The 121,896-nt window shown below is 38.2% G+C and overlaps 2 protein-coding genes across 8 annotated transcripts; one reads left to right on the forward strand and one right to left on the reverse strand.

Annotated features, from left to right (window-relative positions):
- Positions 1 to 13,732: 13,732 nt before the first annotated feature.
- On the reverse strand, positions 13,733 to 104,437 carry RCHY1 (ring finger and CHY zinc finger domain containing 1). 6 transcript variants are annotated; one of them, XM_064485438.1, is made up of 9 exons: positions 103,950 to 104,164; positions 99,265 to 99,384; positions 98,914 to 99,029; positions 94,610 to 94,688; positions 93,005 to 93,049; positions 92,837 to 92,895; positions 92,721 to 92,747; positions 15,077 to 15,183; positions 13,733 to 14,361 (listed from the first exon to the last, which is right to left on the reverse strand). In XM_064485438.1, the coding sequence occupies exons 1-8, from the start codon at positions 104,037 to 104,039 to the stop codon at positions 15,102 to 15,104; spliced, it is 618 nt and encodes a 205-aa protein (XP_064341508.1). In that variant the 5' UTR covers positions 104,040 to 104,164; the 3' UTR covers positions 13,733 to 14,361; positions 15,077 to 15,101. The 6 variants fall into 6 exon arrangements, with proteins under 6 accessions (XP_064341508.1, XP_064341504.1, XP_010981266.1 ...); XM_064485434.1 differs by having other exon boundaries at positions 13,733 to 14,390; XM_010982964.3 differs by lacking the exons at positions 13,733 to 14,361; positions 15,077 to 15,183 and adding exons at positions 88,081 to 89,465; positions 91,518 to 91,638 and having other exon boundaries at positions 103,950 to 104,437.
- Positions 104,141 to 119,753, forward strand: THAP6 (THAP domain containing 6). Of its 2 annotated transcripts, XM_010982950.3 has the most exons (5): positions 104,141 to 104,272; positions 105,195 to 105,297; positions 106,488 to 106,695; positions 110,068 to 110,193; positions 116,932 to 119,753. In XM_010982950.3, exons 2-5 carry the CDS (start codon positions 105,218 to 105,220, stop codon positions 117,184 to 117,186), a joined length of 669 nt encoding a protein of 222 aa, XP_010981252.1. In that variant the 5' UTR covers positions 104,141 to 104,272; positions 105,195 to 105,217; the 3' UTR covers positions 117,187 to 119,753. The 2 variants fall into 2 exon arrangements, with proteins under 2 accessions (XP_010981252.1, XP_010981259.1); XM_010982957.3 differs by lacking the exon at positions 110,068 to 110,193.
- Positions 119,754 to 121,896: the final 2,143 nt, after the last annotated feature.

The raw sequence follows: 121,896 nt of genomic DNA on the forward strand, positions 1-121,896 counted from the left end.
TCCCAACCCTTTTAAGCCAGATTTCAAAACTAATGAGTTAGAAACAAAATGTTCCTTCCAACATAGAATGCTAGCAGTTTTGTCTTCATTTTCAGAAGGCTTAAAAAATGAACATCCCTTTCAAAGTCAGGGAACAAACTTCTCCACTCATCCCTGTAGTCAGCCCACTCCCACACAACCTACAAGGTTGAGCCCAGGCCCTGCTGCCCCCAGAAGTCTGCCATTGCTCCAGCCCGCAGTGGTCATCCTGAACACCCTTAGTTGAGCCCATGTGGCTTTGTTTTTTTACGTCCTCTAACTGTATAAGGTAAAAGAGGAACGAAGTGGGAGGCAGTGGGAGAGTCAGGAGAGAAGAGACACTGTAAATCATGCCAAGGGCTATATTTTGCATATTTCCTGGGACATCTCATTTAATCCTCACCACAACCTTTAAGTAAAAATTTTTCTTCACCTTGTTTTCAGATGAGAAAACTGGGGTTCATGGGAGGCTAAGAAACTTGCCCACAGCTCAGAGCCAGGAAAACAGAAAGTCAAGACTTGAACAGGTCTCTGACTACACAACACACGTTCTCTCCTCCATGTTACAGAATCGGTTTTATCTCCTCCAAACACAGGTCATACACGGAACAAGACAAGGAAGATGAAGGATGTGAAAACCATGGCATGTTTCAAGAATAAACATATCAGGGATCTATTAGGTGTGAAGCAGAGTGTTTAGAGCTTTGGAGAAGGAAAGGGGGAGCGTACATTATGGTAGGAAAAAGAGCTATGTATAACCGCTTTGGGCATGAGGTGGAGATGCTCCTGACAAGGTAAATGCAACGTGGAGCTATGATATCCAGAACAAAGGTGATAATTAAGCCTCTGCAGACTTGCTATTGATCAAACCACATCTGTAGTGTTTGCTGCAGTTTTAGTCACAGGGGACGTGTGCTATGTAATCCACACAAAGAGCATGAGGATATTCAGTCAGAAAAAGAGAACCCTTTAAAGAATCGGGGTTAAATCTTCAAATACCTAAAGGGCTATCTTTTGTGAATAAGATAACTTGGAAATTTTCTGTGCATCGCTAGAAAAAAAAGCCAAAACTAAAGAAGCAATGCTACAGGAAAGCTCATTTATGCTTTCGTTATGGAAGAACTTTGACAGCTCACACCACCCAGAAATGGGACAAACTACATCTGGGCATTGGTAATTCCCATTGTTGATAGGTTCATACAGCCTGGAAGACCACTGGTCAAATTTATGGTAGACGAGATTCGTGTAAGGGGAATCAAGAGTGGGCTAAAGCCTTCCGAGATCCCGTTCACTTCTGGTTCTACGGTTCAAGCAGAATTTATAGTTTTCTCTCACTGTAAGGAAATCCATATTGGTTTCCCATTTGCCATCACAAATTACCACAAACTTAGTGGCTTAAAACAATACAAATTTATTATCTTAGCATTCTGTAGATTAGAAGTCTTACATGGGTCTCACTGGGCTAAAATCAAGGTCTCAGCAGGACTGTCTTCCTTTCTGTGGGCTCTAGGGGAGAATCCATTTCCTTGCCTTTTCCAGCTTCTTGACTTAGGCCCCCCTTCCTCCATCTTCAAAGTCACAATGGCAGGCCCAGCCTCTCTCATATCACATCACTCCAACCTCCTCATCTGCCTCCCTTCCATCTTTAAGGACCCTTGTGATCAGGTTGTGCCCACCCAGATAATCCAGGTTAGTCTCTCTATGACAGAGTCAACTGATTAGCAATCTTAATTCCATTTGTAACTTTAATTCCCCTTTGCCACATAACATAACATATTCCGAAGTCCCAGGGAGTAGGGAGACGGGGCATTATTCTGACCCTCCTGGGGGGGTTCTGAGAAATGCCACCAGTACACCCCACCAGTTCAAGCTGGCATGTGACTCTTTGCCTTTTCTAAAGATCACAGAGGAGAGGGTATGGATTTGGCAAGAGTATACCAGGCTTCCCAGGGTTACTTGAGACTCAGTCTCTACCTAACCCAAACCAACCAAGCAAAATGGCAGAAAATATTCTTCTGCTGGGTAGATTTTACCTCTTGATATGGGTTACCAACTGACCCAAGTAAATAATAACCTCCAAACGCTACTTGGGACCTAAGGCTTAGGTAACCAAGCAAAGAAATCATCTAACTTTTTTTTTAATGAAAAGGTAGCTCTACTCTCTTTCCTTTTGTCACCACCACGTATTAGAAACTAGATGTTACTTCCATGCACCTTCCCTCCTCCCCATAGCAGACACTACTCCTCTGTCACCCTTCCCCACAGCCTGTACCAAGCTTCAGAATCCTTCTCCAGCCTGTGCCCCAGGCAGGCACTAGCAACGATCAGAGTTGGCACATGAGGAAAAACCTATCTGCCATCTCCTCAGAAAGGACCCTCTGTTCTGCAGGCTGGGGTTTAGGGCTGTTGTTATTATTGCTTTAATAATGACTGTGTACAAGGCAATGAACTAGAGATCTTGTGTTCAGAAACAAAATGTACAATTCATAATCTCACTGGCTACAGAATACAATATAATAGCACTTACTGCTATTTTGTTTCTTATGAATAGAATTCCTGATCTCACATCACACTTGTCTGTACTTACCTGGAGTTTTTATCATCACAGCTGCCCTAGGATCTCCCTCATTTGAATCACAATGGAATTCCTGAATTCTTTCTTTTTCATAGGCATTTTTACTGTGGAGTGTTTTTCTAAGAGCTCTTTTGGGCACCATAAATGATCTCTCAATCAGGATTTGTTCCATTGTAGTTGATAGAAAACTCAGCACTGGCTGAAGCAAAATAAATAAATAAATAAAAGGAGGAGGAGTGTGGAATTTATTGGTTAACATCCTGAAAAAATCCAGGGGTAAATCTGGCTTTGGCCCTTTCCAGAGCATCAGATGATGCTCTTGGACCATCTCATCCTCATCACCATTTCCCCTCTGTCTCACTGGTTGATTTTATTCTCCTGCACGCTCTTGCCTTGCAAGGACAAGGTGGCTCCCAGCAGCTCCGTGCTTACCTCTCATCTTCCCAGAAACCCCAACAGGAAAGAACATGCTTCTTCTCTATATCTCCCTCCAAAGGTACTGGGCTGAATTTAATTCTAGTGGCTTTTTATTGACCTAGCTCAGGTCATATGCTCACCTGTGAACCAATGACTGTGGTAAGAGAAAGGCAAACCTCTGATTAGCCAGCCCTCAGGACCTGCCAACTCCTAGAGCAGAAATTGCATTCACTGCCATTTGAACCACGTGAAATAAAAGGAAGGGAGAAATGGATTCCTCAGGGAAAACTGGGATTCTGCTACCAGGTGGGAAAATAGATGCTGGGTAGGCAGGAAATGTCAGGCAATTGCTATTCTTGTGTGACACTCAAGTCAGATTATTAACTGCTTTCTGGTTCAGTATTAACTGAGAGCAGGACAAGAAAAAGAATCTCATCATTGGAATAGGGGTAGGTATTGAGGAGAGTGTTCAAATCTTTGACTACAGTCCAAGAAAGTGTGACTTAGATGAGACACCACAGTACAGGGGCCACGGGCAATTTGCATGACATTTTAGGATGAAAGTCCAGAAGATGTTCAACAGCCACTGAAAGGGGAACACTCACTAAATTAACAAACCTTGTTCACTTGGCCTAACCCTGAAATAACTTCTAACTTAAGAAAATAAAATAAGAAGACAAAAGGATCTTGGGATGAGGCAACCTGGCTTTGTGCCTCACCACTTACCAGTGGTGTGGTCTTAAGTCTGTCACTTCACCTCTGAAAGCCTCAGTTCCACCTTCTGTAAAATGGGATCAGTAAGTCCTACCTCACAGAGAACTAAACGCAATCATATGTGTAGGAGTCATTTCTTAAGAGACCACAACAAACCCTCCCAACCTCAAGGCTGCTGCAATGAGACTACTGCTCCTCTCTTTTATTTACCATCCCTTTGAATCGGGGCTGGCCCTGGGAATTGCTTTGTCCAACAGAATGAGACAGAGTGATGTGCTTTGTCCAAGCTTAGCCTACAAGTGGCCTTGTAGCATCCATATTTGCACTTCTGTAAAACTCTCTCTTGGAAGCCAGCCTCCAGGCTGTAAAAAAGTTCATGCTAGACTACAGAATAAGAAGAAGCCACTTAGAGAAAGACTTTGGAGAGTGGGATGCCATCCTGAATGTTCTAAGCCCAGCTGAGCTCCCAGTTGAATGCAGCTGCTCAAATGCCCTCAGTTGTACCACATAGAATGGAACAGCCCAGTTGAGAGCAATCAACCCACAGAACCGTGAAAAATAATAAAGCACCATTGTTTTAATCCACTAAGTTTCAAGGTAATTTGTAACACAGAATTGGTAACCGAGACAAGGTGTAGACCGTGTTTCTGTCGTTCTTGCTGTCTTCTCGAGAAGGAATGTAATGTGTACTTCAGACAGAACAATTCCTCATTTGTGGGACTGCCTCGTGTTTTGCAGGACATTCATCATCACTGGCCCTTACCTGCTAAGTCTCAGTAGTGCTCTCCAGTCACCGAGAAAAATCAAAGGCATCATCCCCCAGGCCCAAGCATCCCCTGCTCTGAATCAGATCCAAGAGGAGCACTGACTGCTGGCAGAATGAGGACTTAGGGGTTAGCCCTACTAGTCATAAGGCAGGAGCTGTATTCTTCCTGTGTGTCCTGATTCTCATTATGAGTTGAAACACCTTCCCTGGAATGTCATGCTGCCTTCAAAGAAACAGGCTGCATTAGGCCATAGCAAAAGTGAGTTTACAATGCCTGTAAAATTATATGATACTGTTTGATGTAAATACTGCAACCCAATGTGATAAACTTGCACACTTTGGCCTTGAAGGGGCTCCAAAGAAAACTATCATCTACCACCACATGCAGTTAATGTACAAATCATCAACATTCTTTCTCTCATTTGTCCCATTTATGTAGTGCTTTGGGGACCCGGAGAAAATAAGTAAATGAACATTATTCTTGGACGCATTATCATCCTTCTCTTTTTCTCTTGATAGATCTTTGTAATGGAAACTCCAAATCTGACAGACTGACAACACAAGGCAGGGCATTGTGGAGACGAAACTTCTCTAAGATAGATATCACTTTCCAGGAGGCAGGAGACTTCAGAAGTGACCTCCTAAGAGAGAGTTGCCATTAACTATGAATATCTGTTCTTTGTAAACACCAGGCTGGACCAAAACTTTATCTGTTGATTTCACCACAATTGGATTTCAGAGCTTAAATTTTTATTTCCCGGAGAGTTCCAAATTTTCAGAGCCAGCTTCAAGGGCAAGGTTTCATTCAGTCTGAAGCATCATTACTCCTGTCTTAATGAGATATAAAATATTCCTTCTATCCCATTTTTTTACTCATACCAATTCCCCCTTTCATGTTCCCAACAGTTTATAGACTTGTGTTCCTGCTAAGCTATTAGTTGAAATGAGAATGGTCATTCATTTGAGCGTATCTCTGTCAATTTAGCTCTGAGCAAAAGGTGCTAGTGTACTGGACTGGCTCACACCATCCAAAGAAGACACTGGATGCCAAGATAGAATTTGGAATTAAGCTTCCTAAAATAGCAAAACTATACTTTAAGTTTACTTACTCAAGACTATACAAGTCCCCAGTGAGCTTAGGGAAATTACTTGAGAAAGAAATAATTAAATTATTAGAAAAATATAAGATATTATATAAGACTATAATAACATCTTTGTTCTTTGTATAGCTATCTGTACGTGGTACTATATGTACAGACTGGACAAATAGAAGAAGCAAAATGTAGGAGTTCTCAGCTTTGAAAATCAATTGCTAAATTAAGGAAAAAGAGAAAGAGGGGGAGAGAGGGTGAGACAGAGAAGAAAACCTAAATACCTGATCTGCTAAAATTTAAATTTAAAATCTATTCCTCAGAAAAATGTATAATGTCAGCATTTAAGAAGGTAACAATATGCTACTTTTTATCCCGGTTTATTTTAGAAAAATCTGCTCCTTGGTAAATGAATAATGTGTTTATACTTCAAGTATATTTTTGACAGTTAACATTTCAAATCCATATAACATTTGTTTTAATAGAATTTGATATTTTACAAATAAGAAAAGAAGAACATTTTTCACTTTTCAAAAAGATTCACAACCAGGTTTCATTATGTACTAAGACCTTTCAGGAAATTCTAATGTGATTACACCTATTAAAAGTTGATGCATATACAAATTTTCAGAATTTAACCTTTTGTGTAAATTGAGATACACCTGTCAGGCAAGGGCTATAATCATTTTCAATCCCTGAAATCTACTCTCTCAAAAGTCCTCTCCTCCTCCCTGCCCTAAATCCTCTGTTGTTAATCTTCAATGAGCTCTCCCAGAAGTCTCCTATATCAAAACCATAACTCTTTTTCCTAGTGCCAACTAAAGAAATACCAAAGGACAGACACTACTTAATTAGGTAATATGATGCGTTCAGCCAATCCAGAGAACTAAACATTTCAAATTTCAAAATAACTGAAAGGACCAGAAATATCTGACAGCCCATATTTACTTGTTGAGACTTCAGATAAAGTACATGCAGTGATCTTTCTTTAAAAAAAAATTGAACTCTTCTGTCCACTGTGGAAAAGAGTATCAGAGCAGTTATTTAGCATGGATGGACAAAATATAGATTTATTAGCCAATCAAAAGGAGAGAAAGAGGTCAACTTACATTAATTGATCAAAGTCCTTAGCTCTGCCCATGTTTCTGCAGCTATAAGCGGTGGAGACAGATAGAGGTCCAAGTCTATCCTAATCTGAAGTCAAGCTCTCTCAGCACTGCCACACTGCCTTCTGATTTTCTTCTATGAGTTTCCTTCTGAATCAAGAATATGATAAGTAAATGTGCTTTACAGCTGAATCCTGGTGGGATTGTTGTTCTGATGTTTTGTTTGGAGGGTTGTGCTAATGATCTTAGCTTCCACCAAGCTCATTTCTGCTTTTCTTGACCATAAAATGTGCTGTATTTTAATTAAAATACAAAGAAAGGGGGAAAGGAAAGCTCATCAGAGAAGCTGAAAGAAATGTAAGCAAATAGGAAGAAAGAAGCAAAGGACAGAGTGAAACTTGATGCAGAAGAGCTAAACCATGAATGACGGAAAGGAGAGATAAAATGGAAAGATCTAAGAAGATGCAAGTATAAGATTTAAGGACTTCCTCCCAAGGGTGGCAGACTGGGTAATTTGGGCCAACTGTCTTGCTGAAGGAGACTAAAATACCTGGGCAAAATATAAAAATCATGATCTTTAAAGTATCAAAAAGCTAAAAAGAGAATGTGGAATTACCAAGCCAAGACCTACAAGAAAATAGAAATCCAAAGATGAGTCTGGCATCTTGCCAAAACATGTTGGCCAATTTGGGAGAGGCAGCTGAGAGGCTTAGCAGTGTTTTTGGCATCTTCATAGGGCTAGAGGGACAAAATGTTCAGTACTTCTGATAGGGAAACTTAGAAAGCTTTATTGAGAGACAGTAGGGGAGGCCTAAATAAATGGAGAGATATACCATGTTCACAGATCGGAAGACTCAGTAGTATATCGATGCCCCAAGACACAAATAAGCCTATGAAACAGAATAAAGTGACTAGACAAGGGCTCATTCATAAATGACACCTGGTATATTATAGATGTGGCACTCATAGGAGTGGGGAAAGGATAACTGATACAACTGGATATCCATATGAGGAAAATGAAACTTGACTTCCAACCTCACACTCCATCATTACCTGCACACTACACATACACATTAGGAAAAGTCTTGCATTTATACATGGGCACACATGACATAAGAATGTTCATAGAAATACTGTGTTAAGGGTAAAACTTCTAAAAATCTAAACAACACAAGTTCATAAAGAGTAAAATGAATAAATAAAGCATGGAATGTGCATACAATGAAATACTCTAGTGCCATGAAAGTGAACATCACAAAATGGATTAATCTCAATCATAATGATAAAGAATTGGGTTACAGAAAAAAGTATGATTCTACTCATACAAAATGAAAATGCTTTAAAAATGTATTGTTCAGAGATGTAAACATATGTCATAAAACTATAGAGAAAAGTGAGAAACTGATAAATGCAAAATTGAAAGGAATGGTACCTCTGGGGAAGAAGGATGGAATGAGAGAAGGAACTTAATAATAGTGTGGTGTTCTTTTTCTTAAATCAGTTGGTAGTTACTTGATATTCCTTGTATTCTGAGTATTCTTTTGCATCTATTTGTGAGTTAGTAGAAATATAACAAGTATATACATTGGCCCAATAACAAATGGCCAAGTTTGAACTCAATATTCAGATGAGGTCATAAATAGAAACAAAAGCAAAAATAAACAAATGGGATCTAATTAAACTTAAAAGGTTTTGTACAGCTAAGAATACCATCAACAAAACAGAAAGACAACCTACAGAATGGGAGAAAATATTTGCAAATTATGCAACTGACAAGGGACTAATTTCCAAAATATACAAACAGCTCATACAGCTTAATATCAAAAAAACAAGCAACTGATTCCAAAAATGGGCAGAAGACCTAAGCAAGCAATTCTCCAATGAAGACATACAAGTGGCCAATAGGCACATGTAAAAATTCTAAGCATCACTAATTGTCAGAGAAATGCAGATCAAAACTAAAATGGGATATCTCACACCAGGCAGAATGGCCATCATTGAAAAGTCTACAAATGATAGATGCTGGAGAGGGTGTGGAGAAAAGGGAATCCTCCCACACTCTTGGTGGGAGTGTAGATTGATGCAGCCACTAGAGAGGACAGTATGGAGGTTCCTTAAAAAACTGAAAATAGACTTACCATATGATCCAGCAATCCCACTCCTGGGCATACACCCAAAGAATAATAAAATTCAAAAAGACACATGCACCTCAATGTTCATAGAGCCAAGCTGTTTACAATAGCCAAGACATGGAAACAACCTAAATAGCCATCGACAGATGACTGGATAAAGAAGTTGTGGTATATTTATACAATGGACAACTACTCAGCCATAAAAAAAGAATAAATAATGCCATTTGCAGCAACATGGATGGACCTAAAGATTGTCATTCTAAGTGAAGTGGGCCAGAAAGAGAAAGAAAATGCCATATGATATCACTTGTAGGTGGAATCTTAAATAAATAAATAAATAAATAAATAAATAAATAAATAAATAAATAAATAACACAAATAACTACTTATTATTTATAACTTAGATGACTGATTTCTTGAATATGTGTAAGCATATTTGATTGTCATTTATGATTAGATTACACCATTCTGTTGATTCTTATTTTGTGGTTGGCTTTATTCCTTTGATAACTACGTAAGTTTAAAAAGCTAAAGCTCTAATCTGTTCTTAGAAACAATGATCAGTACATGTAAGTAAACTAAAAAAAAATGTGCAATATACTATAGATATGTATCTACATGCAATATAATGCACAGTGCAATCAAACTGTAGTAATTCTATCTAATTAAACTGAAAAAGGAAATAAACAAATAAACATAATTATCTCCCTCAATTAAAAAAAATAAAAATAAATAAAGTATGCTTAGGGAAGTCCCCATGGATAAGGTGATATTTGAATAGAGAAATTAATAAAAACATACTTTTAAGCTTTCAAAAGCAGTATTTTTTTAAATGAATGAGCAAAGGTATATCAGGCTCATGAAAATAAAGAATCAAGTTTCATAATATTATTATCAGAAACAGAATTCAAGATCTAAAGTTGTTTATAATAGCAAAAAAAAGCCTGCTAACTTAAAAACTTATTAAAAGGAGAATTGTTAAGTAAATCATGCTAAATTCTTAAAATTAAGTAATGGGTAGTCATTAAGAGACAACACAACTATCCATATCACATTATAGAATTTCAAAAGTAGATTACATAATGTAATGTGAAAAAATTTCAAAAGTAGATTACATAATGTAATGTGAAAAAATTGTTAAGTAAATCATGCTAAATTCTTAAAATTAAGTAATGGGTAGTCATTAAGAGACAACACAACTATCCATATCATATTATAGAATTTCAAAAGTAGATTACATAATGTAATGTGAAAAAATCAATATATAGATTGTTTTAAGTCCAGGAGATTATACAATAAACTTTTAATAATAGAATATCAGGGGAATAAAATTCTTGGGAGTGACAACAAAGATCTTGGCTTCTACTTATGCAGCTTTATATTATTTTAAAATTTTGCAACAAATACCTATTATAATAAAATTGCTGCTGCATATGTGTTTTTAAATAACTCATGGGAAGTAAAATGATTTTACATTGGTGGAAACTACAACTCAAATTAGGGATATTAATTCCATGAACCTTCCTTATATAAAGCAAAAACAATAAGGCAAGAATAAAGTGACACAAATTTAACAGTAGTAGAAGGATTTCACTTACCATTGTAATTGTCAACAGACCAACTGGGCAAAAATAATGATAAAGACAATTCAAATTCTATCATGAGTAAGTCTGATTTATGTGCTGGTTACTAACACTCAACTCTATAGACAATAGAACTTACTTTCAAATACTCGTGAAAAAAATATAAAAATTTGTCATATATTATACCACAGAGAAAGGCTTCATAAATTTCAAAGGGCAGAAATTTTCCAAGTCAATTTCCTTGTTCACAATGCAAAAAATCAGTAAAGTTTTAAAATTGAAAGAAACAAAATTTAATCACTTAGAAAGTAAAGGCCATTCTCCTAAGTAATTCTTAGGTCAAAGAGGAAAATCAACTCTTACATAATGTTTAGTACTAAATAATAATTAATAACATTACATCATAAAATGCTTGAAAGCAACCATAGCTGTTATCTGAAGAAAATTTATACCACTAAATGTTTGTATAAAGGAAAGTAGGTCATAATAAATTACGTATTGAACGGAAGAAGCAAAGAAAAAGCAGTCAATATTTAAAAATTTATAAAATTAAAAATTAATGAATTATTAAAGCAGTGGAATTGATCAAGAGCTAATTCTTTAAAAATTCAAATAATGCAGAAAATAAACCTATATTTTCCAGTACTACATGCAAAGATGTTTCCAGGACTCCAGCTTTTAATTCCTAAAAAATGACTGAAAACTCATGGAAGAGTTCTGAAAATGCTATGTTATTTCTAAACATCAGATTCCAAGTGAAAAATAATCCTAGCCCCTGCGTCAATACTACTATTCATTCCACCCAGTCATAAGGCAGATGAAATTTATTAACTGCTACATTATAAACTGCATTATGCTTTCCGAAGAGCTTTGAGTGTGAGTCTTGGCCCTGACTTAAACACACTATTGACTTGGAAATGGACAGAGATACCAAGCTGTTTAGTTTAACCTGTGCAAGGAGAGGTCTAGTCACTGCTTGTCTATACAGTGTCTAAGGACATCTTGGTCAGATTTCATTTATTTCCAAACATTTTCCTTTCTGAAAACTTAGTCCAGTCCAGTTGAAAGCATCAATTTCATCTCTAAATCAGGTTTTCCTTTTTGCAAAGCATGCTGCTCTTATGCCTCCAGGGACTTGGAGCAGGGAAGGGCCTGGTCTCTTCTTTACACAACTCCTGTTTGCCCTTTTTAAGCTTCTAGTTTTTCTGGTGCTGAGGAAAGAAAGAGGACCTCTGGGAACCAGAGACTGCCTCATCCCCTGACTGGGAGAGATCACTCCCCTCCCTTGTTAGTTGTCACAATCCCTCTGACCCACCACACCCTCAGAAAGCAAACATCCAAAAGCAAACCAAGGCCTCCCTGCACAGCCTGGTTCCCTACTGTGGGAAGGCAAGTTCTACCTCAAAATCTTTCACTCACCCCTCTCCTCGGTTCCATCACCAGGGTCCACCCTACAGCCTCAGTTTCCAGAGTTCTAGAAGGTCCAGCCAGCAACATCTTGGGAGAATGAAGCCCATGTGAATGAAAAATGTCACATGCCATATCAGTAAACAAAGGATGCTGCAGCCATCAAGACACTACAGCTGCCCCTAAGGGTGCCCCTACCCTCTTAAGGTGCACCCTAAGAGGATTCATGGTGGGAAAGATCAGGATACTGGCCTTAGATAGCTGAGATGCATATTAAAGGAGTGAGTTCAGTGAGCCCAGACTGTTGCATCTTCCCATAAGTAGAAAAGTCCAAATTCATTAACTTGAGATATCTGGCTTTGTTTAACAGTAATCTTTTGATGTTCTGACTACCTCGTCTTTGTTGTAAAAACTCCTTTATCTTCTGGTTCCTGCCTCACATCTTCTGAGCAGTTCCTCAGAGCGACCTGAGAGCGACCTGAGAGGCTGTCTCCTGGGCTTAAAGTACTCAGAAAATCCACCAAACAAAACATAATTCTCAACTTTTAGGTTGTGCTTTTTTTTCAGTCAATGTATAAATGGGTCAGATCAGCACACTGTATACTTTAAACTTACACAATGTTATATGTCAATTATATCTCAATAAAGCCAAGGAAAAAAATAATTAATTTCAAAAAATGACCCAAACCTGTACATCAGAGAACTTCTGCAAAAGGCAGCAGCTACTCCAAGGACACTCAGTTCTGAAGTAGTGGATAAGGAGCACCTGCAGGGGCCTGAAGATGAACTCCTGGGGTGATTTGTCAAGGTTCCACCAAAGGTCCATTCAGGAGGTCAGCCATTCTCCCTATGGGCAGGTAGTGAGCTAGTGAAGTCATTAGTCCTCAGGTAGGGCAGTGAATGTGGGCTCTCGGCAAGGAACCAGCCTGGAGGGCGAAGTCTCCACACTCAGAAGACCAGGCTACTCTGCCTTGCAGGGACTCCTCCTACCCTCCTGAAATCCCTGGAGGCAGTCTGTGGTAAATAGATGCAACATTCAGAGGAATGCTGATAGGAACTCTCATGTTCATAAATTAGCACACCAACTATAAGACGAGGGGTCATATAACCAAGAAACACTTATAATTTAAGTAAACCAAATACCATGAAAGAAGTATTATGGCATAAATTGAAAAACTTATACACAAGTGTGACTGACTTGCTAGTTGGCCTGCCCAATATCCATTCTCCATTTCTTCCTTACTACCAGAATCTTAATTGATGATGATTGAATGAATGCATGATTTTACAGAACTCTACCTCTCAACCATGTCAGAGAACATAGATCTGTCCCATGAAATAGAAGCCTGCTGGATATTTCTGGGTAAGTTTTGCTTTACTAATTGTAACAGAGCTGATCAGTTGTCTCCTAATATTCACTCTTCTCTTCTTTATTCATTTTAGAACCCCTAATTTTAGCCAAGCCCATGACAGCCTTAGGGGAGAAGAGACTCTAAGCTCTGGCCAGTAGAATATAAGTTCATGTCCTCCTCACTTGCCCAATTTCTTGGTAGATGGAATAAAAAGATGATGGCTGGATCTTGAGCAGCCATGTTGGATCACATTTTAAAACCACATATTTTGGATGGGAGAACAAAAAAGATTAAAGAAACCTAGGTCCCTGACACCATGGGGTGGAATGTCAGCTCTGGACCACCTACCATTATATCATTAATATAAGAGGTAAGCTTTGTCTTTAAGTCACTATAACTTTGGACTTTTGTCATGCTTTTTTATACTAATACAGACACCAATCCTTCCTTTTTATTCTGTCTTTCTTTCTTCTGGTCAAGAATGCATACCCAATGCTGTGAGGTACAAGAGCCATCTTACATTCATAAGAATGAAGTCCACATACTCAGAACAGTAGGATAAAAGATGGAAGGAGCCTGGTCCCTGGATGACAGCTCTTGATGCTCATTTATGGACATTTTAATTTATGAGAAAAATAAACCTATTACTTGTTTAAGTTACAGTTTATTGTGGTTTCTGTTACTTGAAACTGAATACCATCCTATCTAATACATCTCAAAGGAAAAAAGGTTTTGAAAAAAATTGTTTCCTGTATCCATGAGATAAGAATAGGCCGTTATGAAAATGAACTGATTATAGATCTTGAAAATGAAAATATAAGTGGCCAAATAACAAACTGAATGGACATTGCTGTAGAACAAATTAATGAGCTCTGAGAGCAAAATGAGGAATTCTTCTGGGTCACAGCAAAACAGCAAAAGAAATGCAGGTTATCAACACAGTTGATTTACTTTCCTCGGGTATAGTCATAAAGTACCATAGATTGGGTGGCTCAAACAACAAACATTTATTGTCTCACTTCTGGAGGCTAGCAGTCCAAGATCAAAGTGTTGACAAGGTTAGTTCCTTTTGGGGGCTCTGAGGAAGAGCCACTTCTATGCCTCTCCCCATCTCTGCTGGTTTACTTGCAGCCTTTGGTCTTCCTTGGCTTATAGCTGCATCATCTCCATCTCTGCTTTCACGTTCACATGGCGTTCTCCCTGTGGGTGTATTTGTATCCAGATTTCCCCTTTTTACAAGAACAGTAGTCATATTGGATTAGGGTCCAGTATGACCTCATCTTAGTTAATTACACCTGCAACAACCCTATTTGCAAATAAGGTCACATTCTGAGTTATGGAGGTTGGGACTTTAACATATGAATTTGGGGAACACAATTAAACCCAGCATGGCAATTAAAGACAAGGAGGAAAGAGAAGAGAAGGCCTAATACCCATGTCGTAGAAGTTCTAAAAGGTGAGGAGAGACAGAATTAGGGAATACAAAAATTTTTTAAAAATAAAAAATGGCAGAATATTTCCCTGAGTCAAAGAATGACATAAATCTATATGTAGAAAGAATCCATTGAGTACTAGGCAAGATAAATGAAAAAACACCAACTCCTAGTCAAACTGTGACAAAATTTGACAACAAAAACAAAGGCTTCTTTAAAGATTACACTTTAAAGCAACAAAAATTAGATTAACATAACACTTCATATCCACACTACTGGAGGCAAGAAAACAATGGAGCAATATGCTCAAGTTTAAGGAAAAGTTATTTTTGAGCTACAAAAAAACTGTAAATCAAGTGAGAAGGCAAATTAGAAATGGTACCAGTTAGCAATTAAGTAACTTGATCCAACTGCAGCTCCATGGGCCAGACCCAAATAGTTCCAGCCAATCAGAGCGATCCCTTCCCCTTACTAGGGCTCACCTCCAAAATGAGTAGATGACACATTTCAGCTGAGACGCCAGGAGAAACCTGCTGGGCCTCTGCAAAAATCCCTCCTCACTTTCCTCAGACTGGATCTCTTCCTCCCACTGGAAGCAAAAATGGAAAATAATAGCCATTGCTATAGCAGTCACCCCACAGCCACAAAAAGAACCAGATGTGAGATGAAACCAGCAACCATGCTGCCTTTCTCCTGGGGTTCTGCTGGAGAATTAAGGCTTACTGAAAACGACCTGTGTGATTATTTTCTCAGTTCTCCCAAGGATGATACAAAGCTAGGAACACACTAGACGTGTGGGAGATAAGCTCATGCAGTACATTCAGTGGATGCCTCGTGTCATTACAGCTTAATTTCTGGGAGGAGGCATCAACACACTATGACCCACAGGCCAAATCCAGCCCCCCAGCTATTTTATTGGAACCCCCGGCTCATTTGTGTACATACTGTATGGCTGTGCTCACACTGCAAAGGCAGAGTTGGGTAGATGTGGCAGAGACAGCTCATAAAACCTAAGTATTTACTACCTGGCCCTTTACAGGAAAAGTTTGTCAACCGCACTTTAGAGAAACTTCAGTGAGGTATGTAAATAGACATGGCTTCAGCCGGCTTGCCCTTTGCCCCATTATCAGCGGGGAGGGGGAAGGAGGGCAGGCTAATAAGTCTTGCCAAGATGTTACTTCTGACTGTGACCAACAGATAGCCTCAGGCTACTTCCTTCATCTGTAACCCATCACAGGGTTGTTATGAGGATGAAGGAAGCCAATAACCAACCTTAAAGCAAGTAGAATGGTTCCTAGCACATAGTAAGTGCTCAGTAAATGTTAGCTCTTGCTCCAACCCTGATTCTAACTACCATTTACTTATCACACTATTCTGTAGGTAGAAAATTTGGTGTGGGCTCAGCAGGGTGGTTCTTCTGATATTTACCAGACTTGCTCTTGAAGCTGCAAACCGCTGCAGATCAAATTTAGGTAATTCTGCTTCTGCAGGTTGCCTGATCTGGGATGGTCCCTTTGACATGCCTGGTGACTGGTTACCTGTCACCATGGCCACTGGTCTATGTGGCATTTAGTAAGCCTCTTATTCCCCGCCAGGCTAGCATAGATTTTCACATGGTGGTTAGAGGGGTCCAAAGAGACTAAAATGAGGAAGGCTTCTTAAGGTCTAGGCTTGGAGCTAGAACAGCATCACGACCACTGTATTTTATTGAAACAAATCAGAAGACAAGTTCATATTCAAAGAGTGGGGAAACAGACTCCACTTTCTGATGGGAGAACCCAGAGTCACTTTGCAAAACGGCGTACATACAGGGAAGAAGAATTGCAGTCATTTACATAAACAATCTACAACATTAAGCTCATATGTCTTCATTTCAATTTAAACATCTAATACGTAAGTACTTATTAAGTGCCAGTGCTACAAGAAATGGCTTTGCTTTCTCTTTCCTTTTGAAATTCAAAACTTTATTTGAAAAGAAGCCTTTTAGAAAGAAATTAATTCTTTCGCTCTCAGTAATTGTGTGTTTGTGGGAGAACATCTGAATGCATGTAGTAACAAGCCATCAAATTCAGCTAACTGATCCTCAGATTTTACCATCTACGGCAACATGTGGAGCTTATTCTTGAATTTTAATTTCTCTTTAAATAAAACTACAAAATAAAACTCTAGCTGTGTTTTAAATGCATAAAGTGAAAGGAAATTTTATCTCCTGATTTTTTAACTCATCATAAACATCTTCACAGTGTACTAAGCCAAACATTGCCACATACCAATCACATCATCTTCAAAAATAAAAGAGTAACTTGACTTTTTTCTTCCATTTGACAATAGAAACAATATATAGTGATAAAAGTTGGAGAAGACTCTAACAGTGTTCCAGGACCTCCCAGCTTTCCTTTCTCCAAATGTATAAATCAGTAAGTATTCAAATGATTAATACACACATGATCAAGCTTACCAGAATAAATCATTTATAATTCCACCCTTGACTGTCTAGATTCATTAGTGCTTTTAAGTAAATTAATGTCTTCACATTCCAGGGCCTAACAAAGTGTTATAATCTCTCCTATTATTTTATATATTGACTTGCCAATGCTTTTTCTATTAGTAGGATTTGTTTTCTAACCTCTCCTCCCAGATTGAGCATAGTATATATCCACCCTCTTTCTAAGGCCTGGCTTCACCCTATATGGGATAGCAGAAGATGATCTTTTGAAATGCAATTGGAAAAAGAGAAGATTCATATTCACTTGAAGAAGGAGAAGGAGAAGTAGCGGGGGGGAGATGATAGCAAACACTTATAAGTCACTTAGGATGTGCCACGCACTCTTCTAAGTAGTCTGTGCACGTTAATTTATTAATCCTCACAAAATCCTACATCATAGGTGTATTTATTTTCTTCATTTTGTAGAAGAGAAAACCGGGGAATGGAGGTCAAAGACTTGCCCCAGGTCACACAGCTAAATGGCAGAGCTGGGATTTGGACCCAGGCAATCTGATTCCAGGGCTCATCAATGTAACCATTACACTATATTGTCTCTCTATAAAAATACCCAGGAACCATGTTGAGATTATTAAAGGTCCAAAGATAGTATAGATACTTGAGGATGGACCAATGAGTGGCATTTCCAGTCATCCTCTTCATACTGGGTAAAATTAAATGCAGCTGAATGACTGATCTTTAAGGCCAAAAATAGAGTAGAGGGTTGGAGATTAAAGCTGGGGTCAGGGGAGGAAGGCTTTGGAGAAACCAGGTGGACCAAGTTGAAGACAAGGAACCCACAAGGAAGATGTTCTTTCCTGGACTGGATGAGGAGAGGTGGCAGATTAAGGACCATGTCATACTAGTGAAGGAGCACCATACACATTCAGGATGAAGTGGGATGAGTTGAACAAAGTAAATGAACCATTCACAGTTTCCCATCCCAAGGAGGATCTTAACTTGGATGGCCACTGACTTCAGCCTGCAGTAAAGATTTGCCTGCACATCACCTGGATCTGCTAAAATGAGACTTTTCCCCAGCAATGCACTCTACCACCCCGCTCTTCCAAGACTAAGAGCATAAGGGATGTTATCATATCTTAATAAACTGCAAAATGTCTCTTTCACCTTCTCTCTATCCCAGTCCTCTCTCCCCTTTTTTATTTGTATTGGCATGCAAACATGTTTCTTCCAAATGAAATGTATATGCTAATTTTTTATGACAACATAGGTCTAAAATAAAGCACCAATACTTTAAAAATGGTCACCAGTAAAGGGTCCTAGACTTTTCCAATAATTTATAGTAATGTCATACACAATGATGACAGTAGGTTCAGAAGAGCAAGCCAGTTATAAACACAATAATCCAAAGAAGAATGAAATGAAAAGATGCTCAGTATCACTAATTATCAGGGAAATGCAAATTAAAACTACAATGAGGTATCACCTCACACAAGTCAGAATGGCCATCATTAGAAAGTCCACAGATGATGAATGCTGGAGAGGGCGTGGAGAAAAGGGAATGTAATGTTGTTGGAAATGTAATTTGGTGCAGCCATTATGGAAAACAGTATGGAGATTCCTTTAAAAACTAAAAAAATACTGACTGTATGATCTAGCAATCCCACTCCTGGGCATGTATCTGGAGAAAGCCAATTCTAAAAGACACATGCACCCCAGTGTTCATAGGAGCACTATTTGCAACAGCCAAGACATGGAAGCAACCTAAATGTCCATCGACAGATGACTAGATAAAGATGTGGGAAATATATCCAATGAAATACTACACAGCCATAAAAAAGAATAAAATAACGTCATTTGTAGCAACATAGATGGACCTGGAAATTATCATACTAAATGAAGTAAGTAAGACAAAGAAAAACTTCACATGATATCACTTATATGTAGAATCTTAAAAAATGACACAAATGAACTTAGTTACAAAACTTAGAAACAGACTCACAGACATAGAAAACAAACTTATGGTTACCAGCGGGGAAAGGAGGGGTGGAGGGATAAATCAGGAGCCTGAGATTTGCAGGTACACACTGCAAATATATAGTAATGTATAAAATAGATATAAAACAAGGTCCTCCTTGTTGGAGAGGGAACTATATTCAGTATCTTGTAATAACCTACAATGATAAAGAATATAAAAAAGAATGTATATGTATGACTGCATTACTACACTGTACACCAGAACTAACACAACTCCATAAATCAACTATACTTCAGTAAAAATATAAAAATTAAAAATTTTTAAAAAGAAAGAAAAATTCTTCTCCCTTCCTTGCTCTGAGGTGCTATGTCCTTTATGGTTTGGCTGGAAGTCTACCTCATAAATGAGTACTTGGCTGTGTTTTCTCATGAAGCTGTGGTCAAACAGGTCATCACTACCCTATATCTGCCTCCCTTCCCTCCATGCTTCATGTCCCTTTTTTCCGCTTAGTATTTTTCAATTACACTTCCCAAAAAAATTTTAGCATATAAGCTTTGCCTCGTTTTCTATTTTCTAGGGAATATGGGTTGAAAAAGATATCAGACTTAGGGGGCTGTTTCAAATAATGAGTATGCCACTATTGACACCACTTTGCTAAGTCATATCCTTCAAGTTTGTAAGGATGAGAAATAAGAACATGCTGCATTAAACTTAGAAATATTTGACCTAAATTTGATCCTAATTCTGCAAATTACTATATGATCTTGAGCAATTCACTGAACCTCTCTGAGCCTCATTTCCCCATTTGGATCAACAAAGAATCAGCATGACAGGCTGTCAGGGAAGACTGTTTGAGGTGCCTGTGAAAATTCCAGCAACTGACATAACATCTCTGAGCTTCAGTTTCCCCATGTGTAAAACGAAGCTAGTGAAGCAACCTGCTTCACAGGTGTGTTTGGAGGATTAAATGACATCAACACTTGTGCAAACTACTTGTAAAGTCTCTTATCTATTATTACCATCTCTGAAAAGTAGTAAAAACTCCCCTCCTTAATGGGTGTTTGTGAAGATTTGCTGCCTTCTCCAGGCAACTTGTTGAAGCTGATGGGGTGAGGTCTGGGCACCTGAGCCGTGGGAATACGTAGCATCACTGAAAAAAAATTTTTTTTTCCTGGGAAAAAAGGGGATCATGTTATAATGTATGTGTATGTTATAATGTATGTGTAGTCACTCTTCTTCCCTCCCCTACTGACAGATGCCTGGACCCCTTTACGTCATCTTCTCAGCCCAGTGAGTTGACTCCATGTCAATACAGACTTCAGCCCATATCTTCCCTCACCTCCAAAAAAAAAGATCATTTCCAGCTTTTTCAGTCTCTCTCCCTGACTTTCACTAGCCCTGGCTGCCCCCAAGGAAGAAAGATGTAGCAAGTAACAAAACAATATTGGTAATGTTTCATGTCTTCATTCAAGTCTTAGTTTAAAAGAAATATTCCAAAGGCCCAAATCTGGGGGGGCAGATTCTCGCCCAAGACTTGGGAGGACAGATTCATATCAAGTGACCTTGTTTTGCTTGGTATATGATTTAAATTAGCCCCCTGTGTGAAATAATTTAGAATATAAAGAAAATGGGCTTAGCTAATATGCCATATCAGAACACATTACATAAGATTTTATACATTTGTGGATAAAATCTGAGTCTGTTAGGCTGGCCAAGGATTCTACCTCCCTAGTAATCTGAGAAGCAAGCATTCATCCATCCCTCCAACAAATAATTTATGTGAGATGGGAACAGACAAGCCCCAGTTTTTGCAACAGATCCAGGTTCTTCGGTAACACTATTACAGCAGATATTCCTCCTTTGTACTTGACTCATAGTCCTGTTATCAATTACCCATGATCTAACAACAGCAAAAGCCGTGGGACCACTGGGATCCAACGCCATGGTGATTCATCAAAGATGCAGCTCAGTGGCTGCTGAATCAAACTCTAGAGTCCACGCTGACCCTGCCCAGTTCTCACTACCACATTGACCTCACCCTGAAACCCTCCAAAGAGATCTGGAGATTGGTCATTACCATAAAACACTGTAATTCATGCAATTTATGGTTTATTCCAGACATCCAGCTACTACCGATTTCTACTGTTTGTCTGGATTAAGAGCTGCCTCTTACCAAGAGACTTTGCAGCAGTCTCTCCAGTTAATTAATGTTTTCAGGCACTTGCCTAGAGGACAACAACAACAGAAGTTGCTATGTAATTGCCATTGTTTACCACAAACTGCAAGGCTCCATGATCACTTTATCCTTGTCCCTGAGATCACTGTCATCATCATCATCACCATCGTTATCAATAGTCATTAAAGAGGGGGAGGGGATAGCTCAGTGGTAGAGTGCATGCTTAGCATGCACGAGGTCCTGTGTTCAATTCCCAGTACTTCCATTAAATATATATATATATTTATTTTATATTATATTATAAAATATAATATAATATAATTTATAATATAATATTTATATTATATTATAAAATATATTAAAATATATTATATATATATTTTATTATATATATATAAACCTAATTACCTCCCCTCCAAAAAATAAATAAAAAAGTCATTGAATGTGCACTAAAATGCACACTACTTCACTGTATGTTCTAACGTGACCTGCAGCACAGCTGGTCAAAGAAGGCTCATCAAGAAAATAGCGCATCAGAGTCTTAATACTGTTCCAGGGCTCTTTTCTAAAAAATCATTTTTACTCACTTTTGGAACCTAAATGTATAGAAGTATAAACATCAGCAAATTATCTCTTTCTTTGGTAATCTACCCTTTTTGGTGTCCAACACATACAGGCACTCTAAATATTTGCTGATAGATGAAAGTATGAATTAAATTAATAAACAAGTATGCAGAAGTTTGTAGCAAAAATACCTAATGATATCTGAGGCTCCAAATCTAAAGAAGGGAGATGAAAAATTAGCTGATGCTTCTTGAGTGGTGGGTATTGAGGGGCATAGTGTCCTCGTCCATCCAACAATGTGTCTAGTGAAAATCAAGTCACATTTTTTCCTTTAAAGGAAAGAGAAATCACAGAAAGGCAGCTGCTCAGAGGCTCTCATGTGTATCATATGATCTGACATTGTGGTATTTAAACTTTTTTTGTTGGGACACAACTGATGCTCATATGTGCAAAAGACTCATGGATGTATCCAAGGTGGAGATCCCTGCCACTTTCTCTCTTCTTCAAGAAATGATGGATTATAAGTAAGGAATATAAGCATGACTAGGGATAACCTTGAATTTTCTCTCATTTTTTTAAACAAAAAAGTAAATCCTTCAAAAATCTTGGTGTTTGAATGCTTACCTGTAATGAATTACTTGGAAACACATTACAAATGATGGTAACATGGTTGGATCTCTCAGCATAGCAGCGTAGAGACCTGGGTTCCAGGTCCTGATCATACAGTGATTAGCCCAATGATCTAAAGCAAATCATTTCCCTTCATTGAATCTCAGTTTCTTCATTGTTACATGAGAAAGTTAGGCAAGGGTCCCACTTCAGTTCTAATTACTCTACCTGAGGTCTGGCTTGGAGCCCTCCTTGGAGTCTGAGGTTCGGAGCTAAGTGTGGCCATCCTGGGAAAAGTTAAACAGGACTTGGATCTCTATCAAGGGTTTTTATATCCCTGGAAACAATTTGTCCTCCCATCCCTTCTTCCAGTAACTTCTCCTACATCATATAGAAAATAGTAAACTGGCAACTTTTCTCAAGCATGAGAAATCTCACAATATGCCTGGGTTCTATAAGCCAGCTCTTTGGGAAGTTTATTTCTTGTTTGCCCAACCTTTCTCCCATTGGGGAACCCATTGTCTCCCCTTCTATAATAACCAAACTTGCTCAGTCTTTGTGGTTCAAGTACAAGTCATCACACCCTAGAATACACACATGGCATTAGCCTTACACGTGCAGCACTCTTGATTCTCACAACAGTCTTGTGAGGTGAATGGAATAGTTGTAACTCGGCTTCCCATTGAAATGTAAGAAAACAAAACTGATGGATTTGTTGACATTAAAATCATACATATAGGAACTGCTGCTACACAAACCCCAAGGGTTTTTTTTTTTTTCCACTTCAAATCTGGTATTCTCTCCAATTCCCCACCAGATTGTGAACCCCTTCACTTGTCATTCTATCCTCACCCTGTATATAGAAAGACAGAATAGTTACCCAAGATTCTGAAAATAGGATTAATACAATCCACCAGTGTAAGAGAAGAGAGCAGACATCAGCAGAAGCCCTCATACAGACGCAGAATGTCTGTCAGGATAAAGGTAGGAAAAGCAACACTAACTGTAACAATCAATAGTATTGATTGATGGAGCAAAAATGTCATGGGAGAGGAATTTCAACATGGACAAATTTAAAACAAGGGTCCAAGAAGGAAAATACGACAGTGCTCATCCAACATTGTCGTAGGTGAAAAACATAATCAAAGGGGCAAAAGAAGTTTAGTCATTAGAAAAATATCCTATGATAAGGGGCAAGGCTGGTTTAACAAAACTCACCATAGCCTATTAAATAAAGTATCTCCCAAGCTTTTCCTCTTCACTTTACTCGGTATCTGTGTACAAATCCATGACATTAAATTCTAGTCAACCTTATTTAATTTATTTCAACACACATAACTTTGAGTGACTTCTGTGTACCAGGAATCGTACTAGGGATGAGAGAGAAAAAGGATGAGCAAGAAATAATCCCTATATTCAAGGAAGTAGGTGAATAAGAGAAAGGAGTTGAGGAAGATCCCCAAGATTCTGACTTGGGCGACTGGTGCATGCCATTAACTAAGGGAATAGAAGAGGAGCAGAACAGGAGAGCAGGTGGGAAGTAAGGAACTCAGTCTGAGATACCAGATCAGCTAAGAATGCCTTTGGCTGAAAGGAACAACCTCAACCAGCAAAGTGTAAGCAATAGACATTTAATGACCACAATATGAAATCTGGAAAAATATAGTCCAGGTCAGTGCAGTGGTTCAACAATACCAAGGATGCAGGCTTAACATATCCTTTATTCCACCATTCTTGGCATGTTGGCATTTTGTACTTGTGCTGGTTACCTCACGTCACAGGGTATTTGTCAGCTATACGGCTAAACTGCCATTTGTCATCCCTCTTTAATCACTATAATGAGTCTCCTAAACTCCAGTATATCAAAAATAAACAATTATATGAAATGCATTAATTCAACAAGGAGGATAAATACCAAAAATGTATAAGCCTCTTCTCCATTCTCCATCCAGTTATTACACAAGGGGTAAGAAAAATAAAAATACAGTCTTGATCGCTGGCTGGCCGTAAATCATTGCCTAGGTCCAGGAAATGAAGCAAACAGCCATTAAGCAGGTAAAAAAAAAATTTCAATGATTTATAAATGGCATTTTTCTTTAGAAATCTTGGGTGGTCCAGGAGGCAATGGCAGAACGGCATTCTACAGATTATCTCCACTGTACCTTTCACGTCCATTAGTTAGAGCCACGTTGCACCTGTTGCATATAAATTGCTTTATGAACAGCTGTTTCTTCCCCAGCGTAAGCAAGCTGGATATTGAGATAGCCATCTTGTCTGGTGTTTGCTGACAGCATAGCATCTTGATTTCCCAAGATGGAAGACAGTACACAAATGTTTATTTATGCATATCAAATATACCAGAATCAGGATTTTTTTCCTAGACAACTAGGTTAGCCCTTGACTCTTCCCACCAACACCTGTAAACTCAGGAATGAGATTTGAATATTTATTATTAATGATTCATTAACACTCAACCACTTGAGGAAATTACTGTATTAATGTACATAAATGTTCATAGGAATGTGTAAACAAGGTGAGAAACCCTAATTCTATTCATTCCAGGAAGTTGTTCTTCTCTTTATCAAAGTTAAGGACTGCCAAAGAGGACTTTCTGTCTAGTGTAGAAGGACAAGAGGCAATAAAATAAAACATATCCTCCAAGGACCAGAATGTTCAGTCCTCTAGAGAGGACACCATCCTCTAGAGACAGACATGGGCAAAATGGTGAAAGGAATGCCGTGATTTCTGCCCACCACCCTTTCTGGCACCCGCTCCCTCAAAGAGCATGCAAACACATACACATACACATACACATACACATACACATACACACACACACGTGCTCACGTGCACACACACTCCAACAGGCCCTGGTCAGGCTTCTTTGGACAAACCCCTCTTCCTGGAAAATCAACCCTACTTCCCTTTACCACTCCCTCTAAACTCTTAGTGTCCTCAGAATTTGATCTACCCAGAAGCCAAAAAGAAAGTTAATTGTACTATTTACAACAGCACAGCAAGGAATGATAGGATTTCTCCAAAGGGCAGTTGCATTTTACATGCATGACTTATTCCAGACATTCGCAAATCTAACAGTAGACCCTTGGGCAAAATATGCTTTATCAGAAGAGCCTTTCTGGTCTCCTCTTATCACAGCTTTCTCAACTTATTTTTTAAAAAAAGCTTTGTCAAAGGTTTTTACTGTTCTCCAACCAAAGGCATTTTAACCAAAACAAAGACATTTCACAACACATCCAGAAAATATTATAAGCTAAAAACAAAATAGAATTTTTTTTTCTTCTCAACTGCTGAGCAAGGTCAGTTAATGCATGAAATCTGACAGTTCCTTCTGATGTGTAAACTTCAAAGGTCTGTGCTACCAAAGAGCCATAAAACTAAACAGAATTCTCAAATACACCTAGTAGATTCTCCAAAAAATAAGTGCTTGTGGGTTTGCTTTTTGGAAACAGGATGTGCAAAGAAGCTAATTTGGGGAAGTCTTGATTATCCAATCCAGTGGAGATGTTCAGAGTTAGACCTGGAAAGCTAGACACTCAGTTGATTTAAGAATGAGAACTTTGGTGTAGATCTGAGTAGAACTTTCTAAGGCAGAGAAGACAATGATGCAAATGCCCTGAGCAGGGAATGAGTTTGGTCATAGAACAAAAAGACAATTAATGGGCAGACAAGGGGAGAGCAAGAAGGAAAGTTATAGGCGATGAAGTCAGAGGGCTAGAGAAGAACCAGAAAATACAGAGTTTCAAAGGCTGATGGTTTAACTTCTAGGTTTTCAGGAACCATCAGACAAAATATATACCATCAGTTTCCTCTTAAGGAACCACTCTGGATCTTAAAAATAGAGGAAATTAAATCCAGGGGATTGATTAAATAGGTGACAGAAGAACCCAGAAAGCAAAGAAGAAATGGAATCCACTACCACCCTGGGGCAGGAGAAATCGTACAAGGAAGTGGCATCATCAGAGCCCAGAAGCATAGGCCACTGGAAGACTTAGGGCCAGGGTGGGGGCTGCCGTACGGAAGCTGGACATCACGAAGGAAACTGTTTCATGGGAGATAAGCCTCACTCAGGACAGAACAAGAGAAGAAATCACTGACTTCTCCTCTCTTCTTGCCCTACGATCTTCTATCAGTTCTTCCCATGGGCCAAACCTATCTGGAAATATAATTCCCTGTGATGCAGAGCAGAGCAAGAGAAGGACGGGAATTGGATCTGAGGAAAACAGGTAAATGGCAGGCACATAGGTCAACTCTAAGGGGAAGAGAAAATTCCCCCTGCCCTTACCTGATCTAACCATGCAACTCCCCAGCAAGTCTTTTCTTCTTTATCTGATTTTGTCTGTCTGGCCACATGACTTGAGGACACAACTAGAGGGCAGGGTCCCCATCTGTGATCAGTATGATGAATTTTGTGTGGGAGCCAGTAGGTCTCCTCACAGAACCAGAGAGCTGCTATTTCTTTTTTCATTGAAGTATAGTCAGTTACAGTGTGTCAACTTCTGGTGCTTCAATCATACATAAACACACATGTATTTGTTTTCATATTCTTTTGCTGTTTCTTATTGATGGAGATGAGGGTGCCTGCAGCTGCGGAAGGAGGTCAAATTGGAAAATGAGTCTACCCAACCCCTAAACAAACGTTGGAGATTTTCTAAAACCACTGAAGACACCAATTAGTCCTTTTATTTCTATAATATCAAACTGATTTAATTGTTCCTCCCTAAGGGACAGCACAACCATCTACCCAGTTACTTCAGCCGAAAACTTGGGGGGTCATACTTCTCCCTTCTTCTTTTTCTTGAATAATGATTACACACCTAAGGAGATGCCTTTTCTAAGAAAATGCCTTTTTTCAGTGCTCTCCTCTGATGGGCATTTTTTCATCACCACATCCACCAGTACACATTTCTGTTTACTAAGGAGGACACTGTAGAATATTTTTTTCCCTTAACAAAGCTCTCAAATTGCGGGCATGTCACCATGCTATGCATTTGCTCTTCTGTCGCCCTGTGTAAGTGGACTGAAATTACTCCTCTGATAAAATGCCTCTGAAGAGATTTCTCTTTGCCTTGTGCAGTCAGGGCGGGGGTGGAGGCAGGGTGGAGGGGAGAAGGCAAAAGCAACTTTTCAAGACTGATGCGTTTCCTGGGACCCCATCTACATCTTCTCCTTAGTAAGTCAGTAGCCATGACAACAGGGAAAGCTTGGAGGCAGACTGCATGAGTTGTCTGTTTTTCTCCGCAGGACTCCACCCAGAAGATTCAGGCCCTGTGTCTGACTGAGCCACAGGTGAGAATACAAACCTTTCATGAGGCCGGTTTTTCTTCAACACAGCAGCTCTGGCTCAGGGACTACTGCGGCTGCTGCAGACTTGACCCTGACCCAAGTCTGTCCTGCCCATCAGCTCCAGCTGCATCCTTCGCTCCGGACTGTGGCCCTCACTTGCTCTTCACTGCTCTCTGAATCTGCACTAAGCCCTCAGCAGAATGTTCTGCCGTGGGTCCCCAGTGTCTGCCATGACACTCTCCATCTTGGTTCCAGCCTTGTCTCCTCTGACCTGTGGCTGCCCAGGCCTTTGCCCACATCCCTCTCACCCTTATCTCCCCCCTTCCAATGACCAACCATCCCTTGCCACTACCAGTCATTTACCCACCAGGGCCATGATGATCATTGGGTGAGGGAGATGTTCACACAGTTACGATTTTAAGACAGCAAAACTGAGTGTTACTCATTTTCATCTTTCCAAAAATGACAGATCCAGGCATGCAGGGAGCACCAAATGTTTGAAGGTAGAAGGAAAGAAAAAAGGAAGATGGGGAAAGAGGAAGAGCGAGAGGGAGGGAGGGAAGGAAGGGAGATTGGCTCCCACGAAGCAAATTTGGGGCACATATTAGTCAGCTGGAGATAGGGGTAGCACTGTAGAAATTAAAAACCACTGAGCTGGGAGTCAGTCAAGAGCCAGGAGCTCTAAACCTGCCTCTGCCACCAATTTGCCACATGAATTTGATTCATTCTGTTCCAAATCTCTTCGTAGCCCCACGGTCTGAACTGGATTCCAGATTTCCTGAGGGTTATCTTCTGAGTTTCCTGAATTTAACTGATTTTAGATTATGCTACGTTCTCTCTAGCCAGATCTATGTCAATCAACTCCAGAGGGACCCTGACATTTGGGGCCTCTATTCAAGCTTTCCTACAGCACTTGGGTCTTAGAAATGTGACTCCAAATTGTCAGAGGCCAGCCAAACCTCCAAGCCAGTTCCATGTCCAAGGAATCTGTTCCTTACTCAAATATTCCTCTGCCCTCCTAGTAGCCCTGGAAAAATAGTCCCAGAAGCCTCAGGTAGCCACTATAGGTGACCCCAGACCTGAAAAACAAGAAATACCAGGCTCTGGGCTTTGAGCCTCCATCCTCTAATCTGCCAACTGATGTATAGTTTCTCTTTAAATTTAAAATTCTATTTAGTGTTTTCTAGTCTTAAGTTAAAATGACATCTGCTTTTAGGGTTCTCTCTACAGCTTCATGTAAACCACAGGCAGCAGGAAGGCAAAAGAACTCATTACGACATTGAGGTTGCTTCCATGTCTTGGCTATTATAAATAGTGCTGCTATGAACAGACTCACGTACACAGAAAACAAACTTACGGTTACCGGGGGAAGAGAGGGGTGGGAAGAGATAAATTGGGAGTTCAAGGTTTGCAGGTACTAACTACTATATATAAAATAGATAAACAGCAAGTTTCTTCTGTATAGCACAGGGAACTATAGTCAGAATCTTGTAGTAACCTACAACAAAAAAGAATACGAAAAGGAATATATGTATGTACACGTATGACTGAAACATTATGCTGTACACTAGAAATTGACACATTATAAACTGACTATACCTCAATAAAAAAAGAGAAAAAAGAAATTCTAAATCAATAATAATACATTAAAAAACCATTAAGAGAAGTTTAAGCTCATCACAGTGGCACCAGGTTGCATTTCAGAGACTAATGCTTCCACCTGCCATGAAGTCTGTCTTGTTGAACCTCAGTGGAGAAGCCTGCTTTTTAAGGACATTTACAAAAGGAAACAATTCATAAATCCAAAGTAGAAAGAAAATGAGCATTCGTAAGCTTTTGTTTCTCCCCCTTCAACCATCTCTCCCCTCTCTGGCTGTCCTGGGTGATGACCCTCCCAATCACAGCCCAGGGTGGACAGTGCCCACATTCACGCTGCAGAGCAGGCACCCCCGGCCCCTCAGCTTTGGGAGAGTCCTTGCGTGCGCACGACTTTAGGCTATGAGTTGGGTGCCACCCACAGCCCCATCAGGACAATACAAGAAAACTGCCAAAAGACTAAAATCCCAGTGACACAGGCATCTATGATATACAAATGGACAGCATATGCCTTTGTTTGATCTATTCAGTAGAGCTAAACTATACTAAGTTTTAGTGGGGAATTACTTTGACGCCTTGTCAAAGGTCAGTTCTGAAGCCCATCTGTGATCGGATCCCCATCCTCGGTGAGATAGAGGAAGATGGGGGGCACAGACCCATGATACAGGCATCCAGGGGTGCTGGCTCACAATGTGTTCAAGATCCCAAGTGACTGTAGGACAAGGCGGCTCAACCCCCGTCCCTCCACAGTCAGGGCCTCCTCCAAATCCCCCGGGGCCCTTGAAGCTACCTCCCTGCCCACAGGCAAGACCACAGGACCCCATAAAGTCTTTCTCCCTAGATCCCAAATCCACCTTCTGCCTCCTGTTCCCACTCTCAGACCCTAGTCCAATCTTACCTGACTTCAGGGGCAGACCCTTCACTTCAGACTCTGTCCTTGAATCATTGCCACCCCCCTGTGGACTTCGGACATTGGACAGTTCCTGTGGACCTTGGACGGTCCTTCAAGCAGGATGTTGTCTTCATTCCCCTTCACTCCATGACTGCCGCTGTGGCTAGGTCCCACTCCACATCCACACCCAGCTCCGAGATCCCAGTCTGTGCCTAAACCCGGGGCTCCCCATGTGCTGGACAGGAGGGCTCACTCATGCTGGCTGTGCCCAAACACCAAATGGCTCATGTCACTCCTCAGGACCTGGAGGCTATCACCAAATGCCAGGGGCTTGGGATGCAAAGAAAACCTGCTCTCCAAACCACTATGTTCACGCTGGAATCCTCAGAGCTGCAGGGACCCCACAAAAGTGCCTCAGTGGTCACCCCAGAGTCAAGGAAGGGTGACAAACAAGATGGGTTCTAAGCCCCCAGCCCCCCTTCACCCAAAGCATCTCCCCTTGATCTGCCTTGCAAGTTTGCCATTTCCATACAATTTTATTGGGAGGAACCTCTCTCTCTGTTTTTAAGTGTCCAATCTACTGCATAAAACTTCTTCCTGTAAATCATTATAACCAATTTGAATTATGACATTTTTTTTCAATTTCTTAACTCTATAGTTACTCTTTATTTTTTAATAGCTCAAAACTATGACTAAGCAGACTTAGAATCCCCTACCCACCTCAAATGCAAAGCCTGCTGTTGGAAATCATTGCTAAGTGGGATCAGTCACCCCTGTTTTCTCTTCATTGTCAAGAAGAAGAAAATGCCCATTTTTTCCTCAGCAGGATCTCTTTAAAGTGTCCATATTTATAACAACATAATTATAACTCATGAGAGAGAAATAGAAATGTGAATGACTATTTTTCCTGAGAAACAGAAAGTCACTCAACACTTGTGAAAAAAGTCTATGGAAATTATCTTTAAAGAAAAAAGATGCATTTACATTTGTCATTGACCTTTGCAGCAGCCAGCCCTAGCTTTCTCTCAGCTGGGAACAGCGTGCATAGATGTCTGCACCTTCCAACAGTGAATCTGCAAATCCCCTTCATTCCGTGCTGCCCCTGAGCTGCCAGAATAATCCTCATAAAAAGATGCTGCTGCCTCCTCCTCCCTCCAGTTAACACATCTCCACAGACCTGAGAGAGAGAAACGAACGTTCTCTTTCCCCCACCCCCACAAACACGAAATACACGTTTCTCTGAAGGAGACTCGGGGAAAGAACAAGCCCTGCTTTCCCAAAGTTGGCAGCTGGCAGGAAGAAAGATATGTTCTTCAGCCCTCCGGGCTGCCTCGCCACAGTTCTGTCTCCCAGACCACACGCCTTGTCACAGGCCACTGTGTGGTGAGGGAGTACGAGTCCACACAGTTCCTAAGTCCAGGGTTCATGATCCAGAGCTACCCACTTACAAGAAAACAGGACACTTCCTCACTGCCAACGAGTCCCGAAAAAAAGGCTGAAGCCAGCAGCTCTGGTCCCCTTCGCGGAAACCAGCCGTGAAGGCTCAGCAGCCTGGGGAGAGCGGTTTCTCTCCTCTCCAGCCAGTTTCCTGACTGATCTCCCACTTCTTCTCCAAATCCACCACCTCTACAGACAGCGGCTTCTCCGAGCCAGCTAAGTCTATTGGGCCCCTTCAGTGGCTGGAGTTCCTTTAGATGAGGCCAAGACAACAAAATCTTCCCACTGTAGATTACTTATCTTTATCAAAGCATAAATTATATAGAAGAGCATCCTTGCCTTGGAGCACATGTCCTCCACCTTCTGGAAGTCTTCAAGGGAGGGCGTTATCACTGCACCTCATTTTCCAGCCACCACAACAACAGCAACAACAGCAACAACAGCAAAAAGAACCCTAGCATTTGCTTTCTAGAAGTCACTTTTGATGGTTCTGTGATCTTGGACCAAAGGATTATGGCTTTATCCTTTAGATGGTCAGTCTACATTTTTCAGAGTCCCAGAATTCTGCAGAGCGTTTGGGTGGGGGGATGGCAGTGTCCTCCATCCCCCACCAAAGCAGCCCTACTTTTTTCTTTAATTTTTTTTTGAATTGTAGTTGATTTGGCAATGTTAGTTGCCCAAAGCAGCCTTACTTTTATTTTATTTTATTTTATTTTTTATCGAAGTGTAGTTGATTTGCAATGTTAGTCTCAGGTGTACAGCAAAGTGATTCAGTTATACATATACATACACATTTTTTTACAGATTCTTTTCCATTATATGTTATTACAAGAAATTGAATATAGTTCCATGTGCTATACAGTAGGACCTTATTGTTTATCTATTTTATATATAGCAATGTGCATCTGTTAAACTCAAATTTCTAATTTATGCTTCTCCCATCCTTTCCCCTTTGGTAACCATAGTTTGTTTTCTATGTCTGTGAGTCTATTTTTGGTTATTTGTAAATGTAATTCATATATTTTTTTTTAGATTCCACATACAAGTGATATCATATGATCTTTGTCTTTACCTGACTTACTTCATTTAATATGATAATGTCTAGGTCCATCCATGTTGCTGCAAATGGCATTATTTCATTCTTTTTATGGTTGAGTAATATTCCATTATGTGTGTGTGTGTGTGTATATATATATATATATATATATATATATACACACCACACCTTCTTATCCAGTCATCTGTTGATGGACATTTAGGTTGTTTCCATATCTTGGCTATTGTAAATAGTGTAAGCAGCCCTATTTTTACCTGTGTAATACACTAGGGTTTTGTACCTATGCCCTTAAGTGCTGGAAAAGTAGTAAGATACAACCATTTCCAAACAGAATCCATACTATTAGATAACCAAACACACACACACACGCACGAACACACGCACACACACACGAAGGCTGGGCGGAAGAGCTCTTTAGTTATTCCCCTGGGTCCCAAGTCCCTCAGAGGAGAGCACTGGAGAATCCAGCCTCTCTGCTCTCCCTCCCTCATCTTCTTCTCCCCTCACTGTCCCCTCCATCTCTTCAACCCACTTCCCTTCCCCTAGAATTCTTCTTTTTCCCCTCAAAAGGAAAAGGGGAGGGGAATTGAGGAAGAGACACTGGAGGTAGAGACGATGAAGAGGAAAGAAATTCCTGCTTCCAAACTCAAAGCGAAATATCCACGAGAAAAACCCTGTCCTACTAACATCACTCACTTTCAGAGCAAAACTAAAAACATCATCACGCCAACAGAGGTACTAAATCTTTTCACCTTTGGGAAATACCCTTTTCCATTATCCTGGGCTGGCACAGAGCAGTGTTCCAGGATGGAGATCTCATAAGGAAAGAGGGCAGGAGGAAAAGAAAAACGTGCCCTGGCACATCATGCACAGGAAGTTCTGTTCCAAGAAGGGCTTTTCCTCCCGCCTGAAAGCCAGAATGAAGAAGATACTTGCAGAGTCACAGGCCAAGAGCCGGCTTTGCCCCGAGTTGGCATCCTGGTCTGGAGTGCAGCCAGAATGAGAGCTTGGTTGTTGCAGTCCACTAAGATGTGGGGGTGGTTTCCACTGCAGTATAACTTAGAAAAGGCTGACACATAAAGAAATGGGCTGCTGCTGTAAGAACAAACACACTGTGTGGCATTGTCTGTGGGACCAGGTTACAGGTGGTTTAAAAAAAAAATCTTTTTTGAAGTGATTGTGCCATCTTTGAGCAGAAACTTGAAAGCCATTGCCTAGATCCATCCATCATTTTTCTTACCTTTGCCATGAGAAAAAGATTGGGGTGGCTCCTCAGTTTGTATTCCACAGCGAAGAAGACCACAGAGCCATGGCTGCAACGTGGACTGAGGAATGCACCTTTGTTTTAAGCAACCCCCCAAAAATGTTTGAAAAGATACATTTACACATCTTCATATCTGTGAGAGAAAAGGAGGGAGGAAGGGAGACAGAGAGAGGACAAGAGAAAGAAAATGTTTAGAATATCAATGACAAGAGACATTTCAATGGAAGAAGGGTGTTTGGCATATTGTCTGTCACTCAGTGGACTCAAACAAGACCTAGATGGTAGATGGCAGGAGAAAATGGGGGCACTCCAATGGGAACTGGGAGGATAGCTCATTCAGATGAGCAGCTGCTGCCCCGGGCCTAATTGATTGTGGTTCTGAAGGAGACATTTAGTGAACAAAAGAAAAACCGTCACACTCACAAAGCCTTTTGTTAGCAATACCCCCAAGCAAGCTCTGCCCTTCTTAAATGCTCAACCTAAGAATCTGTGTACCAGCATTAAGACTGATGAAAGCTTGATCCTTTCCCCTCAGAGCAAATGCATTGTGAAAACCTTCCTGGATTTGCAAAAGCCTCAGGAACTGTGACAGTAAAACCAGCCCTGGCCTGTTGTAAAATCAGAATACCTCTTTGTATATGGCGATGATGAGAAGGATTTTCACACCAACATCAGAACAGCTGGTGAGTGGGGATGGATGAGGGGAGGAGGGCAAAGCCCACACAAGGGGATGCTTGGAAGATTAGTTGTTTATCCAAGAGTGGCCAGTATCCTTAAAGAACAAGTGGAGTCAGACAAGTTCAAGTGAGAAATGGCAGAAAAGTCCTTCTTGATTCCTCTTTCCTGCTTAGGTCCTATAGTTAATCAGTTACCAGTTTCTACTAATTCTAACTCCACAGCATGCATCCCATTCATCTCTAACTCCCCTTTATGCCTCTGACAGTACTGAGCTCATAGCAATAGCTCTTCCTGGACCACTGCAATACTTTCAAACCACCTCCCTGCTCCTTTGCCCTCACCCATCCATTCTACCCAATGTCAATGGATTAATCTTCCTAAAACACAGTTCTGATATCAGTACCAGCTCCCTATTGCTATGGACTAAAGTCCCCAATCCCCACTCTAGTTTCCAAACTGCTCCCTAATCTGCCCCCCTGTTCCCTCCACACTCTTAGAAATCTGACCAAAGTAAAGATTCATTCCTTTATCAACCACCATTTTATTCCTTTCTGTACCTTTTTTGAGCTGTTGCCTTCCTCCTTTTTTTTTTTAACATTTTTTATTGATTTATAATCATTTTACAATGTTGTGTGTTGCCTTCCTCCTTTATTTCAAACGTTTAAATCAAAAATTCTTCACAACCCAGTTCATTGCCACCTCCTCCTTGAAGCCTTCTGAAATCCTTCCAATTAGTAGTTATCACTCCCCGTTCTGAACTTACAGATCACATCATCTGGGTCTCTTCTCGGATATGCATCCCTCCCCATTGGGGTCATTTGTGTGCATGCCTTTCTCCCTCTTGGAGTTTGCTGCAAGGCAAAGTCTGTCTTATTCCTTTGCTCATGGAAGGTAGAAGGGAGGGGAGCAAGAGAAGGAAATAAGAACTCTGGCTAGCACCATGGTACTTAAGCAGCCCAAATAGTCCCCAACAAACTTAGTTCTTGTTCTTCTGCCTCCCTAGACTTTCCATGTCTCTCCAAAATGTGATGTGGTCTTGTTTTCTACTTTCTTCTTCTCTAATTAGCAACCAAGAGCAGATTGGGTCCCAGATTAGACTGCCAGATCCCTGAGCCTTCAGCAAGGAGCCAGCAGTTTCTTGATGGCAGGAAAGGAGATGCCAGGAAATGGGCAGAAGAGCTTGTAAGAGTCAGGCCAGATAGTGGAAGAGAAGGGGAGGCTGTACAAGTGATGAAGTGACTTGCATGAAAGCATTGTCCCAGAGCCATGAAGTAGGGGCGTCAGATCAGCTCCCATGGCTGCTTCTGTGCTACAACCTCAGATGCAAAACAGCCAGGTGTCCCGACACCTTCCAGAGATGGAAGGACACGGCTCTGAAATGAAGAGTCCTCCCAAGCTCCACAGGCAGGCGGTCCTGGGCGCAGCCCTAGGGAACAGTAATAGTTGGCGATGTTCCAGGCCCTCTGCCAAGTGCTGCACCTGAGTTCTTTCATTGAAGCCTCAAAATACTGGCCATTTTACAGGTGAAGAAGCTGAGGCTCTGCTCTGTGGCTCTCTCGCAAAGATCCAGTCTGCTGGAGCTGCCGACTTTCACTCCCGCAGCTGTGATGTGACATGTAAGCAGCTCAGATGGCCAAGGGCCCCTCGCCTCCCCTCAGCACCACCTTCCGCCCCACCCCCACCCCAGGTGGTGACTATTTCAGCCCAGCCAGCTGCATGCAGTCTTTTGTTCCATCACCACTGGTGCTCAACCAACTGGCACTTCCAAAGCCCTGGCACTGATTGTACAGCTCCCACGTGACCTCATACGTCCAATTAGTTTTGACCCTGATAAGTGGGATCAAGTGGGGTGGCAGCTTCAGCCAGGGAGTCCAACTAGTCATTGCCACTGGGTTTTGGCAGCCTGTCATTCCACAAGCGCTGTCCTTTAAACCAAAGTCTGATTTCACCCTGCTGTCACATTCTGTGCCTAAAGAAGTCTTCACGTCTTCTCTGCATCCGGGTTCTCTCCACTCATCCTGCCTCCAGCTGCAAAATGCATCTTGTTCAACAATTCAGTGGCTCCTCATGGTCTCAGTAATTATGGGCAGGGGTTTACAGCCCTTTTTGTTCTGCTACAAGCATCTCCCCAGCCTCACCTCCAGCACCCCGTACAGGCACCTGGAATCCAGCCCAACTAACCACAGTCCTTTCCTCCAAATTCTACAAATGCTGGCAGTGCTCTCCCTCTCCACTTCCGTCAGTAGAAATCCCACCACCACCACAAGACTCAGCTACACGCTGAAGATTTTCAAGAATTGCCTGCGCTTTCTCCTGATTCTCTATCCTGAGTAGGACTCCCATCACGATGACTCCGCGTGCTGTGCCTCCTTTATCATCCTCACAGCATTCTACCCTCCTCTACAGCTGCCTACATCTCTTCTAAATTCCTTTATCATAAACTGTCGACTCACGGGCAGACTTTCCTGCGTGTTCATCCCACTTCCATCCCCACCCACTACCTACACAAAAGCAGCCAACTGAGCCTCTCATATCACAGTGCTCAAACTCTGTTTATTGAATTACATTATAAATTGCTGAGTGGGGTAAATATTCTTAACAGAGCTGTTGGAGTTACTCCTTTATCCTGGGGTTTTATCCTGAAGGTCTGTTATTTCCTTTTCGTCATTGCTCATTCTATCAAGTGCTGATTGTCCATTCTAATCTGGTAACAATCCAGAAGTTTGACAAATATCACTTAATATACCAGTGATTCAATATTTTCTCTGAATTTCCAAACAAATTTGTATTCAAGTCGTGAAGATAAAATGTGAAGGATACTGAGAAATGGCTTTTTTTCCCTACTGTGTCCTTTCCCAGCCTGGAAGGCCTGTGCAAAGCACCAGCCTAGGATGAGCCACTTTTTATTCCAAAGTTTATTTTGTGGGTTTTCTGGGTTAGAAAAATGATTAAGTACTTTTTGATGGAAAGGCCTCTGCTTGACTCTAGACTACAAAGGTAGAGAAATACATAAAAAGAGATGAAACAAAGAACATTAGGCCCTCTTTATTTAAGTGTGATAATTAGAACTAGAAAACAAAAAAACACCATTCAGTGAAAAGTCAACCCACAGAATAGGAGAAAGTATTCGTAAATCATATATCTGATAAATGACTTGTATCTAGAATATACAAAGAACTCTTACAACTCAATAATAAAAAAGACAAATATCCTAATTTTAAAATGGACAAAGGATCTGAATAGACATTTCTCCAAGGAAGATACACAAATAGCCAGTAAGCACATGAAAAGATGCTTAACACCACTAGTCATTAGGAAAATGCAAATCAAAACCACAATGAAATACCACTTCACAACCACTAGGATGGAATCAAAAAAGACAGATACTAACGAGTATCGGTGAAGATATGGAGACATTGGGAGACTCACACGCTGCAGATAGGAATATAAAGTGATGTAGTCATTTGGAAAACAACCTGGTTGGCAGTGCTTCAAACGATTAAACATAGAGTTACCATGTGAACCAGCAATTCCACTCCTGGATGTATGCCCATGAGAAAAAAAGACATATGTCCAAACAAAAACTTGTGCATGAATATTTATGGCAGCATTATTCATAGTAGCCAAAAGCTGCAAACAACCCAAATGTCCATCAGCAGATGAAGGGATAAACAAAATGTGGTACATCCATACCATGGAATATTATTTGGTCATAAAAATGAATGAAGTATTGAAAGGAGGGTATAGCTCAGTGGTAGAGCACATGCTCAGCACTTCCATTAAATAAAAAAGTAAATAAATAAACCTATTTACCTCCCCCCAAAACAAAAACAAAGAAAAAGGAATAAAATATTGATACATGCTGCAATATGGATGAAACGTGAAAATATCATGCTGAGTAAAACAAGGGAGTCACAAAAGACCACCTACTGTATGATTACATTCTTATGAAAGTCCAGAATAAGGAAATCCAGAGACAGAAAGTAGAGTAGTGGTTGCTTAGGTCTGGGAAGAAAGATCAGGGATAAGGGATGATATCTAAAAGGTACAGGATTTCTTTTTGAGATAATTAAAATGTTCTAAGATTGACTATAGTGATTTTTGCACATATCTGTGAATATACTAAAAACCATTTACATTTTAAATGGGTAATTGGATGGTATATAAATTATCTCTCAATAAAGCTGTTTTAGCAGAGCATGGGGGGAAGACTTCCTCTTCTTAATTATGCTAATAGAACTGGAAAACAAAAAACATGTCCCTGTAAATATCTACAAATTTTGAAATCCCAGTCTGTCCCTTTCCAAACCCCACCCCAATTGCAACCACAAGTATGTATTCTATGTCTATGAGTTTGTTTCTGTTTTGTATTTTTTTTTTTTTTAGATCCCACATATGAACGATCTCATATGGTATTTTTCTTTCTCTTTCTGGTTTACTTCACTTAAAATGACATTCTCCAGGGACAACCATGTTGCTGCAAATGGTGTTATGTTGTTATTTTTATGGCTGAATAGTATTCCATTGTATAAATATACCACCACTTCTTTATCCAGTCATCTGTTGATGGACATTTAGGCTGTTTCCATGTCTTGGCTATTGTAAATAGTGCTGCTATGAACACTGGGGTGCAGGTGTCTTTTTGAAGTAGGGTTCCTTCTGGATATAAGCCCAAGAGCGGGATTCCTGGGTCATATGGTAAGTCTATTCCTAGTCTTTTGAAGAATCTCCATACTGTTTTCAGCAGTGGCTGCACCAAACTGCATTCCCACCAGCAGTGTAGGAGGGTTCCCTTTTCTCCACAGCCTCTCCAGCATTGTCATTTGTGGACTTTTGAATGATGGCCATTGTGGCTGGTGTGAGGTGATATCTCATCATAGTTTTGATTTGCATTTCTCTGATAGTTAGTGATATTGAGCATTTTTTCATGTGCCTATTGATCATTTGTATTTCTTCCTTGGAAAATTGCTTGTTTAGGTCTTCTGTGCATTTTTGGATTGGGTTGTTTGGTTTTTTCTTATTAGGTCATATGAGCTATTTATATATTCTGGCTATGTAGAATAGATAAACAAGATTATACTGTATAGCACAGGGAAATATATACAAGATCTTGTAGCTCACAGCAAAAAAAAAATGTGACAATGAATATATGTATGTTCATGTATAACTGAAAAATTGTGCTCTACACTGGAATTTGACACAAGATTGTAAAATGACTATAACTCAATAAAAAAAAGTTTTTTAAAAATGCCCCTAAATAAATAAAGATTGTTAATCAGATGCATAAACTAGATAGAAAGGAAACATTAGTTCATTACTAGGACCCCTACCTGCTGCTTCCCAGCCTAGGAGGATCTAGTCCAGCCAAGGACTTACACAAATCCAGCTACAGTGAGCAGAGTCTTTTCCACTGTGAATTAAATAAACTGATCTCAAATGGCTTAAGACAAAAGGGAAGACACTGGGTCACATAATCAGGAAGTATAGGATTGGATCTGGGCTTCAGACTCAGCCGGGCCTAAGAATTCAAATGAGATTGTCAAAACACTCTTCCTTTCCTTTCTCTCCCCTCCTCTTCACTTTCTCCCCCCTCCCTCTTCTATCTCTCTACTCCTCTCTCTTTCTCCAACAAGAATCTACTCCACACTCTTTATCAGTCTGGCAGAGACATTGCTGCCAATACACTAGACCTTGAGCAGCTCCTGGTGCAAGAAGAGAGAGAGAACATGAGTTCATCTCTCCCAATTTCTTCGGTGAAATTCTCCATTCTTGAGAAAGATTTTGGTTGGCCTGGCTAGACGTGTGTTCATCCTTGACAAACCTCAATGGTCAGAGAATGGAGTGCTATGTGTAACTGGTCAGGCCGGGGTTACATGCCAAGGGGGTGTGGATGCTAAAAGGACCAAAACAGCAAATGTCCATACACTGGCCTTAAGGAATGTTAGGGAAATTTTTTACCCACCAGAAAATGTCATCTAGGGTCAGCTCCCTAAGTCAGTCAGTGCTCTTATTCGAACAGTACAGACATTGATTCAAGGAGAAAGATGTTTACTGAAATAATATTAGAAAGCTAACAGAATTACCAGGAAGGCTAGAGGATAAGGCTCAGAAAACAGGAGGGACACCAACACCACAGCTAAAATCCCGCTATCAGGTCATCGCCCCACACTGGGTGCTGCAGCTGGCACCCCTGCACCAGGACCTGGATGACACCCCTGTTCCACTGCCACTCCACACCTGGAAACTAGAAGGCTCACTTGCCACCCCGCTAGGAAGAATTCTTTCTGGGTAGCCACATACTCAGCTAGAAAGTGGAGATGCTACTACTAAAGCATGAGGAGAGAATGGATTTCAGATGGTCTGACCATGTACCCTGATTGGCCTGGGACTGTCCCAGAGATTATCCCAGCTCATTATCCCTATGTCCCTGACAGTTTACCATTTGTCCTGGGATTTTCCTTTTTTATGAAATGAATTATTACCGAATATTGTATTCAAATAAGCTGGGAAGGGCTTGGTAGAGTTCCACTTTTCATCTGTGCCAGGAACTGTCTGGTAGTGTGTGAGCTGCTTGTGAAGACTCACAGAAACACCTGGTGAAGTCCCAAAGACAACAAGCAATAACCCGCTTCTCTCTTCTTCATCCTTTGCAACAGATGCAACAGAGCTAATGCCTCCCTGTAAGACCCCAAATGCAGGGAACTCACTGATAAAATGTGTTCAGACAAAAGCAGGTTCAACAGCCAGCTCCTCCTGATCTTCGGTAATGGTGGCAAAATATTTGTTGCTGCTGTCTCCGCCAGCCACTGATGGATCCGCCAGCTACGTTGTGAGCTTCGCCCCAGGCTATGAGGTATACAAAGCCTCTAAGCCACTAGTCAATGGAGCCAGTGGGAAATGATAGGGTGGGTGCACATGAAATAAATGTGCAGAAATGGAGCTGAGCAGTCTTGACATGGGATGTACAGGATAGTGGTCTGAATTCTCTTGTTACAGTCATTTAATGCTTGGGGTAAATCTACAACTGTTGATTTGATTGTTTGGTAATAATTTTAATTCATTATAATTGCACAGTGTTAATTGTTCTGAAAGTCCCTTTTCACTCTCAAATGTGTCTCACTTTAGACCATGAATTCTACAGACACAGAACCAATAGGAGCAACCTAGAAATATCTGTCAGACTACCTCTGACCATGCAAATATCCATGAGCATCTAAGTATCCAAGGGTGATAACCACAAAATCTGATCAAAGTAGCATCCAATTCCAACTCCAGGATCTCTGAGCGATGTGCAGTCTTCTCCATCAGGTCTAAATGCAGCTTCTCACAGTTTGGAAACCTACAAACTGAAAAGCAAGCTGCCCCCAACAGACACAGTGCACATTGTTGGAGAATAAGACAGCAATTGTTAGCCCTGCCCTGGCAGTGGAGGAACTTTTTTGCTTAGTGTGATGGTTAATTATGTCAACTTGACTGGGCGAAGGGATGCCCAGATAGTTGGGTAAACATTATTCTGGGATGTGTCTGTGAGAATGTTTCTGGGAGAGATTAGCACTGGAATCAGTAGACTGAGCAAAGATCACCCTCACCCATGCAAGTGGGCATCACCAAATCTGCTGAGGATCTGAATAGAACAAAAGTTGGAGGAAGGGTGACTTTGTCCCTGAGCTGGGACATCCACCTTCTCCTGCCCTCAGACATGAGTGCTCTTAATTCTCAGATCTTTGGACTTGGATGAATTCTTTAAAGGTTCTTGGGCTTTTGGACTCAGACTGGGACTTAACACTGTTGGCTCCCCTAGTTTTCAGGGTTTAGACTTGAACTACTCCCCAGCATGCAGATGGCAGATTGTGGGTCTTCTCAGTCTCCATAATCCCGTGGGCCAATCCTTCATAATGAATCTTTTATATATTCTATTGATTCTGTCTCTTCAGAGGGCCTTGACTCTTGACAGTTAGCTAGTCTAGCAGCCCCCTTGTTCTGCTCACTGGGAAGGATTTTCATGCCTGCAGTCCTCTGTGCCTTTCATGCCCGCTGTCCTCCGTGCCTTTCATGCCCTTGGTTTTATCTTCTTGGAGATTCTATTTTTGCTTGTCCCTTATCCTCCATAGAGATGTCTCAGGTGAGTATTGAAGAGTATAAGACAGGCAGTAAGGTGTGATACACAAAGGGAGAGGGCCTGTCTCCTGCGACCCCCAGGTGGCATGGAGGGTGAACAGAAGTTCCCACATACTCCAGAGAGGGTAGTCCTGGCGATTTCAACTGCCCAGCCTCCCAAGTTTACTCTGACAAAGGCACAATGACCCTGGGCTGAAGGCTACAGGGCAAAAGGTCTAGGTCAGGTACTGGGTAGGACTCACAGCTGGAAGGACGCAACAAAGCCAAGAAAAAAATGCAGGACATCAGAAGTAGAAAAATAACAGGATGCCCAGAGATGGGATCAGAACAACCTCTTCTCAGCAGCTGCCAGCCAGAGCCCACCAAGGACTGTCCTGAGCCACTAACACGATGAAGTCACCTTAGCTGCTTCATCTTGGAGAGGAACAGGTGAAGGAAGAAAATACATAATCCTGACTCATCCACACAAAACTGCGCTAATCTAAAGAGACTGTTTAAAGTATACGATCAGCCAGAGTATATCATATTGACCTAAAATTTCATTCTCACCCACTACCCAGTAGGGCGGAGGACTGATGAAAACCATTAGATCGGTTATATGTTTACTTCACACACATGCCCGGTAGTGTGAGAAAATTGGCAACCATATTACAAGTAAAGAGCTTCTGTGTTATAAGCATTTTATCATTATGGTTTCATTTGTAGTGGATTTTTAAGAATGTAAACTATTTTTAAGCATGTAAATGCTACAGTTGTAGCAGTGTTTGCAGGAGTAAATTTCATCACTATAGCATATCAAAGACACTTTCTAGCACTAGGGGGAATGGGAAATTATGACAAACTAAAATCTTGAGTGTCGTATAAACTGCTTCTACAAAATGTGTGTGTGTATGTGTGTGTGTGCATGTATGTGCACAATTCACTGAGCACTACAATTGCAAGAGGCTAGTTCTTGTGAGATAGAGACAGACATCAGATGGCTAAGACAGACCAGAAGCAGGGCAGTGAGCAACCTTAGTGAGAAGCCTGTGAAGTTGTGCTGACCCATTAGGGATTTTTTAAAATTTTTTTTATTTGAAGTATAGTCAGTTTATAACATATCAATTTCTGATGTGCAAGCATAATGTTTCAGTCATACACACACACACATATATTCATTTTCATACTCTTTTCATTATAGATTACTACAAGATATTGAATGTAGCTCCTCCTTGTGCTCTACATTAGAAACTTGTCTATTTTATATGTAGTAGCTAGTATCTGCAAATCTTAGATCGTCATTCTAAGTGAAGTAAGCTAGAAAGAGAAAGAAAAATACCATATGTTGTCACTTATATGTGGAACGATTAGGGCTTCTTGAAGCTGATGCTGTTGGGGCCCCACCCATATTCCCTGGGCACCCCCACCCCGGAGGGCACCTATAGCTTCAGCGGAGAGTTCACTCTCCTGATGGCTTCCTCATCCAGCACCTCCATCTCTCTGCTGAAGGCCTTCTTCAGGAGTGTGCCCACCACACATGCACGGCAGGCTGGAAATGCCGCAGAGTTAGCATCCCCAGGACCAACTCTCCACTGCGAAGGATGGGAGCTGGTGGATCAACACCCCATCTTCCATTCCTTTCAGGAGGACAATCTGAGGTGTGCTCTACACTTTCTCAGAGGGCCCCCGAGTGGCAACCACTCATTAACTCTCTTGGCTTCCCTCTCTTGCCTGCCTCACTTCTTCACTCCCTCACTGTGCTTCCTGGGATAACCGCCCAAAACAAGCCAAATACAGAGCCACGGTTCAGGGGCTGACTTTGGCAAAACTCAGATAAAGACAGCAAGACAGAGAGTGCAAGGTGATAGGACTAGTGAACCCTAGCAAACTACAGAAAAGACCTACTCTTGTAAAATACAGATCTTATCTTAAGACCTCTACTTATAAGATAACTTACAAAGGTTTATGCATCGCTTTGATCTTTCAAAGTTTTTAATAATTCAGACTCATTGGCTGTGCTGGGGGGAAACTTGGCTGTGCTTTTGCTTAAGTATGAATTGGAGCCTAAAAGTTGAACCAGGAAAGCTTCAGACACTCAAGGGCTTCACAGTCTGACTATGATCACAAGAATCAAACTGGGAGCTTCTCAGAGGCAGAAGAGGCTTTTTTGAGCCAGTCACCCCCTGACCAGCAAGTACTCTATCTGAGGCTAAATCTTAGGGTTTACTAATAAAGGAGATATTTCCCACAATTTGTTTCTCCTAATCCACCACTTTCCTCGTCCTCAGCAAATTTCTTTCCTGTGCTGGAGTGGTGATGAAATTTATACACCACAAAAGTGAACACAATTTAGTCTGTAAGTTGACAGAAATGCTTAAAATGATGAAATAGAGTACAGCGGTGGGATGAAAAATATTCCTTCTGCTGTGAACATATGTTTAATCCAGCTGCTTCTTTATTCTTTAATACCTTGCTCCAGCAGTGCAGGCCCCCACCGAGACTGTTGTACTAATCCAATATTCTTCTGAGATGGTTTCCCATGGCATTAATATTTTAGCTCACTTGTTGCAGCCTTCCCATTGAGCCAAAAAGGAGTGTGCAGCAGATAGTTCGTGTTGTTATTGCTGTTCACCTTTCTCCAGTTAACTGCTCACCTTGAGAGTGGTCAGCTCTGCTCTCCTGCTGGGTTGAGTCATGCCTAATCCTTTGATCTGGGTTTTTTTTTCATTGATGTTTCCCTTTTTGATGACACTTGTTAATTGAATTTAAATCAGTGCCTACATATCTCTGAAGAAAGACACTCAGGGGAATACTGAAGGATATAATCATGTATTTCTCCCCATGTGGTATTGTCATGGCATTATCAATGACTTGCTCAACTTCACAGAGGCATCAGTTCATAAGGTCTGGATCTGGGTTTAGGGTCCCAAGAGTGCAGCAAGAAGTGGTGAATTGTTTACCTAAAATGGCTGAAAACAATGTTATTAAGAATACAAAGATAAAATTTTGATCCAGAAGAAAAGCAGAAAAAAGACTGGGAGAAGTGTGACCGAGCAGGACCCGATGGGGCCTTCCTGGGACAGGCAACACACTCTACCATGTCCTTCACCTGCCTCTTGTTTGTAGAAAAACTTTAGCCTCCCGGCCTTCTCCTAGTTTCAAAGAATTAATTTGATCAGAGAAGTGAGAAAATGCAGAAACAAGAAAAACAGTCAAGCAAGACAAAATAGTAATAGTTTGGCTATTAAACAAAGTCAAGGACCTTTAGTTCCTCCTCAAGGGCTATAGATAATATTTTGATCCATGTCCTTTGAGTTGATTTGCAGATCCTGAGCCATCCAACAGGTGGAAGAAGTTAACTGTATGCTGCCCACAAGCACAGAGACCCAAGACTGGTTGGAACCAGAAGGTTGAGATTTTGACTCCAGGTTACACTACCAACCAATCAGAAGAATGTCCATGAGATGATCTCATATCCCATAACCCCACTCCCTCACCCTCTAAAAACTTTTCCCTGAAAGCCTTTGGGAAGTTCAGGTCTGTTGAGAATTAATTGCCTGGACTCCTTGCTTGGTGCCCTGTGATAAACCCCTCACTTTCCTTCACCACATCCCGGTGTCAGTAGATTGGCTTTACTGGTCACAGGAGAGAGGACCCAAGGTTGATTTGGTAACAGAAGTGGTTGAAAACCTTAGGTTTAGAAGAGATACAGCTCTGAAGATATAAATAAGTCAAGAGTGAAGCAAATGAGTCAAAAGCTGAAGCTATCAGGAACAGGGCTAGAAGCAGCGTGTTAGACAGGTCAGGGCCTGAACAATGCAAAGGTGACAGGAGCTCACTGTGTGGTGGGCTAGCTTCCTGGCTAAGGCAGTCATTATTTCTCTAGTCATATGCCAATTATTCCTGGGTCTCCCCACTCCTGGGAATAGCATTGAATTGGACTTTCTGGCTCTGGTACGGTTGGGTAGAGTCACTTGAGTAGTTCTGAGCTGAGTTTTAAGCTAATGCCATATATTTCCCTTCCAGGTCAGAGCATTTAATTGCCATTGCAAGACTCACCAGAGTTCTCTTTTCCCTGTGGAGTAGGGATTGGCAACATTCAAGAGTGTGACTACAACAACAGACTGCATCAAGTAAGAAACCGTGGAGCAAATAACCCAGCTGACCTGCAATGGATGTATAACATGAGCAAGAAATTAACCTTTGTTGTGTTAAATAATTGAGATTTTGAAGTTATCTTTTACCACAGGAAACTCTAATCTAACCTGTCTAATACAGTGACAATGAGGCAGTTCTGCTGGGTTCAAAGAGATGAGTTTGCTGAATATTGCTCACATTGATACAAGATGCGTATAGTGAAAAGAACACTAGACTATGATGGCTGGACACATGAATGGATGGTCAGGTAGATACAAAGCTATGGAAGACAGATACTGATGGCTAGAGCATAGAACTAGGACTTAGGGATCCTGGGTCTAGTCTTACCACCTATTAACTGTGTCATCTTCCTTACCAGCCCATTTAACCTCTATAATTGAATATCTGTCTTCACCTGTATAACAGAAGTGAGAACACCTACCAAGCCTTTTCAGAGGACTCTGCTGATAATTGTGGCCGACACACTCCAGGTGGCCCACTGTGATCTCTTCTTCCTGGTGTCCGTGCCTTTGTTTAACTCCCTCCCCTTGAGTGTGGGAAGGACAACTGAATATGGTGTAAGTTACAGGAGGTCACTCTCTGATTATATTATGTTATTTTCCAGCTTGATAAAGTCAATAGGCTAGTCGGGAAAGCCTGTGTGCCAGTAGCCAAGGGCCCAGCAAGAAACCAGGGCTCTCAGTCCTACAACCACAAGAAATTAATTCTGCCAATAACCTGGGTGAACTTGAAGTCAAGTTTGTTTTTCCCTAGTTGATCCTCCAGATGGGAATATAGCCCAGCTGATACCTAAATTACAGCCTCGTGAGGCCCAAAGCAGAGAACCCAGCTAAATTGTGCCCAGATTTCTGACCCATAGAAACTGTGAGAGGATAATCGTGTGCTGTTTTAAACAGTCAAGTGTGTAGTAACCTTCTATGCAGCAATAGAAAATGAATATAATAACTAAATTCGTGAAGGTGCATCAAAGCATTTAATAAACTAGAAAATGCTGAATACATCTTAGGTATTAGCCTCAAAGGATACCAAAAACTTCATGGAGATTTTACATGGTACAAATCCAAAAAAGTTACTCATATGCTTTGGGGAGTCCACAAGCCATTTTTTAAACCAAGTCTTCACATAAATTTCTCCAATCTTCCTTAAAATTGCAGCAGTTACTCATTTATTCTGACCTTCAAGTTCCAACAGCTGTGTCACCAATTGCTTGTGGTCTGTGATATGCATAACTTCTATATTGCTGTCAATAAAGACGAAATCTGGGGTTTAACTGCTCCTCCTTAGAGAACTATGAAAAGCCCAGGCTGTCCTAACTACGGATTCAACCTAATAGCTATGCTTCAGCCCGGATTTCAATAGAATTGCCACCTTCATCATTTTTACTATTACCCTACACGTTGCTACAACTGTCATGAGCATCAGTGACTGCCTGTACTTTGTGTCTAAGTTTTTCATCCGGAGACTTTAAAAATGGATGTTGGAGGAATGTTGTTGATGTCAATATGCCAAATTTCATCTCAATTATAGGGGCATAAATGATATGCTCTCAATTTCTCTTACTAGTAATAACATTCCTTGCCTTCTATAGCAAATCTCTTTCCAAGAACCCCTGACCCATGTGTAATCAGCTTGTGGCTCTGGGATAGGGCAACATAGAGCTTTTCCCTTAATCATTCCAAATCTGCAGTATGATGATTACAATAATGCCCAGGAATGGGTATCCTTTAAGTGCCAGGCTCTTTACAGACATTTTACCTAATTCTCAAAACAACCCTGCAAAATAAGTATTTTCATTTCCATTTTACAGGTCTTGAAATTCTGGCTTAAGGAGAATAATTTCCTTACCTGGGGTCACACATCTGTAAGTCACTGAACCAAGATTTTAAGTCAGATATGTCAGATTACAAAGACTTCCTCCTTCCTCGACACCCTACGAACCCCTCTAGCACTGAAAACCAAGAACAGAGTACCAGTTTAGGACTATCTCCCAACCTTCCTCCATTCCTTAATTTCTTTTAATGTTCCAGCCCTCTCAACATAGCATCTGTATAATCATCAGTTCAGAAATAGAGTGGTGTCCAACTCTGCAAAGAGAAGGGAAGGATCCTGTATTAGTCAGGAATGTGCTTAACTGTGAATGATTAAAAATGCAAAATTACATTGGTTTAAACAAGATATGAGTTTCCTTCTCTTTCATGTTGGCACTGTATGGATTTGGTGGTGACTAAATCCAGGACCCAGCCCTCAGGAAATTTACAATCTAAAGGAAGAAATAAACAACTCCTAATAATGGGAAACAGAATGAACACTTTGCTATAATGAAAGTAGGGGGCAAAAGGTCTAAGGAACACAGAAGAAGTTATTTCTAATTGGTAGAGTCTAACAAGACTCCTTTGAGGAAGTGATATTGAATTAAGCTTTAAAGGTGAGAAAAAATTCAGTAGACAACAAAGGAGTTAGAAAGGTATGTGAGATAAAGAGGGGGAAAAAGACATTCCATGCTAAATAAATGACAAAAGTAAACATATATAAAAGTGCTAGTCTACTTCCCATTCACAGAGAGAGCTGTGGGTCTGGAAGAGGCTCCTTTTTCTTGTTCCCCCAATATCCGTTCTTCCTTTCTTCCATAGTAATAGAAATTTTAGCTAATTATGTGGTTGCTCAGAATAAAGACTGAATTTCCAGACTCTCAAATAGCAAGGTGGACCACATGACTAAATTCTGATTAATGGGATACGTGTGAATGTATAATGAGGCAGCTACTAAGAATCATCCTTATGAAACCAATTAGCACTGCCCTTAGCCTCCTCTACTTCTTCCCTTGTCTTCCTTCCTGCATGCTGGAATATTGATGAGGTGGCTGATGCTTGAGCTGCCATCTTGGAACTTGGGATGATCTTGAGCATGGAGGTACCAACAGGTCTAGATTGGCTTTTCAGTTGGGAAAGGAGTCTGTGGAGAAAAGATTATGCTTACTCCTTAATATCAGTTATGAGAATGTGCCCGCCTGAAGCCACAACCCTCAGAGCAATGTTGAAAAGAGACACAGGCTACCAGGCATCAATGCTCGATTAGCCCACATTCTTAGCTGTGTTTTTGAATAATAAAGGGAGTGAATACCTGCTCATAGTAACACATGTTCAAATCCTCTTTCCCCTCATGTCTACTTCCCTCCCTACAGCTCTGCTCTCCCTCGATCTCCAAATACCCCTAAAAATTCCTCCAAGAGCTTCTCCTGTAACTTTAGCCCTCATGCCATTCCATTTCTCCTTCTACCCTGCTGAAGACTCCAAGCATGTAGCAGTATGATGGGGACACATATGGGGGCTGAGCTCTGGACAGGAAGTTTTCCATTTAATAAGGAGCCCAAACTAGCAAGTAACACAACTTGTCCCACAAAATATTTTTATATTTCTGTAGAATACAGTAAGAGGTAATGTTTTCAATCTTAGACTTTGATTCTCACCCCTGAATGTGTCTCCATTTCAATTAATAGGAAACCAAAGAACCTCTAAAGAAATAATCGAAAATATGAGCATCAGACAATGTGGCTTTCCTCCCCAAAAGCCATTTCCCTTTTTTTAATGGAAATACTGAGGATTGAACCTAGGACCTTGTGCACACTAAGCATGCACTCTACCACTGAGCTATACCTTCCCCCTCATCATTTCCCATTTTTCCTTACTAATAATATTTATTTTGTTCAGATTTGAGGGAGCAATGTGCTCAAGAAGTTTGGACCCCACCTCAGCCCTAGGAGATTAAACATAATTAAGTCATGCTAATCCCATTTCCTTTATCAGCAATTGTTGTGCAAGTGGACATATGACCCACTTCTGGTCAAAAGGACCTGAGGGGAACTTATTGAGGACTTCTCAGAATGATTTTTTTCCATGATTTAAAAAAATTAAAAAAGCATAAAGAAAGCATTCTCCTTCCTGTTTGAATTCAGTTGTGTGAGGACATGATGCTTAGAGCTGTGGCAGCCATTCTGTGACCATAAAATGAAATCAAAAGAATCACAGAAAAGAGAAGCTATCCCAGAGCCTGCACATCAGCTGTGCTACTGGATTAACAAACCTCGGAACTGTCATTTCCTGACTTGGGCTATGTAAACCATGAACTCTTATTTTTAGGTTTGATTAAATATTCCATTTAGTATAGCAAAAAGCATCCTACCTGATAAAATATTCATGAATGATATCCATTTACTTCCCTTTTACTCAATATGCCAAGGTTATTGAAGTTATTATAAATGAAATCATTGAATATTATTATAAATAGAATATTCACTTTTACTTAGGTGTAATTATAAATTAGATATAATTCATAATCTCTATCAATAACATCTGGTAGATATAATTAGAGTTCATGGGTGTATGAAGATTAATCTTTACAAAGGCCCTCACAGCCAGGTCATTTTACAATGCCTAAAGAAAGTCTTCACCATTTCATTTTCATTTTCTTATCTGGCTGTCTGAACCCATTGGCTATCCAATTAAGGAGGTTGACAGCCAGGTGGTGTGTCCATGTGTATGAGCCACACTTTTGGTGCGTGAATTGAGAGTGGGCATACAGATGGCCCAAAGCATCTCAACAGGATGAAAAGCCAAGTGGTCAAACTAGAAGATCTGCACAAAGAGCAAAAGTGTTCATAAGACCCATGTGGAAAGTTTAAAAGTGAGAAACCAACAACAATGAGTCTGAACTGCTTTTCAGCTAATGCAGAGTTTACCTGAGTGCCCTGGGATGCAGTGTATGTTTATGTGCAGCCTTCTTCATGGTCATTTTTCATTATCTTGAATCTGGAATATCATGTACGCAGCTGTGTAATGTACCTGCCCTAATGTGCAACACGCTTATTTTTAAATGTCATTTATAGATGATTTCTCTCAAGTCTGCAAAGGACATAGTGAGATAATGTGGTGGAAAACACTTTGTAAGCTGTGAAGTACTGCAAAAATGTTGCTATTTTTATTACAATTCTACCTTTTTTTATTTTAAAATATTAACATGAGCAAAGGCTTTATGAAAACCTTCCCATGGTTCCAGAGAGGCTGCTACTAAGGCTGCTACTAGGACGTTGCTAGAGGTAAATCTGTGCTAATGGTTTTGCCATTTTTATAGGCTAAAATTCTGTCCAAGAGACAGAAACAGTTCAGGAATCCCACTTCCTCCATTTCTTACAACAACTATGTAGTGAGCACTTCCAACCCTGGACGACGGAAGCAGGATTGACCCTTAGATCATCTGTAAAACAGAGGCAGCACCTGCTCCCTCTGTTCTGATCTCACTAGTCCCTACAGCAAGCACAAGATGACCCGAGGGTCCAGCTCATCAGGTGTTCGGTAAACACATGTTCATTCGTGAAAGAGTATGCAACTCTTTCTGTTCAGAGTCTGATTCATGGACTGGCAAACCGGCATCACGAGGAGCTTATTAGAAATGCAGAATCTCAGGCCTCATCCAGACCTACCAAATCAGAATCTGTATTTTCACAAAACCCCCAGATGTTCAGCATTCACCTTAAAGTGTGGGAGTCCCACCGCAATAGATGTCATCTGCGCTGTGTTCTTGTCCCTTCGGTCCACCCTGGAGGTGACCTGAGACAGTTCCCATGCACGTCTTGCCGCACATCTCCCTGATGGCTCTCTCTGACCCAGGAAACCTGCTGCTAGGCTGGGAGGTGCCAGGCAGGCCAGAAGTGCTGGGAACTTAGTGCCTTCACGGAGATAGCGAGTGGTTGGTGTACGAGCAGGACAGCTTTCCTGGCCTTAAATAGGGAAATTCTGAGGCACATTCCACATCGTTTTTCAGAGGTTCTCCAGGGACACTAGACTCCAGTTGCCCACGGTGATGAGCCATATTGATTAGGTCTCACTTCCTCACACCCTCAGCATTGCTTCCTGGACTCTCCTCCCCAACAAACTGCTTTCACTCTAATCCTTATCTCAGGATCTGCTTTTGGAAGGACTCAAACAAAGACAAGTTGTCTTCCACTTCTGATAGTCTATGCTCTCTAGCCTGACCCCTTATGTTAGTCTGTTGGGGATGCCATAACAGAATACTGAGACAGGAAGGAAGGGGGCAGGGCACAACCACTGAAGGAATGACACAGCAGTTGAGGTTAGGTCAAACTGGCTAGAATCAAGACAGTGGAAGATTCGACTTCCTGTAGACCTTGGGCCTCATTATACGCTCTCTGTAATACATTAGCATGCAAAATGACATGCTCACCAGGGCCATGACAGTTCCCAGGCTAATTGCAAAGGGTCACAAAGTGGGTGGGGCCCAATTCCTAGAAACCCTCGCCCCTTCCCCAGCATGGTTGGAATCATCCTCCCACTTGTTAGCATATGAAATTACACAGCCCATAAAAACTAACCACCCCCACACTCTCCCTTCTGAGTGAGATGGACTGCATCCTGTCTATGAATTGTGTATCTCTTAGTGCCGTCTCTCTTGCCTTCTGAGATGGCCCACATTCTGTCTATGGAGTGTGTATTTCCCTGAATAAATTTACTTTCACTTTACTATTCCTTGCTCTTGAATTATTTCCTGAGGGAGACAAGGACCTATTCTCTAGCAATAATACCATAGACGGAGTGGCATAAACACCAGAAATTCATTTTCTCCCAGTTTTAGAGGCTGGAAGTCCGAGATTAAGGTGCCAGCACGGCCAGTTTCTGGTGAGGACTCTCTTCCAGTTTGCAGACAGCTGCCTTCTAACTTACATCCTGACACATTAAATAAATGCCCAACCAGTCCATGAGATCATGAGGATCAGAGCAAAGGGGGAATTCTGCCACCTGGCTTCTCATTCTGGTTCTACCACTAAGCTCCCTGGGCCTCTGTTTGCTCAACTGCAGTATCAGGACACTATACAGGTGATCACCAAGGTACTGTAAGTCTGAGTCCAGAGCAGGAGAGCAGGTCCAGGAACCAGGGTCTCCAGACTCCAAGTCCAGGGTCCCTTCCAAATGGCTTCTCCTAACAATGTGGGTAGGAGCTTTAAGAGCAATGGCAAAGCCCAACAAGTCATATCAAGTCATATCATTAAACAGAGAATGCACTTCACACTTTTGTTCCTCCAAGCTAAATCATTCTGATTACCACCAGTTCATGACAGCTCACACTAATGAAACGGAGCATTGACATAAATAATTCAGAAACTCACTAATAATTGGCCCAGCTGGAAGACATGTCTGCCAAAGGAAGCATCCCGGGAGGCCACCCAGGCTGGGTAGCTGGCAGGCAGGACTCCCAGTGCACACAGATGGTCTGTGGTACAGAAACGGCCCGCTGCCAGTCTCAATATCAGGTTTAGGAAAGCATCAGATTCAGGTCCATTAGTGGTGAAGACTGAGGAGACCTTTAGTACATGTGGCCAAGAGGCCAAGAAGGCACTTGAGGGTTTTCAAAAGCTGACTAATGCATAAGTCTGTGCAAGTATTCTGCTGGCTTCCTTAATCAGATCACATCAATTCTTTGTTTCAGAACCTTTGTCTACAGCTGCCCTCATTCCACACGGCCTCTCCTGGCCTTGGATATTGCTGCAGTAATCTGATGGAGCATAATGAGAAGGATGCCAACCATCCTGTGAAACACCAGCTAGCCATTGGGCAAATTGACTCACTTCAGTGTTCTCCACAGAAAATAGGTGGAGTGTTGCAGAATCACCTGTGGAGTGACTTCAGGCAACACATACTCTCCCCCTTTGCTCTCCCCTCATTTCCCCCTGCCAAGAGCACGAAATTGTACAAAAAGCTTCCCAAGTGGATCTCACTGAATTCACTCCCATCATTGGAGCCACGCATCTTTGTTCTGGGCTCTCTCACAACTTGGAGTTCAATTAAGTCTATTTTTGTCTTCTCCGACCCAGAGAGGAGCACATTTTATACCAACACAGTCCTCAGAAAACATTAGCAACCACGTGACTATCATGCCAAAGACATACCCATGTGTGTGACACTAGCCACAGGAATGTGAATATGCCTCAGTTTAGATAAAGCACCGGACATCTGTGTGTTCAATGTGACTTTGAGCCTGTACCACAACGTTTGTGAATGCTTGAAGGGAGGAACTGAGGAGGAACTAAAGCACCCCAACAAGACGGTGTCATGAATGCCTGTACGTGGTGTGGTTTGATACCAACTAATCTAGACTTTAGGAAATGTCCTGTTGTCTGGCTATCGTATAATGATGTGTTGGGGCCATATAACAAGTTCATATCTGTATCTGACACCTCTTGTGCCCCATGTCACATGCTCTCAGCCCACCTTTTTACTCCAGTCATTACGGACACAATCAACCATGCTCAGGTGTAAACTGACCACATAGTAAGTCAGCTATCCCAAATGTGCTGCCTACTTTCTGCCCCCAGGCTTCTGACACTGTCAAGCCATGTAAGATGCTACAAACCAGCCCCTCTGATCTCACAGATGTGTGGAAATGGGAGGGAGTTAACACCAGAGAGCAGCCCTTTGCCAACTGGGGATGAGATGCAGTAAATAAATTCTCCTCTCATCTGTCCCTTCAGAAGATAATCCTGGGGTACATTTCACACAGCTCCTCAAAGCTCCCAGAAGGGATCAAGTCCTGGGGTCCCATACTGGAGGCCACAATGCACCCTTGGATTGGCTCTTTCCCTGTGCAACATAAACATCCTGAATGCAAGACCTTGTCTCCAGCACTGCTTTCAAGAAGAACCTAGACCAAGCTAGCAGTTACCAAAAGTGACCCTACAACGCAGACCCTCGAGATGGGACTCTGGATTGGAATCTCTTGTGGTCAGATGGAGAGAAGGACCATATAGCTGTTGCTGAGTGAGGAGGCAACGACCGTGGCATGCAGTAGCATCGCAACCACCAAGATGCTCCTGGGGTTGAGGTGCGGGGCGGGGGGAGGTGCTGAGGAAAGGAGTGAAAGGAAGTGGAGCATTGGAGTAGGCGCCAGCGGTGACACTTAAAAGTATGGGGCTCAGAATAATTATCATGATTGTGAAGCTGTCTGGTTTGATTTAATAGATTTAGAAACCTTGACAAAAGAAACTGACGGGCTTTGGTTAGCTAACTAGCAATTCAAAGCGCATTGTAAAACTCATAAAATCTCCCTTGTAGAGTTTAGAGACCCTTAAATCCTGCAGTCTGTGCGGGAATTCAGGGATAGGATTTAACTGTAAGGGTAGAAGAGCTGCAAAGAAAACTGAACAAACAGCCTCAACAGGTCTCCTATGACAAAGTCAGGGCCCAGATGTGAAGGGAGAGGGGCCTTTAGACATAGAAGAGATAGTGTGGAGACACGGAGGGGGACGCGGAAGGGCCCACGGGCTTTTCTCAGTTCCTGCGGACACACAAGGCAGCCCCAGGACGCACATAACTAGTTTGGAAACACTATGACTTTGGCTGTAACCCCAGTGGAGGCTCCTATCACTGTACTTTGAATTATGTTTTGTAAATATATCATTATCTTCGCCATATCCAAAAAATTACCCCTAGATTTCGTTATATACACATTCAATCTCTATATTTTAATTTTTAAGGAACATAAAGGGGAAAAAGGGAGGAGAAAAACTGGCAAAGGAAGTCACTAGGAGATAAGAAAGAGCAAAGGCTTTAAAACCACGCAGATGAGGGTTCAGACAGTAGGTATGCTGCTTACTGACTATTAGCCTTGAGCAGATAGTTTCTTCATCTGTAAAACGGGGAAAATTTTATTGTGAGTTGTTGGGATATTAAACAGTATAAAGTATACAAAGTTTAGAGAAAGCATTCAATACATGTTACCTGTATTATTAATTTTTTTCACTATTTGAACAATGGAGCCATTTTGCACAGCTAAGGATACCATCAACAAAACAAAAAGACAACCTACAGAATGGGAGAAAATATTTGCAAATGATGCAACTGACAAGGAACTATTTCCAAAGTATACAAACAGCTCATACAACTTAACATCAAAAAAAAAAAAACAACCCAATCAAAAAATGGGCAGAAGATCTAAATAGACATCTCTCCAAAGCAGACAGACAGATGGCCAGAAGCACATAAAAATTGCTCACCATTACTAATTGTTAGAGAAATACAAATCAAAACTACAATGAGATGTCACTTCACGCCAGCCAGAATGGCCATCATTAAAAAGTCTACAAGTGAAAAATGCTAGAGAGGGTGTGGAGAAAAAGGAACCCTCCTAAACTGTTGGTGGGAATGTAAACTTGTGCAACCACTATGGAGGACAATCTGGAGGTTCCTTAAAAAACTAAAAATAGATTTACCATATGATCCAGCAATCTCACTCCTGGGCATATACCTTAAGTAAAATATAAGTCAAAAAGACACATGCACCCCAATGTTCACAGCAGTGATATTTACAATAGCTAAGACATGGAAACAACCCAAAGGTGAATCAACAAATGACTAGATAAAGATGTGGTATGTATCTACACAGCCATAAAAAATAATAAAATAATGCCATTTGCAGCAACATGGATGGACCTGGAGATCGTCATTCTAACTGAAGTAAGCCAGAAAGAGAAAGAAAAATGCCATATGATATTGCTTATACACGGAATCTAAAAAAAGGGACACAAATAAACTACTTATTATTTATAACTTAGATGATTGATTTCTTGAATATGTGTAAGCCCATTTGACTGTCCTTTATGATTGGATTACTGTATTCTGTTGATTCTTATCTTGTGATTGGCTTTATTCTTCTGATAACTATGTAAGTTTAAAAAGCTAAAGCTCTAAATAGTTCTTAGAAACAATGAACAGTACATATATGTAAATTTTTTTAAGTATGTGCAGTATATTGTATATATGTATTTACATACAATATATTGTATATGTGCAGTCAAATTGTACCTAATAAAACTGAAAAATGATTTAAAAAAAACTAATCCTAAAAAAAAAGAGCTCATCACAATCCATTTGAAGTACAATTGAGTACAATATAATCAGAATTTGTTTTACATATAAGGAAAAATTAATTAATTAATTAATTAAAAAAACAATAGAGCCATGTCTTTCAACATAAAATGATCACTGACAATTAATATCATATGTTTGATATAAACCAGGAAAATAACTTAATTTACTGGTCTAGATGGAAATTTCCTTACTTTGAGGATGAAATAAGTCAATTTCTTCATAGTACTAATACAGCAATCCCAACCTGGTCGATTTACATATAATATATGAATCAGTTAAACTCATTCCTTAACAACAAAGCTAGCACAAGAGACTATATTAGAATCCCTTAGTTGAAAGTTCAGCTTAATTTTTATGGCATTAAACTGCAGAAGAATTTGGACTATTAGTTTTCAATCTTTGCTGTCGAGGTTTCAAACCTCCAAAATTGTCAGGAATGTTATTTCACTCCTGAGTTTTAGTGTCATAGCATAATGTGGAGCAGAGATTTGACTTCTGTTCAGTGAATCTGATCCTGCAGTCAGGGAAATAGGCCAAAACATCCACTTCTGTAGCTAAACTTATGTATGGCAGCAGACTTTGAATTGGCCACTCCATCCTGAATTTTTTCTAGGCATAATCATGCCCAGAAACACAGCTGAGAAGAAAGCTTAGAGTAGCCAGACCAGACAGTAAGAGATGGTTGCATAATTCAGTTTAGAAACCCTTGACAAGACAGAGATCAACAGGGGATTGAATCAGTGTTCTCTAGTTTACAGGCTCCCTTCAGAGGAACCAACTGTAGAGCATTTCTATGGGATGATCCCTGCTGAGAAGTCCTTCCAGAGGGAATGTGCAATTCTACAGCCAAGTCTCATCACTTACATGAATGAATTTTGAGTATTTAAAAATTATCTTAAGTGAATATTTTTCCACCTAAGAAAGACAGTCCAAAGCCCAAATTATTTAAAAAAAAATACTGGTAGGTTAGAAAAGGATCACAGAACAGGTGATAGAGACAAAGGACTACAAAAATATAAAACCTTTCTTTTTTTGGAAAGAAAATGTAGTGCCATTCATTCTTTCATTCAGCACATGTTTATGGACAGTGTATTATGCACCAGCATTAAAACGGTAAAGACAAGTAAAACATAGCCCTTGCCTTCTAGAACCATATAGTTCACTCTATCTAAAGACAAACTGATAAAGTATCATTAAAAAATTGTATGTGAACAGAATGCAAGAGTACTGGGAAAATAGAACAAAGCCACTGAGTCTAATTGAGTTTTATATATAAAAGACAGGAACAATAAAAGGTACTTACACTGGCCAAACCCAAGAGGTCGTCTCAGGACACCCGGATTGGGAACATCCTTAAACAAAGTAGTTAACTTTATTGCTTTACCAGGTTAAGAGCTGTAACATGATTATGGAGCAGTAAAAGCATTTTTTAAATTATTTTGAGAGGCAGAAGAGTTGAGGAAGTTACCCATATATGATAGAAGAGCAGGTAAAAAATACAAAGGAAGTTACTCCTATTTCAGTCATATTATTTAAATTGCTTCTTTTGACTCATTAGTTAGACTAAGGGAGAATAGTTAAGCAAAGCCCAGCCAATCAGGTCCCCCTTCAGCAAATTTTGAATGGGGACCCAGCAACTCCGCTCAATCAAGGGTTTTTTCACGATGAGCTGGGAGGCAGAATAAGCAGGTCAACATAGCAAGAAGACAACAAAGCAGAGAGAAAAATTGAGTTGCTAGTATTAAATGATGTATTACCTGCAAATCCTATAGCATGTTGTCTGGCATATAGAAAGTGCTCAATAAATTCTAGCCACTAATTTTATCACAAAATACAAAGGTAAAAGAAAGGAGGGTCAGAGAAAACTCATACTTTAATGGAACCCAATAAAATAATTTAGAATAAACTGACAAATGACTAAAAATCCTGTATAACTGTTAGAATTTTTGTGTGTTTTGTACTGTTTAAGAGTAGTTTGAGATTCAAGTCCTGGTTCTGCTGTTTGAAATGGGAAATATATTTAACCACTTGGTATCTCAGTGCCTTCATCCGTCATACAGGAACAGCACTACCTATGACTGTGGTGAGGGACGGTCATTATCGTCATCACGATCACTGCTGCCATTGTTATTCTACCATCCCAGACAGTTAATGGCATTGTCATCACTGAGTCTCGGGTCCCCAGCTTTAACTAAATACATGCAGACTTTTAGTCGACGTAAAATCAAACAATCCATTGTGCATATGATCATGAATTTTCTCTATTTGATATACAGAGCCACTCAAAGGCAAAAGCCTAATTACAGCTGATTAGTTAGAAACATCCAGCTCACAAACATCACGATTCACAGTTACAAGTGCTGAGAAATAAAATTAGGATGCTGGGGACTAAGCATATAAAATGAGCAATAACCATAAATTGTCTATTGGCCCTGCACATTCTTCTGTCCCCTTCTCTGTTATCCCTTATTATCTCCCAGGGGCAGAAAGCCTGGGAACTAAATGTCACATATTCAGTTGCCAGCTGGGTACTGGGTATGGTTTAGTCTACAACAAGGAGTTACACTCATGCAAGACTTAGAAGGCAGAAAAGGGATGGAATTACTCTTCCTCCTCTGCTAGCTTTAGCAGACATGTGGGCTTCACAAACGAAGGTTTTAAAAATAGGTTCCATGTTCCCTTGAAATTCACCCCCTTTAAGGGCTGCAGAGAGGCTATGAGGTCAGCAGTGATTTCCTGTCAGTCCCTAGCCTCTGGGAGGCATCAGAATCTCTCTGGGTTCTCCAGTGGACCATAGCTATGGTTGTCCTCTTGACTTTGGTTTCTTCATTCCTCTTAATGATTTTGGTAGACAGCTTATTCCCCATATTAAATACTGTTCTGTTTGAAACACCTAGAATAATTTGTTTTCCTGCCTGAATCCTAACTGATATTACTGTTTTTCTCTGAAGATTAGTCTTGACTCTCAAATCTAGCTGATATCTTTGAGAAATACAGGCAATAAAATGCCAGGAATTAACTTTAGAAATTCTAATTCATCGATAAAGTTTAATTCCAACAATAGTAACAACAGTGAAAAACTGCAGCCATTAGCATTTCTAAATGGCAAAGTAAATCACTTTATACAATAAAAGAGACCTCTTTTTCATGACTCTCTCCTTAACTCAAAAGTCAGTCTAAAACAATCTGCTACAGACTGAATGTTTGTATCCCCTCTCTCCCAAATTCATATATTGAAGCCCTAATCCCCAATATGATGGTATTTGGAGTTGGGGCCTTTGGGGGGTAATTAAGTTTAGATGAGGTCATGGTGGGTAGAGTCCTCATGGCAGGATTAGTGCCCTTATGAGAAGAGGAAGAGACCAGAGTCCTCTCTCTCCCCAATGTGAGGACACAGCAAGAAGCCAGCCATCTACAAACCAAGAAGAGGTCTCTTACCAAACACTAAATCTGCCAGCACCTTGATCTTGGATTTCCCAGCCTCCAGACTATGAGAAATAAATGTTTTTAACGTAAGCCATCCAGGCTATGTGACTTCGTTATAGCTGCTCGCACTAAGACACCATCTAACAAAAAAGTCCATGCTTTTAACCGTGAGGTTGTATCTACTGCATTGCACTGTAATTGAGAACCACCATCACCTACTGGGGAGATAGCCTTGGGCCACACTGATACCTGTGCTCAGAATCCATCATCAGTGCTATCCCCATGGAGAGATAACACATTTTATAACTACTCTGTTTAAATTCTTGCTTTCTTGAACATAGAAAAGATTAACCATGAGTTAGCATAATTATTCCCATTTCTGGAAACAGGGAGGCTAATGCTGAAAGAATCCACAGGCTCAAAATAAGGCTGAGTCTAAGAGGGACCCACTTGAACTCAGATCGAAATAAATAGGCAGTAAATGCAGTTGCCAGCAGTCAATTCAAAACCCATGCAGCACAGGATGATTTTGTTTCCATCTAATTTAGCAAATATTACCTAAAAATACCCCAAGATTCTCACTCACCCAGCAAAAAGTCCAGGGTTGGGGCCCTTCTCTAGATTACTGGGTTGAACAGAGATGTGGTCAACGCCTCCTGTCTTGCTAGGCTCCTTCTGCTAATGAGACACAAAGCAGATGGATAAAGCAGCTGGGATTAGAACAGAGTGTTCTTTGAGGCTTTGGGTGCTGTGTTTCCACAGCAACGTCATACCTGGAGGAAAGCAGCCTTGTGATAAAGCCCAGCACGTCTGTCTCCATAACGACAAGATGAAGGCAACTTGGCCATGATTCCTCCCTATTCCTCCTCAGCAGTGACCACAGTAACTATGCTACACACTCTCATGCTACAGATAGACTAGTATTCACCTTGGAACTTCTTTGACGGATGTTTCAGTCAGGTTCCCCAGATGCAGACCCTGAGATGAGGATTTGTGTGATTTATTAAAGAAGTGCTCCCAAGGGAAACCAGGAAGGAAGCAGGGGTGGGGCGGGAAAAGGGAGAAAGCCGAGCAGCAAATGTCATTCCAAGTGCAGTCCTGCAGAGGGTGGCTTCAGCCTATTCCCATGGAGGAACTCAGAATGTAAGTTACACTACAGAGTTGCCTGCTCCCATCTGTCACTAGTTAAAGGCCACCCCAGGGGACATAATTCCCATGTACTTTCAGCTTTCTCCCTTTTAGGAAAACCAGGCTCTGGGAGACAGAGAATCCAGAGAAAGGCTGTAAATACAGTGTTTGGAAAGCACAGAAAAACCAGGTGGTGCACAAAAATAGTAAAATGGTATCCAAGGGGATCTGAGCAGAGCACCACCATTATCCACTGCATTGGAGAAGACTGGGGAACTGTGGGGAGATGGATATAAAAGAAAAAGTGAAGTTAGTCATACCTTCTTTCTCACACATCTCAGATAGTGTTTGCCTAGAGCTTTTCAGGCTGGGCTTTAATCCCAAGGTCAACTGGCAGCTACTGATCATCAACATTGTGCCTTGCACAGAAGCAAGAATTATGGAAACATCAAATAACAAGACATATTGTCCTATACAATAAGCTGAGATTTATGCTATCCAGTGAGAGACCATGTTTTGGTACAAGCAGCAGGAAATTAGCAGTCATGCAACTTTCTTGCATGACCTCAGTGATGACCACTTGATAGGGAGGATGGAGGGAGAATTCAAGTATTGGAAAAGGTACTGGAAAAGGATGGCTCCTCAACTCTGACATTCAGGACTTCAAGCATGAGTTTGATCCTTCCCTATCGCTCACTTTCTGTGTAACCTCAGACAAATTCATTAACATCTTTTAATATCAGCTTTTGCTTCTATAAAATGGAAATGTTAAAACCCACTCTGGTCCTCCATTTCTGGGAGGTTGCAATAAACATCATTTTCCCTATTATTCCCACTAAGTATGATTAAAAATTAAATACAAAATTATATAAGAAGACTCTGAAAGGTGGAGAGAAGGCAGACCAGCTAGGGACCTCATGACCTAAGGAATAACACAGCAGTGAACTCCATGAGCTTTCTTTTTGCCTCATAAGTCCCAGACTTGGAGCCAAAGAAGATGGCAAACTGACATGAGCACAGACTAAAAATAAGACAAAAGTTTGCTCACTCTAGCCAAAGGACCAGAAAAGGGGTCACCTAGCAAGACAGAAAACTTTCCATCAATGACTACTCTAGTCTAGTCCAACATCACAGAAAATACTGTGCCCCCACCAACCATGCATGCTAGCAAAGGTTAAGTGGGGAGTCTAGATTTCCACCCTTGCAAGGTTGTAATGAGGTACCCCATCACCAGCATCAGGACAGAAAGCCTCTGGTGAGCCAGAACTTTCATTACCACCAGGCAGTAACAAGCCTTCTCCCTCACTAGGTCAGTGGGGACCATATGTCAGTCAGAACTTCCACCTCCAGCCAGCAGTAATAAGATAACCTTGCCCCTCACTGGGGCAGTACCAGAGATATGTCCTTGTGGAGATTCAGAAATTTCCTCATCACTCACAGCCATAGAAAACAAACTTACAGTTACTGAGGGGGGAAGAGGGGAAGGAGGAATAAATTGGGAGTTTAGGGTTGGTAGATACTAACTACTACATATAAAATAGATAAACAGCAAGTTTATACTGTATAGCACAGAGAACTATATTCAATATCTTGTAGCAACCTATAATAAAAAAGGATATGAAAAGGAACTGAAATCACTATACTGTACATCATAATCTAATACAACATTGTAAAGCAACTACGCTTCAATTTAAAAAATGGGAATAAAACTTGGACAATGAAAAAAATCAATTAAAAAATTCTATTTAAAAATAAAGTCTATTTTTTTTAATGGGCTTTCTGGAGAATTCTACCAAATTTTTAAAGAAAATTTAACACTAACTCTATACTATGTCTTCTGGAATCTAGAAGAGGAAACTGATTCCTTTTAGGAAGCAAGTATTATCTTAATATCAAAAACCAGACAAAATCAGTACAAAAAAAAAAGGTACTAGACACCAATTTTGCTTACTAATATAGACATGAAAGTCTTTAACAAAATATTAGCATTTAGAATTAAATAATGTGCAAAAAGAATTACACACTATGTTTAAGTAAATTTTATTCAATATTCCAAAATCAATCAGTGTAGCACGGTAAAGGAAACCATAAACAAAACAAAAAGACAACCTACAGAATGGGAAAAAATATTTGCAAATGATGTGACTAACAAGGGCTTAACTTCTAGAATAAATAAACAGCTCATACAACTTAATAACAACAACAACAAAAAAACCAATTCAAGAATGGGCATAAGACCTAAACAGACATTTCTCCAATGAAGACATACAAATGGCCAATAGGCACATGAAAAAATGCTCAATATCACTAATTATCAGAGAAATACAAATCAAAACTACAATGAGATATCACCTCACACCGGTCAGAATGGTCATCATTAAAAAGTCCACAAACAATAAATTCTGGACAGAGTGTGGAGAATAGGGAACTCTCCTACACTGTTGGTGGGAATGTAGTTTGGTGCAGCCATTATGGAAAACAGTATAGAGATTCCTCAAAAAATTTTAAAATAGACTTACCATATGATCCAGCAATCCCACTCCAGGGCATATATCTGGAGGGAACTTTAATTCAAAAAGATACATACACCCCAATGTTTATAGAAGCACTAATTACAATAGCCAAGAAATGGAAATAACCTAAATGTTCATTAACAGATGACTAGATAAAGAAGTTGTGGTATATTTATACAATGGAATACTACTCAGCCATAAAAAAGAATAAAATAATGTCATTTGCAGCAACATGGATGGACCTGGAGACTGTCATCCTAAGCGAAGTAAGCAAGAAAGAGAAAGAAAAATACCATATGATATCACTTATACGTGGAATCTTAAAAAAAGATACAAACCAATGTATTTACAAAACAGAAACAGATTCATAGACATAAAACAAACTTATAGTTACCAGGGGAGAAAGAGGTCGGGAAGGGATAAATTGGGAGTTTGAGATTTGCAGATATTAACTACTATATATAAAATAAATAAACAAATTTGTACTGTATAGCACAGAGAACTATATTTGATAGTTTGTAGCAACCTATAATGAAAAAGAATATGAAAAGAAATATATGTATGTATATGTATGACTGAACTATTATGCTGTACACCAGAAACTGGCACAACATTGTAAACTGACTATACTTCAATTTTTAAAAATGGAAAAAAAATCAACAAGTGTAGACCAACAGATTAACAGGCTAAGAAGAAAAATCATTTGATCATATCAATCAATGCATAAAAGATATCTGACAAAATTCAACACTCATTTGTGATAAAAACTTTCAGAAAAATAGAGAGATGTCCTCAACTTAATCAAGAACATCTAACAAAACCTCACAGATACTCTCATACTTAAGTATGTTAGGAGATTGAATACTTTCACCTAAGATCAAGAACAAGACAAAAATAACCACTTTCACCATTTTTATTCAACATAGTGCTGGAAGTTCTAACCAGTGCAATAAGGCAAGAAAAGGAACTCTGTAGGAATCTACAAAACTAAAAAGAAAAAAAAAACCCTCTTTATCTAATATGTTATACAGCAAGATCACGGAGCACAGGATAAACAATGAAAATCAGTTTTATTTCTATATACCAACACAAACATATAGACATAAAAATTTTAAAACATAATACAATTTACAACTATTAAAAATATTAAACATGCAGGCATAAATCTAGCAAACCATGTCTGGGACTCGTATGCTGAAAACCACATAACACTAATGTAAGAAGTCAAAGAAGATCTAAAGAAATACAGAGACACACCATGTTCATGGACTGGAAAACCCAGCATAGTAAAGATGTTCATTTTCCCCAAATAGATATAGAAGTTTAATGCAATTCCTATAAAAATCCTAGACAGACCTATTGTATATAGAGATAAGATTATTATAAAAAATTTATGTAAAGGTAGAGAAAGTGGAATGGCTAAAACAATTCTGAAAAATAATAAGAAAGTAGAAGGATCGGTCTACCCAATTTCAAGACTTATTGTATAGCTACAGTAATCAAAATGGTATAGTATCAGCAGAGGGAAACATTCATAGACTGGTGGAACAAAACATCGAATCTAGCAATAGACTCAGAAAAAATATGCCTAATGGATTTTTGACAAAGATGCAAAAGCAATTCAATGGAGGAAAGATAGCCTTTTCACCAAAGGTGCTGGAACAATTAGATATTCGTAAGCAAATCATGAACCATGACTTAAGTTTCACACCTTATACAAAAATTAAGCAAAATAAATCGTGGACTTAAATGTAAGATATAAAAACTATAAAACTTTAGAAAAAACTAGAAATCCTTGGAATCTAGTGCTGGCAACAAGTTCTTAGATTTGAAACCAAAAGCACAATCCATAAAAGATAAAATTGATAAACTGTACTTTATCAAAGCTTAAAACTTCTATTCTGTGAAACGCCCAGTTTAGAGGATGAAAAGGTAAGCTACAAATTGGGAGAAAATATTTGAAAACCACATATCCAACAAAGGATGGGTGTCTAGGATATATAAGGAACATACAAACCTCAAAAATAAAAAAATACTATTCAGTTAGAACATGGACAAAAGACATCAAGAGACATTTTACCAAAGGAGACATACAGATAGCAAATAAACAGATAAAAAGATGTCCAATATCATTAGCCATTATGAAAATATAAACTAAAACCCACCATGAGGCATCACTTCATCCTCATAAGAAAGCCTAAAATAAAAAATACTGAAAGCATAAAATAAAATAGCAAGGTTAAGTTTTAAATAATAGTAGTTACTACAAATGTAAGTTCAACTCTTGGTTTAGATGGTAGAAAAAATCCAACAACTATTGCTTACAAGAGCCACACTGAAAACAAAATGATGTGGAAAGATTGAAAATAAAGTGATGATTACAGACAAACTTTTGTGTTCAGCACAGATAGATGATAGGTAGGTAGGCAGATAGATTTATAGATAGATGATACATACATACATACATACATACATACATACATACATACATACACATACATACATACATAGGTAGATAATAAAGGACAAAATTAAATCAGCTTGTCAAGTTGAGTATTTGCATAGCTTATGCTTTTGCCATACCACTCCTAAATGTATGCCCAAAAGAAACTCTTGTACAGAAATTCTCATGTCAGCATCGTTTGTAATAGCAAAAAGGTTAAAATCCCTTGATAGGATAATAAATTCAAATGGTGAAATACTTTATAGCAGTAAAAATGAATGAACTTCTGTAACACAGAATATGGATGAGTATGATAGCATGATGTTGAGTGATAAAAGCAAGTCCCAGAAGACTATATACAGCATGTACACTCTTCTTAAAGTTTAACATCAGATAATAAAAACCAATATATTGTTTATATATATGATACATATATGTATATATGATATATATGTGGTAAAATAATGTTTTAAAGCAAGGTAATGACATACACAAAATTTACCATAGCTATTACCTTGGAGGGAAATAGGAGACTAGGGTAGAAGGATGGGGAAGAGAAGCACTCGGTAGGTGCAATTGTTACTGTTTTAGTTCTTGAGTCAGGTGGTGAGTTAAAAAAAAATTTTAATCTATTTTTAAAAAGGCGTGACAAAAGATAAACTAGTTAGATATAAACCAGCAGAAATCCAGTATAGCAATTTTAATACTAGACAAAAAAGGACATACAAAATGAAAAACATAATATGGGGATATAGGAGTAGAATACATTAGCATTAGGGACCAAGAAGATGTAATAATCATGAATATATACTTAGTAATATAGCTTAAAAATATATGAAACAATAACTGACAGAAGAATGAAATAAATTAATTAATCTTCTACTTGGAAAAATTTAAGTCACCATTTTCAGAAACTAACAGCTTAAGTAGAAGAAAAAGAGCAAAGATATAGAACACTCAGTTATCAAATTAAAACTAAAAAAGTTACTAAAAACTAGATGCAAAATTTATATAACCCATTCCAAACTGAATTGGGGGCTTTTCAGAACTGTCTCTTCCCTTTCATACATTTTAACATTTAGCCTTGAAAAACTAGAGACTCTTCTAACTGGTGAAGTCTTTGCAAGATAAGTAGCAAATATTTCCATTTTCCCTGAAGCTGCCAGAATAGCGCAGAATATTCTGCATCATAAAACTGACCTGACAACTTTAATTCTAACAAAGATTTGTAAGACATCCAGACTTCAGAAACTGTTGTTGTGTCCTGGGGAAATCTTTCCTCTTCTCTAAGAAGCTTATAATGCTGATTGGTTGTTTTATAATGTGTTGCCCTGGTGATAATATTTAAAATGGCATCTTAGAGATATAAATACTTGTTGACTTTCTTTGTTAAGCTAGAAAAGGATCATTGGCACTTAACATGCCTAGAGAAAAAAAGTAAAAGTAAAATGACTTTTAGATTTCCATTTTACAGAGTTTGACTGAAAGTCTCATCTTATTTAAATAAATGAATAATGCTTGAGTTAAACAGAAGATTAGAAGTTACTTAAAACTGTATGACAACGAAAGTGCTATATATTAAAATCTGTGAGATGCATCTAAATAGTACTTAGCGGGAAATTTATATCTTTGAATATGTTGATGAAAGGCTAAAACAAATTAACTATTTCTCTTCTTCTTCCTCTTTCTATCTCTTCCATTATTTTCCTGCCTTCCTTTCCTGAACAGTTCAGTCCTAAAGGTATTAGATGAGCCCACTTCTAAGAGACGTAGGCATCCAAACATCAGGAATGGAGAGAGGGTAAGCCATGGCAGCCCACACCACAGGGCTGACATCCAAGGAAGATAAGGGCAAGGGGCCCAATTTAGACAGGGTAAGAGGTCACCTCCACCCTGAGGCACAGGGGTTACAGTCCCCGCAGGGTGAGCAGGGCATCCCCGTGGAAAAGTGGCCTGGAATGGGAGGTTGGAAGAATGGATATAGCAAAGAGGGAGTCACACAGGGGAGGGCGTGGTGGAAGAGATGAGAAATTGATTACATAAGGAGGATTAATCAAGTAACTAAATAAAGGATGTCTCTGAAGTCTTCATGTAATTTTAAGCTTTAATAACTTCAGAACCATAAATTCTACAGACTTATAAAAAAATTAATTTGACTGTTGGAGTATTTAAATTTCTTCTATACTTATTTAGGTTTGTATATTTTGAATGATAAATATTTAATTTAATATTTTCTTTTCAGTCTGTTTGATTGAATATGGCAAATGACTGAAACAGGATAAAATATAAAATGTTTCAAAATATTCAAAATTCACACAAAAAAGTGTTAAAGAAATATAAACATCTAATTAAACTTATAAGTTTTGCACAAACATAAATAAAACAAAAAGACAACTTATGAACTGGAAGAAAATATTTGCAAATGATACAACTGACAAAGGTTTAATTTCCAGAATATACCAACAGCTCATACAACTCAATAACAAATAAAAAACAAACAACCAGTCAAAAAATAGGTGGAAGACCTAAACAGACATTTCTCCAATGAAGACACAGGCACCACAGGCACATGAAAAGATGCTCACTATCACTAAATATTAGAAAAATACAAATCAAAACTACCATGAAATATCACCTCACACCAGTCAGAATGGTCATCATTAAAAAGTCCACAAATGATAAATGCTGGAGAGGCTGTGGAGAAAAGGGAACCCTCCTACACTGTTGGTGGGAATGCAGTTTGCAGCCACTATGGAAAAGCCAATATGGAGATTCCTTTAAAAACCAAAAATAGACTTACTATATGATCCAGCAATCCCACTCCTGGGCATATATCCAGAGAAAATTCTAATTCAAAAAGATAAATGTACCCCAATGTCTATAGCAGCATTATTCACCATAGCCAAGACACAGAAGCAACCTAAATGTCCATCCATAGATGATTGGGTAAAGAAGATATGAGATAGATACATAGATACATAGATACATAGATACATAGGAAGAAAGAATACTACTAAGTGATAAAAAAAAAAAAGAATGGAATAATGCCATTTGCAGCTACACGGATGGACCTGGAGATTATCATACTAAGTGAAGTTAAGTCAGCCAGAGAAAGACAAATATCATATGATCTCTCTTGTATGTGGAATCTTTAAAAATGACACAGATGAACTCATTTACAAAACAGAAAGAGACTCATAGACATAGAAAACAAACATGTTTACCAAAGGGGAAAAGGGTGGGGAAGGGATAAATTGGGAGTTTGGGATTAGCAGATACAAACTACTATATACAGAACTGATAAACAAGGTCCTACTGTATAACACAGGGAACTATATTCAATAACTTATAATAACCTATAATGAAAAAGAATATCTATGTATGTATAACTGAATCACTATGCTATATACCAGAAACTAACACATTATAAATCAACTATACTTAAATAAAATAAAGTAAATTTAAACAAACTTTCAAATGATGATGGAAAGGGGGAAAAACTAGATTATACCTGTAATGTTGAATTGGAAATGAAGATATTGGTGCAAAATCATGGTCTTCAATTAATAAAAACAGAAATTAATCAATATATTTGAAAGATATCCTGTGTTCATGGATTGGAAGAATTAATATTGCTAAAATGTCCATACTACCCAAAGCAATCTACAGATTTAATGCAATCCCTATCAAAATACCCACAACATTTTTCAAAGAACTAGAACAAACAATCCTAAAATTTATATGGAACCACAAAAGACCCAGGATTGCCAAAATAATTGCTGGTGATATCACGCTCCCTGACCTCAGTGTAGACTACAAAGCTACAGTATCAAAACAGCATCGTACTGGAACAAAAACAAACATACAGATCAATGGAACAGAATAGAGACATCAGAAATAAACCCATGCACATATGATCAATTAATCCACAACAAAGAATATACAATGGAGAAAAGATAGTCTCTACAATAAGTGGTGCTGGGAAAACTGGGCAGCTACATGCAAAACAATGAAATTAGAACATTTTCTCATACCACATACAAAAATAAACTTAAAATGGATTAAAGATCCAAATTTAAGACCTGAAACCATAAAACTCCTAGAAGAGAGCATACTCTTTGATATAAATTGTGGCAATATTTTTTGACTCTGTCTCCTAAGGCAAAATAAATTTTAAAAAAATAAACAAATGGGACCAATTAAATTTAAAAGCTTTTGCACAGCAAAGGAAACCATTGATAAAAGATGCTTTGAAAATAGGTGGTTATATTACACATGTAAATGTAGTTTAAAATGTTTAAGGGAAAAAAATACACTACATACATATACAATACAATTTCTGAATTTCCAGAATTTTTATTACATTTTTTTCCTTCATTTACAATATTAAACAATCCTAAAATTATATTTGTATATGGTATAGGGCCAAATCTTACTTTCTTCTAGATTTCCTCTAAATTTAGTATTTATTGAATAATTCTAACTTCTCCCAATATAGTAAAATACCAGTTTTTTGCATTTTAAATTCTCTTATGTGCTGAGATTGATTTCTGTATTCTCTATTTGACCCATTTGTCTATTTGTCTATTCCTATGCCACTGCCGTGTTGTTTTTTACTTGAATGGCTTTATAGTATGTTCTAATATCTGATAAAAAAAAAAGCCCCTCCTTTGCTAGTCTATGTTTTCAAATCCTTCTTGAGTATTATTAGGCACCTATTTTTACTTCTAAACTTTCAGATAATTTTACTCAGTTCCAAAGGTACTTTTAATGCCCTGTTGGTATTTTAATCTAAATTTCATCAAACTTAATTTAGGGGAAATTAACATTTTTATTACATTGCTTTCTCATTTTAAAACTATCTTACTATTTGTTGAAAGCTTCTTTCTAGGTTATACAAAAAGATTTTACAATTTTTTTCATATGATTCCTGTGCTTTTCTCTAAAATTTATTCCTAAGTACTTTACAGTTTTTGTCATTTAGGTAAATTCTATTTTTTCTATTTCCTTTACCAGTGTTTATTATTAAAAGAGAATAAATAATTTATTCTTGTATAAGGATCTTGTAGAAGTCACCTAACCAAATTTTCTTATTAAATCTTGTGTGTTTTTATTTACAGGTATCTTGGATTTTCTAAATATAAAATCATATCATCAGCAAAAAGTGAAAGATTTCACTCTTCTTTTCCAATATTTATCATCAACTACTGTATTTTATTGTCTCACTACATCACTAGTACCTCCCAATCAGTGTTAAGTCATAATGGCGAGATTGGACATGCCAGATGAGTTCCAAATTTTACTGGAAGTAGTTGTTATGATTTGATTTTAGGACTGTCAGATTTTGGTACATAGTTTCTATTTCAATTAATTCTGTAGTAAAACTGGAAATAACCAGTCACACTAGATTAGTGCTTAGACAAATATACCAGACTACAGGGAAGAGTCAATCATCAGGTTAGGCTTCATTCATCCCTTTGACCCTCAGTCTGGACAGTGCACAGTTTCCTACTGTCAGACAAACAATTGAGGTCTCATAGCATCTCATGTTACAGGAATTAAGAGAATGTCATAAGCATTTTGTAACATAAAGGAGTTTTAATGGTTAATTTAAAAAGGGGAACTTGTTGGGCTAAGTAGTTCTCTGGAAATTTATGTGGTTAGCTGGCCAGTTATTTTGCAATCAGCTAGTTAACAAGTTCAGAATATTTATATTTTATCATAAAGGTAAGAAAGTTTACTTTTTAAAATAATGGGCCAAATAATGGTAGACAGCTAAAATGTACAACTCCCAAAGAATTCCCTTCTGTTTCTATTTTACTTATAGTTTAATTAGGAATGGATGTTAACTTTTATTGAATACTCTTCCATATCTAATGAAATGATCACACGATTTGCTGATAAAGTAAAGTATGTTGTCATATTTCTTGCCATTATCTTTAAATTCCTAAAATAAAAATACTTGATCAAAATGTATTATTCTTTTGATTCATTAGCAGATTATTTTTGCTAATATTTTATTTGTAATTTTTGCATCTATATTTATAAATGAGATTTGCCTATATTTTTTTCTCCCTTTCTGAGGTTTTAGTATTAAAGTTACGATGATTGGAGAGATACCTATCTTTTTACATGGCCTGGAATCATTTGAAAAATAGTGGAATTATTCATTCTTTAAAGATTAGATAATTGTTCTGAAAGCATCCGTGCCTGGGTTTTTCAATAGATTTTGAATCATCTTTCCATTCCCATCAATAGTAATTTTCCATTTCTTCTTTGTTCAATTTTGATTATGGATATTTTTCTGGGAAATAAACATTCCCTCTAGGTTTTCAAATTTGTCATAATGAAATTGCATGACCATGAGTTAAAACAAAGAAATAAAATGAGAGTCAAAGAGTCAGCCTCAGAAACCTAGCAGCTTCTCTCTTAGTTGTAAAGGCTGTTTCTCTTCATCATTAATCTAAGTTCCTGCATGGCCTTCAATTATGGCTCTGGACTAGTCAGGGGAATGGGAAAGACACAAGCGAGTTTCTATCTACCACCTACTGGCCATGTGACCCTCTGCTATGACCCTAATTCAAGCCACCCTAATCTCGTCCTTGGACTACAAAAAACTCTTAACTGGTCCCCCTGCAACTTGCCCCACCACTGTCTATCCTCTGGTCAACTATTAGAATATTTTTAATAGTAAAAATTAGATGAACTGTCATATTTAAAACTTTCCAAAGTTTCCCACTGAACCAGAAAAAAAAAAAAAATGTCTGCACTTCCGACCACAGCATTCAAAGCCCACATGAACTAGGCACCATTATGGTTACCAAAGGGGAAAAGGGGTAAGGGATAAATTAGGCATATGAGATTAACAGATGCACACTACTATGTATAAAATAGATAAGCAACAAGGATTTACTCTATATCATGGGAAACATATTCAATATCTTATAATAACCTATAATGGAAAATAACATGAAATATATATGTATATAGCTGAATCACTTTGCTGTACACTTGGAACTAACACAATATTGTAAATCAACTATACTTCAACATAAATAAACCAACAAACAAACAATACACAAATACATCTCACTCTACTCATACTCCAGCCACCATGGTCCAACCACTCTGCCTTCTTTCTTTCTCCCTGAAGATACCAAACTTATTTCCATCTCAGTTCTTTTGCATCTACTGTTTCTTGTGCTTGGAATACACTTCCTCCTTTTTATTTTTCAGTTCTCCCCTCAAATGTCACCACCTCAGAAAGGCCTGATCTGACCACCCTAGCTGGAACAACCACCCCCAGCCCCAGGCACTCTCTTTAACAATATTCTATCTTCTTCAGAACACTTATCACTACCTAGTTCTGTGTTTGTTATCTGTCTTCCTCCACTGGAATATAAGCCCCCTGAAGGCAGGGACTTCATCTAACTGCTATATCCTTAGCACCTAGAACAGTGACTGCTCATAGTAAATATTCAATAAATATGTGTGACTGATCAGCTGTTACTTTCTGGATAAAATCCAAACTTCGTATGCCAACAGAGTGCTACATCATCTGACTTGGCTCGTGTCTTCAAGCTCATCTCGTGCCTCTCCACCTCCTGCCAGGATGGGACTAGGGGCCAACGTGAAGCCATGTTGGTCTGATAAACCTAAAAGAGTAATCCTAAGTATATCAATGCTCTACATAAAATCTTTACCACAATCCAAATACCAGGAAGGAAGGAAGGAAGGAAGGAAGGAAGGAAGGAAGGAAGGAAGGAAGGAAGGAAGGAAGGAAGGAAGGAGTAAGGGAAACACACTTGCCATGTGGGGGCATGTGTCAGGGTAGGTGAAGGATACAGAAGCATCAAAATAAAGAGCTTGAGTCTCATAGAGGAGGATTCGAATAAAGAGAAGAAGTAGAATAAAGGACAGGGGAAGTTTCTATTACACATGGAAAATTACAATGCCTGATAGAAGATATTATAAATGTTACAAATATAAGCAAGAAAAGTGTTCCAAGACACTGATAATTTGCTATGAAAAGTTTACATATACATTTTAGTTCTCCAACTAGAAAATTGGTTTTCCCCAAAGACAAGAACTACTTTTCCATCTTTCTTCCTTCAATCATTTTTGTGGAGACCCCAAAGCCTTGAGTTTAGCATTCTACAAGTAGTGGAAAAATCAATAAATGCTTACTGAACAGTTAAAGGAATGGATGCATGTCTAGGGTTCATGGGGTTGAAAGTGGGTGAGAGATAGGTTAGCGGATGGCAAGGAAAAGTTGATGCCCCCTGCTGCAAAGTTAAGAATATCTCCATGGAGGTCGTCCATGGACCCTTCCCAAGGCCAGAGTCAGAACCAAAGTCATGCTTCAGTCACAGAGGAAAAGACAGTGGAAAATCTTTCCTAACAAGGACAAATATGACACCAAAAGTACCCATCAATGTAGAGATAAGAGAACATGAACCTAGCCCTCTAACTGGAGCTACAGCATGCTTTCAGGGCAGAGAGAGAATTTTCAAGCACCAGAGCAGAAAACACTTAACATAATGACAGGCTGAGAAGTACAATTATCTCCTCCCTCCTCCCACTCCACTGCAAGCAGGAAAATCGCTGCGAGGGTCGACTGTAAGTGTAAGGTGGCACTGAACAGCAGCCAGAGGGGACCTGCCTATTTCAACACGTTCTATGGAAATTTATTCCCAGGGCATCTGACAAACGATGCTAAGTGTCTGGGAACAGCAGACTGAGGAGGACAGACTGCCCATCAGTTCCTGATCTACTTGAGCATCTGAGCAGCACTTTCTTTTGGGCGTGTTAACAGCACTTGTCTCCCCGCAGAGGAATAGCAAGTGCAAATGTTTCAAAAGCAAAAGCATATTCTCAATTTTAAAGTGAGAAGAAAGGGAAGATAAAGTACTTTCTTTAAAAACAGGGAACAACTCATTCTGTTTGTGATCAACTATGTGCAGTCAATCAAAATGGTTTCACTCGAGTGAGATGGTCATGTCCCCAAACCAACATATTTCATTACACTGAGGACATCCACACTCAGGGAAGCAAGAGGACAGAGGTGCAGGTGTTAACACCATCCTTATGCACAAGATACCAGAAATATAAAGTAAAATGGATTTTGAGATGGAAATAGCTGAGCTCCAAGATGGCAATGATGTTGCCAAAAGTGAATTCCTTGTCATAAAATCAATTTAGTGGGTTGCAACCAGCTTCCTTCTCCTTTGTAATGAAAAGGTAAACTTACATAATGCTTACTAGGTATCAGACAATGTTCCAAGCACTTTGTGGATATTAACTTATTTAATTCTGACAACATCCCTAGGTGGGTGCTTTATGCCTCCATTTTAAAGATGAGGAAACTGAGGCTTAAAGAAGTTATATGACTTATTCAGAGTCACATAGCAAAGCTAGGATTTAAAATACAATAGCTGCCTCCAGAGGCCTGGCTATTAACAGAGCCATTCTGACTCTCATGGTTATGACCTGCAATAACTACCCTAGAACCAAAGGTCTTTAAATAACTCCCTCATACCCATGCCTCTGCTTCAACAATTATCAAATCATGGCCAATCTTGTTTCATCTAGAACCTTATTCCCAATAACAGAGTATTTTGAAGGAAATCCCAGGCATCATATCATTTTATCTGGAAATATTTTTGAGTGTGGTGCTAACAGGTTTTTTTTAATATGAGGTTTATTGAGATATAACTCACATAATCACAAAATTTACCCATTTTAAGTATACAATTCAATGCTTTTTAGTATATTCATGTAGTTGCACAATTATTACCACAATCAATTTTTAGAACATTTTTATCACTCCAAAAAGAAGTTCCATAATCACCAACAGTCACTGTCCATCTCACTTCTCCCAGGCCCTGGCAATCACCAGTCTACTTTCTGTCTCTATGGATTTGTCTATTCTGGATTTCATATAAATGGAATCATATTATATGTGGCCCTTTGTGATTGGCTTCTTCCATCTAGCTAAATGTTTTCAAGGTTCATCCATGTTGTAACACATATCAGCACTTCACTCCTTTTTATGTTTGCATAATATTCCATTATATGGTTATACCACTGTTTATCCACTCATCAGATAGTAGACATTTAGGTTGTTTCTTTTTGGTTAATATGAGTAATGCTACTATGAATATTCATGTACACATTTTTGTGTGGACATATGTTTTCATTTCTCTTGGGTATACACCTAGAAGTAGAATTGCTGGTAGCTCTATGTTTAACCTTTGGAACTGCCAGTCTGTTTTCCAAAGAAATGGTACCATATCGCATTCCCACCATCAGTGTCTGAGGATTCCAATTTCTTCACCTACTCACCAGCACTTGTTATCTGTCTTTTTGATCATAGCCATCCTTGTGGGTGTGAAGTAGTGTCTCATTGTGGTTTTGATTCTCATTTCCCTGATGGCTTGTGATGCTGAGTCTTTTTCATGCCTGGCAGATTTAAACTAGCAGATTCTCACTTTAAGATTCTTTTTGGAACACCTTTTTTAATTCCAAAATATTTGTTCTTTCTCTTACCAATGGAATGTTCATACACTTTGCTGTCCTATTTTTTGCTGCCATCATCCTTGTTTCCCATACTTCCAACTGTTCCAAACTTAGTCTCTAGCCAGAGACCCCATAAAGAAATAATCTTTCTAAAGTAGCCCCTCCATGTGTTGTTTCCTTCATTGTATTTATCACTGTCTAAAATAATATTTACTTGTTTATTGTTTGTCTTCCAATACACACTCTGAAACACAGTTGTCTCTTGGTATCTGCAGGTTCCAGGACCATCCGACCCCCACCCACCCCACAATGGTTACCAAAATTCAAGGGTACTCAAGTCCTTTATATAAAATGGCATAGTATTTGCATATAACCTATGCACATCCTCTTATATACTTTAAATCATCTCTAGATTATCTGTAATATCTAATGCAATGCAAATACTATGTAAATAGCTATAAATACAAAGTAAATTTTTTTTACTTTGTAAAAATTTACAAAGTAATTACTGTAAATAATTGCCAGTGTGCAGCAAATTCCACTTTGCTTTTGGAACTTTCTGAAATATTTTTCCCAATATTTTTGATCTGTGTTTGGTTGAATCCACAGACGCAGAATCCATGGATAGAGAGACTCAACTTCTTAGCCCCATGAGAGGAGAGACCACGTCTATTTGTTTATCACTTTATCCCAGTACCTAAAGTGAGGCACAGCAGAAATTCAACAAATATTTGGTGATTGACTGAGTATTTCTCAGATTGTGGAGTTCTTATTTGATTTTGTTATGCTACATTGCATGCTAACTTTTCATAGCTTTTTGAAATAAACTGCATTTCCTGAGATGGTCTCTGAAACACAGAAGAGTGAAATACATCACTATTCATCACAGCACATTTACAAATGAAAACATAACAACACTCTAAATGCTTAACATCTATAAACTGAAATATTGTGCAAGACATTTAAATGATGTTTACAGAGAGACTGTACTGTTATGAGCATGTTTGCTCTGTTACATGAAGAAGTGCAGGATACAAATATGCATGACACTATGATCAAAATTGAGCATATTTTTTAAAGCTTAGAGAAGAGATTGTGAGAAATAGACTAAAATGTTCACAGGGTTGTCTTTGGGTGATATAATCCAAGGACACTGTTTCTCTCTATTCTTCTTTCTACTTTTCTATATTTTCTATCATGAACATGTGTCACTCATATGAAACAAAAATAATCTTATTTTAAGAAAAACTATCATCTGCATAGTACTCTCACCACAAAACAAGGAGGCATTTTTACCAATTTTTATACAATTAAAAAAATATTTTTTCCTTTCTTTTCTTTTTAATGGATGTACTGGGGATTAAACCCAGGATTTCATGCATGCTAAGCATGTGCTCTACCACTGAGCTATACCCTCCCCCTTATTTTTATATATTTTAAAGCAATAGTTTACAAAATGAAAATATCAAGTCACAATTGTTATTTACATTATCAAACTGATGAGGGGAGTTTTCTCCTTACAGCCATGTCAGGCTAATAAATAAAAGATAAATAAATAATCTTCAACCCTAATACAGTAATAGATATAAGACAATATTCACTAATGGCTGCCAGGCATTATGTGCCTTCTAATGGAAAAACACAACATAACCTACAAGTATTCTTGAAAAATTTAAATCTGCCCAAGCTTCTAGATCAAGTAAAACAGATTAAATAGATTAAATAAAACATATTAAAGTTAATTTTATTTTTACTTTTTTAATTAGAATTTAAAATCCATATGTAGATTGTATTATATTTTTATGACAATACTGGTATTATTGATATTATTCAGATTCTGATTTAAACATAAAAGTTGATATATATAGGGAGATATATATAGGAAGAGAGATATAGATATAATTGTTCATTTTTTCATGGCTTTAGGTGTGATAATAGCATTGTGGTTATGTATTTTAAATAGTCTTATACATGGAAAACTATAAACCATTGATAAAGGAAATTAAAGAAGACTTAAAAAACTGGAAAGATAACCCATGCTCCTGAATTGGAAGAATCAATATTGTTAAAATGGTCACACTGCCCAAGGCAATCTACAGATTTAATGCAATCCCTATCAAATGACCCAGGACATATTTCACAGAACTAGGACAAATCATAATAAAATTTATATGGAACCACAAAAGACCTAGAACTGCCAAAGCATTACTGAAGAAAAAGAAAGAGGCTGGAGGAATAACTCTCCCAGACTTCAGACAATACTATAGAGCTACAGTAATCAAAACAGCATGCTATTGGTACAAGAACAGGCATATGGGCCAATGGAACAGAATAGAGAGCTCAAAAATGAACCCACAAACTTTTGGTCAACTAATCTTCGACACAGGAGGCAAGAATATACAATGGAATAAAGACAGTCTCTTCAGCAAATGGTGTTGGGAAAACTGGACAGCAGCATGTAAATCAATGAAGCTAGAACACTCCCTTACACCATACACAAAAATAAACTCAAAATGGATCAAAGACTTAAACATAAGACAAGATACAATAAACCTCCTAGAAGAAAATATAGGTAAAACATTATCTCACATACATCTCAAAAATGTTCTCCCAGGGCAGTCTACCCAAGCAACAGAAATAAAAGCAAGAAGAAACAAATGGGACCTAATGAAACTTACAAGCTTCTGCACAGCAAAGGAAACCACTAAGTAAAACAAAACGACAACCTACAGAATGGGAGAAAATTTTTGCAAATGAAACCGACAAAGGCTTGATCTCCAGAATATATAAGCAGCGCATACGACTTAATAAGAAAAAAACAAACAACCCAATCCAAAAATGGGCAGAAGACCTAAACAAGCAATTCTCCAAGAAATACAAATGATCAATAAGCACATGAAAAAATGCTCAATATCACTAATTATCAGAGAAATGCAAATCAAAACTATGATGAGGTATCACCTCACACCAGTCAGAATGGTCATCATTCAAAAGTCCACAAATGACAAATGCTGGAGAGGCTCTGAAGAAAAGGGAATCCTCCTACACTGCAGGTGGGAATGCAGTTTGGTGCAGCCACTGTGGAAAACAGTATGGAGATTCTTCAAAAGACTAGGAATAGACTTACTATACGACCCAGTAATCCCGCTCCTGGGCATATAGCCAGAAGGAACCCCACTTCAAAAAGACACCTCCACCCCAATGTTCATAGCAGCACAATAGCCAAGACATGGAAACAGCCTAAATGTCCATCAACAGATGACTGGATAAAGAAGTGGTGGTATATTTATACAATGGAATACTATTCAGCCATAAAAATGACAACATAACGCCATTTGCAGCAACATGGATGTCCCTGGAGAATGTCATTCTAAGTGAAGCCAGAAAGAGAAAGAAAAATACTATATGAGATCATTCATATGTGGAATCTTAAAAAAAAAAAAAAAAGAAATACATAAATACAAAACAGAAACAGACTCATAGACATAGAATACAAACTTGTGGTTGCCAAGGGGGAGGAGGGTAGGAAGGGACGGATTGGGATTTCAAAATCTGTAGATACTGACAGGCATATGCAGAATAGATAAACAAGATTACATTGTATATAGCACAGGGAAATATATACAAGATCTTGTAGTAGCTCATAGTGAAAAAGAATGTGACAATGAACATATGTATGTTCATGTATAACTGAAAAAATGTGCTCTACACTGGAATTTGACACATTGTAAAAGTACTATAACTCAATAAAAATGTTAAAATAAATAAATGAATAAATACTCTATCTTTTAGAGCTATACTGAAATATGTAGGAATAATATTATGACTGAGACTTGCTTCAAAGTAATGTGATAGGGGAAAGCATATAAAGGTATAAATAAAAACAGTTGGCCATGAGTTGATCATGTCAAAACTGCACAGTGAATATGGGGTTCACTGTATTAGTTGCTCCACTTTTGTGTGTCTAACATTTTCCATGATAAAAAGTTAGAAGGAAAGTGGATGAGGCTACAACTGGGCTTACTATTAGAACAAGATAGTAAGTAGTCTGCCATATCACAGAGCCCTGACAGACTCCCTTATTACCTACCCCATCCAACTCCATCCTTCATCTATGCTCAAACTCCTCTACACTGTTTAGCTTTTATTTTGGAAGTTCAGCCTTGATTTAACTCTCTTATCCCAGACCCTCTGGCTAATCTTAACTTCTTATTTCAGTTACTATTGCTGGGTAACAAATCACCCCAAAACTTGGTGGATTAAAACAACAACAATCATTTTCTTATTATCACTCATGGTTCTTAGGATTGACTAGGTTGAACTGGGCTGCTCTCACCCAGTCTGTCACATAGTTACAATCAGAAGGTGGTACTGATTGAGACCAGAACCATCAGAAGGCCTCCTCACTCCTAAGTCTGGCAACCCATGCTGGTTGTTGGTGGGGATGTCAGCTGAGGCTGTCAGCCAGAACATCCACTTATGCGTTCTCCATGTGACCAGGCTTCCTCATTGCATAGTGGTGAGGTTCCAAGAGCTAGTCTCCCCATAATATCCCAGGTTGCAAGTCTACCACCTTTATAACCTAGTTTAGAAAACATAACTTCAACCATAGTCACTGGCCGCACACATTCAAGGGGAGGAAGGCAGGTCCCATGTCCTGATGAAAGGAGTGTCAATGTCACACCGGAAGATGGGCATGTGCAAGGAAGATCTTGTTGCAGCCATCTTAGAAAACTCCATCTGCTATACTTTGGGTCCCCCTTGGTATGCACATTTGTTTCTCTGGCTCTGATCAGTTCCCAATTATCAGCAAGCCAAACAGCACTTTTCTGCCTAGAACTATCATCCATCTGCCCCTGCTCAGCTTGCAGATTCCCCTTGGCACCAAAATTTGCCTCATTCCAGCATTCGTGCTGTCTGCTCCCAGACTGCTGCCTCTACCCCTTAATGCTCATCATTCTTCCTCCATCCCCTCTTGCCCATTCCAAAATGTATAAGGACGTAACATTAGCAGATAACATTGTCCTTGACAATACTCTACCTTTACAAACCTAGCCCAAGGAATACAAACAGGCAGATATGAAATATGGTAGTGACAGAAATACTTAATTAAATTTTAAAACTGTTCAAAGACTGTGCATCACTGATGTTGATTTATGTCATTATTATATAATGGACAATAAAAGTCCTCACTGTCAGTATCCAGGGAAAGCTCTTACTTTTCAGTACCAGGTAGGGAAAAAAAAAATCATTCTGCACAAAAGATTCCTGTCACCAGAAACATTGTGGCACCCTCTGCTGTCAGGAAACAAAGTTTAAGGTACTCTGGGTTTATTTTTTCTGCAGGATTCTCCAGCATCCTTGTCCATAGGCTATCAATCATCTTATCCAGATGTAAAAGCATAAATCAGAGAGGGGAGGAAATTTATAGGGCTTAATTCCAGCAAGACAGTAAAGGTAAAGAATGAAAATCCAATCAGTATGTGTAGCTGAATGGTAACAAATAGAAAAGGAAAAAGGGAGCCAAGCAGAGAATCTCAGGATGCAGCAGATGTAGCTATCTGCATCTCAACCATTTACATAAGTAGAGTCAATCTCCACAAATAACCCATGAAACACAGAATGGTTAGGTAAGTTGCCCAGGGTGACACAGCAAGTAAATGGCAGGGCCAGGATGCAAATCCCAGCAATTTGTCTCCAGAGCCCATGTCCTTCACCACTCTGCTCTACTGCCTAAGAAATAATTATGACTATTAATTGGGAGCGGGGTTACTTCTTTAAATGTATGAAGAGTTATTATTAGGTATCATTGCTCTTACCTAAAAGAAAACTGATTGCCAGGAAAACTACTTGCCCTGTGCTAAGCAGAAAAATTAGGAAGTAATCCAATTCTCCCATCCACAATAAAACTATTCTGAGGTTTAAAAGATCCTTTCCCTTCTAAATTTAGGAACAACTTTGTTCTTTTGAGAATTCAAAATGTATTACAAGGACACCAAAAGTAATCTTTCATCACCACCTCACTAAAATCCATCAGCTGCTTTTACAGAGAGTAACTCTCTCTCTAAGAAGTTTGAGGCCTGTACAGCCAGACCAATTCATCCACCAACCAGCCAGTCAGCTGAGCAGAGCCACTCAGGATGTTCCAAATCTGAAGCCTGGTTCACTTGCTGGAGAGGGGAAAAAAAAAAACTGTTCCTCATGAAGGACAGAGGAACTGGTTCCTGTCCTCAATAGAAAAAATGAGTCTAACAGGTCTTGGGCAGGGTAAGGAGGATGTCCAAGGGGTTGGAGAGCACTGGGATGCAGGCTGAATGGAAAAGACCCACATTCCCAGTATGGAACTAGGAGAACCTCATGGTTTAGGGAGGCCTTCCAGGCAGAGAAAAAAGCAAAGCCCAATCCACTGCAGGCCATTTGTCCCTGGGCAGACTTCCAAACCCTCCTCAACCAGAGCCTAGGTAATTATGGTAAGGCTAGACTGTTTCAGTCACTGGACACACTGGCACAGTTCAATGGGAGCACACACTGGAGATCACTGAATGCTGCAAATGGGAAGAGTGTGTCTACTGAGGGCCCAGTCATGCACAGGCACTATCATTAGTGCTTTAGAATTTATTTAAACCTCACAACACAAAACCCATCTATGTAAGAGGATGAGCAGCAAAGGCTGAAATTACAACAGCTTCCACAGAGGTGACAGGAATGTTTCCCACACTTAGCTCATTCTGAATTCTGACTCTAGAAAAAGAGGATATGCAAGATGGCGAAAAGGACAAAAAGTGAAAATGGGACAAAATAGTTGAAAGCATGTAAGTGATTAAGGGAAGTTTTGACTCGTTTGAATATCATGTTGTTTGCCCCTGAGGGGAAAACAAAGTGCAACCAGCCTGACGCTTTGATCCAGATCAGAGGTTTACAAGAGAAGATGCTCGGCAACAAAATCTGGACAAGAACAATCCTTAATGAACTGCGGAACGTCAGGCATTACACCAGGGACTCTGTGTATCACAGATCAGAGTGGGCCTGTTAGTTGACATTCATAGGAGTTTAAGTTTCACTTATTCTAAAATAGAGAACACGTAAGTTACAGGTTTACAAACCTCCCAAAGACCGTATTTTTGTGGTCCCTGCGTGGCAGAACCAAGCCGAAAAGCTGTCCTGGAGAAGCTGTTTTTGAAAGGCTGGACTTACTGAGCCACTTGACTCAGTTAGAAATCAGCAAAAGCACCCCCGCAGCACCACCAGTCACACACTCACCTTTCCTAGGCCAGGAACAACTTGAGGTTATTTACTGTCTCACTCATTTTTTTAATGGCCCCAGTCTAGATATTGTGCCTGGCACATAACTGGTGCAAAATAAATGTTTGTTAAATGGGACAAACGGACAGATGAACTTATTGACCAGATTCCAGCATGACTTGATTCCTGTCTTCTAGTCTGAGAAACATATAACCCCATCACATTTCAGTCAGTATCTTCTAGGACTAAACACTTTTCAGGGTCTTCTTAAGGAATTTTTGCACATACATGTACACACACACACACACATTTCTATCAAAGTTTTATATACAGTAACACTTGGGAACAAGTTTTTTTTTTTTGTTTTTTTTTTTAACTTCACCAGAAATTCAACAAATTCTTATGACAAGGTATTTTAAGAGATGAGAAGCTCCACCACTGCCCTCAAAACGTAACAGGCTCTTTCTCACCCCCAACCCCACTGGGTTAGTGTGCGGCCACAGCCCACCTGGCTTACCTCCACCTGGGCGTGCGCTGCAGTTCTTGCCAGCATGTGGCCTCCACGAGTCAACTGCTAGAGGGCTTTCAGGGGCTTTGGTTGTATCCTCACCCCACCCAACTTTGTCCATGAGAAGCTTTACATACTTTTTCATATACAATGCGGAGACAACAAGGGGAAAGGCAAAAATTGAACAATCATAAAAGTAAATGCCAGGTCTTTTTAAGACTCAAAGTGCTCTAGTTTAGAAGAGGGAGAGGTTACAAAAGAGTTTGGGATGTTAATTAGCATTCATGGAAAAGGTCAACTTTGAGCTGGACTAGGAAGAAGAGGCAGCTTTGGGCCCAGGTCTTCTTTATTCTTTGACAACTACATTTTTCTGAGAACAATCATTCCATGAGGGAACCATGTGTGCAAAGGCAAAGACCAAAAATTCAAAGGAGGTGTGTTTAAGAAACGTATGTAAACGAATAAAGAAAAATAACACTGAAAGATAAAATTGGAAAAACATTGTAAAGTCTTCAAAGTGAGGAATCTGGTCTAAATCAAAAACACAGTAGGAAACATGTACATTATTTTGACCAAAATTATAACAAGTTTAATCTTAGGAATAGTGATCTGGCAGGATGGATATGAGGGGAGAAAAAACTGAAACCAGATGGAAGATAACCAGGTTGGCACTAAACTACTACAGGAACAAAAAGGGATGTGTAAGAACAAACAAAAAAAGCAGACCTGCCCAAAGGTGGCATATAATCCAAAGGAGGCATATAATCCAAAGGGATAAGCACAAGGGAAAAATCCACATGAAGATGACAGTAAGAAACAAGTCCACCTAGTAAAAAATAAATTCAGAGAACTAATGCCAAAAGCAAAAACTGTAAGAGAACTACAGCAGAGATGATTATTTAAAGAAATGGCATAGACTTTTGAACATCCACATTTCAAATTAATTCATTTTCAAATTGACTTATTTACTACTGAACACCTATTAAGTATTAAACACTTATAAGTGATGTTGACTCCTTACTACTGACATCCATTTTGATTCATGACCAAAAATTTCTTAAAATATGTATACAATATGAAAATAGGTTTTAGTGAAAAAATTCAGTTTAAAATCTATGACACCATGAACATACTACTTCTTCAAATATGAGCTGAGAAGACTCTAGAAAACTACATGAGATAAAAAACAAACTTGACACACATTCCGTTAAAGATAAAAGGAGCCAACAAGCTTCTGTGCATCAAGAAATTCATACACATACTGAGTCACTAGTTTTTAAAATAAGTACACTGCACATAAAATTCTGTGGCAGGGCAATCTGACTTATTTCAGGGACACACAATTCTACCATACCATCGTACCCAAAATCAGACTAAGTGTTTAACATTCCTTGCAAGCTTTTTCAAAGTCTCTATGAACAAGTAAAGAAATGAAGTTATCTGTTAAAATGTTAACAGTAGTTATGTCTGGAAGATGAGATTATGAGTTTTTCACCTTCTCTTCCTATTTCCTACAATATATTTTTGAATCAGAAAAAGTCAAAAAAAAAATAAGATTTTTTCCATTTTAGGTATTACATACTAAATGCTAAGGAGCTTCTGACTGTGAATGAGAATTGCTGAAGGATTTTAAGCACTGAATTGACACATCATTGACAAATCCCTGAAGAAATCCTTGGTACTACAGACTTCAAGGGCATCTGAAAACCGCTTCAACCACATGACTGGACATCATATACAGCGATTACATACTAACTCTGCATTATGTTGGATAAATTTTGATCCTGAGTTGAAGGCATAAGTAACCAAATTTTGAATTAAAAGACATCTAAAAATCGAAGGTCTATCAGATCATGAGTTCCTCCAGGATATATGACTTAGCTATCAAGGGTAGTTTAGCAAAATGGAAGATGGAGTCAAAGGCAGCATGGTATAGTGGGTTTGGGGTCACACACCTGAATCTTTGAGTCCTAGTTCCAAAGATGAGTACCTGTCACTTACTCAAGCATGTCACTTAACCTCTAGACCTCAGCTTTCTCATTGAATAAAATGAAGATAACACCTCCCTACAGAATTATGATTAATGCTAATGTGTAAGCCTGGCAGACAGTAGATGCTCAAAACAGAGCTCTGTTACTATTATATACTCACTCCTACTCAAAGATTCAATGATTCTATGGTTAAACGCAACAATATGATTTAAATTATTTAGCAGGAGGAGATAACAGACAAGTAATACAACTTGAAAACTAGTCTTTCCTTATCTGTATACTGACTGCTAATACCTAGCAAGATACCCCACTCCTTCCCCAAACCAAGATCAGCACTAGTGCTCTACCCAGGCCAAGGAAATGGACAAAAGGAGAGAACACAGAGCAGAACACGGAAGACAGGAAGGCAGGATAGAATAAAGAAGACCTGGGCCCAAAGCTGGAAATCAATACTGCTGCCTGTATCCAAGTAAAGAGATTTCAACAAATGAAATAAATGTAACAGAAATGTTTCTAGTTATAAGGCTATCTTCCTTATTCACAGATTTAACTAGCTCAAAGTTAGAAATATAATTGGTGTTTAAAATATACTTGTCAATTGACCCATATACATTTTACTTCCTAACCTAACGCTTTTTATAAACAAGCTAAGTTGGATACTAGGACACTATTATAAAACAAGTACAGGATCATCAAACATTTTTGTGTACCATGTTCCTGAATTAAGAAGTGTATTAATTCTATCACAAGTCCCCCCAAAAAGTTACATTCCATGCCACTTCTACTCATCCATACCTACTTCTGAGCATTTAGGAAAGAAAGAATCCACACCTCATTTACAACAAAGACAACCACCGTATACATAAAGAAAAACAAGGAAAAAGCTAGTTAAGTATGAAGAACACTAGAATGTAACACTACAAGGGCAGGTATTTGTCTATATTGTTCACTGTTGCCTCTAAAGCATCCTGAACTATATCCAGCACATAACAGTTGCTCACTAAATATTTGCTGACTGAATGAATACACTATCCTTCGAAAAATAATTTGGAGCAACCAAAACAAAATTATTTTCAATTCTGATGGTTTTCTTAAGGCTTAGAAGAGTTCTATTATTTTACATTTTTCCCAATTACTCTTATGGAAGAATACCTGAAAAGAAAGGATTTCTTTCATATTGTAAGACTATATTGCTCTAACTAAGCCAAAAAGAGATAACTTTGGAAAAATTTTTCTATAAAACACTGTTTCAATATAATTTTATTAGCAGTTATTAACATCAGAATTCACATTTACAGGTTCCAAAGGACTGCCTTAGAAAATTCTAAAGTATATGTAATTAGATTTTAACAGTAAGGTAGAACATATTCTCATTACAGCACAGCCCTTAAGAAGTCAAGAATAATACTGAGAATTAAGTACAGTTCTATCAAGAACTAGAAACGAATTCTGTGTGCATAGTGTCACTTAAAGTTCCATGGAAGTATAATATATGTCTATGGATGTGAATTTCAGTGGCAAACATCACTGACTTCCAAACAACCGACACCAAAGGAATTCCCAATCAAAACACAAGCACAGAGGCTTTCAATTAATATAGAGCTATGATAATCCTATAAAGAGACCCTGAATCCTTAAGTCTTGTAATATGAGTTTATGCTGTGACACTAGTACAAAACACATCAACACTAATGCATAGATTCTGACACATTATGACAACAGGATACTAAAGATAGCCTTTTTCTGTATCAGAAAATGCTGAGTTTTCCAGTGTAGTGTAGGCTGGTCATTGCTGATCTAGTGAAATTCTATATCCTCCAGCCTGAGCAGTATTGTAGGATTCACAAATATTACATTTCATGCCTAATATATGGAACTGGACTGTAGATCTTCCATTGCAATCATTGCAAAGAATCTGAAAAGAGATGAATTCAAATTAAGTGTATTAAACCTTATAAAGTGGCACTGTCTGCTCAAAATAATTTCTTAAAAATCACACTGAAGATGTGAAAACACACATTTAAAAGTCTAAATATTTCCATAAATAGATATATCTTTTATTCGTTCACTGAAAACTCTAAGAGGCTATTAAGGTAGCTTTGAATTTAGAAAATGAAAACGTAAATTTGAGCCAAGAAGTCTTATTTTAAAATAGTTCCCAAATATTATAAATAGTACCAGCACAAAAATTAACATAGGCATAATCAGATCAACACCTATACAAATTACATATGATTTCATTATTTTTCATTGACACTGAGAAAATTATCTTAATTAATAAAACAAATTTTTACATATAGTATTTTTGCTCACTCTTTAATATACTAAATTCCTAATCTTCCATGCCTCAAGAATGAATTACAGTCCAAAAGAGTATTTTCTAAAGTTGAACAGACAAGCTTTTAGCTCATCCCTAAAATAACAAGATGCCATGTAGGAATTAATCTCTTCTAGTACTGAGATCCCCAAAAATAAAAAAGGTATTAACCTGAACGTATTTATAGGTTACCAGGATAAGAGGGTGGGAGGGGTAAATTCAGAAGTTTGAGATTTACCAATGTTAGTCACCATATAGAAAAATAGATTTTTTTTTTCAAAGTTACTTTTGTATAGCACAGGGAACTATCTTCAATATCTTGTAATAACCTTTAATGGAAAAATGAATATATGTATGTATATGCATAACTGGGATATTGTGCTGTACACCAGAGAAAGACACATTGTAATTGACTGTTATTAGAATAAAAAAAAAAAAAAAACCTAAAATAGATCAATACATTACTATGTAAGAAAAGCACTAGCTTTAGAATAGTCACACCGTAATAAGTAGAAAATGTCCAAATTTGCTATAAATTATAATTTGGAAAATAATTCTTTTAAGAATATGATCTAAATGCAGAAAGTAGACTGGTCATTGCCTAGAACTAGGGGATTGAGGAATGGCTGCTAATGGGTACAGGGTTTCCTTCTGGGGTGAAAAAATATTCTAAAATTAATGGTGGTTATGTTGCAAAACTCCAGTATACTAAAAAGCACTGAATTGTACATTTTAAATGGATGAGTCATATGGTATGTGAATTATATCTCAATAAAAGCTGTCTTTTAAAAAATGATCTAAAGAGGACTTGGCACTCTACAGCCTCCAGTAAAACATCACATGATTATCAGTTAGTACTACAAAAGCCATCTTTCATTGACTCTACCAACAATTCAATTATCCACATGACTTACGAAATGCTCCAGTGTGAATGAAACAAAAAATAATTTTTATTTGGCTTTGTTAAGTGGTTTTTACCCTTTTGTGTAAAAGTGTTTCAACTAAAGGTGTTTTGAAAATTCATATGTCCAAAAATTATTAAAGCACCAGACAGCTATCTACTTTTCAATTCTAATCTATAATTCAATCACTAGGCTGAGACTAAACAACAGCACATTTCAGTTAATGGAGAAAAGATGATCATTCTCCATAAGGCAAATGGCAAAGAAATACTTCTATGTTAGGTTGCAGACTAAGACCAGGTTTTAAAAGTCTTAGAATAAAAAGGACAATAAACATTAAAAACCAAAATTAACCTTCAAAAACAAAATCCACAAACATGTTTGCCTGAAATAAAATTTTAAATAATTAAAATTAAAACATAATTAAAATAAAATATCAGATCAGTAATCCACCTCTACTCAGTTACATTACTGACTCTGCTAAGTAATGTGTAAATAATTTAGAATAAAGTTTTGCCTGCCATCTAGTGTTGGGAAGAATTGCCACAAAGGTATTCTTTGATTTTTCTTTTTCGTCTTTTAAGTTCACAGTTAACTAAAATTTAAAGATTATTTTGTCCTTCCAGTAATCACCACATTGGCATCTATGCCAAAACAGTATTTTTCAGACAGACTTGAGCAAAGGGGCAAAAATAAACATGAACAGCAACAAGGAACCTGAATAGTTTTAAGCACTGATTCTACTCACATCCACAGTCATGTTCTGATACTCTGATGGCATAGGAGTCTGTGCTACCTCATCATCCAGCTGCCTCCAGTACCTAGTCATATCTAAAGCAGAGTGCATACATAATGGACACCTGTAGCCTCTAGAAAAGACAGAAGAGTTATTTTCCAAACATTAAATGGAGAGTATATCAACTCAGGCAAACAAGAAGACACATGCTAACTGGTACACAAACCATCCAAGACAGGGCATTATTCTATATTTTAAGATAATCCATTACAAACCTGGGAACTTTATACTATAAAAGTTTTCTATTAAATCCTGATCATAAGGTACTTTTTAAAATCTACCTTTTTTCCCTCAGTTCTCTAAAATAGAGAGAAATTATTCTATGCTCTTTGTAGAATACACTCAATATATTTTAAAAACCAATTAAACTGCTTTTTAGCTAAACAACCTTAATTTCTTAATATATTCAGTCAAAGAAGAGACTGCATTCCTTAAAACTTAATTCAGATCATATTATTTCCTTTCTAGCTTTTTTGCTCCTTTGTTTTTTTTTAATTAGAGGTACCAGAGATTGAACCCAGAATCTCATGCATGCTAAGCACGTGCTCTACCACTCAGCTATACCCACCCCCTATATTACTTCCTTTCTAAAACTTCAGAAAAAGTTTCCTTTTATCAGGCTCTTAAATAAAATTAAAATTTCTGCTCATTAATTTGCAGGAGCAAAACACATTTACACAGTCTCTTTCCTATTTGCATCTCATTTTACCATCCCTTCCCCACGATAAAGTCAGCATTAACTAAATCTTGTTATCAGATTTTTTTGCACATCATTATACTTGGCCAACATAACTCAGAATTTTGCACAACATGCCTCAGCATCTTTACTTTTTACAACACTATGACTGCCACTGGCAAAGACTGAACTCCCCAGTAAGCATAGCCAGAAAATAAGAGGAATCTGTCTCAAGTTGTAGGATGAGACAAGGCATAATAGAAACATGGGAACAATGGTGCAGTCCCACACCCCCCAACAAGCTTTCTCCAATTTAACACCACTCATCTACCCTACCTATCTTGAGAAATATATGTGCCATATCCAATATGGTATAAGTAACTGCAAGGTTTGCCTATTTCTTCCTCCTCTCAAGAAAAATAAAAAAGAAAACGGACATCTTACAATTACAATTTTTTTAAATCCCATCACATACTCACTCTTTCAACATTTCTTCATAACACGTTCTGAAAGTAAACATAATATTATTTTAGTAAAGCAAAAAGCATCTCCACTATTTTCAAACATTTTTGAGGAAAAATACAGGTTACTTTACCTATGTAGAAGATGTCCACATGGCAAGACATGAGCAACAATACGGGATGTGTGAATGTCCTGTAAAAGTAAACAAACATTAGTGCTTACATGAAGACAATATTATAAATACCCAGTATTTCAAATTCAAGAGAGGATATTTCCAAAGCAAAAAATACTTTAAGCTTACCTCCAAACATATTGGACAATCCTGCCGGGAAACATTTTCAATACACTGTTCAAAACGGAAACTAAAATTACCACAAGCTTAACTAGATGGAAATGATATAACTAATAAAAACTAACAATGGAAACAGTATCAACTTACTAAAGATAGTAATTATTAACATTAATGCATGTTTCTTATACATCAGACAAGAACTGACTGATAAACTCACAACTATTTCAGGCTTTGCACATTACCTGAAACAATGAAATTGCTTATTACACCTTATTCAAATTATCTTTATTTTACAGATAAGGAAATTTAGTTGAGCCAAGATTTACCAAACACTCAGAGATAACAATGTTTGGAACCCTTTTATTTTATATGTCTTTTACTCTAAAGCTAAACTGCTTAATAATGCTATTAATAGTAACAGTTTATATTACAGAGTTTTTACTACATGCCATATATCAAGTTTAATACCAGCATTAGCTCATTAATTCCCACAACTCTAAATGAAACAGGTACAATTATTACCCCATTTTACAGGTGAGGTATTTGAGGCCCAGAGAAGCTAAATAACTCCCAAAATTACACACTAGCAAGAGGTAAAAATATAATTTGAGCACCAACAGTCTGCACCCATGGCCTGCATTCTTAACTTCACAAGACAGTGTCTGATTAGGTGTGGGGAGATAAAAGAAAGCACCAAACTATGGACGATGCCCAGGTTTTTTTAAGCACTTAAGTAGATGTAGGACCATTTACTAACATAGACAGTAAAAAACAACTGAGAAATCAAATAAAAACACCACAAGAGAAAGTAAATATACAGTTTCCTAAAGACAGCATGGCATATCTTGCTATCACCCCAAACTCAAGTCTGTAAAACCCAACTCAATCTTGTATCTTCTACAAATTTCAATCTATTAATCAAGTACTTTAAGCCAGGGCTAAAAACCTTGGGAGTCATCTTTATTCAGCCCCGTTCTTTCTCCTTCATACCTTGTCACCATATCCCATATGTTCATTACTCAACTCAATTTCTCTCACCACTTTAGGATTTTAGGCACATTATTATCTAGTATCTATTTTTTAAAAACCCTCATTAGTCTCTCCATTCTGTAAATTACTGGATAGAATCAGTAATATAAATGACAGTTTATTAGATTTTTTCCTAAATAATGAAAAATAATTTTTAAAGGGCCTGGGATCATGATACAACAGCTACATCCAAATTAAAAGTATTTCTGTCTAATTATGAAAGAAATACTGAATTTTCTTGGAATGCTGTGCTAACAAAAGGTTACACTGCTCTGTATTTCTCCTGTACTAGACATTTTGAAAGCTATTCTTAAAACCAGTACCATAAGCTAATTTAGAAGTTGTCTACATTTACTAATAATTGATATAAGAATTCTTACACCTATAAAGAAAAGGAACTGTAGACCAGAAATTCTGAGGTGTATACTTTAGAACATCTACTTCTTAATAATGCTTAAAAATAAAAAGCGATACAGTTGAGCTTGGTAATATCTGATAATTAGCATGCTTTTAAACAAATTAGGATTTAAGCTGTTTTCAAAAACATTGTAATACTTTTCAAATCTCACAAACTGAATTATATACCTTGTGCTTTCCTCGGAGATTCATAGCGAGGCATAAGTTACATTTCGAACAGTGGAAAAAATCTTCCTTTGGACCAATCCTAAAAAATACATGAAAAACTAAAGATTAGATTCGTTTTTTACTACAGTGATTTGTTCATTACAAAGGTTCAGTTTCACTGTAAAGAAAGTTCAAACCACACTGAGGAATATGAGGTACACCCCTACCTTCCCAACATCACTCCCCAAATGTAAGCACTATCAACAGAATGGTATCTACTCTTCCATGTTTTTACTACAAAATTGCACATATATATACATACATACACACTTAGGGTTTTATTTTTTACATAAATGGATTCTTTCTACACATCCTGTTCTGAAACATTTTTTCCACTTCACAATCTTTCCTGAAGAGTATTCTATGAATGACTACATATGACCTCATTCTTCTTTATAGTTACATTGTACTACATGGTATGGATATGTCATAATTTTTTAGTATTCCTTTATTATATACTTTACTATCTTTAGTTAATACAATATATAATAAATATCCGTATACACACATCACTTAACCTATATGTTGATGATTTTTATAAGTTTCCTAAAAGTGAAACTATGGAGTCAGAGGGCACTGCATCATCAGTTCTTATACTGCCAAACCGACCTCCAAAGATACACTAACTTATACTTCCACAACAGTGCGTGACAGCACCCATGCTCCCCACTCCTAGCCAACACTGGTTACCTATATGACAGACAACTAAAAAATGTCATTTTAATTTGTATTTTTCAAATGAGACAGAGCACATTTTAATGTTTATGAACTATCTGGATTTCTCTTGTGGATTTTCTATTCATGTACCCGGTTCATTTTTCTACTAGGGTATTTGTCTTTTAATCAATTTAAAGGAGCTCTTTTTATTTTTTAATTGAAGTATGTAACTGATTTACAATATCATATTAGTTTCAAGTGTAGAGCATAGTGATCAAATATTTTTATAAATTATACTCTATTTAGAGTTATTACAAAGTAATGGTTATGTTTTCCTGTGCGGTACCATATATTCTTGCTGCTTATCTATTTTATGCATAGGAGTCTGTATCTCTTAATCACCTACCCCTGTATCTTATCTCTCCCTCCCATCTTTCTCACCACTTGGTATCCACTAATTTGTTTTCTGTATCTGTGAGTTGGTTTTTATTTTGTTATATACATTCGTTTCTTTTATTTTTTAGATTCCACATGTAAGCGATAACATACATCATTTGTCTTTCTCTGACTTTTCCTAAGCATATTCTGTAGGTCCATCCATGGCATCGTAAATGGCAGAATTTCACTGTTTTCTATAGCTGAGTAACATTCCATTTTGTGTCTCTGTGTATATGTGTATGTATATACACAATAATACATCTTCTTTAACCATTCATCTGTTGGTGTACACTTGGGTTGCTTCCATATCTTGGCTACTGTAAATAATGCTGTTTATGAACATTGGGGTGCCTTTGTTGAATTAGTGTTTTCATTTTTTTCAGATATGTTACCCAGGAACAGAAGAGCATGTGGTCGTTATATTTTTAGTTTTTTGAGGAACCTAATTTAAAGGAACTCTTTACATATCTTGGGTATTAATTTTTTTCATTTGCATATGCTACAATTACTTTTCTGGTATATCATCTTTTTTTTTTTTTTTGGTATGTTTTGTCATACAGCCATTTTAATGCCTGTGTAATAAAAAGCCAATGATACTCTCCTTTATGGCTTATGCTCCTGCCTCTTGTTTTAGAAAAACTTTTGAAACCTATAGGTCATAAACATATACACTTCTAATACTATGACTTTTAATTTTTATATTTTGTTTCCATCCATTTGAAATGTAGTATGTACAGTAAACATGAGATTGCTAGTTGTCCCCAAATTTATTTTATCCCCTTCTTGGACAACAACAGAACATTTAGCTAGGCACAGGGCTGCCTGAATAAACACTATTTTCTAACTTCTCTGGAGGTTGTGAACAGAAGATACAAATGAAAATTCTATTCTGTGCCCTCAGGAGAAAAGAGTATAACTTTCTTTCACCTATTTTCCCCTTTCCACTGACCAGAATATGAGGTCTTTTAAACCATGCAGACAAGAAAATATCTTATGGACGGCCAGGCAAAAAAAATAACTACATGGTTCAGATTTTTCCATGAGAAATATAAACTTCTGTCTTTCTTGAGCCACTTGTTAATTTGGGTTTCTGTTGCAACACATTAAAAACGTATTCTAATGAATGCACAGTTTTAGCAATCAATTTTTGTTTCCCAAATGGGTAATTAATTACCTTAATGTCCTTTCCCCTGATTTGAAATATCACTTGTTATAAATTCATATTTATAAATATGTGAATGTATATACACAAAGTGTTTTTCCCTTTATCAATGTCTATTCTTTCACAAAGAACACACCGTTCAAATTACTGTAACTTTACCATGTTTTGAAACGTGCAAAGGCAATCCCCTCCTTTTTCTTCCTTTTCAAAATCTGCTTAGCTGTGAATTTTCTCTTCCAGATGAAATTTACAATCAGCCTATCAAGTTCCACAGGTAAAACCCTGCAGGGAAGCTTTCCACTACTGCCCAAGATAGAATAACAGACAGAGACTGGATCTACCCTCCTCCCTAAAACAACCACAAAACCCAAACAAGATCTACGAAACAAGTTTCACTGAACATCAGGCAATGAAAGACAAGGATCTGTGAGATACAGGAAACAAATTAAGTGAACCCTACAACCGCCCCAGCTTATTGCCTAGAGCATTTTCAGGTAGTAGGACAAGCTGGAGGAGGTGAGGCAGAGCCAGGAAGACTTCCTGATTGAGAAGATGAACTGAGAGTCCAAGGAAACCAAAGCAGCTGGAGTTCACAGGACAGAGTACGAGAGAGGGCAGAGCTGCACGGAGGAACCTCTCAAGTTTAGCAGGATACACATCAGTGCATGCATGTGCGAAACCACCCAAGGCCAGGGAAAGAATCATTCAAGGGAACTAAAGGCACAGTGCTCGCCTTTCACACATGGCCAGGATCAGTGCTTATTTCCATAAGTCAGACTGGAAAACCTTAGAATTCATGGAGTATCAGGTAGAGTACTTGGAAGGTACTGCCTCAGTAGTGAGGAATGATTACTCCTAGAACAAGCACACCTCCAGATCCATCTAACAAATTATAAGAGCAAGTCCCAAAAGTTCCAAACTGTTTCCAAGTAACTTAACTGCATCACAAAATAAAGCTCAAAAAAACTTATAGGAATATAAAAATATTCAGCACCCAACATGGTAAAAATCACAATGCTTGGTGTCCAATCGACAATGACCAGGCATGCAAAGAGGCAGGAAAACCTAACCCAAAAAGAGAAGAATAGTCAATCAATCAAAATTAATTCAGAAATGACACAGATGTTAGAATTAGCAGAGAAGGACATTAAACCAATTATTATAACCGTATTCCATAACCTCAAATAGTATAGACATGAAAGATATAAAAAAGACCCAAATTAAACTTCTAGATAAAAACTAGAAACAGTTGTTTGCTTATGATTTCTACATCTTTTGGTATGTTTTTTTATTCTTCCTTGCAAACTGAAAGAAAGTGATTTAAAATTCTCCAATGGGAACAAGGAGAAAGGACTGACATAGAACACTTAGAGCTCCAACAGCAACACTCCATTTCCTAAAATGAGTGGCCTGTTGTACTAGCATACTTTAAAACACACATATGTTACATATACGCTTTTGTATATATCTAACACTTCAGGATTTTTAGAAAGAAAAAAGTTCCAATATACCAACATGCCAGTAGCAGCTTGTCAGTGAGCGGTTGGACTGCAGGTTGGTTCATTTTCTATTCTTTCTACTTTTCTGTATTTTCCAATTTTTAAGCCTGAATTGACTTTATCAAAATTTCTGATATTTTTTCAAGAAGTAATTTATAAAAAGGAAAAATCTGCCCTAACTTTCTACCTTAGTTGCCAACAAAACACTTCATATAAAAGCATACTTTCTACCCCAAAGTTAAAATTTTAAATACATTTTAAATTGTTGATGGGCTAGTTAAATGATTATTGCAAAAGAGGCATAAAAAAACTTTTTAGAATAATGGAAATTTTTTAATCTTGTGTTGGTAGTAACACAGGATATGTATTTGTCAAAAGTTACAGAACTGGACACTTAAAATGAATGCACTTTATAAGATGCAATTATATTCCAATTAAGTTTGATTTTAAAAACTGTATTGCTCAGATATATTACAAGTAATTAGGAAAGGACATTTTACATACAGTACCTACAAATTCCACAGTTTTCACAATGATACTGTTTCTTGTCCTTGTCAAATAGATGGCATATACTGCAATAATATTCTCCAAACAATGTGCTACATTCTTCACAAGTCTGTTGTGCCTAAAAAAAAAAACTAAAAAATTAGAATAAATGTATCAAAACATTTTGAATTACTATTTGAATATCCAGAATTTTTGTTAACATGTTTTATCTTTATAACTTTGAAAACATTTAAATCCAAGATATTGCTACTTTAAGAGTTAAAGAAGTCTTATTTACAATACTTTTAAATTTCTTAAACCACCTTAGTAAAAAATTTTTTAAAAGATAATAGAAATATGTGATAAAATCTTACATGTTGAATTTTTTCACAGTTTATGCACTGCACTTCCTTTACTTTAAAGCGATCTAGCTGATGATCTTCATGTTTATCATGACACAACCGGCAAGTATACAGCTTGTCACAACAAGGTGCCTAAACCCCAGGAGAGAAAAAGAGTTATAAGAAGCAAGAGAAGACAAGTTTGTAATGTAAAAAGAAATGTCTTTCCTCCTCCTCCTGGAACAAGGTCAAAGATTACAACCAGTAACTCATTTGGTAAACTGATCCTAAACATAACATTTCACTGTTTTCCCTTCAACACCTATACATCTGTATCAAGTTGAACACAACCTTGTCCTCAAAGACAGAAGAATTGTGAAGGATGGCAGTACAGACTGAAAAACTAATCTCACAACACCCTAAATTCATTTTCAACCTAAATGGCAGGCAGACAACTTCTATTCAGACATTTTCAGATAAATTCATTTACCTATTTCAACCCCTAAGCATTAAATATTATAAAGATTATATTTTAGTTCACTGATGTTTATTAACCATCAACTATGTCCCTGATACTTTAAAGGACGCAATAAAGATAGTCCTTGTTTTCAAGAGTGGCAAAGACTAACAGCTGTTCAACAAAATCTGCTCTCTCCTCCTTCCTGGGCACAGGATTACCCAGCTGTACTACAGTTTCCTTAATGTTAGCTGTAGCCAAGTGACTAAGTTCTTACCAACAGAATATGAGCAGAAACATTCAGTGCCACTCCTAGGCCTGAATATTAAGCAACTGGGCATGCCTCCTCCCTGCTCCCTTCTCCCTTTCCAACAGCTGAAACCTGGATATGGCAGCAACTCAGCTGATGACTATATGCCCTAAAACATGGCAAAATAACGCAATGGGAAAAGACCTGTCCCTGGAGTGATCCTATGGAACAAAGCCTCATTTCCAAACTGGATGACTTACCTTGAATTGTTAGGTAAGAATAAATAAACTCTATCCTTTAGTTCACTTACTATTGAGACTTTTTGTTACAGCAACTTAGCCTTACCCTAACTAGTACATCAAGAAGTTTCCAGGCCAGTAAGCTAACCTAACACTTTCTAGTACACTGTGACCTTTCAAATTCCCTTATTTCTGAAGACTTCCTATGCTGTGACTTCCTGTAACACAGTTCCTTCCTTATTTAACACTCAACTGGCTCCCTTTCTTTCCAATTCTACTTTTGTCCTAAATCTTAGTGACCTGCACATTCAATGGTAATCCCTCCAACACCCTGAGCTCTCCGTCCCTTTCTCACTTCCAATGGCCTTGTCCTCCAAGGCTCCTCAGCCACGTACTCTCAGGCATACCACAGTGGTTCTCAAATGTTATGGCTTCAGGACCCATTTACACTCTTAAAAATTAGTAAGGATCCCAAAGAGGTTTTGTTTATGTGAATTATATCTATTGATACTTACCATATTATAAATTAAAACTCAAAAGATTTTTTAAATACTTACTTCTTTCTAAAATAGCAACCAATTACATGTTAACATAAGTAACATATTTGAATGAAAAATGGCTACATTTTCCCACAAAATAGGTAGATTCTCATATCTGTTTCTGTATTCAATCAGTTTTGGTTAAGTATATAAAGAAACTTTGGCCTTACACAAATATGCAGTTGGAAAAGGGAGGTGTATTTTAACAGCTTTTTCAGAGAATTATGGATATTATTCTCTGATACTACACCAAAACTCAACAACTCTTAAAAACCACTAGCTACAACATGGAATCTGAAATTAATCAGTGAACTTTTCTGCCTGTTATATTAAAATCCATTGATCTATCTTGCATTTTGAATGGACCTTTTATTCATGCATTGGTCATTTGGAAAATACCAATTCACTGAGTTATGCACATCTTCCCAATGTGCCCACAACCGATATGCAGTATCAAAAAATCACATTAACATCACTACCCATATTATCAGAAAAGTCTTTAGGTACTGTGAAGCTTTCAAGCTAAGAAAGGCTAACACAAGTTTGTAAAATTCTAATTTTTACATGAAAGTTTGAATTTTGTCACTGCTGACTGTCTTCCTTGTAATGAGTGTCTAATTTCCCTATTTGAGAAAATATCCACCAAATACACAAGTTTGAAAAACTACAGTTCAAGTAAAAAGTGTGCCACTAAAAAAGGAACTAGTTCAGTTCATAATCCAGTTGTATAAGAGCTTCTCCTCAGAACAATCACCTAACTTCAGTTTGCAGAAGTGCTTGATGAAAACATCCCATTTCATCAAACATATAAAAAGACATGACTTCAAGGACTGGGATTTTATACAACTGATAATTTTATTGCTTTAATTTTATCAATGACACTTTAAGTGAAACTTTCTTTTTTTAAACTACAGGTGTAATACAGTTCAGTGCCACTGCCTTGATTCATGCTAAGGTGCCAGCAGTTTTAACTGTTAGTCTTACACACGCTGAAAAAGACAAGTAATGTCTTAGTATTAGAATGTAGTTTTCTAACGGCCCTCAGGAATCCCCAGGAGGCCAGTCACCATACTTTCAGAACCACTACTCTAGAACAAGAACTGAATCCTGTTTGTATCTTAATCTCAAGTATGAAATTCTCTAACCACTCCACCCTCTCTTTTTCAACTCATTCCAGTTCCTCCCTTGCACATACCCCAGTTTCTTCCTTCTCTCTTCCTCTACATACTCACCTACCCAGAATCCCAACTCTGGTTAAATCCAATTGTCGCCTACTCAACCTGCATAGGAACAGATAAATATGGCTAAAGTAAAAGCACCACCACACTGGCTGGTCTCTCTTGTAAGTCATAATCACTAATAAAAAGTAGGCTCTTACTTCCATGTTTCCCTAGTCAATTCCCTCATTCTTCTAGAGTCTAGCACCTAAGACCTAGATGATTACTTCACATCTCCTTTCTCTTTAAACCTCAAACACCCCTTCTTCCCCACTTACTGATGACCTTGCTTATTTCACTGTGAAATAGAAATAATCAAAAGAGAACATCCTCCCACAAACTCTGTCAACCTACTTGCAGATGTATGTCACTGTTCTTCCTTCTGTAGTCTACAGCCCATGTTTTCATCTAAAGCCACCTCCTCTACTCATGCACTGGAACCAATCTTCTGCTGGGCTACTCAAAGGCAGAGCTCCTAGTTTTCCCTCTCCCTCCTGCATGATAAATTGGGTCATTTCTAAGAATATACAAATATGCTGCAACACCTCCCATCTTAAGGGAAAAAAAACCCATGATCCCAATCTCCCAGCAACGACAGCATCATTTTATTTAATTTATTTATTTTGCTCTCTTTCACAGCAAAACTCTAAGAATTGTCTACAAAAGCCATTTTCATTTCCACTATCGCCCTTCTCTCTTGAATCCGTGCCAAGCAGGCTTTGTCCTTATGCCTCCACTGAAACTTTTCTTGTCAGGATCACCAGTGACCTCCTTGCCAAATTTAAACGTCAATTTTCAGTTCTCATCTTACCCAAACAGCAGCATTTGATTTGGTTGGTTACTTCCTCCTTAAAACTCTTCACTAGGTCTCTGATATTTAACAAAGCTGGGGAGGCAAAAAAGCATTTTCTACTCATGGTCAAGTATCTCAGTGCTCTAAAACACAAATGTTACCTGCGTGGTTTCTTGGGGAGATGAGATGAGGGCTAAGATGCTGAATTCAGTTTTAGGCCTCAAGTTTGAAACTAACAGAACATCTCAGTGGAAATGGAATCATAAGGATAGCATTCAGTTTCCTTACAGAACACCCGGTGAATGACCTACTGTCAAAGAGCTTCATCCAGTGCGCAACGTTCACCACACCACAGCCTACAGAAAAGGCTTTAGGCTGTCCTTACAGGCCTCGTAATTTTTTTTTTTTTATTAAACAGGAACTTCTATCACCCCTATTTTACACATGGGGCACTTAAATAGTAGTTTTCTCAAAAGTACTGTGTTATTAAGGAGCAGAGCTAAGATCTGGGAGTAGGACTAGGGAATTTCAAAGCTGAAGCTTTCTAAGCAAAATCTTTTAACTGCTTCTTGCAAGAAAAATTAACTAACTTTAACTGGATGGATGCCAGTTTTTAAAGTTCTAGATTGGCGAGGAATTTTTCTCAAACAGCAAAAGTAACAGTGGATACATACTAAGCATTCTCCTATACATAAGTTCCTATTTAGTGGCAATTACATGACTATTTTCCTATTCCACACAGGTTTTTCTCCTTGGCAGGCTAAGGCATACTCACTGCCACTAAAATAAAGCTGGCAAGCTATAAAACGTATTTACTACGGGAGGTAAAACCGTACTCCGATTCTCCTCCACTTGTTTATCCCGATTCTGCTATTTCATCACACACCTGTAAGTGATCCTGGGAAAAAGCCAGCACAGGCCTGGGGATGCCTCAGTCTACTTTCAGCAGCAAAGGACTAAATAAATAAACCGATTGACAAAGTAACCGATGTGCAAGCCCATGCTCTTCCCAAGCAAGAAGAGTTCTGCTTATAAAATACAAAACAGGAGGAAAGGTGAGCCGTGACAAAAACGCTCTCGACCGCAGGAACCCAGGTACGTGAAGGAAGGCATTCTGACAAACAGCTTGGCCTCAAAGTTAGCCCAACCTAACCGCCTGCCCACCCCGCCCCCAGCCCGGCCCGGCGGAAGCTCGGAGGGGAAGAGCCCAGTGAAGTCGTCACCTTCAGGAGACATCCTCTGTCATAATGCTCGCAGCCCCGCTGCCCTTGCTCCTCTCCGCGGGCGCCATCTTCCCGCGCCGAGGCAGCCATCTCCTCCACCTCCCCTCGCACTCCAAGAACCCTTCCCCGAGGATGAAAACTGAGCCCGCAGCAGCAGCACCGCTCTAGCCCACCGCTTCCCGGCTGCAGCTGCCACCGGAACCAAGATGGCGGTGGATCACGTGACCCGGGGCAGCCGGATTTCCGGTTCCCAGGACGACGGGCCGGAAGCGAAAGGAGACGCAATCTCTGTCGTCGGCGTTAGTCGGCTTTCGCTGCTAACGGTAATAACTCTTAGGTTGCTTTTCCTTTTCCCCCATCGCTACCCGTCCACACCCTGGGCGTGGTTCGGGGCGAGGAGAACCGCAGCGGCGCGGAGACGTTCGGTGGTCCCTGGGGTAGGACCGCCGTCCAGCCGCATCCGCACTTGTGACAGGGCGGCCCCGCCCTCGGCCGGCGGCGGCCGGAGCCTCGAGAATGGGGCGGAGCTCGGCCAGGCCTCTTGTCTGCGAGCGGGTAGCCGCCTCTGCTGGGCGCTCAGGTGCTCTCCATCGCAGTGAACACCTTGCTTAGGTCCCGTTCCCCTTTACTTCCTGTTCATACCTTCAGAATATATATTAACAAGTACTACGTACCAATCACCAGCTACGCCGTGGGGACAAAAAAAAAAAAAAAAAAAAACACAGCCCCACCGTGGCTTCATGAACTAATAGACTGGTAGGGGAGAAAGGTATTCATCAGAGAATCTCTGAAATAAATGTAGGATTACAGCCTTGAGGAGTGCTAGGAAGAAGTGTGTGTTCCTCAAGAGCTGGTACTAGAGGGGCTCTGACTTAATCTGGGTGTCAAGGAAGGTTTCCCTGGGGAAGCAGCACTTGAGCTGAAGGCTGAGGAGGAGCTAGTGTGACAAGGCCTTGTGGCAGAGAGAACGTCGTGCCTATAAAAGGCAGTGGAAAGGAAATGTATCAGCCTATAAAACTGAAATCAGGCGCCTCAGTGCATAGCTAATATGACTTGCCCTATTAAAGAGCCAAACCCAGAGAAAATTTTATGAGCAAAGGTGCAGGTGTTGGAAGAAAATTTTTGCCTTTGGCTTTGTAACATGATTTCATGTTACCTAAAACGTACTGGAACATACTGGGAAAGGTAAATACGGTCCCCCTAGCTTTGAAGTTACTAACTCTTGCCCTCTTAATTTTCTTTCAGTTCTGTTATGAGTTGCTAAAATCATGGTGAAATGTTGCTCGGCCATTGGATGTGCTTCTCGCTGTTTACCAAATTCCAAGTTAAAAGGACTGACATTTCACGTGTAAGATTTTGCTGAAGTTAAACCAAGTACTTTTGAATGTTAGAAAAAGCAAAAAGACAGTTCTCTTTAAATTTTCAAGTTTGAACTTTTGTTCCCAAGTTCTTTTTAAATAACCTTTTTAGTTGAATTGGAAGTGGCAGTGATACTTTTACCCGTTTACAATTTAGTTTGGGAACTTAAGATACTTGACAAGGTATCACCAGCTGATTAACAAAAATATCAAACTCATTTTTGCAAATATTGTTACTTTACATCTTAACATACCTTCAAAGAAATTCAGTGTTGTTTACATGTAGTTTACAATCTGAATGATCTTTGCCCAAATATATTCTATCCTTTCTATTTAGAAATAGATGAAGCTTATGTTGTAGAGAAAGAAAATGTAAGTTACAAATTCAGTCCAAGGGTTCTTTAGGTGTATTTCAGAGAAATCAAGATGGTCCTAATTTGGTATTTTAGCCATTCTTCTGGCATAGGAAAGAAGGAGCAATAAGATTTAATAATTACTCATTTGCTAAAGGTTCATTTTGCTGCTTTTGTACCACGGACTGTGCTGTGTGCTAGAGAAAGATCTGCTAACTACTTTGCTAGGTTAAGAGAAAATCAAAAATGAGTATGTGTACCCTACCTTATTCCAAAAAGGATTTGAACCAGCATGGAAAATCGGAAAAGATACGGTTATTGGCCTCCAGATCTCAAAAGGACTAGTGCTGATCTCCAGAACTCCGAACTCTGCAGGTGTTCTCTGCATTCATTCACTAAGCATTTATAGACCCGTTTTCTATAAAATGCTGTACTAAGCAATTTTTTTGATGCTTTCAGAGGAATGAAAGAACAAGTGTCTCTGAGATAAATTCCTCAGATAGGAAAAGGCTCAAGTGATATTCTTTATCACCAAGAAAAACCTTCAATTGTGGATCTTACTATAAAGTGTTAAATATTCTTTGAAACGTTTCTCTTTTATGACATGAGTATAATTTAAACAAGGGCCATCTGCCTGCAGCATGTTTGGTACAAAGATCTGACTGTTAAAACTGAAAGTTATGACAGCATGAATCATGATGGTTTCCTAAATATTCTAGTTCCTGAAAATAGTAACAAACTAGTTAAAGAATCAATGTAATCACAGCCTTAATTCAAGTGTATATCAATAGTGTTTAATTCTAAAATATTTTGTGTATTTTTTCTAGATTCCCAACAGATGAAAAGGTCAAAAGAAAATGGGTATTAGCAATGAAAAGACTTGATGTGAATGCTGCAGGCATTTGGGAGCCTAAAAAAGGAGATGTGTTGTGTTCAAGGCACTTTAAGAAGACAGATTTTGACCGAAGTGCTCCAAATATTAAACTGAAACCTGGAGTCATACCTTCTATCTTTGATTCCCCATCTCACTTACAGGTTTGTGATGAGATGCTACTTACCATCATTACTTTTTTTGTTTGTTTGTTTTCATATTCTTTTTCATCATAGGTTAATATAAGATTTTGAATATAGTTTCCTGTTCTATACAGTATAAACTTGTTTATTACTTTTTATGATACTATTTAAGAACCTTCATACTTGCTAACATTTTTATTGTTTGCTTATTAATTTGAAGTCCATTCTTCAAGTTTTTAGATGTATAAACTGCTGTTTCAGCTTTTGCAAAAAATAATAGGAGTATTTTGCCAGTAGCCACTCAGAAACAGCTGTACATTACTAAGGTTTGGTGAAGGGGACTGACCTTAGGAATTGATACAGCTCGAGATTTGTGTCAGAAAATGGAGGAACATAAGAGGGTTGAACTGAAGTTCCAAGTTGGCAGTCCTCTTCACACTAGAGCAGAAGTCTAGAGCAGAGCCTCTAACAGGCCCAAAATAGACTTTTAGAGCCACATACATTCAAGCTTAACGCCTAGGTAGGACTAAAAGAAAAAAAATCAAAAGAAATAAGGACAGGAGAAGGAAAAGAGAGAAAAGATCAGAAAAAGAAAAGAGAAGGATTAAGTAAACTCTAGTGAATTCTCTGTTTTTTCTCAGTGATATTAGTGCCAAGAGTGGGCTGCCTCACCCTCAATATCTCTCTTGACTATGTACCTGAAAGTGTATTTGCTTCCAGACTGATTCCAATGTGGACATTTCAGGGAGAGCCTGTGAGTTCCCACAACAATAGCAATGAACCTCCATTGAAAAGTATCTCCCTCCTGACAGCTGGAAACAAGGGAGTAGTCCAGAAGTGTGCCTACTCCCTCGAAGTCTTGCTCACTCTCCGCAGCTGTTCATATTGCAACACGTGCGTTATCAAGTAGAGACTGCTTCACTGTTTTCCATATTAGTAAATGTACAGTATCCTGTACAATTTGCTCTACGGAGTTTCTTTCCTGTAGCAAGGTGTCATCTATAATATTAAGAGGACCTTAAGAAGTATGAACATAATAAGTGAAATAAACCATAAATTACTTTCAAGAACTCTTTCCTAATAACAAAGATATTTTTCATTATAGGAAATTAGATGGATACAATCAAAAAAGAAAAATTAACAATAATCACATAATCCAGAGATAATACTCTGATGTGTCTCTTTCCAGTCATTTGTTTGTGTATGTTTGTATGTAAAGTCATCTGTATTATATATTCTTACAAAAATAATTATATTGTATGTCCTTTTTTGTATGTTTCTTTCTTTTTTTAGCATTCATATAGTGCTTACTGTGTGCCAGACACTATTCTAAGCACTTTACATATGTATTAACTCATTTAGTCATCACAACAACATAAGAAATAAATACTATTATTATTCTTATTGACTACTTGAGGAAACTTAGGCACAGAAAGTTGGAATTCCTTCCCCAGGTCACACTGCTGTTAAAAGGCAGAGGCTGGATTTGAACCCAGGCATTATGGCTCCAAAGTTCACTCTTAACTACTATTTTCCATGATGTGAAATATTGTTTCACAACAGTGGCTTCAAACTTTAGTCTACATAAGCATTTTCCAGGGAACTTGTTTAAAATGCAGACTCCTGTGCCTCTCTCCCAAAGAATTTGATTCAGTAAGTTTGGTTTGGAGTCTAGGAATCTGCACTTTTTAACAAGCACTTCACAGGATTGTGTTACAGCTTTATGGATCACATTTTTAAGAGAAACTTACATAGAACATAATTTTTTTAACTAAACTTTATATTGAAATATAACGTGTATGTGGAAAAGTGCACACATCCTAAGTGTATAGACCAGTGAATTTTCACGAAGTGAATACACTCATGTAACTCCCCTCAGACCAAGATACAGAATATTACCAGTGCCCCAGAAGCTTCCCTCATGCTCCTTCCCAGTCACTACAGCCCCAAAGGTAACCACTGGCTTCTACCCAATCAGTTATAGAAATGGAGTCATGGAGTAGGTACTCTGTACTCTGGCTTCTTTAGCTCAACATTTTGTCCATGTGATTCATCCACACTGTAACATGTGATACTAGTCCATTAATTATCTTTGTGCTATAATATTCCATTGTATAAACAAGATATAATTTCTCCATTCTCCTGTTGATGAATATTTGGATTGTTTCATTTTGGGGTTATTATGAATGGTGCAACTACGAACATTTTTGTCCATGTTTTAACGCACTTATGTACACATTTCTACAGAGTATGTGTATATTTCTGTTAGAAGTAGAATTGCTTGGTCCTAGGGTTCAGCCTGAGTAGATATTGCCATAGTTTTCCAAAGTGGCTTTGCCAATTTATAGTCCCACCATCAGCTTATAAAAGTTCCTCTACTTCTGAATCCTTGCTAGTACTTGGTGGTGTCATCTTTGCAGAGCATTTTTAATGACCATATAGCAGTTGATCATATGTATGAACAACAGTTTATTGTAATCAGTCCCCTCTATTGTATATAGGTTGTCATCTTTCACTATTTTAAACAGCATTATGATGAACATTATTGTAGTTGAATCTATGTAGATAGCCTTACTTCCTCAAACTGAATTCCTGGAAATAAATTTTGTTGAGTCAAAAATTATACACACTTTTAAGGATTTTGCTTTTGATACAGACCTCCCAAAGGCCCACAGTAATGCTTTAAAGTATCTGTCCACCCTAATCCTTAGTATAAGTTGTGTTTTTAACCTTTGCTAGAATTGATAGGCAAAAATGGCATCTTATTGTTTTAATTTATCTTTAAATGTTAGTGAGTTTCTACATTTTTTCATGTGTTTAGTAGACATTTGTATTTCTTCTTTTGTGAATTACTTATTCAGGTCCTCTTCTGTTTTCATCTTTTTCTAAGCTGTTTTGTAACAACACTAGATACTAAGGATTTGAATCATTTAACTGCCATCTATGTTGCAGTTATTTTTTCTTATTTTTAGTTCTAATTATGGGGTTGGTTTGTTTTGTTTTTTGAAATTCAGACTTTTTAAAAGTAGTTCTATGTTTTCTCTTGTGCTGTCTAACTTTAGCCTTCCCCACCTTAAGATTATATAAATATTTCCCATATATTTTTCTGGTTCCTCATGGTTTTCATTCTTACATACCTTTTCAGTACATAGAATTTCATTGTGGTTTATTATGTATAAAGGATATAACTGTTTTTCTTAATTAGTTCATTTTTTCATGATTTATAGCCTTTCTCCACTTACTTAGAATTCCATTTTTTATCCTAAAGGCTTTTCTCCACTTGATCTATTCAGATTTTTCCAAAAGAGTAGTATACTATTTTAACTATTATATAAGGACAATTATATAAGGACAAAAGTATCTACAATGATTGTTATTAACTATTCTTAACAGGGGAAAAAAGAAAAGCTTCATTGTAGGAAAAACTTCACCCTCAAAACCCTTCCAGTCACAAACCACAATCACCAGCTTGTTGGTGCTTCCTCAGGTACTGAAGAATTCCAGTCCCAGTTCACTTTTGTAAGTAAAATTACTTACTGGGCTAGTGTTGATATTTTTAAGATGAACATGTCCTCTCCATTAGGATTAAGCTTTTCATAATCATATTGAACAACGAGGAGATGAGGGTTTTTTTAAATACGTAATATTATAAAATAATATTGCTTCCCAGGGCCATTATATTTTTATATATTTGCAATAATGATACACAGGTAGTTAATCTTTTCTTATATATTTAGTTCAAAGAGTACTTTCACCAGGATATTTCAACCAATAAAATGCAGTAATTAATTCCTCCCTTTAGATGTCATACTTTCTATATAAAAATATGTAATTTAAAAAATAGTTGTCTTTAGGTTTTCTTGAAGAATAATCATACACATTATAGAGTATTGAAGCTTGCATATATTTCATTCATCTCATTGCCTGTTCATGTGAGAACCAGACCTGAAATCCAAATCTATTTTACTATCTTGGTTACTGTAACTTTATAATAATTCTTGAAATCAGGCAATGTTACTCATTCAACTTTATTCTTTTTCAAAGGTGCTTTGGATATTATAGGTCCTTTGCATTTTTATATGAATTTTAGAATCACCTTGTAAATGTTTACAAAAATCGTGCTATAGTTTTGGCTGGGATTGTGTTCAATCTACAGATCCATTTGGGAAGAACTGACATCTTAGTAAGACTATTTTTATGTCTTTCAACCCATAAACTTATTATATCTCTTCAATTATTTACACCTTCTCAACAGTGTTTTGTAGTTTTCAGTGCACAGGTCTTTCACTTCTTTTGTCAGATTTATCCCTAAGTATTTTGTATATTTGGATGCTATTTTAAATGGTATTGTTTTATTTACTGTTAGTATATAGAAATAAATTGACTTTTCTTTATCGATCTTGTATCTGTCAAACTTGCTAAACTCACATTAATTATCAAAGCTTTTTTGTTGAGGTTATCCGATTTTCTACATAGACAATTATGTTGTCTGTCATTAGAAACAGTTCAAATTCTTCCTTTCTAATATGAATGCCTTTCTTTCATTTCTTTGTCTTGCTTTATTGCACTACCTTGAACTTCCAAGGCTGTGCAGAATAGAAGTACTGAGAACTGATCTTTATGTCTTGGACCTGATATTAGGAGGAAGGCATCAGCTTTTCACCATTAAAGACATTAATATAATATTAAATATGATGTTAACTGTAGGTTTTTCATAAATACCCTTAATCAGATTTAGCAAGTGCCTTTCTCCTTTTTCTTCCAGTTTTATTGAGATATAATTGACTTTAAAGAACTGTATAAGTTTAAGGTGTACAGTAATGATTTGATTTACATACATCATGAAATGATCATCACAATAAGTTTAGTGAACATCCATCATCTCATATAAAACAAAGTTAAAGAAACAGGAGAAACAAACTTTTTTCTTATGATAAGAACTCTTAGAATTTACTCTTAGCAACTTTCATATATAATATACAGCAGTGTTAATTATATTTATCATGTTGTACATTATATCCCTAGTACTTATTTCTCTTATAACTGGAAGTTTATACTTTTTGACTGCCTTCATCCAGTTCTCCCTCCCCTCATCCCTTGCCTCTGATAACCACAATCTGAACTTTTTTTCTACGAGTTTCTTTGGTTTTTTTTGAACTGTTATTCACCTGTAACACTATGTTAGTTCCTGTTACACAACATAGTGATTCTATATTTTTATATATTTCAAACTGATCACCACAATAAGTCTAGTTATGATATATCACCATACAAAGACATTACATAGCTATTGACTATTTTCCCCACATTGTACATTTCATACGCATGATTTGTTTATTTTATAACTGGAAGTTTGTAACTCTTACTCCTTCACCTGTTTCTTTCCTCGTCCTCCCCTCTGGCAACCACCTGTTTGTTCTCTGTATCTATAATTCTCTTTCTGCTTTATGTTTTTTCTTTTTTTTTTCTAGATTCCACATATAAGTGAAGTCATACAGTGTTTGTCTTCCTCTGTCTGACTTATCTCACTTAACATAATACCCTCTAGGTCTATCCATGTCATCACCGGGGAGGTGACTTTCTATTCCTAGTTTGCTGAGAATTTTTATCAGAAAGGAATATCAGTTTTGTCAAATGCTTTTTCTGTACCTGTTGAGAGATCATAAGGTTTCTATTTTTTAGTTTGTTAATGTGATTAGTTGCATCAATTGATTTTTTTAATATTAAACCAGCCTTGCATACTGGAATAAATTCTTCATGATATTATCCCTTATATGTATTGTTGGATTAGATTTAATTTTTTGTTTAGAATTTTTTCTTGTATGTGGACATTGGTCTGGAGTTTTCTTTCCTTGGAATGTCTTTGCCTGGTTTCAATATTAGAATAATGCTAATAACATCGGCATTCAAAGAACAAGTTAGAAAGTACTGCGTTCTTTTTCAGTTTTCTGGAATATATTGTATAGAGTTGCAATTATTTTTTCTATAAATATTTGGTAAACTTCCCCAGTAAAGTTATCTGCGACTGTAATTTTCTTTGTGGGAAGGTTTTTTTTTTTTTAACATTTTTTATTGATTTATAATCATTTTACAATGTGTCAAATTCCAGTGTTCAGCACAATTTTTCAGTCATTCATGGACATATACACACTCATTGTCACAATTTTTTTCTCTGTGAGTTATCATAACATTTTGTGTATATTTCCCTGTGCTATACAGTGTAATCTTGTTTATCTATTCTACAATTTTGAAAGGAAGGGAAGGTTTTTTTGGTAGCTTATATCTTCGAAGGGATTTGTCCATTTTATTTCAGTTGTCAAGTTTATTAGCTTAAAATTGTTCAAAACATTTTCTTATTATCCTTTCAATATATACAGAATCTGTAGTGATACCATCTCTTTCATTTCTGATATCAGTAATTTGTTTCTTTCTCTTCTATTGGTGATCAGTCTGCCTAGAGATTTATCAGTTTTATGATCTTGTCTAGAACTAGGTTTCATTGACTTTCTCATTTTTCTTTTTTGTTATTTTTGCTTTCTGCTTCACTGATTTCTACTCATCTTTATTCTTTCCTTCTACTTATTTCAATAAAATTTGCTCATATTTCTGGTTTCTTAAGATGGAAGCTGACGTCATTGAATTGAAGCCTCTTCCTTTCTGACGTTTGCCATTTAGTGATACTAATTTCTCCCTGTGCTTTAATTCCACAAATTAGATATGTTTTCATTTTCATTTGGTTCAAAATACTTCCAGATCCCATTTTGATTTGTTATTTGACCCTTGGGTTATTTAGAAGTGTGCTATATAGTTTCCAAATATTGGGGCATTTCCCAGATATCTTTCTATTATTAATTTCCAACTTAATTCTGTTGTGATCAGCACGAATACACATTGTGTGGCTTGAATGCTTTTAAATTTCTTAAGACTTATAGCTTAGAATATAGTTTATCTTGGCAGATGTTCTGCATGCATTTGCAAAAAATGTATATTCCGCTGATGTTAGCTGGAATGTTCAGTTAGGTCAAATGGTTTGATGATGTTCAAGTCTTCATTCTTAATGAGTTTCTGTCTACTTGTTCTGTTGTTGAGAGAGAGAGGTGTTTATTCCTCTAGTATACTTCTGGATTTGTTTCATTCTCCTTGCAGTTGTCAGTTTTTGCTTGTTACATTTTGCAGCACTGTTATTAGATGCTAAATATTTAGTATTCTAATGTCTTGATAAAATTAACCCCTTTATTATAAAGAAATGGCCCTTTTTATCCTTGGTAATATTCTTTTCTCTGAAATCTACTTTGTCTGATAGTAATATACCCACTCTAGCTCTCTGTTTATTAGTTATTGTAGTATATATCTTTTACCACTCTTATTTTCAACCTATTTGTCTTTTTATCTTTAAAGTGCAAAAATAATACCAATGTGGTATGGGGTTCATAGCATATGTAAAAGTGAAATAAATATATAACAGCATAGCAAAAACGTTGAAGAGGAGAAATGAAAGTGTACTATGGGAAGATTCTTATACTCTGTGTTAAGTGGAATAATATCACTTACCACATAGCTTGTGGTAAGTTAAAGACGGATGCTATAGACCCAAAAGCAACTATTAAATAGCTATTAACTGTTAAACTGTTAACTATTTAACTATTATATACACAAAGCTGTGGCTAATGAGTGAGAAAAAGGAGATAAATGGAATCATAAAAAAAAAATTCAGTTAATCCAAAAGGAAGCAGAAAAAGAATAAAATGAGAACAAAGAACAAATGGCACAAATAGGAAACAAGTAAGGTGGCAGGTTTAAACCAAACCATATCACATTAAGTAATGTGACATAAAGTAATATAAAGAAATGTGATAATAATCACATTAAGTGTAAAGGGTCTAAATAACCCAATTAAAATGCAGAAATTATCAGATTATATTAAAAAGAAATCAAGACCCAAAAGTACATGCTTCCTATAAAAAACACACTTTAAAGATAAAAAGACAAATAGGTCTACTTTAATTCCTTACAGTGCAGCTGTACTGGTGATAAATTCTTTTAGCCTTTAAATGTCTGAAAAGTCATTATTTTGTCTTCCTTTTTAAAAAATATTTTCACTAGGTATCAGATTCTAGATTGACAGTGTTGGGGTTTGATTGTTTTTAGATTTTTTAAGATGCTGCTCCACTACATTCTCACACATATTGTTTCTAATCAAAATCTACTATCATGCTTATCTTTATCCTCTGTACCTAACAGTTCTTTTTTTTTCTTTTTGCTTTTAATAATTTTTCTTTTCTAGTTGTTTTGAAGAATTTGATTTTGGTGTGTCCCACTTTAGTTTTCTTCATGTTTCTTGTGCTTAGGATTTGCTGAGCTTGTTTATCTGTGGGTTTATAGTTTTCATAAAACTTGGAAAATTTTTGGCCATGATTTGTTCAAATATTTCTTTCTGCCTCAACTTTTCTTCCTTCCCCTTTGGGGAGTCTAGTTACATGTGTACTAGGCTGTCTGAAGTTGTCACCTCCCACTGATGCTCTATTAATTATTCTGTTTTTTTTTTAATACTCCCTTTTCTCTCTGTAGTCGTGTCTGGATAGTTCCTGTTGCTATATCTTCCCCTTCACTAATCTTTTTTTCTGAAATGTCTAATCTGCCGTTAAGTCTCTACAAAATATTTTTCACCTCACACATTGTAATTTTAGTCTCTAGATGTCCTACTTTATTCTTTTTTATGTCTTTCATGTCTCTACTTAACTTTTTAACATATATAATGCAGTTTTAATAACTTTCTTAATTCCCTTGTTTGCTATTTCTAATATTTCCTAGTTCTGGATTGGTTTCTATTGATTGGTTTATCTCTTATTAAGGCTCATTTTTTCCTGCTGCTTTGCATGCCTGATAAATTCTGTGTGCCACACACTGTGGATTTTACTTTGCTGGATATTTTTGTATCCTGTATTCTTGAGCTTTGTTCTGGGGTAGTTAAGTTATTTGGAGGCAGTTTGATCCTTTCAGGTTTTGCTTTGTTAGGCAGACTAGAACAGTGCTCAGCCTTGGACTATTTGTTCTCCACTCCTGAGGCAAGATCCTTTTGTATACTCCACTCAGTGCCCCATGATTCTGGTCTGGCTGGTGGGAGAGGTGTCTGTTCCCTGTGAGCTCAGGGCACTCCTGATCTTTTCTGGTCACTCTCCCTCAGCCTTGAGCAGTTTCCTACACACATGCTCTGATCTGACTCAGAGGAATACTTGAAGGGGAGCCTCTGAAGAGCTCCAGGGTTCTCTCTCTGTGCAGCTCTTTACTTTCTAGTACTTTGTCCCGTGAACTGTAGCCACCTTGGTCTCCCTGGGTGCTTTGCACTTTCTCGTTGACTCAGTTTACAAAGTTCTGCCTGGGTTTCCTCTCCTTGCACTGAGGCCTGGAACTCTATCAGGGCAGTAAGCTGGGCGATCATAGGGCTCATCTCTTTGTTTCTCATCTCTCTGTGATCTCTGCTTTCCTAGTCTGATGTCCATTATCTTCAAAACTTATTTTTATGTCTTTTGACCATGTGTTGGTTTTTTTTTAGGTAAGAGTCAATCCAGTCTCTGTTATTTCATCTTGGCTGGAAGCAAAGTTCTCTTAACTAATTTTAATGTTTAGTAACAGGTTTTCAAAATTATTCTATGGTACATTTATAAGATATGTCAGTGTTGTCTTCCTTAATTTCGAATGAATATATATATATATATATATTCATATATATATATGGGTAAACATAACCATAAAAAGTATTGAAAGCTTGTTATCTCTTTAAAACTCCCAAGACTAGAGGCCCATCTAAATCCCCTAACACCCAGCCTGAGGACCTGCTTCAGTGTCCCTTTCCTTTCATTCCTATAGAAAGTGAAATATTTATCAAAATAAAGCAATTCAGTTAGAAGTCTTAAAATAAGTTTGTTTGACAGGTAATACTTAAGCTCAGCAGCCTTACACTTAGGGACTGAAAGCTGTGTAGTCATTGCAAGGGCCATGGTGTTCATAAGCAGATACCTACCTGCAGATGAGACAGGATTCCCATCCACAGGATTCTGCCCTTCTCATGTGGGCCTGGCGTGAGGCACCTGGAATACTGCTTCTACCCACTCCTCTTCCTTTGTTCTTTAAACCCTAGTATCACCAACTTTTAAAGATCTTCTCTAAGCATAGTAAGTGGAGAAACTGTGGAGGCCTACTTATAATCTTTTATCTACTTGTGTGTTTGGTTTAATAACTTGATGTTTATGTTTTCAGGAACATAGTTACAGTGTAATGGACAGTCCAAAGAAACTTAAGCATAAATTAGATCATGTGATCAGCGAGCTAGAGGATACCAAGAAAAGTCTGCAGAATGTTTTAGACCGAGAAAAACGCTTCCAAAAATCATTGAGGAAGACAATCAGGGAATTAAAGGATGAGTGTCTCATCAGCCAAGAAACAGCAAATAGACTGGAAGCTTTCTGTTGGGAGTGTTGTCAGGAAAACATAGAACAAGACTGTATTTCATGAAATGATTTTGTTATGTTCTACCTAAAATTGACATTGGTACAGCTTTTTAGAAAATAATTCTCATTTACCATCATTAAATAATATCCATCATTTGGAGTGATTCTTTGGATCCTCTGCAGCATTATGCATTAGAGTTATTATCCAAAGACTTCTTTTTTGAAGATGTGCAGAATTTTGTGCTAGTTATCATGTTTTTGTGTGACTTGTGACAATTATGTTTTTATAGACCTACACTAGTGCCAGATCGCCATTGTAAGATGTTAAAAGATCAAGAAAATTCTGTAGGACTAAGGAAATGGTATCAAATCAGCCAAATTAAGCTGTAGTAGTAAGAACTGGATACTTAAGCAACATCAGATTTTTGGCTAAGTTGAATTGTACTTTAAATATATTTTACTATAAAGCAGAATTCATTTATAACACATGCCCATCTTGGAGCCAATCCAAGGTGCTTTTGTCATCAATAATACCAAAAGATCTTTTTACACGGCATCCCATAGTACTGACCTTGAGAACAGAATATGGTGCAGATCTTTTGGCTTTTACAGTTGTTCAGAGCCAAGTTAAGAAGATCCATGGTGAGGTCTCTGTTTTTCGGTACAGTACATCATTTCTGCTCACTAGGAGCACTTTGATGTAAACCAGCATAGCTTTAACAGATTTTTAAGGAGGGTCATAAATATGATTTTTAAATGGTTAGTTACTCTGACAGTTTTTCTGAACATTTTGTTTCATGACTATTATTTCATCATAGAGGTGTAAATGCCAGTAGTAGCTAATACTTTTAATGTTGTTTCATATTTTATAGAAAGCAGTATTACTAACATTTTTAAAAATACAAAATATAGAAGAACCCATTAAAAATAATAATGTGGTTCTTCTAGTTAAAGTAGGAATTGGAGAAAGGATTGTAATACTTCCCTTTAATTAGGAGGGTAGATTACTATCCAAGAGCTTTTATTTAGAGAAATAGATAAGTAAAACAGCAATTTTAGAATAGCTTCTTACTGAATTTCCAAAAGAATATCTCTTAGTTATTTTCTGATTGATCCAGGTGTCAGAAGGTTTTAGGTCATAGGTTTTTTCCTAACTTCGTAGCAAAAACAACTGAAATTACTAAATTAACTGTCATGAACACTGTGGATTAGAATTAAAAATTACTAGCCCAAAGCCAAATTCAACTTTGAAGCACATGTACATATATGGCCTTCATTCACACATCTATACTATAATAGTTAGAATTTGAGTATCAATTATTTCAATGTGTTAACTAGAAATGAACTGCATTTTGTGCTAAAATATTCATTGTAATTTTATTTGTGTTATATTAATATCGGTAAAGATATGGTCACTTGAATTTTTTATATTTAAGAAGTTTCTATTTTAGCTCATGTCATATTTTTATGTAAGATTCCAAACCTTCCCTCTGGGATTTTACCCACATTTGAGAGATTAGCACTATGCTAAAAAGAAATCACTGACGTTCTATCTTTTTGCTACCTTATAAAAAAGCTCATTTGCTACCCATTATTTATTTTAGTTATTTAATTTTGAATTCATAATGGACACTCTAATGGGGAGTTTGTGTATGATCTTAGTTTTATGGAGATTCTTTGCTAGAGATGGAGAATGACCCTCACTCTATTTTTGAGCAAAAAAATTAAAAGTCAGTGGACAGGGAAGAAAAGTAAGAAGATCGATCCAAACACAGTATGTCCAGATCCTAGCCCTTTACTGGCTTCTTAGACTAAATCAAGCCCAGAAGACCTTTCCAAGAGTAAATCCCCAGTTTCTGCCTCTATCAACACAGGTGCGACAGTCACTTTTACTACTTGTGTTCACAGTGAACTCAGCTCTTGTCTCCTTTCTCGTTAGTCTTAGTACCATTGAGAGAGAGAGCTGTGGGCAAAGTATTGGTATCATCAAGGAGCCGGACCTACCCATTTGCCCTTTATTTTTATGAAGAAATGATTACCAGTAGAAACCTGACATAAGAAATAGGGTCTTCCCCAGCTGCCACCCAAACAAATACCTGAACACAGTATATACCTCAGTCCACTGTTCCCAGAGATTCCAGCTTAGCCTGAGGAAGAACTGTTCTGTGCACAGCAAAACCAGTCATCCCCCATCCAGAGGTTCCTCAAGCAGCCAAGGCCAACCTAAGGGTTGCAGTTTGCTTTCAGGCTTGGAATAGCCTCTGGGTCCTAGAACAAACCAGGCCACCAGTTCAACCTCAGCATCAAATCAGGTACGAAGGACTTGTCATGGTGTTTTTCTCCATGTGAACTTTGAATCTCTGGAAATAGACTTTGCTAAAGATAATCACAATTATACCATAGTCTTTAATTTGAGAAAAGATGAAATGTATTAATATATATTTAGTTTTAATAAAAAGATAAAATTATTATAGAAATAATTGAGTAGTGAAGAATCCATTATATATTTGAAAAATAAAGTATTTTTTCCAGTAATGTGCTCTATGTGGTTTTTATACATTCAGTTATTCAATAAAATGAGCAGAGAAAAATCAAGAGTATGTATACAGTGGTTTTGCTTTAATTCATTCCACATTTTTTCCTCCACCAATAACTGATATCATAGAGTCTGCTAGGTTAGATGACCCAAGTGGTAGGCCTGATTCCACTACAGTGTGGACCTGCCATGGACCTCTTTCCTGCTTTTGGCCTCACCCAGAACTAGCAGCCTTCATGTCACCAGTATATAGGTGAGAGCAGTACCCTCAGGTGTGAAATATGCCGCCTTCAGAACCCAGAGAGGCTTAATAGGCATTGTGCCTCCTTATTCATAGTGGGAGATACAAGTTGTACTAATTTGTCTGTTACTTCAGAGGGGATGTCCTAGCATGCCCTCATCACTGGATACTCCTCCCCCAAAATTTTACTGATGTAGCAGACCCCTGAATTTCATGGTTTTTGTCTCAGCCTCCGGAGTGCATGTACTTCATCAAGGCCTCAAATTTACTTACTAGCCACATCTTGCTCATCCCATTCAATTAACATAATCCGTCAATGTAGTGAACAGTGAGTTTTCTGTAGAATGTTTATCTGGTCTAGGTCTATTTTAGTTACAACAGAAGCAAGAGAGTTACAACATAACCTAGGCTGTTCGCATCACTTTTTGCTCATTCCGTGTGAATGTGAACTGTTTCTGACCTGTTCTTTTTAGGCGGGTGGAAAAGCACGCACCCACCTGATCAGTGGTCACATGCCATGTGCCTATAGCCTCATTAATTGGCTCTGGCAAGATACCACATCTGGCACACAGCTGTAGTCAGGGCTACTACTGGGTTGAATTTGCCTTAGTCCACTGTCATCCTGCAGCATCTGTCTAAATTTTGCAGGAACCAGACTGGAGAATTAAATGGAGATACAATGGGGGCCACTGCTCCTACATCCTGTAAGTTCTGTAAAGGTAGCACCTTAGCCAACCCCACAGAAAAATCTGAAGCCAGGGGTGTGTGAAGGGAGGAATTAATATAGCAGGCCTGTAAGCAAGACTTTCTAAAGATAGCAGTCTCTATCTTTAGAAAGTCCTGCTTACAAGGTTGGCTCTTGGCTGGCATCTGGGAATTTGGATTTCAGGAGGATTTCCACCATTCCCTAACTAGTAAGAGGGGCTCTCTGTGCCTTAACAATTTGTAGAAACAGTGTGGTTTATGCTGAACATCTGCTCTCCTTCTGGGAGTCTGGAATTTGGGAATATCTTAGGCAAAGAGTGCCTATATAACAAGCCCCCAGTAAAACCTTGGGCCCTGAATCTTTAATGAGATTTCCTGGTAGACAACATTTCATATATGTTGTCACAATTCCATGCTGGCTGAAGGGGGCTCCTGGAGGCTTACACCTGTTTACCTCTAGACTTTGCACCATGTCCTATTTCCCTTTACTGATTTTGCTTTATCTTTGTATTGTTTTGCTACAATCCTAGCCATGTAGCAATGAGTACAACTATATGCTGAATTCTATGAGTCCTCCTAGTGACTTATTAAACCTGGGGGTGCTCTTGGGGACTCCCAACACAGACGGTCTTCTAAAATTGCCCTGAGTTGGGGCAAAGAATCTGAGCCTTTAATCAGTCATTGGATGTGGGCAGCCCCAGAAAAAGGGAATGCCATTAGGCAAGGCAGTTCACTTCAATTGAGGCAATATCTGAAGAGGGCTGTGAGCTTAGGTCTGTCACTCCCAGCAGCTGGAGGAATAAGTCCTTGCTTTGTTCCTGAAGGGGGTTCTGGGTGTTACATCAAGAGTGTCCACTGCTTCCTTGAACTCTCTCTGGCACTCACTCTTCTTCATTTTGCTTTAACCCACAGTTATTCTAGAACGCTCTCATTAATGGTCAAATTAGTGACACATCAACCAACACCACAGTAAAACTGTTCTATCAGGTTCCTCTAGTTATGAAAATATGAATTCTTCAAAGATAGTTCTGTTGCATGTTGGGGACTTCTTATGGTTTGTAATATTTGGTACCATTTACATTAGATTCAACATAGTCTAGGTAAAGATAGGAAACTGGAGATGGGCTGATACATAAGGTAATAAATAAGTAAATAAATAAATGCTCAAGTACAACAGTACAATCAATAGAAATAGAATTTGGACAGAGATTTGTGGGTCATCAGTGTAAGTACCTAGCTGGATTCCAGTGTTTGAAAGAGATAATATATAAATTTATATTCATAAATATATA

This window comes from Camelus dromedarius, chromosome 1 (assembly GCF_036321535.1).
Source record: "Camelus dromedarius isolate mCamDro1 chromosome 1, mCamDro1.pat, whole genome shotgun sequence".
Lineage (NCBI taxonomy): Eukaryota > Metazoa > Chordata > Mammalia > Artiodactyla > Camelidae > Camelus > Camelus dromedarius.

Excerpts from the sequence above, each read along its gene's own strand:
- RCHY1 (XM_010982964.3), bottom strand. The coding sequence starts at position 104,039 with ATGGCTGCCTCGGCGCGGGAAGATGGCGCCCGCGGAGAGGAGCAAGGG. Across the intron at positions 99,030-99,264 it reads ACTGTGAAAAAATTCAACAT|GCACAACAGACTTGTGAAGA; the intron begins GTAAGATTTTAT and ends TTTTTTTTTTAG. Across the intron at positions 94,689-98,913 it reads GAAAACTGTGGAATTTGTAG|GATTGGTCCAAAGGAAGATT; the intron begins GTACTGTATGTA and ends TGTATTTTTTAG.
- THAP6 (XM_010982950.3), top strand. The coding sequence starts at position 105,218 with ATGGTGAAATGTTGCTCGGCCATTGGATGTGCTTCTCGCTGTTTACCA. Across the intron at positions 105,298-106,487 it reads AAAGGACTGACATTTCACGT|ATTCCCAACAGATGAAAAGG; the intron begins GTAAGATTTTGC and ends TATTTTTTCTAG. Across the intron at positions 110,194-116,931 it reads TCCAGTCCCAGTTCACTTTT|GAACATAGTTACAGTGTAAT; the intron begins GTAAGTAAAATT and ends TTATGTTTTCAG.